The 144,179-nt window shown below is 33.2% G+C and overlaps 12 protein-coding genes and 1 long non-coding RNA gene across 13 annotated transcripts; 5 read left to right on the forward strand and 8 right to left on the reverse strand.

The window, feature by feature from the left end:
- Positions 1-8,083: 8,083 nt before the first annotated feature.
- Positions 8,084-9,839, forward strand: LOC133322045 (zinc finger protein 852-like). The gene is made up of 4 exons (XM_061531112.1): positions 8,084-8,622; positions 9,110-9,403; positions 9,468-9,681; positions 9,747-9,839. Exons 1-4 carry the CDS (start codon positions 8,084-8,086, stop codon positions 9,837-9,839), a joined length of 1,140 nt encoding a protein of 379 aa, XP_061387096.1.
- A 2,058-nt stretch (positions 9,840-11,897) lies between these two features.
- Positions 11,898-13,165, forward strand: LOC133322046 (actin-related protein 10-like). The gene is made up of 3 exons (XM_061531113.1): positions 11,898-11,968; positions 12,048-12,206; positions 12,265-13,165. Exons 1-3 carry the CDS (start codon positions 11,898-11,900, stop codon positions 13,163-13,165), a joined length of 1,131 nt encoding a protein of 376 aa, XP_061387097.1.
- Positions 13,166-13,408: 243 nt separating this feature from the next.
- On the reverse strand, positions 13,409-27,848 carry LOC133322047 (zinc finger protein 91-like). The gene is made up of 17 exons (XM_061531114.1): positions 27,325-27,848; positions 26,995-27,260; positions 26,834-26,881; positions 26,480-26,768; positions 26,209-26,422; positions 26,110-26,149; positions 20,074-20,719; positions 19,790-20,004; positions 19,668-19,715; positions 18,674-18,965; positions 18,316-18,602; positions 14,941-15,214; positions 14,687-14,877; positions 14,470-14,617; positions 14,178-14,410; positions 13,780-14,116; positions 13,409-13,718 (listed from the first exon to the last, which is right to left on the reverse strand). Exons 1-17 carry the CDS (start codon positions 27,846-27,848, stop codon positions 13,409-13,411), a joined length of 4,362 nt encoding a protein of 1,453 aa, XP_061387098.1.
- A 902-nt stretch (positions 27,849-28,750) lies between these two features.
- LOC133322048 (zinc finger protein 37 homolog) lies at positions 28,751-30,708 on the reverse strand. Its single transcript, XM_061531115.1, has 4 exons — positions 30,188-30,708; positions 29,634-29,914; positions 29,060-29,453; positions 28,751-28,976 (listed from the first exon to the last, which is right to left on the reverse strand). Exons 1-4 carry the CDS (start codon positions 30,706-30,708, stop codon positions 28,751-28,753), a joined length of 1,422 nt encoding a protein of 473 aa, XP_061387099.1.
- A 13,942-nt stretch (positions 30,709-44,650) lies between these two features.
- On the reverse strand, positions 44,651-46,863 carry LOC133322056 (CWF19-like protein 2 homolog). The gene is made up of 3 exons (XM_061531123.1): positions 46,552-46,863; positions 46,423-46,506; positions 44,651-46,368 (listed from the first exon to the last, which is right to left on the reverse strand). The coding sequence occupies exons 1-3, from the start codon at positions 46,859-46,861 to the stop codon at positions 44,651-44,653; spliced, it is 2,112 nt and encodes a 703-aa protein (XP_061387107.1). The 5' UTR covers positions 46,862-46,863.
- A 2,360-nt stretch (positions 46,864-49,223) lies between these two features.
- On the forward strand, positions 49,224-50,210 carry LOC133322053 (small ribosomal subunit protein eS19A). The gene is made up of 3 exons (XM_061531120.1): positions 49,224-49,311; positions 49,622-49,692; positions 49,762-50,210. Exons 2-3 carry the CDS (start codon positions 49,622-49,624, stop codon positions 50,162-50,164), a joined length of 474 nt encoding a protein of 157 aa, XP_061387104.1. The 5' UTR covers positions 49,224-49,311; the 3' UTR covers positions 50,165-50,210.
- Positions 50,211-54,989: 4,779 nt separating this feature from the next.
- On the reverse strand, positions 54,990-55,374 carry LOC133322058 (probable small nuclear ribonucleoprotein G). The gene is made up of 2 exons (XM_061531125.1): positions 55,343-55,374; positions 54,990-55,194 (listed from the first exon to the last, which is right to left on the reverse strand). Exons 1-2 carry the CDS (start codon positions 55,372-55,374, stop codon positions 54,996-54,998), a joined length of 231 nt encoding a protein of 76 aa, XP_061387109.1. The 3' UTR covers positions 54,990-54,995.
- A 2,527-nt stretch (positions 55,375-57,901) lies between these two features.
- LOC133322055 (serine/threonine-protein kinase PAK mbt) lies at positions 57,902-63,237 on the forward strand. Its single transcript, XM_061531122.1, has 4 exons — positions 57,902-59,096; positions 60,287-60,401; positions 60,546-60,823; positions 62,757-63,237. The coding sequence occupies exons 1-4, from the start codon at positions 57,918-57,920 to the stop codon at positions 63,228-63,230; spliced, it is 2,046 nt and encodes a 681-aa protein (XP_061387106.1). The 5' UTR covers positions 57,902-57,917; the 3' UTR covers positions 63,231-63,237.
- A 3,246-nt stretch (positions 63,238-66,483) lies between these two features.
- On the reverse strand, positions 66,484-70,027 carry LOC133322050 (protein MMS22-like). The gene is made up of 3 exons (XM_061531116.1): positions 69,726-70,027; positions 69,014-69,660; positions 66,484-68,954 (listed from the first exon to the last, which is right to left on the reverse strand). Exons 1-3 carry the CDS (start codon positions 70,025-70,027, stop codon positions 66,484-66,486), a joined length of 3,420 nt encoding a protein of 1,139 aa, XP_061387100.1.
- Positions 70,028-72,941: 2,914 nt separating this feature from the next.
- On the forward strand, positions 72,942-74,993 carry LOC133322054 (cell division control protein 45 homolog). The gene is made up of 2 exons (XM_061531121.1): positions 72,942-73,280; positions 73,577-74,993. The coding sequence occupies exons 1-2, from the start codon at positions 72,942-72,944 to the stop codon at positions 74,966-74,968; spliced, it is 1,731 nt and encodes a 576-aa protein (XP_061387105.1). The 3' UTR covers positions 74,969-74,993.
- A 694-nt stretch (positions 74,994-75,687) lies between these two features.
- On the reverse strand, positions 75,688-77,408 carry LOC133322051 (mitochondrial tRNA-specific 2-thiouridylase 1). Its single transcript, XM_061531117.1, has 5 exons — positions 77,333-77,408; positions 77,011-77,176; positions 76,758-76,942; positions 76,346-76,572; positions 75,688-76,209 (listed from the first exon to the last, which is right to left on the reverse strand). The coding sequence occupies exons 1-5, from the start codon at positions 77,406-77,408 to the stop codon at positions 75,688-75,690; spliced, it is 1,176 nt and encodes a 391-aa protein (XP_061387101.1).
- Positions 77,409-89,633: 12,225 nt separating this feature from the next.
- LOC133322059 (uncharacterized) lies at positions 89,634-90,313 on the reverse strand. The gene is made up of 3 exons (XR_009754026.1): positions 90,166-90,313; positions 89,991-90,082; positions 89,634-89,922 (listed from the first exon to the last, which is right to left on the reverse strand). It is a non-coding gene; the product is annotated as an uncharacterized LOC133322059 (long non-coding RNA).
- A 25,480-nt stretch (positions 90,314-115,793) lies between these two features.
- LOC133322052 (uncharacterized) lies at positions 115,794-117,605 on the reverse strand. The gene has a single exon (XM_061531118.1). The coding sequence runs from the start codon at positions 117,603-117,605 to the stop codon at positions 115,794-115,796; it is 1,812 nt and encodes a 603-aa protein (XP_061387102.1).
- Positions 117,606-144,179: the final 26,574 nt, after the last annotated feature.

The raw sequence follows: 144,179 nt of genomic DNA on the forward strand, positions 1-144,179 counted from the left end.
AATGAGCACCTTAATTGCCTACCATTGAGAGGAGAATTTTTATATAAAGGACACTTTTATTTACAAAAATTTTTATGCAGCTTAATTAATTCCCCTAAAAAGCTAAATAAATTCCTATATTCCGTTTTGCTTAGTCCTCAACTAAATCCTAATAATTTAAATCCTAATAATAAGATACGATAATCCGGAGGCCAAATTACAGCCCATTTGGTGAAGAATTTTCGACCAAAAAATCCAAAATACTAAAAATGGGGCGAAGATCTTTCAAAGCATGTATCTATTTCGAAATTTTTCTCCAATAAGAGTCTCACCCCACAAGAAGACGGAACGACAAGTTACAGTGGGAAAAATTCAACAAAAACTTTCAATATGTCGAAAATGAAAACAAAATTAATAATTTTCTACATCGATGTATGTCAGCCTCCAAAAACTGGTAATGCCGAATTACACACACGTTTGTGGGAGTATGCTAATAAACCTTCAAAATACAGAAAATATATATATCCAGACATGGACCAATAAAACCCATTTGCATTATCAAACAGGAGAAGAAGTAGGAGAAGAAGAAAATTAATCAATTTTTGTTCTCAATAAATATTTGAAAATAACAAATCCAGCTGATAAAATATGTAGTATGTCATTCCAACATTTTACAAAATCCTCCATAGTTGGGGCTATGGTAAAGTCCAATATTTATCATATAGAAAAAAAGTTTTAAAAATGCCGAAAATGAAAACAGAATAAAATACAGAAAATTATAGCCAAACATGGATCAATAAAATCCATTTGTATAGTCAAACATAGTCGAAGTAGTAGCAAATAAAAATTCCAGCTAATAAAATATGTAGTATGTCATTCCAACATTTTACAAATCCTCCATAGTTAGGACTATGGAAAAAGCACAATATTTATTATATAGAAATATAAATTTTCGAAATACCGAAAATAAAAGCAAATTTAATCGTTTTCTGCTTAGATGTATGCCAGCCTCAAAAAACTCTTAGAGCCGTTAACGTGTAAAATTTCAAAACTCTATGCTAAATTTTGCGATCTCTATCAGGAGAGTTGTATTCTGTCAAGATCCGACGACTATTGCGAGATGTAGCAACGAAGAAAAATCAATTAATTTTTGTTCTCAATAAATATTTGAAAATAAAATTTTCAGTTAATAAATACATCCCAAATTTTTACAAATCCTCCATAATCAATGCTATGGGAAAACTTCAGTATTTATTATGGTATTGACTGCGAACCAAATTTTTCTGGAATCTTCTTAAGACATTTTCATGTTTCAGCTCCTGAGTCTATATGGACTTCATAGAGATTTCAATCTCTATAAAGTCTCTTCGTAACGACATAAAAGACTTCTCTTCCTTAAAGACTTTCTAATATTTTCGAACTGCTTGAGCACTTTATCGCGGCCATAGAATCTTAACAGATAACTGCTCAAAAATTCTCGAAAATATGAGTAAGTGAGAACCCCAATATTTATTATGATATTAACTTCGAAGAACATTTTTGTGGAATCTTGTTTAGACGTTTTCATATTTTAGCTAACAGTCTCGAACACAAAGACTCTCTGAGTCTGCAAGGACTTTTTTATACGAATTTCAGTTTGGTTGAGAATTTCCACAGAGAAATCCTGAAGAAATTAGTTCGTTTATAAAGATAACTTGGTCGCTACGTCTACAAAGGGCTTATCATCTACAAAGACTCCCTAATATTTTCGAACAACTTGAGCATTTTATCGCGCGTATACATACTCATTCACAGAGCTGCTCAAGATTTTCCAATCATATAAGTGCCGTGGTTGAGCAGCTATAGTTTACGAGGTCCTGCTGATCTACTGAGTTCGCAAATAAAGTCCGTATGGATTTTTCAGATTGAATATAAGGACACGATTGCTTTTCTAGCTCATCGACAATGATGCACAAATACTTCCTACTTTGTCTATTTTTTCCTGTTCATAGAACCCCTTTATCTAGTTTGTACGTAAAAAAACATCCTGACTCATCGCATATTTAGAACAACCTACCGCAATTCTTCAATTTTTGTTCGCAAATCACATATAAGGAACAATTGGGAACAATATTTAAATATTTATTGAGAACAAAAATTGATTTAAAAAAACTTCGAGCAATTATAGAAATCAATAATTTTTAATATTTATTGAGACCAAAAATTGATTAACTTCATATTTACAATAATTTTCGTCAATGAATTTCTTTAGATTCGCTATAACAAACTATGGTCAGCAGGTTCAGTTTGTCTTAAAGACTTTATGCTTTAGCTGTTTTAAAAATAAATTTCTGCTACAGGCCCTCTAAATAGAATCCTTTTAGCTCCATTTAACGAATATAATGGTATTTTTTCAGATATAACTTTGTAGGTATTTATATATTTATTGAGAACAAAAATTGATTAGCAACATATTTGCAAAACAACGATGATGGAATAGGCTGTTGTAACACCGTCCACTCGGAAACTATGTCCATTGTGATCATCCTTTATGTATAGGTGTACCTATAAAGAGAAAGAAGAAAAGATAGGTAGTCAGAATGGGTGGGAGCGGAAGAGACATTATTTTAGCCAAGTCAATTTTTTGACAAAGCCTAGAATTTGGTTAGGGTCTATTTTGGAGAAGAAGACTAGATTATCAATTTCATAACATCCAAACTGTTTATGTCTTCTGCTGATCAGCGATGGACATTTGCAAAGGATGTGCTCAATTGTTTCCACTTCTTCTTCATCCTCACATAGACGACAGTAATCCTCTCCACTGGAGTCCCACTTAGAAGTGAGAGATCTAACTTTGCAGTGACCAGTAATGATCCCCACAACGATCTTAATCTCCCTCTTGTTGTGATCCAGCAGCGAAGACGTTCTTTTACGAGAGAATTCTGGCCAGATAGATTTAGAGATTCTACATGCAGGTTCCCTTAGCCATCTGTTGCCGACTACCTCGCAATGGAACGCGCGGATTCTGCCAATGAAATAGCTAATAGGGGGTTTCACAGATCTCTCAATCAGAAGACTGGACGACTGTGACCCCCCTCGACCAAGCTCGTCGGCTATCTCATTCCCTTCAATATCGTTATGTCCTGGAACCCAGCATAACCCAACTATTTGACGTATATCATTCAGAGCGGTTTTACAATCATGAACTGCTTTCGAGTTTATAGTATGCGACTTCACCGCTTTCAGGACCGCCTGACTATCTACGTAAATAGTCACCGGTCCTGTAATGTCTGTATTAAGTGCTTTTACTATCTCGGCCGCTTTCGTGATTGCAAGAATCTCTGCTTGAAAAACGCTACAATCATTGTTGAGTTTATATGAGTTTCGTATACCTAATTCCCTGCAGTAGACGCCTGCGCCAGTGCCTTCCTCCATCTTGGACCCGTCTGTGAAGATTGACAGACCTGGCAGAGGTAGGGAGCCACTAGTCCAGGATTCCCTGTTAGGAAATTCGACTTTAATGTCATTAAAATCCCTATGGGGGGGAATATAGTCACTGATATGACTATCCCCCCTAAAAAGGTCATAACTTGGCGTTATGTTTAGAATGCTGGCATGACCATAGTTCAGCGATTTCAAGGCATCTGTTTCCCGGAGTCTCAGGGCACACCTAGCAGCCTGGAATTTGATCAGAATGTCCAATGGTTGGAGATTCAAGATTGCATTCAAGGCTGCTTGTGGTGTGCTTCTTAATGCTCCGGCGATCAGAATTGAAGCCGATCGCTGTACTAAGCTCAGTTTTGTCAGCAGCTTCTTTTTATTCACCCCCTGCCACCAGACAAGACATCCATAAGTAAGTATTGGTAAGACAATCATCGTATACAACCAGTGTATAATTCCGGGTCTCAATCCCCAACTCTTGCCTATGGAGTTCTTGCATGAATAGAGTGCCATCAATCCCTTCTTAGAGCGTTCCTCGACATTCCTATTCCACAGTAACTTGCGGTCTAGGACAGTGCCAAGATATTTAGCTTCATCAGAAAGGGTTAATGTCACTCCACCAAGTGATGGCAGACGAAAACTAGGAATTTTGTATTTCCTAGTGAAGAGTACCAGTTCGGTTTTTGTGGGGTTTACACCAAGACCTTTGGTGCAAGCCCAATTTGAAAGGGTTGAAAGAGCACCCTCCGGGAATTTGCTTCTTCATTTCTCAAATGGAATAGTTACCATTTAGCCCATCAGTTAGTATTTCATTTGCAGCATCTGTATCATTGAATTTGTTGTTAATTGTGCAACATTTTTTAATTTTATTTTGTCACTTTTTATTCGCCATACAAGTTCACCATCCCTTTCTAAAGTCCATAGCAATTAAATATGTCATTAGTTCGGACTTTAAATTAGGTCAGTTAACTGAATATTTGGACAGTTGCTTTTTATTACATATTTTCTTTTTATAAAATACAACTTTCATTGTTGCATTTTTTTCTCTTAAAGAAAATTCTTCGACTTATATTAACTCTTCAAAATGGTATTTAAGACGAGTTGAAATGAAATGCACTTGAATTATGTGACCTTGAATGTGAATGGCAAATTTCTCTTAAATAATATGAAATTAAAGGAATTTAAAGAGAATAATTTTATAACTAAATGTCCTACGCAAGAGATAATTTCCCATTTGAAAATCAATCTAAAGAAAATATGCAGAAAAAATCATACATAAGAGAAAAAATTTGCTAAACAATTTTACACTTTTTACTGTTATCTTGATTTTGAACAATATTTTCTGCCATGCGCAAAGAGTCGCTATAAATTTTATTAATTCGGAAATATTGAGTCTGCAAGCTCAGAAAGCCCTAATAAACTAGTAACAGAAATTAATACACTAGTGAAATGTTTCAGAATGTAGTCTCTTTTAATGGATATTCGGTGCAATTGGGCGCCAGAGAAGAATTATTATGGAATGTAGTTTTTGTCTGCAAAATAAGTAATATTTGCAATCTTTTGAATTCCGTTCAAATCACTTCGAAATAATAGTGCGTGTGACCCAATAAAGTCTGTTGAAATCGCGAATATTTATGATATTCAATTTTTCACACAGATTACTGCTACTCCTAGAATGTTTAGTATATAGCAAATGGGATATATAGGTATCACCCCATTTTCGATATTTTGATATTTTTTGCCGCATTTTTCACCGACTTTCATCAATGCTGAAAATTATTAATAAATATCTCGCCAAATAACAGTCACTTTGATAGTCATATGGAGTTCAAAACTTCAAAATGTCAGCCAACAAAACCCCCAAATTAATAATAATAATTTTGAGTACTTATTGGACATTTTCTCACCATATATGTAATATGAAGTAAATCAATCAATTTTTGTTCTCAATAAATATTTGAAGATATTTTTCCAAATGGTAAAAATCTAAACTCTTTACCATTCCTCAATAGTCATGTCTATGAAGTTATACAAGTTATAAAATAATTTTTAATGAAATAGATTTCGAGCAATATTTTTTGTTACATCTCCTTAAGACAGTGTCATATTTCAGCTAATCTAGCACGATTCCTCTGTAAGGAGTTTGACTGTGAATTTCAACTGAGACGCCATTAACAATTCAGTTAGTCTATAAAGACTCCTCGGTCGTTTCACAATGACTATGAAAGTCTTCTCATCGAACTGCCTGAACACTTCATCGCATCCATAAATGCTGAATGTTTCAGATAATCCGCAGGGATTCTCCGAGAAATTCAGTTCGTGCATCAAGTCTCACTGGAGTTTTCAGTTTATAAAGAAAATAAATTAATAAATATTAGAAGAAAGTTTTCCATCTGATAAACGATGTAGTATTTTACTATGCCTACATAGCAGGACTCTGAGAAAACACCATGATTTAATAGTATTATAAAATTGATTTCAACAACAACCGGAACGTTTCATTACATCCATTAAGGCTCTCCTAGTATTTGGTTCATCTATGAAGATATACTGTATATTTCAGATAATCTTCAAGGATTCCCTGAACAATTTTTTTGGTGCATAAAATCTGTCTGGATTTTTGAGTTTATGAAGAAAATAAATTAATTTTTGTTCTCAATAAATATTTCCAGAAAGTTTTCCATATAATCAAATATGTAGTATTTTAATATGTCAGGGCTTTGAGAAAACTCTATGGTTTAATATTATCGATTATAAAATCAATTTCAACAACAATTTAGACCCATATATTTGATATAATTTCATATTTCAGCTATTCTAACAAGGCTCGAACAATAAGGCTTTCTAATTCTTCAAAGAGATCAGATGACAATTTCATTTTGGTTGTGAATTTTAAGTGAGACAAACCTCCAAAAATTTCATATTTCACCAATTCTAGCAAGGCTCGACCAATAAGGCTTTCTAATTCTTTAAAGAGATCAGATGACAATTTCATTTTGGTTGTGAATTTTAAGTGAGACAAACCTCCAAAAATTTCATATTTCACCTATTCTAATAAGGCTCCACCAATAAGGCTTTCTAATTCTTTAAAGAGATCAGATGACAATTTCATTTTGGTTGTGAATTTTAAGTGAGACAAACCTCCAAAAATGCCGTTAAGCTATAGAAAGTTTATATTTATTTTTTTAGAATCATTGCAAATACCAACATCGGCCCAAATAAATTTCTGAAATTTGTATGAAAAAAGCTAGTTCGATTTGCGTCGTACCGATCCGATTATCTTTATGGCTTTGAATACTAAATCAAATGGTTTAAAATAAATTCAATTTTAATATATAAATTTAAATATTTAATTTTAGTATAAATATTTTACGTTTTATGAATTTTTCACGTTTTTTAGTTATTTGTGAAATAAAGGCAACAACTTGTTACGAATATTTATTATATATCTGGTTTGATATTATTATATCAAATGGTTTAAAATAAATTCAATTTTAATATATAAATTTAAATATTTAATTTTTGTATAAATATTTTACGTTTTATGAATTTTTCACGTTTTTTAGTTATTTGTGAAATAAAGGCAACAACTTGTTACGAATATTTATTATATATCTGACAGAACAAGCCACTAAATATAGAGTTGATTTTTTGTTATACACCTCAAGATATCCTACCCTGGATTATTATATCATGCTCTTTTAAAATGTTGGTATTCCGATAAAAGGAAAATAATTTTCGATTGATTTTTTATAAGTGTTTACAAAACTTTTTTTCATTTCATTTATTAACTCACTTCATTGTAATATAAACAATCCAATCCTAAATACAGTACCCAAAAAAAAAAAAAAAACTTATTGACAATAACTAAAATCTATAAATACATTTTGTAATACTACAATTTATATTCAAATTTATTCTACAATATTCTAGGGAGAATATCCTAACAAAAAATTAAGAGAACTGATAAGGATCAGTGGCGAGATCCGAAACTATAGTCTTCCCTGGCTTACCCCTTGGTGGACAATGTCATACTACACCCACTAATAAATAGTAGTTTTTATAAAAATTGGGTTTCAGCCTGACTATTTTGCAAAAGCAAAATATAAATGGTATCAAAAAAAACGCCAGCACTACTGAATGTGCAAAAATTGTAAGAAATCGACTCATATAAAGATATAAAATTGTTCATAATGTGCTTAATTCGTTGTGTTGGCCTACCGCTTTATTTGGGAATGATATCATTTTAATGTGAATTTAAATTATATTAACTGAAACAATTTAATTTGAATATCAAAATTATTCTACATTCTTAATAAAGTTATTAATAAAAATTTTAAAAAAAGCCACAAATATTCATAAAAACCGCCCAAAAATTTTGTTTAATTTTTTATGGTTCACTTTGTTTAGCCGTGTTATCATTTCAAAGTGAATATAAATATCAGCTGATGTTATTACATTAGCCTATGCCCCATGACCCAATAATAATTATTGGGCCATGCCTATGCCCCCTTTCTAAACAAATAAACGTTGTCGCCATTCCTTTACTACGCTCATTCGTAAACAACCCCACAATTTTGTTTTGTCCCACGAATTTATCTGTCATTATCTGATGTCGCCTCTATTCGCATCAAAGGCAACATTTGTGAGCTGGAATAAAATTAAGATTTAACCTCCTGAAAGAATGGAGCAATCCACTCTATTCTCCATAAAAAGTTTGTGCAGAACCTGCACCACAGACACAACAGTTGGCGATGCCTTTAAAGTCAATGCCATTTGCATTTTCGAGCATATCAATGAAAGTCCTGGCAGTCCAACGGTAATGGATCTATTAATAAAACTGCAACCTGAAATTTGTATCGGATTCCAGGATAATTTACCAAAGACAGTGTGTATGGCATGCATTGAACAATTGCAAAAAATCTATGAATTTTTGGAAGCCTATAAACAGGCCAATAGCAAATTATTGAAATTATTAAATGGAATTGATTCGGAACAGACGGTAATTGTGGATTCAGTGAAAAATGAATCGGAAAAATTGGCCTATGAGGACATAGTCGATGAAGAGCCAATTTCAACATGTACCTTAAATAATATGCTAGATATAATTGTTACAGCCCCAGCGGGGAATTTAAGGAACCAGCTTGAAGATGTGAAAGTGGAGAAAATGCTTGGTACGGAATCCGAAGATTCTGATGGATGTAACAATGCCTTCGATGAAGGGTAATTTAATTGAAAAAATATTTATTTTTTATGGAAAAAGTTTTTATCTTCGATTTTTTACTTTCAGAAATGACCTCTTAATGGAAATGGAAACAAGTAAAATATTAGACTCTCATTGCAATAAGAAGGAAAATAAATCCCTGAGAAAGAAAGGAACTAGAAAAAATTCTAAAACGAAAAACAATAAAAGTTGTACAGAAAATACTACTGCTAACAGGGAAAAGGACCGGGATACAAGTTCAAATCAAAAGGAAGAAACTAAAGACAGCTATGATTGCGAATATTGTGGGAAAGGTACTTAGGCAGTCAATTTGAGACTTCCACTGGTAAATTAAATAAATTTCTTCGTTTTGTAGTTTATTTCAAACAACACCAATATAAAGACCATTTAAGAACACACTCAGGTAAATGGCCATATAATAAAAAACTTAGTATTATTAATAAAATTTCATTTTTAATATTCCTAATTTATCAATCCTCATTTAAGCGCAGATGAAAAACCCTTCCTATGTCCTGAATGTGGAAAAGGTTTTAAAATTCGAACGTGTTTAACGGCACACATGAAACGTCATACGGGTGTGAAAAGCGTTGTCTGTCCCGTATGTCCAAAAACTTTTGTGGACAAAAGTGGTCTCCATAGTCATATGTTTGTACACAAGAAAGAGAAGCCTTTCGTGTGTGACACCTGTGGAGCTGCCTTCAATATGGCCTATTTACTGAAAAGACATAGTTTTTTACACACAGGCATAAAAAATTATGCTTGTACACATTGTGATCAACGGTATGTATGTAAATGACAATAATACCCTATGAAAAAATATATTTTTCTCAAATTTCTCTTTTAGTTTTGCCCGATCAAGAACTCTACATCGCCATATGCTTACCCACACAGGTGAGAAACCATTTGAATGTCACTATTGTGATCGGGCATTTAGTCAAAGTAACGATTGTCACACCCATATGAAATCACATGTCGGTCCCAATATACATCTATGTGAATTGTGTCCAATGCGTTTTCCTTTTGTCAGGGAGCTGCGGGCACATTTTGAGACGCATAAGGTATTCATTTGAAACACTACAATTCCTTATGAAAAATAATTGATTTTATTTTCTCATTTCAATAGAGTGATGATGAAGAAAAGCGCGCGAAAAATCTTGAAGGACGCATACAGGAGGTGAATAATCTTAAAATTAATTTTGGTTATAAAAAAGATTGAAATGTTTTGGTAGAATATGTATAAATTGAATCTATGTAGATTTATTTAATGTAAATGCATTTGTTGTATTGTTTTAAGTTCTAAACTAATTAATTGAAATTGAAAAAATGCCAAAATCCATAAAATACATTAATTGTAAACACATGCAAACAATGCCTATTAACAAAGTAATTCAAGGAGATCAGCTGGATAATAGCTACTTCTCAAGTTTGCTTCAAATGTGGCCTTATTTCCCTCTAAAATTTATGTTAGCGGGTTAGTATAAAGCGATAAAATATTCACCACAAAAAGTCTACTATGGGTCTCCAATGGAACCCAATCAATACCTGTCAAAATTTTCACTAAAATAAGCGCAATAAAATTGGCGAAGAAATTAGAAGTTTTTTTGTCCCATTTTGCGTATTTTTAAAATTTGGCCATATCTAGCACTAAAATTAATTTTAGCGGGCTTGTGTTAATATAATTTTTATTCTACATCAAATTTCACTATGGGCCACAATTTAAGTCAAATCGTTGTCTATAATATATATCGGAGAAATATTGCTAACAATGTGGAAATTTATATAAAAAATTGTACATTTTTCAAATTTTGTGTATTTTCACAATGTGGTCATATCTACCACTAAACTCAATTTTAAGAAGTTGTTGTCAATACAAATTATATTCTACTCTAAATTTCGTTGGAGGGTTCCATCAAACTTCTGTGTTTATCTATAATATATATCGGAGAAATATTGGTTACAATGTGGAAATTCATATAAGAAAATGTGTATTTTTCGAACTTTGTGTATTGCCAAAATGTGGCCATATCTACCACTAAACATGATTTTACCAGGTTTGTGTTAATGAATTTTTTTTCTACACAAAATTTCACTATAGGTCCCCACAATAGTCCAATCGTTATCAATAATATATATCGTAGAAATAATGGCTACAATGTGGAAATTCTTATACAAAAATTTAATTTTTTGATATGTTGTGTATTTCCGAAATGTGGCCATATTTATTACAAAATGTCGTTATAGGGGATTGGTATTAAGGAAGAAAATATTCTTCATAAAATTTTACTAAGGGTCTCCAAACAAATAATATCGATATCTGTAAAATGTGTCTTTAAAATTGCTATACTAAAAAATAAGAAAATATAAGAGTTTTTAATACAACTTTGCGTATTTCAAAAATGTGGCCATTTCTCCAACAAAACTTAGCAAGTTGGTGCCAATGGAAATGATATTGCACAGAAAATTTCAGATTATGTTTCCATATAGTCAAATCGTTTTCTATTATTTATAGCCTCTCAATATATGGGTTACAATTTGGAAATTCATATCTCAAATTTTGCATTTTTCATATTTTGCGTATTTTAAAAATGTGGCCATATCTCCTACAAAAAAAAAAAACAGCTGACCTTCGCTAGCTGGGTAAACTTATTAATAGATATTGAAACAAAGTTGTTACTCGACACTTTTGAGTACTAAATATTCTTTACAAAATTACAAATTTAATTACAACAGAAAATATTTCTGAAAAATAGATAAATGAACGCATAAAAGCAGGGTTATGTTAAAAAATTTAATTATTTTATGAAGAAAATATATTTAGCTTCCTCTGCCAAAAGATTCAGTGTATATAAAATGCATTATTTCGTTAGCTACATCCAGAAAATTCGTCGTAGTCCCCATAATGTAGATATATTTCAAATTAGAATAAAACAAGATTATGGAAAGAATGCCTGACATTCCATTAATTGTGCTGCTATAAATCTATAATTAATTGTCAAATTTTTCTCTGCTTGTTTCCCCAAAATCATATTTTAACTTATATTTTCCTTTAAAACATACTTTTTAATAAACAATTCTACATTTCTACTGTTTTAAATATCTTCTACTTCACTGTGTGACGTGTGACCTTGCCACTTAATAATGAATATACAAACTAATTCACAAAGTTCATTTCAGTGAATAAATACGTCACATTGAACCATCCCCAACAGGAACAAATTTGTTTTCAATCTTAAATAAAGAAAAATTTATATTATTTATTAATAAACAATAAAAAATGCCACTCTATGAAACGGCAATGCAAGAAAAACCACCTGTGGTCTTAGATATTGGGTCGGCATATACCAAGTAGGTGGAAATTGATTACAAACAATGACGTCATATTGGTTGGTTACTACTGCTGATGATGCATCTACTCCCTTTCTTTTTCCAGATTTGGTTTTGCAGCCGAGGCATATCCCAGAAAAATCATACCCACAGAAGTGATACTTTCGTCGAATGGTGAAACGAAACATTTATTCGATTACAATGACAAATTGGAGTTCTATGATCAAATGGTGGATTTTTTGCAGACCATATTTTTCAAGTGAGTCATTTAAGCCGGCAGTAGGATTTTCTTAATGATGATTTTGTATGTATTGCAGATATTTATTGGTAAGTCCCAAGGAGAGGAAAATTGTGGTGGTGGAAAATGTCTTCGGCCAGACCATTATACGTGAAACCTTGGCCAAGGCCTTGTTTCGCCATTTCGAGGTCTCCTCGGTACTCTATGTACCCTCACATATGATTGCCCTTTCCACATTGGCTGTGCCACATGGTGTTGTTGTCGATATAGGATATAGTGAAACAACTGTTATGCCCGTTTTCAGTGGTGTCCAGGTAATGCAAGCATTCCAAGATCAACGATATGGTGGACGTGCTGTACATGAAGAAATCAAACGTATGCTAGTGGCCGAGGGAGTACGTGAAGAGTTACTTAATGAAACCGTTTTGGAAGATATTAAAGTACGCACATGTTTTGTAACAAAATTGGAACGGGCCCAAGCTTATTTGAAAAATGAACCACCACAAGCACCACCAAGCGTGGACTATCCCATTGCAGATGAGGCAATTATTTCGGTACCCGGTAGGGTGCGAGAAACAGCATTTGAGGTGTTCTTCGAAGAGAACAATGATCGTGATAGTCTACCACATTTGATTATAAAATCCATCCTCCATTGTCCAATGGACATACGTCGTGCACTGATGGAGAATATTTTTGTTATTGGTGGTAGTGCAATAATAATGGGTATTTTACCACGCCTACAACAAGAACTAAAATATTTGATTGAAAATGATCCGGAGTATAAGGAAAAATTGCATGGAGATGTAACATTTAAATTCCATAAGACTATTGGCCGTCCAAATATAACGGCATGGATTGGTGGCTCTTTGTGTGGTGGTACGGATTTGGTTAATACACGATCCCTAACCAAAGAGGCTTATATGCGTTTGGAAAGAGTACCGGATTGGGTGTGTTTGGATGATAATCGTACAGCGGGCTAAAAATCGGAGAGAGGGAGAGAGAGTGCGAGAATTCTTTGTGTATTTAAGATATTTATTTTAATACTAATTAAAAATGTTTAAAACATTCTATAAATAATTAAAATCAACAGATTTTTTGGAATATAAAAAAGATTAATTCCGAAAAAAATATAAATTCTTGGGAGAATATTCTCTTAAAAGATATAAATGGAATGTCGTATTGGATTTATTGGCAGAAAATTTTTAGTAGTAATTACATGCTTCTCAACTTGGCACCAGACCAAATTTCATTTGTATTCGCAGCTCATCATCCTTCAAGGCTTGTAGATTCCGTTGCTTGGTTTCTTCATCATCATTTTTGTGCGTATTAAAATGTGCCCTCAAGTCACTCTGTAAACGAAATCCCTGCGGACACATATTACATTTATATACATTATCCGCACCCAAGTGTCCTCTTAAGTGCTTAATCAAATCATTGCTCTGGGCAAAGGAACGAACACAATATTTACATTTGTAAGGCTTTTCCCCGGTATGGGTGCGCATATGCCTGCGACATTGATCGGCAAGGACAAATCTAAATAAATAATTAAAAAAAATATGAAAAAATATTGGTCTTGGCAATTCCATTAGCTTACCTCTTCTCACAAAAATCACATGCAAATCTTCGTTCATTCGTGTGATACAGTTTGTGTTTCTTCAGCAGATATGGCTTGACAAACCCGCTGCCACAAATATCACATATGTGCGACTTGGTCTTTGAATGCACAGCCTTGTGTGAGGCCAAATCACTAAGGCAGGGAAATTTTTTGGGACAATCAGGACATTCATAGGGACGATCAGAGCCGTGCCTTAGAAAATGTTGTTTCATATTGCTCAGGCTTTTAAAAGCTTTACCACATTCTGAGCATAGATATGGTTGTTCTCCCGTATGGACTCTTAGATGATCCTTCAAAGAGCTGGATTGATGGAAAACTATTGGGGCATTTCTTTCACATTATTAAATGTATATAATTAAAATGTATAAAAAATGTACCTTTGTTACAAAATTCACATTCATGTTTGGATGATTTAAGAGGTCCTTCCTCTTTGTCCTCCGAGTCCCGCTTATGAATACGTAAATGTCTTTTAAATGTTTTAAGGGTTTTTAATTGACTGCCACAGTGATTGCAGACGAATTGTTTGGAATCCTCTTTCTGTTGTTTTTGAATCTCCTCCGTTTCACAATCATGTTCTTCTACTTCTTCAGTCCTTTCATTTTTACAAAATCTAAAATTGCAATAAAAATCTATAATTGATATGATGATAATAAAAAGAGGTCAACTTACATATCGGATTCAATAATTTCGGATTCTTTTTCTAAAATAAATTTATCAGTAACATCCTCATCATCATCACTCTTTGTAGCAATTTCCGGCTTCTCTACAATATTGTGGGTTTTAATGTGATTTTTAAGAGTCCTTAGTGTTTTAAAATCTGAAATATTGTAAGCACAATTTTTATAAGGAATATAAGGTACTAAAAATAAATCTCCCCTTTACTCACTTCGTTGACAGTCTTGGCATTGCAATTCCTTCTTGGATTCGTGGCTTTTCCTATGCCGTTCTAGGCTTTTGAATGTCTTCACTTTAAGGCCACATATGTCACAGCTATGTTCAGGGTCATTGTCTACTAATTCTTTACAATTTTCTTGTGCGATATCTTCCGTTTCTTCTGCGGAAGAATATTTCGGATCTCTACTAAAGAAAAACAATAACAGTATTAAAATTATTATTCAAAATAAAAACAATAATACCAACCCTTCATCACAACTACTCGCCGCGCTCATCTGGTTATCCCGGATCACCTGTTGTTCTTTAGCTTCAATACTCCCATCAATATTATCATTGCTTTTCTCATCATTATCATCTTTGCGGATAACTGGTTCCAGTAATTCCAATTTCAAATCATTTTCCAGTGCATTGACGGGTGGCAACATATTAAGTGGATCTGTGGCTATCTCCTGGCGCTCAATGGTGTCATTGTAATGATGATCCACATAATGACAAAGTAGAGCATCCAATATTATATAGCCTTCATTACATTGCAAACATTTCAGAATATAATCTTTGTTGTTGAAGTCAGGCGATATTAGAATATCGCCACATTTGATATATTCCATAAAATTGGTCATAATGCGGTTTCAGAAGTCTTCTGCCAGCCAGCACTCGAATAAACATTACATTAGTCTAGAGGAAACATTCACAATAGTGGGACTGTTTAGAAAGAAGCTGCATAACAACTTTTCCAATTAAACATTTTGTATAGAATAAGGAAACAAAGCAAATTAATAAAAAAAATAAAATTACAGGGATCTAGAATGCGAAAACCAATTAACTTCGATAACTTGATTATCGACAGACTTGTGAAGACTATTCACATTGGAATGATAACATGATTAGTAAGTAAAAGGTAAAAAATAGATGGCAACCTTCATTCACAACAGTGTGACGATTTAGAAATAAGCAGAATAATAAAATTTCCAATCAAGCATGTTGTTTAGAATGAGGAAACAAAGAGAAAATTAAAAAAATGTATAGGGATCTAGAAATGTGAATAGTCTTAAAAATTAACAAGAAAAAATAGTATAGGAATCCATGGTACAATAATAAAAGGTAACAGCAAATCCCAGCTGATTTGATTCCAACGTAATACTAGTGTCAATATGAATTTGACAAATTATGTTTTTAAAAATCGCCCAACAGGAAAATTGGGAAAGCATAAAATTGGAAATTGTTCATTATTAAATGTGCTCCCGTATTCAATTTACTCAATCTGCCTGCTAGGAAAGTTTGAGGAAGCAAATCATTCTTCATGAAATAACTCGCAATTCCCTGCATTTTCATATGTGTTACACATATAAGTGGTTATGGCTCAATTATAGGAAAGATGTGGAAGCGATAGAAATATGAATTTGATAGATTTTCATTCATGTTTTTCGATTTTATTTTGAGGATTCGAAAATATTTCATTTTCAAAATAAATATAATTTCTTGATAATTTGTTTGTTTACATTTTTCTGTCAAATGACGTTGACACTAGTATAACTTACAACAACAAATTTCCATGTGGTTGTTGTATCGTTTGTTGTACAACAACACTTGCTGTTACCTTCTATTATTTTTTTTTTTTTTTTTTTTTTAATATTATTTTGGTTGGCCCACTTTCTATAGGGATAGAAGGTTTAGTGCCATGTATCCGTATGTAGCTTTGCTACGAATTTGTTATCCATAGATGGTGGTTTGTGTTTTGCAGGTTGACTTCGATCTTCTTTAAGAATTTGACCACAATGTTCAGACTTCTAAGCCTTGTGTATCAGTGAACTCTTCTACTGTGAAGGAGTCACATAGTAGCGAAAAGCATCTTCTTTTGCTATTAAATTTACGAAAATTAAAAATTACATGCGCAGCTGTTTGGATTTTGTTGAACGACTCGTAATTTATAGGTTATCCGTATTTAAAAACACACGTGTTAGTTAAGCGAACGCTTAACAACCGCCATTTTGTAAAAATCTATTTTTAAGCCCGTGGGCGTGTAGTACTCATTTAAAATTTTTTTACGTCTTTCTTGTGAGCCGTCCGAGGACGAACTGTTACCTTCTATTATTATACCATGATAGGAATCTAGAAATGTGAATGTGTCTTCACTAGAACCATTCACATTGAAATGATAACAACATTCTCCACACACTCAAAGCTATCTTACGTGCATGGTTGTATTTTAGTGGCAACCTTCAAAATCAGCGATTAAACTTTTAAAATTTATAAAATATCAACAAAGTAAATTTTGTTGGCTAATAGAGTACATTTACATTACATTCCAGGTCATTCATCTATTGAATTCAATGAAATTGTAGACAGGGCAGACAAGAATCCAATCAATGAAGGAATACTTCTAGAAATACAATGGCCAATGCCGGATGCCGTCAATCAGTTGGCTAAGGTTCTTTGAGATTAATGGTCTTATGATTAGGTGCAAGTAGCAATCATATTTATAAAATCTTTCCCCCACTGACAAGAACACACTGGTCTAAAAATTGTAATTCGAAATCTTTTTTTACAAAAACAAATCAATAGAATCTTTAGTTCAAAATGAATATACTAGAGTATAGTACTAGATAACCTATGCGAGGACTGCGGAGAAGCCGAAACGGCCGCACATAAAATCTTTGGATGTCGTAAATTTAATACAAGAAGATGCTTTCAGGAACTATGTGATTTCTTCACACTTGAAGATTTCACTAGGCTTAGAAAGTTTGAACATCATAGGAACTAGAAACATAAATCACCAGCAAGGGAGAAATTCAAATTTCTCGAGTATAAATATATGTTCTGTTCCCGTAGATTTAACTATTTTTGACGATATCATAAATAAAAATTTGTTATCGTGGTAAAAAGTAGTAGATTATTGCAGTACGGGAACATAATAATAAAGAAAATCCATTTTGATTTTATGATTTTTTTCCATATGATACAGCACTTATATAACGGTTCCGCATTTTAGGTCTTTTTAACATCCTAGTCACATTTTTTAGAGCTGAAAGGCTGTAATTGTATATTTCAGATCAAATGAGGTTTAAAGAATCTCTTCGAAGATTTATTCTAACCTCGTTCGCAGAAGCAGAAACGCTTTATTCCAGAAATTTTTAATACGATATTAATATTTCCTGTATAATATCGAAAAAGTATTAAAAATTAGTAGATTCTTGCAGTTCGTATAACAACATTCGTAATATAACCTCCGATATTTTCGGTATTCTTGAGGGCTTAATCGTATTTTCAACCGAAGTACCTGTAATTTGCCCTTTGAAAATTTGAAATTGAAAATTTTGAAAGTTTTAGGCGCAAGTATAAGTCGATGTATCTTTAATTTCGCATTCCGGGTTCATGGAGGTTACAAAAGATGTTTCAGTAACGATTTATTATAGCTTCATATTTGACATAAACCTCATCTTAAGATCGCACACTACTTCGGAATGTTGAAATTCGTAGACGAATTTTCCAAACTTCTTAAATATATGAAAATAGTTTAAACAACGACATATATAAGATGTTCAACCCGATCGAACACAATCTCTTTAACTTATTTTTCTCTTAATAGTAAAAAAAGAAACATAACACCATTTTACATTTATCTACAAAATATACCCTTTATTTCTAATGCATTTAATTCGGCGACATTGCGTGCCCTAGTTTCTTCATCATCATTTTTGTGCAATATAAAATGTTCTTTTACTAATTTCACAGTTGCAAACCGCTGTGGACACAATGCACACTGATAGACATTTTCACCCAAATGAAAACGCAAATGTTTTGTCAATTCATTCGATTGACAATAGGCCTTTTCACAATATTTGCATTTATAAGGTTTTTCACCAGTATGGATACGTGTGTGACGTTGTAGTTTTTCATTTGTATTGAATCTGCAGAAAAAAGAAAAGAAATTACAATTTTTATAACATCGGAAGTAGGTATGGTGACATTTCATACTTACCGTTTTTCACAAAACTCACAAGAGAAAGCCCTCTCATTTCGATGATACATTTTGTGCTGTTTCAGTACAAACGCCCGTGTAAAGCCCCGACCACATAGATCACAGACATGGGTTCTTGATTTCTCTCGATGTACAACGGAATGTGAGGATAAATCTGTACGTGTGGTAAATGCTTTTGGACAGTCTGGACAGGTAAATTGTCGTTCACTTTTGTGCCGGAATGTATGTTGTTTTAAACTGCTCGATGTGGTAAAGCCTTTGCCGCATTCGGAGCATAGAAAAGGTTTTTCGCCTATAACAAAAACAAAAGGTGAAATTTAAGTTAATTTTCTAAAAATGTTTTAATTAAAAGCTTATCGAAGATTTTTTATACAAAAAATTGCACAATTATTTGTTTCTATAGAAACAAATTCGAAGAACTGCAGGACTAATTGTTTTTTGTAGACAAAAAATTTGAAGAGCCGAATGACTATGTTTTAATTTTTATTATAGAAAAAAATTCGACGATTGGCAGGACTATTTTTTTTTGTTACTTTTACTAATTTTCAGGACTATTTTATTCTATAGAAAATGGTGCTGCGTTTTTTTCTATAAAAAATCAGTCTTGTAGTCCTGCGGTTTTTCTATAGAAAAAAATCAGTCCTGTGGTCTTGCGAATTTTTTTCTATAGCAAAAAAAAAATCAGTCCTGTAGTCCTGCGATTTTTTTCTATAGAAAAAAATAGTCTTGTGGCCCTGCAGTTTGTTTTTACATAAAAAATAGGCCAGTGGTCCTGATAATTTCTTTTTTATAGAAAAAAAATCGATGGACCACAGGAATCAGTCCTGCAATTTTTTTTTTTTTTCTATAGAAAAAAAATTAGTCCTGCAAATTTGTTCCTATAGAAAAAAATCAGTCCTGTGGTCCTGCAAATTTTTTCCATAGAAAAAAATAAGTCTTGTAATCCTGCGATTTTTTTCCTACAGAAAAAAATCCTATTATATTTGCAACTTACCGCTATGCGATCTCAAGTGATCTCTTAGCATATAGGCATGTGGAAAACCTGTTGGGAATATTAAAAAGAAAATACGATATTATTGAAATTGACTTATGTAGTTGAACCGACCGTTTGAGTACCTCTATCACAAACATTGCACACATATTTTCTATCACGATCTTCGTTGGCTTTTTTCTCATGCAATAGTAAATGTTTTTTAAGGGATGCTTCAGTTTTGAGCTGTTTTTTACACTGGGTACATGGAAATGACTCCTGAGATTCCGACTTCTGTTTTGATTCGTTGGATTTTTTAGTGGATGATTTTGCCGACTTTTCCTTTTTTGATACCCTTTTCCTATCAACATAAATAAGTAAGTAGGGATTATATTGAAATATAGCCTATATCAGATAATAATATCCTTACTTTACTCCAAAATCGCTATCACTATCCGTATCCAATTCAAAATCTATACTCAAATCACTGCAGCTCTTTATGAATTCATCTTCATTGTAGTTGTCGTGCAAAACATCTTCCGCCGATATATTTCCATCGTCCACAAATTGATCCGATTGAAATGAGTTTTGATCTATAAAGACATCTTCCTCCAGTTCAGCTTTCATTAACTTCTCATCACCGACATCTAAAGCCTTTTCAAAAATATCAAAAAATGGATGTTCCACCTCGTCTTCTGGCTTTGCAGCAGTTGCACCACCACCATCACCACCCTCTTCGCATGTCTTCACCAGTAGCTCATTTAGCTGTCGTTCCACACTTAAACATTTTTCCCGAAAATAATTGAACTCCTTGACTTTATTGGCACATTCCACGCAAATCTGTTTGGGGAGTTTATCATTTTGTTGCAATTGCAGCTGAGGAATGGACACTTTTAACAAATCCAATATGCTACAATGTTTGTTTTCTCCTTCATCCATGGTTACAACAATAGTATTGAGTGATAACATTTGCTTTTCCTGTTTGGCTTTCGCTTGTATATCCTCCGATTTCAAGGAGCCAGTTCCGTCATACATGCACGTACGGCACAGGTCCTCAATTTTTAGAGACATAATATCTATTGGGATTTGGGTTTAAAAACAGTACAACTGGAAAACAAAAATATTTCAATGTTTTTTCTTCCGGAATTAGACAAAACATAAAAATATAATTCACAATAAACGATAAGTGTTGCCATACGTTGATGTCATAGTGGGATTATTGTGAACGCCTGGTAAATGGGTTATTTTTTATTTGTTAATATTAAAATCAAATCATTATAAAAGTATATAAATTGTTTTTTTTCCTACCGCATAATATCAATCAATTCCAAAATATAATATGCCGCGAGTTCACCCATAAGAACTATCAAAAAGGGCTAAAAAAGCAACTGTGTGGGTAGTGACTTTTTCCGCCCGTTATTAAATAATATACACTGCAAATTGCTGTGTTTATTTGACATTTTTCAACATCCTGGGAATGATAGATATTAAGCAACGGCTCTGGTTGGCTTTAACATGGCGAAGTCCAGGCTTATCTTGGTCTCTCTTTCATCTCAATTGTGGACACTGTCCTCCCCGCGGTGCCATCTGGGGTAGCTATTTTCAATGCCCGTCGAGTTCACCCATAAGAACTATCAAAAAGGGCTGGAGGCGTCGGGTTAGTTGCCAATATTCGGAAAACCCAACCTACTATGAAAAAACAAAGAAAAAGAAAGCTAAATCCCCCTAATGTTGACGACCCCGCAAACGTATAAAGGATCACGATCTGCGAATCTGCACTTGAAATGTGCCCACGTTGTACAGAACAGACGCAGTTTTCGCTTTAGCGAATGTACTCAAGAAGTACAAAGCCGATATTATCGCCTTACAGGAAATGCGATGGAAAAGGGCAGGTAAAACGGCACATACATTAGAACTTTTTACCGTGTTAACCTACTTTATGAGGATTTATTTGACATATATGCAAAGGAATTGACAATTGAAACCCACTGGGTTAACGAAATCCGGTTAAATGTAAACGTACTATAAGGGACGTAAATAAGATGATTACGCTCTGTATTATAGCTGACATGAAACGAGACATGAATTTGGCTGCGGATTTATGGTTAACAGGAGAATAAAAGATCTCGTCTCCAGATTCACTTTAGTAAATGAAAGAATTGCTATAATCCGTATAAAAGCGAAGTTCTTCTCATTGTTATTTGCGCCCATGTTCCGACCGAATACAAAGATGAGCAGAATTTTTTTAAAATTGTTAATAGAAAAAAATATGATCGCTGCCCTGGTCATATATTAAAATTTGCAAGGAGATTTTAATGCAAAAGAAATGAAATTATATACAAATAAATATGACATAATTGACCCCACCTTCGGAAAATTCAGCCGCCATGAATAAAAATCAGACAACGGCATGAGGTTGATTGACTTCGCGGCAGCAAAAAACATGGTAGCACCAGGTTCAAGCATCTCGATATATACAAGGTCACCTTCTGAACAAGCAACGAGAAATCAAATTGTTGGGATGGACGGAAGGCATTCATCCAGTGTATTAGACGTTCAATCGATCCGAGGAGCGAATATGGATTCGGACCACCACCTTGTAGCAGCCAAGGTTCAAACTCGTCTTAATGTAGCAGCAAAGGTGCGATCTAACACAGCACGGAAACTCGACGTCGAAAAGCTACAAACACAACAGGTAGCCGAGACCTACTCCGCTCAATTTACCCACCTGCTTGACGAAAGCACTTCCTGTCCCGATAACAGTATAGAAGCACAATGGCAAAGGATTGCCCACTCCCTACAAAGCAAAAAAAGCAACACTTGGGTACCAAAAATCACCATCAAGAAACCCATGGTACGAACAGAAGTGTCGTAATGCTACCGATGTGAAAAACGTTGCATTATATAAAATTTATTATTTTTATTTTTTATTTTTAATTATAAATAAATTAAAATTATATACAAATTAATACAACATAATAAGACACAAATATATTTTTATTATTTTTTTCTTCAGTTTTTATCCCTTTTATACCCTTATTGCATCATTATTTTTCTATCTATTCATAACAAATGAAATGAAATTGATATATAACCCTGTACCTTTATATATAGAAACTCCACAATATGGCAACCTATTAAACGCTACGACGACATTTTAGGGCACGCTAGAAATGCGTTGTTACGACTGATGTCTATTTTAAGCGCCAACCAAACACAGAGAAATTGCCTCCATTGTGATTGAATACCCACTCGTCTGTCATAATTTTGTTTACTTTTTCATACAATTGCCTTAAAATAGAAGCCATTTTGACAGTTTGTTGAGGAATCAGCTGTTTTTGTGGATGACTCAATAACTGGGCATTGCTTGAATGGGATGCCTCTTGCATAGGGATATCTAGTTAAGGGCAAAAATCGAGCTTGCACGATCCAAGTGAGTGAAAAACAAAACGTAAACAACTGCCAAAATATATTTTGGAATTAATGAATTAATTTGCGGGCCGAAGGGAAACCCCAAGATTTGCCAAAATTATATTGTGAATGTATTTGTATTGCTAGCGAAATGCCTGTGTCACTGGATCGAATGTGTCGCACATGTATCTTTGATGGTACACTCGAATATGAGCCACTCATCGAAAGGGAAATGGTGCCATTGGAGACCACGGTAATCGAGGAACTTAACATAAGCATTATGGAGTTGTTGAAGGCATCGATACCGCAATTGAAATTGGATCCGAATGCCAAACTTCCGAAAAATATTTGCCTTGATTGTGTGGGCCGGGCCAAGGAATTCTATGTGTTTCAGCAACGCTGCCTTGAAGTTGAAAATCAATTTGATGATATTTTGGAAACTATGATTATGGCCAAATCGGAAGATGACACAGATAATGGAAATTCATTTTATTATGTCTTCGAAACGGAACTTGATGAGGGTGATAATTTAGAAAATGCCGAAGAAGTTGGTGTGGAGGTTGTGGCTGATGTCGTGGAAGAATTGCCGGTAATCGAACAGTGTAAAGAAGAGGTGGAAGAAGAGGAAGTCGGTGAAGAAATTGTCGTGGAAGAGGTTGAGGGTGGTGATAGTCCAATGTGGACTATATTCGATCCGGACGAAGAACGTAATGAGGAGGATTATGCGGCGTAAGGATATATCAAATTCAAATATTATTGATTTGTTAATTTATGGTTTAATCTTTAGTTCTGTCAAAAATGAAGAGGAAGAAACCAGTGAGGCTAGCGAAGAAATGAGTGACCATGAAGATGAAGTTTATTTCCCATGCGACGTTTGTGATAGAAAATATAGAACAGAATCATCGCTTAAAAAGCATATGCGGATACACAAGGAAAAGAGAGAAGGCAACAAAATTATATGCCAAATATGCGATAGAAGTAAGGGAGAAATATAATTAAGTGGAATTGGGTATTTTAAAACTAATGTTTAATTATTGCAGCATTTTTACATCCATATTTGTTGAGACGTCATATGCGCAATCATAGTGGTAAGTAATAACCGTTTAATGGCTCTAATTTTCAAATAATGTTTGGCCATTTGTTTTTTAGGAGAAAAACCATATCTGTGTCAGGTATGTGGTAAAAGTTTCAAAACCACCAGTAATTTAAATCAGCACACTGTTCGCCATCAAACGGAAAAACTGTTTGCCTGCTCCGAGTGTCCCAAGAAATTTATTGCTCGCAATGATTTAATTTCACACTCGGAACGGCATAAACCCAATCCAAAGGTTTTCGTGTGTGATGTGTGTGGACATGGCTTTGCCAAGGAATATCGTTTGAAGAAACACAAAATCTTCCACACCAATGAAAGGCCTTATGCCTGTGAATTTTGTGATAAACGGTAAGTGAAGTTAAACGGTAATATGGCAATAGCTAAGTAACCAAATATTTTTGTGTGTCTTTCAGATTCTTTACAAATGAAAAACGCAATCGTCATACACGCATTCACACCGGTGAAAAACCCTATAAATGTACATTCTGTGACAAGGCCTATCGTCAATCGAATGAGCTAACAAAACATTTGCGTATGCATTTGGGTGAGAATATCTATCAGTGTCAATTGTGTCCGGAAAGATATCCAACCGTTAAGCTGTTACAAGATCATTTTGGCACCCACAAAGATGACGATGAGGAGACAAGAGCACGTAACTTGGCTGCTTTCAATGCCATGGAAATAAAGGGTATATTCTATAAGAAAATCGAAATAGAAATTTAATTTAGATAAACATACTTATATATACAGCTTAACATTATCGTATAATTATTAAAGCAGAAACCTAAAATAAAGTTATAAACCAAACAAATGGGAAACAAGTTAAGGACTTAATTCCATTTAAACCAAACCAATTTTGATTTAGGTATGTAAAAAAATATGCAAAGGAAAATTGAATTGAGCCCAGAATCTGATACGACCAAATTTGTTTAAAATCTTTAAACAATTCTATCAGATTGCCATGAAATTTTGCACAGGGTAACGCATTGAGAATACGACGACGTGTCTAAGGTTTGCTTCATATCGTTTCCGATTCGAATAAATCTTCCACACATATTTTCGTTCGATTTCATGTACCCACCATTTGTAATTGGGTAATATACTTACTAAGCTGGCTTGTGACAGAACATTCGTTCCATAAGCCGTGCTTAAAAAAGATTATCAAGCGCGTCGGTCTTTTGTGCAGTTTTTTTTTTCAATTTGAAAGACCATATTCGTCAATGTTGTCTTCCACTTGGTCTTTCCATCTTATTCGTGGCCGTGAACCATCAACTGGTTCGCTTTTATGTGCCTTCTGGGCTGGGGCATCTTCATCCATTCTCACATGACCTAGCCCACGTAGTCGCTGCAACTCAATACATCTAACAATGTCGATGTCCGAGAATAGCTGGTACAACTCATAGTTCATTCGACGGCGATTATCACCGTCAACGCATATCGGCCCATAGATCTTTCAGAAAATTTTCTCTCAAACACTCTAAGAGCTGCCTCATCTGCTTCAAATCCATACAACACAGCACGGGTAGTATCAGCGTCTTGTAGAGTGTGAGTTTGGTCTGGGGGAGGTGGCCTTGCTTTTGAGTTGTTTGCTCCGACCATAGTAGCATCTGTTGGCCATCACTATCCTTCTTCGAATTTCATAACTGATGTCTTTCGTTTTGTTTAAGGCGGTACCAAGGTATATAAAATCTTTGACTACCTCGAAGCTGTAGTTCTCAAGTTCCACAGTTGGTCAACAGTCTAGTGGACGTCTTGCGCTTTGATACCATCCAAGCTGATGGTATCAAAGCCGTTTACTGCCAGAAATGGTGTACCAAACTACTTACATTCACCGAAATAATATAAAAATCTCGATATGAGATCCTGCTTTTCCAAAAATAAATTCAAAAAATTATAACTTTTTTAACATTTATTCTTTCTTAAAACCAAATTTAATTTTAAGATTTTGCACTTCAATCTTACGGGCTTCCAAATTTTTCTTACGCGTTTCTTCATCGTCGTTCTGCAAAATAAAAAAATTAAAAAAAAAAAATATTTTATTTTTGAAAAAATGTTTCATACCCTATGTGTGGCAAAATGGGCGCGTAAATCCCTGGCCTTTGGAAAACGCAATGGACACAAATCACACTGGTAGATATTTTCGCCAACATGTTGACGCATGTGTTTGTTACAATCGTTGCTTTGGGCAAAGGCACGATCACAATAATGGCAGGCATATGGCTTTTCACCCGTGTGTGTGCGTATATGGCGACGCAGTTTTTCACCGGTTACAAAGCTAAAAAATACACCTTTTTTTTAAATATTCCAACGATTTTTGTTCCACAACACATACCGCAAATCACAATGTTCACAGGCAAAATTCTTAATACCCTTGTGATATAAATTATGTTTTTTCAGCATATAGGCCATATGGAAGGCAGCACCACAAGTGTCACACACAAATGGTTTCTCTTTTTTGTGTACCAACGAATGACAATAAAGTCCACTGGCGCAGACGAATGTTTTCGGACAGTGGGCGCATTGAAATGTTTTCTCACCCTTGTGCCGTAACATATGCGTATACAGGCTACTTCTAACCTTAAAACTTTTACCACATTCAACACATAGAAAGGGTTCTTCTGCTGGGAATAATAGGAAAATTGAGAGAAAAAATAACAATAATGTATTTCAAAAATTAAAAACGTACCTGTGTGTGTTCTCATATGAATCCTACAGGTGCTTGCCCGCAAGAATTCTAAGAAGTAAATATGTTTTTTATTAGAAAATCTTAGCAATACAACTCGAATGGGAATTCAAATATAAATCCCATACAAATTAAAATTTTATAATATAAGTTCAAAATTTTACCTTTCTCACAATATTCACATTTAAAACTTTTTCTCTGTTTGCTATTTCTGGTATTGTTCGATTTGTGTTCTGTCTCCATGTGCTGTCTCCATGTTTCCAAATCACCGAGTAGCATTTTACATTCCTGGCACGTATATGTTCCATCATCATTTTGTTGGGGCTTGGGATTGCATTCACTTGAGTCATCACCTATTTTTGCTTCCAACTTTTTTGTAGTCCTTTGGGGTTTCTTGGATTGTGAAATGGTTTCCAACAAAATATCATTGCTAAAACAACAACAAAAAATGATTTTATTTCCATCAAAATTGTGTACAACATGAACAAATTTACCTTGTCTCTTCACTATCGCTGTATTCCATGTCAATCAATTCCTCTGGTTCCTCTTCTTCATCATGATTATCATCATCGACATACGCAATTGGACTCTTTTCAATATCTATTTCATACGATGCATTGGCATCTTCTTTGACAAATTCTTCAATATGTAATTCTGTAGCATTTTCCAAAGATTCAGAGTCCATGGTCGCCTGTCGGTTCTTTATGAGTTTCTGTAACTTGTCATTGGCCTGTCTGTATGATTCCAAAAATCTATAGGATTTTTGTAATTGTTCAGCACACATCAGGCACACTGTTTTTGGTAAATTATCCAGGAAATCAATATGAATTTGTGGTTCCAATTGCATTAATGCTTCCATTATTGTTGGACTTGCAGAGTTCGAGCTACCATCATCATCATCATTATTTAGTGGCTCATAAATACATTTGACAGATATTGTTGAATTATTGCCAGTGTTGGCTGTACAAGTTCGGCAGAGATCCTTTATGGGGTATATACAGGAACTATTGTCCTCCATTGCTTCCATTAAGTCTTTCCAGATATTTAAGTTTCTTTTAAGAAAGTGTCTTTCGTAGAATTTTGTTTACAGTATAAAATCAGCTGTTATGAGAAAGAGATGGATATATGTATGTGTGTTTATGTTAAGGTGGTCGCAATAGTTTACCTAATTTTTGAAATAAAAAAACATTTGTAATATTTGTTCTTCTTTAATTTTAAGTGGAAAAGCCTCCTCATTTATAATTATAAATAAAAAACTCCTTTGCCATTAAAAGCCGAAACTATGTTTAAACATTCACTTTGTAATGATGGCATTCAAAGTATTTTTATTATTTCAAAGGGGAAACTACAGCTGTCATCCACCTCGGAACGATAACTTTGAATATAATGACGTTTAAAATTAATATTTGTTCATGTTTTTTAATAAAATTAAATCGATCTTGTGTCTCTAGAGAGAAATATATATTATAATTCAATTTGAAATTAATTCACTTTGTTATGATAGCGTGTAAATTTAACCTGTTCATTTCATGGAAGAAACTATAGCTGTCATTCACCTCGGAACGATAATTTGAATATAAAGACGTTTAAAACAAATAATTTTTTCTTGATTTTTAATAAAATTAAATAGATCTTTTTAATAAAAAGTAATAGATCTTTGACTTACGATGCCATCTATCAACTTAAATTATTATTTATTTGTATAGATTTAAAGAAACAACAACTTTCTAAAGGATTAAAAGAAACAACTTTCTATAGGATTAAAAGAATCAACTTTCTGCCCTTTTTTATTTTTTATAACCATATTTCATTTTAAGATTATTTATTTCAATTTCACGTTCCTCCAGATTTTTCTTGCGTGTTTCTTCATCGTCATTCTAGAATTCAAAATAAGAATATTAAAAATATATATTTTTACATTTAGATTGTAAATGATCGGACCTTATGTGTGGCAAAGTGGGTACGTAAATCTCTGGCCAGTGGAAAACGCAATGGACACAATTCACATTGATAGATATTTTCACCGATATGTTGTTTTATATGTTTATTACAATCGCCACTTTGGGCAAAGGCACGATCACAATAAGGACAGGCATATGGTTTTACGCCGGAGTGCGTTATCATGTGACTTTTTAGGAGTTTGGTACTGGAAAAACTAACGAAAGAAATAGTAATCGAGTTATATGCTTTTTTGTTGGCAAAAAAATATGTATTACCATTCACACATACCGTAGACTGCATTGTGTGCAGGGGAAATTCTTTTCACCGGTGTGTAATACACTGTGCTGTCTTAGTAAATATGCGTGAAGAAAGCTACCTCTACAAGTGCTACAGACAAAAGGTTTCTCTTTTTTATGAATCAACATATGACAATAAAGATCACTCTTGCAAACATATTTCTTTGGGCATTCTGGACATTGCAAATTTTTCTCTCCTTTGTGGCGTAACATATGTATATGTAAATTACTTCCAGTCTTGAATCTTTTGCCACATTCAACACAAAGATATGGTTTTTCACCTGTGGTAAATACAATCGATAATATTGCAATGTAATGTGTGGTGATTTTATTTACCATAAAAAGAGTATTACCTGTGTGGGTACGTACATGATTCTCAAAAGCAACTAGATGGAAAAATACTATAAATAAAAATAATAAATTCTAAACGTGTCCAAATAAGCATCGGACAGAATGATTAACTATAGATTTATGATTTATTTCTCTTTCTGTCCGACGTTGGGTGTCTAAGCTTCCGATCATACCTTTCCCACAAAATTCACATTTATGACTTTTCCTCCCTTTACGATTTCTTGTCTTGTTGGTTTTATGTTCGGTGCGCATGTGTTGTTTCCATTTTTTCAAATCATTTAGAACCATTTTACATTCCTGGCAGGTATATGTTTCGTCTGCATTCTTTTGTGATGCCTCTTCAATGGAATCCAGATTATTTTTGCTCGCGTCAATTATATCTTTAGTTGCCTTTTGAATCATTTTCTTTTTGGTGCGTTTCTTTGGTATTGGTAATGTTTCCATTAACAGATCACTACTAAAGTAAAAATAACTATAATATGTACTTTCTTTCCAACTAATTTAGTATAAATATTATTATATTATATTTATTTATATTGTATTTATTTATATTATATTTATTATCTAATTCGAATCTTATTTGTTTTATTTTTTTCTTTATGATGGGGAACAAAAACGAATTTTGAGTGCATTGTATTTGTATTTTTATTTTATATAAAATATATTATTTAGATTTAAGTATTCTCAGGTATGAATTAAGTACTGTGTAATATATTATTGGCCTTTAAGGCTTCCATATTACTGAATAAATAAATTGAAATATATTTACCTTGTATCTGAACTACTATCATTTATTTCTTCACAATCCATGTGAACCAATCCATCCGACAGTGAATGATCTTCATGATTTTCAATTGAACCTTCTAGGGCATTATTATCACAATCTTCCGAATCTACATTTGCCTTTCCAAATTCATTGTCATCTAATTGTGCTTCGTTTCCCAATGATTCCGCTTCCTCCACGGATTGAATACACTTTAATAATTTCTCTAACTTTTCATTGGCTTGTCTGTATGATGTCAAAAATGTATGGGTTTTTTGCAATTGTTCCACACATGCCAAGCACACAATCTTCGGTAAACTGTCTAGGAAGCCAATTTCTATTTGTGGTTCCAATTTTATTAGTATTTCGATTATTGTAGGACACGGAGGAGCACAGCTATTGATACCATTTAGTGGTTCATAAATACATTTGATGGCAGTTTTTGAATTGGCGCCAGTGTTAGTGTTGGCTGCACATGTTCTGCACATTTCATTTAGGGGAAATAAATTGGATCTGTTATCTTCCATTGTTACCGCGAATTTCTCTAAAATTATAGGTTCCTTAAGAAATATTTTTCCTGTTTAAATTTTGTTTACTACACACAATCAGCTGATGTAGGGAATGTATGCATGTATGTGTCAGTGTGTGCGTTAAGGTAACCGCATTGCTCTATTTATACAATATGTGCTATGGAAGTATATTAAACACAATTCACATTTGAAATCCCATTTTCTTTGTTAAATTAGGAGAAAACCCTACATGGTCCTATTCTGATCTGTTAAATGCATCAAAAATACTTCACTTGTATTGTCCAAGAAAAGGAAAGAAAACAATACTATAATTGCAATACAGTTTGTAATGATAGCAGTACAAATAAAAACCGCTTAATTCTGCATAGTCAAAGGGGGAAACTATAGATGTCATTCACACCGAAATGATAACTTTGAATATAAAGACGTTTAAAATAATTAATTTTTTCTTGATTTTTAACAGAATTAAATAGATCTTGTGTCCAAAGAGTTTAACATGAAATATATAATTCAATTTCAAAATGAATTCACTTTGTTATGATAGCGTACAAAATTAAAACGGTTCATTTCAAAGGAGAAACTGTAGCTGCCATCCAACCCGGAATGATTACTTTGAATTTAAATACGTTTAAAATTATTTTTTCTAGTTTACTTAATATGAAATATATTATAATTCAATTTGAAAATCAAAGCAAATAAATTACTCAACTAATATTCATATAAATATATATATATATAGCCTAAGGAATTAATATCCAATATTAACAAAGCTCGGAATCTATTGAAAATCGGCCCGAATTAAAGAAAGCTTTCAAGTGAGTGATGTATCAAAGACAGATCTGTCCGATTGTGGCCAAATTTGGCACGGAACAGCGATTAACTTTAAATTTGGCATAGGCGACAAAATTCCAGTTCAGAATAACGTGAGTGTAATTTTATGTTAAAATTTTTCAATATAGGTCTTAAAGAAATATCTTCCTGTACATTTTACTCTTTTTTATAGCCATATTTAATTCTAAGATTATTTATTACGATTTCACGTTCCTCCAGATTTTTCTTGCGTGTTTCTTCATCGTCATTCTGGAATTTAAAATAAGAATATTAAAAGAAAAACACATTTAGATAGTAAATGATCTAACCTTATGTGTGGCAAAATGGGTACGTAAATCCCTGGCCAGTGGAAAACGCAAAGGACACAATTCACATTGGTAGATATTTTCACCAACATGTTGTTTCATGTGTTTATTGCAATCGTTGCTTTGGGCAAAGGCACGATCACAATAATGACAGGTATATGGTTTTTCGCCAGTGTGCGTAAGCATGTGACGTTTTAGAACTTTGGCTCTAGCAAAACTGAAGAAGAAATAGTAATTGTAGTTTTATGCATTTTATTACAATTCATACATACCGTTGATTACATTGCGTACAAGGAAAATTCTTTTCACCCGTGTGTAATACACTGTGCCTTCTTAATAAATATGCTTGAATAAAGCCAGCCCCACAAGTGCCACAGACAAATGGTTTCTCTTTTTTATGAATCAGCATGTGACAATAAAGACCACTGGCGCAGACAAATTTCTTTGGGCATTCTGGACATTGCATATTTTTTTCTCCTTTGTGGCGTAACATGTGTGTATGTAAACTACTTGCAGACTTGAAACTTTTACCACATTCAACACAGAGATATGGCTCTTCGCCTGTGTTTAAATACAATAAATAATGGTAACATTAAATCAAATATGGTATGTTTTATTTACAAAACAAACAAAAAATTACCTGTATGTGTGCGTACATGATTCTCATAACCAGCTAGATGATAAAACACTATAAATAAAATTAAATTACATTAAGATGCATAAAAAGGTATATTAATTCAAGGCATCGGATATATCAATTAACATGCTATGTATTTCTGGGTTATTTTTTCCTGTCCGACCTTATGCGTCTAAACTTCTGATCATACCTTTCCCACAAAATTCACATTTACGACTTTTCCTCTGTTTGCCATTTGTTGTATTGTTTGCCTTATGTTCGGTGCTCATATGTTCTTTCCATTTTTCCAAATCTTCCAGAACCATTTTACATTCCTGGCAGGTATATGTTTCGTCTGCATTCTTTTGTGGTTCCTCTTCCATTGAATCCAGATTATTTTCGCTGGCGTCTTTATTTCCCTTCTTACTTTTCTTTCTGGGGCGTTTCTTTGGTAAAGGTAAAGTTTCCATGAACGGATCACTACTAAAATAAAGAAGAAAAAATATATATTATTTTCTTTCCAAATATTTCGGTATAAAAAATGTACCTTGTATCTGAACGACTATCATTAATTCCTTCACAATCTGTGTATTCCATGTTAACCAATCCATCCGGCATCGAATGATCTTCATGATTTTCAATTGAACCTTCTCGGACATCATAATCTTCCGAATCTACATTTTCATTTCCAAATTCGTTGCTCTCTAATTGCGCTTTGTTTCCCAAAGATTCCTCTTCCTCCACGGACTGAATTCTCTTTAATAATTTCTCTAACTTTTCATTGGCTTGTCTGTATGATGTCAAAAATATATGGGTTTTTTGTAATTGTTCCACACATGCCAAGCACACAATCTTCGGTAAACTGTCTAGGAAGCCAATTTCAATTTGTGGTTCCAATTTTGTTAGTATTTCCATTATAGTGGGGCACGGCTCACAGTTACTACTGTCATTTAGTGGTTCATAAATACATTTGATGGCAGTTTTTGAATGGTCGCCATTGTTAGTGTTGGCTGCACACGTTCTGCACATTTCATTTAGGGGATTTAAAGAGGATTTGTTATTTTCCATTGTTTCCACGAACTTCTCTCTAAATTATATGTAACTTCTTAAGAACTGTTTTTCTTTTTAAATTTTGTTTACAACACAAAATCAGCTGATATAGGAAATAAATGTATATATGTGTGAGTGCGTAAGGTAACCGCATCGTTATTTTATACAATTCACATTTGAAATCCTATTTCTTTATTAAATTTTTAGTGAAGCCTATTTGGTCCTCTACTGATATGTAAAATATTTAAAAAATACTTTACTTTTGCAGTCCAAGGTCTATTTAAATATAAGCCAAGTTGTAGTAACAAAGAAAACAATACTATACTTGCAATTCACTTTGTAATGATTGCAATGAAATACAAATAAATTATTTAAATAATAACTTCAAAAAAATATGTTCAACGAACTTCTTCTAAATTGGTATCAAAACGTACCCGTAAAAATAAGAGATATATTTTAAATTCCGCCATTTGCCGCCATAATACCACAATGTGTTTATTTAGGGTATTTGCTTAATGTTTATATATATTCCGAAAAAAATATATGACCATCCCTAATATTTAATTTATTTTCCATAAAAATGTTGTTTTTATTATATAATTGTTATTCATCCATACACCTTATTAAATACCTCCCTGATAAATGTATTTGATTTATATACGAAAGGCGAACCTATAATTGTAATTCACTTTGGGGTGATCACACTGATAATCTTGTAAAATTCTGCCATTCCATCTATTTTTCGCGTTTCTAGTAACATTTTAAAAATATATCAAGTGAAAAGAACGACTTCTTGCATTTCTTTTTATTAATTATTTATCTAAATTCAAAATAATTAAAAAAGGGTGGTACAACTGTTTTGTTAGAGTTCGGTAGGAGATATCTTTATTACAAAATTTATATATATATATATATATAAATTTCCATATACATAAATTTTATTCTCTCTTATATCCATAATTAATCTTAAGATTATTTACTTCAATTTTACGAGCCTCCAAATATCTTTTGCGTGTCTCTTCATCGTCCATCTAAAAAAATATATTAAAATAGATCATTTTTTAATTGAAATTTCAAACTGATCAAAAATTTTCGAATAGAATATGTCAAATTAAATTAGCAGTTAAAATTATTGTTATTTCTAGTTCGAAACACTTAATTATTGCATATATTTTGCGTAGTATTATAATTAGATAATTTTAAAAAGTACAGTGAAAAAATCGAATAAATTTTGCGAATGGATTGATTTCAATTAAAAATTAACTCTTTTGAATTACATCTGAAAAAGATGGAATTAAAAAACAAGTATGTATGTAATAATAACTGTTACCGTATGTTTTAAAATATGTGCATTAATTTCCTTTATTGTTGGCAAACGCAATGGACAAAATTCACACAGATGAACGTTTTCACCCACATGCAATTTCATATGTTTGAATAAGTCGTTCCTTTGCAGAAATGCACGATCACAATAATGACACCCATGTGGTTTTTCCCCAGTATGAGTTAACGTATGGCGGTCAAGTGATGTTTTGCGAGCAAATCTGGTAGAAAGAGATAACGATTGCAGTATGTTCATACATATTTTCTGTATTCATGCACACACACATACATACCGTTGATCACACTCGACGCAAACGAAATTTTTTATTCCCGTATGCAAAAAACTATGGTTTTTCAATAAATAACTCTTATTGAACGCCAATCCACAAGTATCACAAACGAATGGTTTCTCCGTTTTGTGTACAAACATATGACCATGCAAATCACTTTTGTCAACAAATTTTTTTAGACACACCGGACATTGTTCCTTTTTTTCTCCACTATGTCGTCTCATGTGAGCATTTAGATTTGCCTGGGCTTTAAAAGTTTTTCCACACTCTGTACACAAAAATGGCGTTTCACCTGTAATATGAAATGAATACAAAACAAAGTTTTATTAGCAATATCCACACATATATGTATGTTATGTATAAAACAAAACTATATACAAAACATTACCTGAGTGTATACGCATATGTATGTTAACTTCGTATGGTTTGGCAAACTCTACAAGAAAGTGTAATATTTTTTTAATTCTATTTTTAACATACATTAAGCTAATTTCATTACTTTTTCCACATTGTGGGCATGGATGTTTCCGTTCTGCTTTTTTCCTTGGGGGTCTTATTCTTTTTATTCCCTTGTGGACTAACATATGGGCATGCAAATAATACTTCACTTTAAATGCCTTTCCACATTCAGTGCACACATGAGGCCTTTCATCTGTGTGTAAAAAAGCAAAGACCAAAAATGTACATATGCATGTTACAAACAATTTTAATGGTAAACTACAACTTACCGGAATGTGTGAGTAAATGATCGTTAAGCCTGTATCGTTTGGCAAATTCTAAAATAAATTAGATATTTAGACTATAGATATTCGATATGTGATTTGTTTTACCTCTGCCGCAATATCCACATTCAAATCGTTTTTTCTTTTCAGTGTCTGTCTTCAGAAAGTAAGTTGTTCCCTTGTAAGAAAATTGTTTTCTATCATCAAATGAATCCTTCTCTATGGACTCTTCAATATTATTTGGCAATGGATCTATGCCTATTGTAGAGTTATTACTGAAATAAAATACATAATTTCATAAAATATAAACTATTGATTAAATGGTAATATTTATTTTTACCTTTCGTCTAAGGTATTGTGGCCTTCATTGGATTCTGAATCTGATGAGTTTATTTCTATCATTTTTTCGGATTTTTCATCATCGGCTCTATGATTTTCTATATGGGAAGATTTGTCACATTCATCAGAATCCGATAATTCTATTTCTGGTATATCCTTTTCTTCCACTCCATGGTTGTCTATATCTGTGGTAGCTTCAGCTTCGTTATCATTGGCCGTTGATGCATTGTAGACCCCACTCTCGTGTAGAAGTTCTGTATTTGTAATTAAGTTTGAATCTAGTATCTCTATTTCATTATTTTTTGTTAATGATGATGTATCCGCCGCATCTATCTCCGAATCTACTTCATCATCCAAGCTTGCCGCTGCTTCAATTTCCAATGATGCCAATTTATATGAATCAATGGCTTTTAGTAATTTCAATAGATTTTTATTAGCTTGTTTATATGTTTCCATAAAGTCATGGACTTGTTGCAACTGCTGTATGCACGTCCTGCACACCGTCTTGGGTAAATCATCTTGTTGGGTGATTTTAATTTCCGGTTGAATTGTTGTTAATATGTCGAATATCTTAGGGCTTCCAGAGCATTCATTTAGGGGAGCAAAAATGTCAATTGCATCCGTTTCAGGGACACCGATAACAGTTGTGTCCATTGCACATGTCCGGCAGAGGCTTTTTATGGAAAATATCGATGACTCCTTTTCATCCATTTTATAGGGCTTTAATTCTCAAATATGTTAGTTTTATAAACGAAAATGTCAGCTGGCATATACAAAGTTCAATATAATATATTCACTGAAATGAACTATATGTGTACTAGTTTACAGCAATACGAAAAAATAAACAAGATCGTTCAACGTTATTCACCACAATTATTAAAAACGGTTTAAATTAACATAAACATCATCATCATTAATTTTAATAAATTAAATATTTTTTTATAATATAGTATATTTATACCCATTGTAAAAGAATAAAAGATAGGACAACTTGGTGTGAATAACAAAAAAAAAAGAACTATGTAGGTAGTGGCTTCTTCTATACGCAACAGGTTGTGGTATTTATTTGACATGATTTCAACAAATAACAAAATATGTACGCGAATCCTGTAAAGAGTACCTTGAAATGTTTTTATTTACAGACGAACGGGTTGAAAAAACACATTTTCATTTCAATTAACTTTGAAATATGTTTCTAGTGTACAATTAATTTCAGACTCTAAATTTGTAATTGACCCATCCCTAAAGAATAAATGTATATCATCATAACAATGCAGTTTACTATATCATTTATGTACAGTATAAAAAGAAGTGGGCCAATATGGAGCCTTGCGGATCGCCCGTATTTATATCCTGTTGACTAGAAGAAACTCCCTTTAAAGAAACAAACTGTGTAAGACCAAAAATGTATGGATATATTTTTCAACTTCTCAATTAGCGTTATGTAATCTACCTTTTCGAAAACCTTTGACAAATCAAGAACTACAAGTACACCAAAATTACCAAAATCAATGTTCTCCTTAATAGAGTCGGTTAGATGTGTAACGGTACTATGGCCGGAATCGCAAAATCCAAATGGTAAATCATTTAACAACTTTTTGTCTTCGATATAACCTAATATTTAATACTTCATAAGAAGCTCAGCTACTTTAGATAATGCGGGAAGAATATTAATGGGTCGTAAATTGTCCATACCGAAAGATCCTTTAGCTTGAGGGATACCTCTACACGCGTTTTTTTCAGCATAAAGGAAAAGTAAAAGTTGTTATAATATTGTCAAAAATGTTTTAGAAAGTAAATAGACAAGTGAGGATAAATAATCTTGAGAAATTTTACAGGAAATACATCTGAACCTACGGCCTCAGATTTGACGGCACACAAAGCACGAAAAACATCTTCTACAAAGACACAAGAGATAGAAAATGCGTTACACTCACCAATATAGCTAGTAAGATCCACTGGTCTAGGAACTACGTTGAGATCTTTAACATCAACAAAAATCTCTTCAGAAATAAAGTCGTCATCCAAAGAGCCTCTAACGCGAATTTTCTTCCACATCTGGGAGTCATTTAAACCATCAACATAAAATTTCCTCCTCTCTCCTGAAAGCAGATTTTGCCTTATTTCTGTAAACACAACAACTTTCCAATTAGTAGGTGTTGGGTTCCTCAAATATTCAATATATGCCATATCACGTAATGATAGAGACAACAAAATTTCTTTAGACTTTAGACATACTACAATTTTGTCTACTACAAATAATGGGAACAAATGAGTACAACTCATTCATGGCATCATTAAGAGCTTGTATCTGTGAATTTGCATCCAAAGAAATATTGGAATAATCCATCCCAATCAATATGTTTGAAGTCACGATATTCTACGAAAGTTTCTTGAGGATACATAAAAAATCTATACATAAGGCAAAAATCAGCGAGTGATGAGAGATTGATGGGCATTGAAGTTGCCCAGTATATTCCACTAAAGCAGGACGACTTAAAAGCATAAAATCAATCAAGGACGACGATGTATGCTAAACATCAAAATGGGTAGGAAGAGTGTTATGGACGATTGTAAGTCGCAATCTCATTGATAAATCCCTCATTTTAGCTGATTTTGCAATGTTAAACAAAACCACAATAATATTACAATACATAGCGAAAAGGTCAGAGTGAGTCTCTTCAAACTTATCAACGTCGCCATGAGGCAAATATACAACACCAAAAAGAGTTTTGTCAATAAAAACCGACCCGCTAACTCCAAAATCCAAGGACCGATGAACTACTTTAAATTTGAAGTGATTTGAAATGAAGATTTCAACTCCCCCCACTCTAGACCTTGGACGATCATTTCGGACAAGTGTGTACCCAGGAATAGTGACTTAGATACCAAAAAAAAGTAAGACCACTTTCGCAAACAAGACTGCGTAATTCAATCAAATTTAAATGTCCAAAAGACATTTGGTTCTTAAACGACCTCAGCTCATTTCTTATATAATCAGATCTACTAATTAAATTAATTAATACTAATTAATTTTAACTTTCGTTATTATATTCTGTTCCTTCAATTTTATTATTATTGTTCGAGGGTCGAGAATATATTATATTCTGTTCCTTTTGTTGGCGTCTCCATTTGTTTGCATCCAAATACAACATATCGCCAATAATTTATTGGGCAAAATTTGGCAGAAATCGTTGTTCATCTTCAATGATCAAAAATAAATAAGTCTAGCGCCCAAAAATTTATACAATTTTACGTACAAGAGTTTTGTTACAGTTTATTACAATAAATATAGTATCGACAATAAACAAAAACATATACATATATACATATATATATTTGCATATACAACATAAATTTTATTCTCTCTTATATCCATAATTAATCTTAAGATTATTTACTTCAATTTTACGCGCCTCCAAATATCTTTTGCGTGTCTCTTCATCGTCGCTCTAAAAAAAGATATTAAAATAGATGATTTTTTTCAATTGAAATTTCAATCTGATTACTCAAAACAAAATAATTAAAATATATGTATTTCAAAATCAATTGTTTCGAATATGATAATTTTTAAAAAGTATAGTGAAATAATTCGAATAAATTTTGCAAATGGATTTATTTCAATTAAAAATTAACTTTTTGTTGAATCATATCTGAAAAAGATGGGATAAGAAAAAACAAGTATGTTATAATGACTGTTACCATATGTGTTAAAATATGTGCATTTATTTCCTTTACTGTTGGCAAACGCAATGGACAAAATTCACACAGATGAACGTTTTCACCCACATGCAATTTCATATGTTTGTATAAGTCGTTACTTTGCACAAATGCACGATCACAATAATGACACCCATGTGGTTTTTCCCCAGTATGAGTTAACGTATGGCGGTCAAGCATTGTTTTGCGAGCAAATCTGATGGACAAAGATAAAGATTGCAGTATGTTTATACATAGTTTCATGCACCCGCAGCACACACATACATACCGTTGATCACACTCGACGCAAACGTAATTTTTTATTCCCGCATGTAAAATAGTGTGTCTTTTCAATAAATAACGCTGATTGAATCTCAGTCCACAAGTATCACAAACGAATGGTTTCTCTTTTTTGTGTACAAACATATGACCAGTTATATCACTTTTGTCAATAAATTTTTTTAGACACACCGGACATTGTTCCTTTTTTTCTCCTGTATGTCGTCTCATGTGAGCATTTAGGCTTCCCTTGGATTTAAAAGCTTTTCCACATTCTGTACATAAAAATGGAGTTTCATCTGTAATATGAAATGAATATTAGCAACATCCACACATATATGTATGCTATGTATATAGCAAAACTATATACAAAAAATTACCTGAGTGTGTACGCATATGCACATTAACTACGTATCGTTTGGCAAACTCTACAAGAAAGTGTAATATATTTTCAATTTTTAACATACATTAAGCTAATTCCATTACTTTTTCCACACACTGGACATGAATGTTTCTTTTGTTCTTCATTATTTTCGGGGTTTTTCTTTGGGGGCCTAATTTTTTTTATTCCCTTGTGGACCAACATATGGGCATGCAAATAATACTTCACTTTAAATGCCTTTCCACATTCAGGGCACACATGTGGCATTTCATCTGTGTGTAAAAAAGCAAAAACAAAAATGTACAATGGTAATGGTTAATGGTAAACTACAACTTACCGGAGTGTATAAGTAAATGATTGTTAAGCCTGTATCGCTGTTTAAATTCTAAAATAAATTACGTTTTTTTTCTAAAGATATTACAATATGTGATTTGTTTTACCTTTACCGCAATATCCACATTAAAATCGTTTTTTCTTTGGCAATGGATCTATCTCTATTGTAGAGTTATTACTAAAACAAAATATATAATTTCATAAAATATCAACTATTGATTAAATGGAAATATTTTTTTACCTTTCGTCTAAGGTATTGTGGCCTTCATTGGATTCTGAATCTGATGAGTTTATCTCTATCATTTTTTCCGATTTTTCATCATCGGTTCTATGATTTTCTATATGGGAAGAGTTGTCACATTCCTCTGAATCCGATGATTCTATTTCTGGTATATCCTTTTCTTCCACTCCATGGTTGTTTATATCTGTTGTAGCTTCAGCTTCGTCATCATTGGTCGTTGATGAATTGTTGACCCCACTCTCGTGAAAAACTTCTATATTTGTAGTATCTAGTATCTCATTATTTTTTGTTAATGATAATGTATCCGCCATTGCCACGAAAAAGCCATCTGGCCAATAAATATCGCAACATGCCAAAACTACAAAAGTGTACTTCACATTATAAAACGTATCTTATAGCTATACAGTATATATCTTAATATAAATTATGAATTCTAAGTAACAAACTTTAAAGCATATTTAAATTCATTTTAAAACTAAACAGTTCATATACTAACATAATATATGGATTTTAATTAACAAACTACAAAGCAGAAAAGGCTCCCCAGCCATGTAAAAATAAAGCAGTAAAGACTATTGTTGGTAATATCTAAGCAAAAGAACTGAATAAAGTCGCATCTACCATTAAAAATTAAAAAAAAAAAATTAAAAAATACATTAGTCCAGCATGTAATTAACAGCAAAATCTTCAAACTTGCGTTGAAATACACTGCGCGAAAAAGAAAAATGTCGTAGTTCAACAGGAAGTTGATTCCACAAACGTGACGAACGAATAATAAAAGATCTTTCATATAAACAAGTGGAATAGCGCGGGAAAATTAACTGAGTGTTCCTGGTAGATCTAGAGAAAACAAGTCGATCACGCAGGACACCGGGAAGATCTAAAGTGACAGATTTATATAGAAATGAAATAACTCTTTTCTTTACGAAAACAGAAAACGGTACTCCTAGAAATTCAGCCGCATAAGCTGAAACATGATCTGATCGACGTAAATTATAAACGTACCTTACAACCATATTGAACAATTTTTCTATTTTGTTAAAATGCTCATGTGTGGTGCCAGATACAACTTCTATACCATAAGAAATAAGCGATATTAACAGAGAATTAGCAAGATTTCTCTTTACAAATCGTGGCAAATAGAATTCAGTTGAGTATAATTTTCGAAGAATATTCATTACTCTAGGGTATAGAGCATCAATATGAGCAGAAAAATCAAGTTTGCTATCAACAATAACTCCTAAGCACTTTATGCGATCAACGAACTCAATAATTAATCCATTAACACGTATATCTATACTATTGAGGCGACATAAAGGACCATATCCCATTGCTTTTGTCTTTGTAACATTTATTACTAGGTTATTATTACATAACCAACGCGATACTGCGGACAAGGTATTGTTAATGTTAAACTCCAATAGGGAACTAGATTTGCCATTAAAAAATAAGTGAATATCATCGGCATATAAAAACGGTCGACATCCGCTATTATGTAAACAGTTACCAATGTCATTCACGTATAAAACAAAAAGAAGGGGACCTAAAATTGAACCTTGAGGTACACCACTGTATATATTAAGTTTATTAGAAGTCTTGCCATTTAATGAAACATACTGGGAACGCCCAGACAAATAGGAGAGAACTAAATTACAAGCTGTATTATCAAAAGCATAATTAGATCGTAGTTTTTGAATTAGTCTCGAATAATCTACACAATCAAATGCCTTGGATAAGTCCAAGGCCACGAGAACACCACTTTCACCTCCATCAATTGTCTCTCTGATAAGATCAGTTAAGTCTACTAAGAATATGAATCAATTTCAATAGATTTTTATTGGCTTGTTTATATGTTTCCATAAAGTCATGGACTTTTTGCAATTGCTGTATGCAGGTCCTGCACACCGTCTTGGGTAAATCATCTTGTTGGTTGATTTTAATTTCCGGTTGAATTGTTGTTAATAGGTGTGTCTGGTTACTTTCCCTGCAGGAATTGTCCAGTAACTTCTTTCTGAGAGAGTAAGGTAGTTTTATTCTCTTTTGCAAGAAAAATGCGAAAAGTAAACAGACGGCATCCCTGCAGAAGCTTGCAACTAATCAGCTGATTTGTCAAAACAAACCAATTTGTCCGCCATTATAAAGAATTAAAAGAAAGAAAACACAACCAGTTTAACAAGTTTTTGAGCTATATTTTGTACCATTCCTACTTTTCACACAGAAATGTAAAAAAATAAGTTGGAAACCATCATAACTACCTTTCTGCATATCCAAATCCATATTTGGGCTTAATAATTTACTGCCACTGGCTACAGAGACACACTGATCTTCTTCCGTCATTTTTCTAAAAATGCTGGAAATAGTCTTTTATTTTCCTATTACATATTAATACTTACGTTTTTCTCGTTTTGTAAAGTTTTTCTCCAAAAGCAATTAGTCTTGCTAATTCCAAAAAAAATTATTTTCAAATTGAAAGCACAAAAATAAATAAACAAACAATAGAAAACATCTGATTGAATGTCGATGTATGAGAAGAAGAAGAGTTGCAAGAGATTGCAAGAAGAAATTTTTCCAGCAAGAATTTGCAAACTCTCACTGAAAGAACTGTCAAAATTTCTCTCTCCAACCGCTCTCTTTTGCAGAACTTTTGGGTTAACAGACGACTTCCAGTAACAATTTGTAACAATTGTTACAAACTTTAGGGTAACCAGACACACCTAATATGTCGATTATCTTAGGGCTTCCAGAGCATTCATTTAGGGTGGCAAAAATGTCAATTGCATCCGCTTCCGGGACACCGATAACAGTTGTATCCATTGTACATGTCCGGCACAAACTTTTTATGGAAAATATCGATGACTCCTTTTCATCCATTTTCTCAAATACGTTAGTTTTATAAACAAAAACACCCGCTGGGTGCATATACAAAGTTCAATATAATCTATTCACTGAAATGAACTATATGTGTACTAGTTTACAGTAATACGCAAAATTAAACAAGATCGTTCAACGTTATTCACCACAAAAATTATATACGGCTCCCAAAGGTGTTAATAAATTATAGCAATTAAAGGCCGCCATATAACGTTTTTATTCATTTAAATAAATTAAATAATTTTTTAATATAGTATATTTATACCCATAGTACAAGGCATGGCATAATTATACAAGGTAGTCTCATGCAGTCATATGTTTCAAATTTTTTCATAAATATGTCTTTGATCAGCTTTCAAAATTTAAATGAAAATATCTTCCTTTGAAATGTACGCATATCATGTGCTCATTTTGAATAATATTTTTAAGTTCCCGGCCATAAAACCTATAAATATAAGTTGTAACACCCATATATAAATCTTGAGAACAATGTTCAGCTTTATAAAAGATATTTTGTTTAACTTATTGAAAATATGTCAATCGATATAGATAAAATTTTAAACGCAATAGTTTGTTGCGTTTATTTGACATGATTTCTATAAATAACAAAATAGGCGATTTTATTATTATCGTAATTTGACATTTATTTACACGGCAATTATTTTGTACAATCATATTTCTTCCACCAATCGGCAAACATTTTAACTTTCGTTATTATATTCTGTTCCTTTTGTTGGCGTCTCCATTTGTTTGCATCCAAATGCAACATACCGCCAATAATTTCTTGGGCGAAATTTGGCGGAAATCGTTGTTCATCTTCAATGACGTGAGCAAACCCAGTATCCATGCCAAAGTTTACCCAAAAATATGGCAGACCCTTGGGTATACTGCTACGCAGTGATTTGTTGCGCAACGAAACCAACTGTTTGTTGACACACCATTCATGTTCCGATTCCTCAATGGCTTTCTTGAAATAGAACGGTGCCATTTCACCCTCGGATTCTTTGATGGGTATACAATGTATTACAAGATGCGGACGTCTATGCAGTCTATTGGCAATTTCAAAGAAAATCACATCCTTACGCTGGGCAGCAAACATTCTCGTCAATGCCTTACGGAAATCATTTATCTCCTCCCAGGTGTCTTCGTCTAATTGCGTACAACATGTGGCATGGTGGGTGGGTATAATCATACAATGACCCGTCTGAAGTCCCTGATACCATGGTAATGCCAGATATACCTTGTCTCCCACGGACACCAACAGTTCCTTTTGCATTTTTGTGGAATCAAAACATCTGTCGCAATTATCCAACACAGCCTCCATTCTTTGATGCTCTCGTATAGCACGATCACGTTCTCTACGCGCCTCTCGCGATGTATCATCTTTGCAGATCTTTTCGGCGAATATATCTTCCAAATCGTCATTAGGATTTTTATTTTTAGCGGCTAGATCTGCAAATTCCAAATTAGCCTGGGACGCGGTGGTATATTTTTCCCGTTCAAACATTTGCTTAATGTCATAGCGATCATCATCGGCAAAGTAACGGACACGCTGGCCCTCGTCATCATGGGTCTTGACACGTTTTTGTTTCTTTTTGCCGCCATACAAATCTCTGGGATCAACAAATTTCGAGGCGGGCAAAGGACGACTTTGTCCCGATTGATCAGTGTGTGTGAGCAGAACATGCTCCTCAGCCTTTTTCTTGGATTTCTCTCTATTTTGTTGGCGGCTCTCAGCGATTTCCGATTTTTTTCTTTCCTTAAATAGATTTCTTTGTACTCTTGCCTTTTCCAATTTTTCACGCATTTCTTCAACGGCCGCCGTATTACCCATAATTTCGGCTTTAAGTATCTTCGCTGCTAATTCGTTCATTTGTTGATCTGTTAGGAAATCGGAAGTGGAAACACTTTCTTTCTTTTCCGTATTATGATTGTCATGATCGTCGTTGTCCGACGAAGATGAAGAACTCTCACTTGGCGGTGTAGCTGATCGTTTCCTAGCAGAAGTTGTGACCGGAGGAGGTTTACTCTCCTTCAATTGTTCTTTGGTATCACCACCGGGTTTCCTCCATCCTCTAGAAGAGCTTTGAGATGTTGATGACCTTACGGAATGACGATTTGAATCATCATGATCATCGTCATCTCGGGGTTTCTGAAAGCCAGGTAAACCTGTACCCGTTATTTTCCAATATGGATTTAATTCTCTGCTACTCTTTGCAGGATCGTATGTATCGATTTGTTGTTTTTCTTGTGACTTATTTGGACGTTCGCGTGAATATGTCTTCAACATTAGGGCATCTGTCATCCAGCTGTCTCGCTGCAAAGAAACTTCAGCCTTGGGTGCCTCTACCCATTTTTCCTGCTCACAATCTTCATCTTCACTATCACTACTAGTGGGGGAGCTGTCACTTTTTGGTTTCTTCATCTTGCTGGCTTTCTTCTTTTTACTCTTCTTGGATGAGGATTTCTTTGATTTCTTGTGTTTTTTCTTCTTCTCCGACGACGACGATGAATCTGACGATCTGCTTTCACTTGAAGACGAATCATCATCGCTATCACTACTGCTTCTCTCATCGGAACTAGACTGATGTTTATGCTTTTTCCTGGACTTGGACTTTTTGTTTTTGGAACTTTTCTTTTTATCCTTTTTATTTTTGTGTTTGCTCAGCTCTTTTTCCTTCTTCTTAAGTTTCTTTTCCACTGCCGGATGTATCCAGTTGGTCTCACCTTTCAATTGTTTGCTAGCTTCTCGTTCAGCCCTTTGAACTGCACGCTTCTTGGCTTCTTCCAGCATCGCCTCTCGTGCCTCACGCAATTCTGCGCGGGCTTTATCTTTTTCTCGGGCACTTTCAAATTGTATGTAGCTCATTTTGTAGGAATCTTTTTCCGGTTATACGGTTTGGATATGGAAGCAATACCTTTCAACGTTTTGAAATGAAAGAGGAAACAGTGAAGAAAGAGTGATAAACGATAAAAGTTAAGAATCAAAATAAAATGAAAATGAAATTTAGGGCTAGCAAATGATGAAAAGCAACCTTGTTAGGGATATCTCAATCGTTTGCAATAATTGAGTGAATTTATGCATCTTCTTGATTGCAATTCACTTTTAAATGATAACACTGACAACTAATGAACTAATTTCTTTATGTTGTTTGTCATAGAATTGTAAATTAAATAGAGGAAATCGATTAAGAAATATAATAATGTAATAATATAATATAAAATTAATTATATATAAAGTTGTTAATCCTGTATTAGATTTAGCTATTGTATAATAGCTAAATCTAATACAATTGATAACAATGCCAGAAATGAACAGAAAAGTATAAATTTGCGACATTACAAATTGAAATTTGAAAGAGAGTATTGTTTAGAATACTATGCCATTTTTTTTAAATAAATTCAAATAATATTTATCTCTTTAAAATATGAAATAAACATTTTGTGGTATTTTTTATCAGCTGTCGTACTATTACTGGGCAAATATTTTTAATTTTAACGTATTCTGTGGCATACTTTAAGGAAAACTCTTTATTTTTTGGTGCAAAAACAGGGTTGTATTTAAAATTATCTCCGTTTAGCATAGAGGCGCGATTAGACTATGCCTTCTAAATCGATTCGATTTGGTACCAAATCTAAGAAGTTTAGACTAGTATTAAAATGATATAAAGTTGATTCGTCATCTAATTTCTAATAATTTCATAATTTCTGTCGCAATTTTGACCATTTTCAATTAAAATTTTTTACAATTTTTTATGAATTTTTGACATAATGGGAATAATTGTTTTAAATTGTAGTAGATTTAGTATAAATTACGGTAACGTATTTTGTAGCATACTTTAAGGAGAAGTCAATACTTTTTTTAGATTCAGTATAAATTACGGTAACGTATTTTGTAGCATACTTTAAGGAGAAGTCTATATTTTTTGTGCAAAAGCAGGGTTGTATTTTTCTCTAAAATTAGAATTGGATCTCGAGCAAATTAAAACTGATTAAAACAACAAACAAATTGGCGCAAACTAAAAAACAGCATTTTTATTGGAAAAATGGATAACAAGCGTTTTCTTCGTCCATTTTGGTATTTAATGATACAAAATCAAAATAAAATTCACAAAATAATCAATTTTCTTGAGAACTATTTTTTGTTTGTTTACAAAACATAACAAAACAGCTGATTAAATATCAGCTGATGGTACAAGAAAATTCTTACTGAGTAAATTTTCCTTGTAAGAATTTGCAAATACTCAGTAACACAACTGTCAAATCTGCTCTCTCAATTCACTCTCTTTTACTGGACTTTTGGGTAAACGAACAACATTTTGTAATAATTTGTACAAATTCGTACAAATTATTGAGTAAAGGAACGAACCTATTTTTTAATTGAATTATGAATTGTGTTTCAATCAAAATAATCTTGATATTCTATTATTTGTGGGCAATTTTTATCAGCTCAAGTTTGAAAAAATATGTTTTTTTTTAAATTATATCCAAAACTTGTAAAATATTTTGTAATTGTATTAAATTCAAATTTAATATAAAACAATTGTCGGAAAATATCTTCGCAATTTATGTTGAACTTGTATTTCAATCGTCTTTGAAATCCAAAATAATCTTGATAATTAATTATTAATTGTGCGCAATATTTTCTTAATTGATTAAGTTTGGAAAAATGTGTCATATAAGCATATGTTTTAAGTTAATAACATTTATGATTTCATTATCAACATACACTAAACATGGTATAATTATTACATGGTAGGGCATAACTAACATCTGATTACAATTTATTTCAATGAAATTAAAATATATATTTTGTGTTTATGTGTGTATTGCTTTGAATACTATGCCAAATAAATTTAAATTGAAATGAAATTTGTACAAATTTAATTGAAATGAAAGAGATTTTTTACCGCGTTCGTCTGGAAGCAATGACATTTTTATAGATGAAACAAACATTTCATAACCTTTCATTAATTTTCCGCATTTTTAGTTCATGTGTTAAAAAAATGAAATAAACACAACAACCTGTTGCTTATATATATTTTATTATTGACATTAGAAGCCAATACCTGCATAGTTGTTTTTGTTATTCATCTCTAATATATTTTCATTAAATTTCATTTTACGTTATCTTTTATTTAAGTAAATAAAAATAAACATCTTTGTGTGTACAGTACTTCCCTCAATAACGGTCAATTATTCATTGACTTTCTGAACACTTCCCATAAGAAAATCGCTCAGCTGTTAACATTGTCAAATATTAACTGCAGCCAACTTAACTCAACATGTCCTTTCTTCCGGTTCTCTCTGTCAAGCAAGGTATGAATTGCTGAGAAATTTTAGAAAATTTATTAAAAAAATCACATTGTATGCGAAAAAATGTAAAAAACGAATAAAAATGTGACAGAATATGTGGTAAACATTTGTGTTGTGTTAATGTGAATCATTTTCTATGTCATAAATGCAATAAATGTTGCGAAACAAAGCAATCTGAAACTATTGTCCACATGTGACAAGAAACAACATGCATTTTCGTGTTGTATACAATGTGAAGATAATTGTAGTGGGAAGGTGTGTGCTTGGAGAATGTGTTACTAATTGTGGAATAAATTTTCTTGTCTTGTTGTAGATGCCCGGCGTTACTGTAAAAGATATTGATCAACACGCTTGCGTCAAGGCTGTTGCCAGCTTCTTGAAGAAGTAAGTTTTTTATTCAATGTAATAATTATGTTTTGTGTATTAATGTGTGTGTTTTCTTTGTTTTCATAGGACTGGTAAACTAAAGGTGCCCGACCAAATGGACATCATCAAGACCGCCAAATACAAGGAATTGGCTCCTTATGATCCCGACTGGTTCTACATCCGTTGTGCTTCAATTTTGCGTCACTTGTATCACCGCAGTCCCGCTGGTGTTGGTTCCATCACCAAGATCTACGGTGGCCGCAAACGTAACGGTGTCCACCCATCTCACTTCTGCCGTGCCGCCGACGGTGCTGCCCGCAAAGCTTTGCAAGCCTTGGAACACGCCCGCCTTATCGAAAAGCACCCCGATGGTGGCCGCAAATTGACCCCAATTGGTCAACGTGATTTGGATCGCATTGCCAACCAAATTGTCACCAAGCAACGTGAAGCTACCAAGGTAGCTGGCCCTATTGTCATTTCTGAAAACTAAAAAAAAGTTGACAAGAGAAATAAAAAATAGTTGATACTTTTTTTTTTAAATTAAAAAAAAAAATTGCTAATTTGTGACTTTATTTGAAGTGTAAAATGGAGTGTTATTGAGATAACATGGTGTGTGTGACACTAAACCGGAATATTGATGGCTATCATCTGCATAGAGGGTATATTATATGTAAACAATATGTTTTGTAATAACATCATCAATTTTAAATTTAATTTATTTACATGCATTGAGACCTAGGCCAAGGTGGCAAGAAGCACCTATAGCTAGAGTTGGATTTAAAAAAGTTATTCCATTGTACTATCTTACAAAAAAAAAAAACTGGGCTTTGCAAGAAATGAAAATGTTTTACATTAGAAATTTATCCCCATATAGTATTAGCGTTTATATTAATGATGACAATCGAAATATTTAAATGGCTTATTAAGCGTAGAATTATATTTTTATTATTGCAAGGATTAAATTGCATAATGAAAAATCTGTGGGCCTAATTATAGTTAAAGCCTTAGAAAATATGGAAAAAAATTCCAAAACCAAAAAATGTACATAAAACCTTGCCTTTGGACGAAAACCTTCACAATACCAAAAATACCTCTCTGGCCATTGAAAATAAAAATGCAGGCAAATAGTTTGTAAAATTATAAAAAAAAAATTGTAAAAAATTCCGTCATTTGGAGAAACATTTTTCAGATCGGCAAGGTGATAGTTATGCAAATCACATCCTCTTCGTCTAGTCTAGAACCCTTAAATAGCCAAAATCGGTCGTTACCCTTTCACGAAGGCGATGTAAAAATTTAAGTTACCAAAATACAAAATTTTGGATTGAAAAATACGAACCAATGTCGAAAATTGGACTTGAATTAACAAATTAATTGGACTTGAATTAACAAATTATAGTCTGGCAGGAAAAATTTCAAAATTTTTGTTTCAAAATTTTAGTTTGAAAAATATGCACCTGTCGAAAAATTTCTTGGTTGTAAATTTTTAAAAATTCAGAATATTCAAAATCTTTCATTGCCCGCACATTAGGGACTATATCAAAACATGGAGCAACATTGAAATTTTTTTGCAAGTCCGTTTTTTATCCTTTTAGGAATCCGAAATGCCATATTGGAGAATTTTTGGTTGTAAAATACGGCTAGGACCCTTCATTCGCCAATTAGGGTGCCAAAAATCGTTCCTGACCTTGCATAACGTCTAAGTCAAAATATGCACCAATATGGACAAATTTCTGCCAGACTTATTTTATCATTTGTGGAATCGAAATGACAAATTTTAGGACTTTCTGGTGATAAAAATACTGAAGGAATTTATGTACAAATATCTACATGAACCCGAAATGTCAAATCACATCCACTTCGGTCGAGGACTCTAAAAATACCGAAAATGTTTCTGTTAAAATCCAAAATGCCGAATTAAAGAATTTTTGGTTTTAAATTCGGTAGTTATGTCAAAAGATTCTCAAGATTTGTCAAATTGTCGGCAAGTTAATCGTTTAGCCCCCCCAAGAACCGGAAATGTCAAATTACCTCCACTTCGGTTGAGTCAGTAGGACCCTCAGAATACCGAAATCTTTCGTAACCCTATGTCAAAACATGAACCAATGTAGATTTTTTTTAATCCCAAAAATGCTATATTAGAGAACTTTTGGTTTTAAATACAGCAAGAACAATCCGCTTTGTTCCAATTTAAATTCCCCTAGATGTTAAAAATCGTTAGTGGTCCCTTCGTTGTCTCTTTGTCTAAACGTGGATTAGTATAGAAACATTTCTGCCAGATTTTTTTTATCATTTCAGAATTTTTTGTAATTTTACTACATAAAATTCTGAAATGATAAAAAACGTCTGGCTATTTTTTTAAAATTCCAAAAATCCATAATGCCAAAATACATGTACATCCGTTCAGAATGTGTTTAAATTTACATTACAGGCACCTCTCAGAAAATTTTGAAATTTTTACTTTATGTAGCCCTTGTTGCGTGGGTGGGATGAATGACTCCTTTTTTCTAGGGCGGCGCTATTCAAACTGTTTCGCCTGCAACGGTTGAAACACAGCCACTCGTTTGGGCCAATAAAAGGGATTAATGGACTCCGCCAAAAATATTTTTTTTAAATTAAAAATCACCAATAACTTATTTGACGCGCGCGCTCTGCATGTGAATCCCGGACTGAAGAGACTGAGGAAACGAACAGTGTAGCCACATCAATAAAAAAATAAGGCTGTGTTCAGTGTACATATTACTACGTTTTTATCAACCCTGAAAAAGGGTAGCCATTTAGTGCAACATTCGCCATTAAATGTATTTTCCTAAAAATTATTGGAAAATTTATGAAAATGGAGGAAAATGTAGGCTCTATAAATAAGGGTAGGAGCAAGACTATAGCTTTAGTCTGATATTAACCGCCACAGGCCAGAATATTGTGCGTCCCCAACGTTAGAAAAAAAAACCATAAAACTAACAAAAAACACAACGACAATCAATTATATTGCAGTTTTTATTTGTGATCTTGTTAACGGGTGGAATCAAAAAATTACCGTGAGTGTCTTTAGTTGTTTTGTGTTTTGTGATGGTAAAGAGGAGATATATTTTTTTGGTAGGTTCCCCCCCTCAGGAAAATCTCAACATCACTCTGCTACTGGCCTCCAGTATTCCCAAGTGGGGGCCAGCGATATTTTTTTTGGATCTCCAACGAGCCTTTTGTGTTGTGTGTGTGGATGTGTGGCCTTTCAGCTGTTTTTGCCAGCAGCAACATAAACCAAATTTTGTGTGGCCGATGGTAATCTAAATCCTCCTTTATTTTTTGGCCGGAACAGAGGTAACGGTGCTACTCAGCTAAGATAGGCGGTTATCTGGAAGTATATCAAAAGAAATATAAGAAAGCGATAAATTTTAATACCTACAATGAGTTGGGAATAAACCCATGCCTTTAGCCTTAAATGGATTCCCAAAGAAATATTTTTAAAATTCGTTAATATTGATAATTATTATAAGACAAATTATTTAAGTGTATCTTGTGTTGTCCTTGTGTATGTCAACTTTTTATTTGAATTTGTAAGGATTTGTGATTTGACTCCAGATTGTTTTTAAGTGTTTAAAGGTCATATAATTCTCTGAAGGAAGACTAGGGATTCGTCGTATATAGTTTTAACGCCGGATTGGCCTATTCAACCATTATAAACGAGCTCCTTTATAATAGGGACTTGATGAGTAGTTTTTAAAGTGTTATTTAAAAAAGAATCTCTAGCGTTTCAAAGAGGAAATTTTAATATCGAATTTGTTTTTGTTTCATTGATATATTGAGTGATCTGGGGTTGAAGAATCCAAGACAGGTTTTTTTGTTTTAAGGCTTATATTATAAGAATAAATGTAATATGTTTTGATTTTGTTACCATAACTAATATGTTTTAATTGTTCTTTTAGAGAGGATTCTAAGAAGGTGATGAGGTGAGTGTGTGTGTGTTTGCGGGGTTTCCAATAATATTGATACGTTGGAACGTTTGGAAACCATGGTTGGGAGGGCAAAATGTGAGAGTAAAACATCTATACTCTCTTATCAAGGCAGGTGTTGTGTTTTGAATGTAATGTGTTTGTTTATTTGAATAGTAAAGTCTCATTTTCGTGTTCGCCCCTGATGGGCTAGAGATGTGGACGGGTTGAGGACCATAGCCCAGAGACCGCTAACTAGCCGGAAGGTCCCCTCTAGCGCCGCCTAACAGGGAGTCGTAACACCCTTTACTTTACTTTATGTAGCCCTTTCGATGCTGATTATTGCAAAATATTTCTTTCAGGGTGAAATAAATACTTCCAGTGGTATGGAGATACAATATTTCTTTTTAATATTGATTATTACAAAATGTTTCTTTTCAGGGGGAATTTATTACTTCCAGTGATATGGAGCTGCAGTATTTTAAGAATAACCCCACTTTTTATAAAATATCTGGGAATACCACTCGGAAACATAAGAAAATTTTATTTCTTTTAATTTAATAGCATCCTTCCGCTGCTGATTACAACGAAATTATAATTACTTTATTTAAATAAAAAAAACCTAATCACCACTATTTTTAAAATTTTTGAACCTAGGAAATGCGAATTCCCAAAAAAGCAATTTCGGACTCGTACTGAATTTTCTATGGTGATTTCAATCCAAAAATTTCTAGAATATCAATTTTCATTTTTATCAAAAAATAACAATTTTAATAATATTTTTTTTTTCTTTTTTATTTAAACATTTAAAAATTACTTCTTATACAAAATTTCTCTATTGAGCCTATGCAATAAGTCCGCTTGGACTAATTGCCGGTAGCTGGTTGGTTAACTTATAAATATTTCTTATACAAAATTTCTCTACTGAGCCTATGCAATAAGTCCGGCAGGGACTAAGTCGCAATGGTTTTTATTTTGTGTGGATTATTCTTTATACAAAATTTCTCTATTGAGCCTATGCAATATGTCTCTAATTCGACATGCATTACATACTTAAATCTAAACTTATAAACTAATTTTTATACAAAATTTCTCTATTGAGCCTACGCAAGAAGTTAGCATTTTTTTAAATATATTTTTTTTTTGTCATTTCAAACACCGTGTTATTTCTTTTCTTCCACAAATCTTCTTGCAAAGGAAATGGTATGGTACCAAAATCTAGTTCCTCCCTACTAGAAGCACTAACATTGCAGATTTATTTGATTTTTTTTCTTTGTCTTACTTCAAATAGTTTTATTTCAATATATTATATTTAAAATACACATACCAAACAGTGTATAGAAACTTATACTAATTATTGTGGATCTGCAATATAATGCGTTTTCACAGCTACTTCTAGACCCGGTCCAGAGCCTCTACCATAACAATGCTGTTACCACGAATGACAACCATACCAATATTATTACGAGTACTGTCTTTGCACTCCTCCACGGTTTCGTCGAGTACGACATTCATGAAGGGATCAAAACCTCGCAAAATGCCAGCTACAGAGCGACCGCCATTTAGTTTGAGCAACATCCGTTTGTCCATGTATCTGAAAATTTGCAAAGAAATTAGTGTTTTTCAAGTAAAATGGCTAGGACGCCGACGAACCAAAATTTGCCCTCTGAGTGACAAACATAATTTTGCCGAAAAATCCATCAATAAATGACAATAGTAATAAAAATGATATATTTACTTACTTTTTAAGTTCTGGAGGGTGAGCCTTGGACATTTTTAATCGTGTTTTTGCAGAAAAATTATAAAAACTAAATGCAAACTATCAAGAATAATCAAGCCGGAATGGCGTGTGTGTCGGAAAAGTCAAATCGATTAATCGGTACATTTTGTCATCACTGAAACGATTAACCGTGCGTTGCAGAGTTGCAATTACACGTTACCAACTTATATTTAACAGCAGCATTCTTAAAGAATGCTGTGTGTCAAAGGTTGACATTTTGTAATAATGATAGAGTTTAGTATTCACTATCAGTTTTGATGATTTTAGTGGATGCTTGACGAGTGAAAAAACACGAACTGTCAAACTGGTAGTGTGTACGCTGCTTATAGTAAGTAATTAAGCTACGTTTACACATTATTTGATAGAAAGTGTGATTTATTTTTAATATTATATTAAGAGTTTCATAATTGTAGAGTTGTTCTGAATAGCTTAAGGTGTCTTGAGGAGTCGATTAGAATGCCAAGTATGCAGACATAATAGTACACTTGTAATGAACTGGATTTAGTAAATTCGGTGGATTTAAATTGTCAATTGCAATGCAAAAATGTCAAATAAAAGAAGTTAATCCGTCAAAAGTTTATAATGTACATGTCATCTGGCCGGCTACTTATAAATTACAATTTTTTCATATTGTGGCTTGTTATGCCAAAGTCATATACAAAATGTGTGACTGTGTGAGTAATGTTTTGAAATGTATTAGAAAATATATTCGAAAATCGATTTGTTTGAAGATGATTTTTACAACATTTGAAAGAAGAAATGTGTGATTTGTGAATGAAACAATGAAGTAAATCATATCCCCAACTAATTTTTCTCGTTTTTGATAAAATGTTAAAAATATGTCAAATGAAAAGAACGACTTGTCGCATTTGATTTCATTTATTCTGACCTTATTGCCCAAAAGGTAGATGTGTATTTTCTCCTTTCTTACAAAAGCTACCCTACCTTGTATAATTGTACCATGATAGAACCTGAATCTAAAACCACAAAATCCATCTGTCCGGAATTGTCACTAGGCTAATATATCTCTATGCTATAGTAAATCAAGAAAGAGATCTGACATATATTAACATAGAAACCATAACAGATCACTGCAATGTACAATTATTCAAGGTTGGCAACTTATAAATTTGCATTTGTTTTTTTATTCTGACATTACACTCCCCACAACGTAGAGGTGTATATTTTTTAGTTGACAAAAGAGAGCCTACCTTGTATAATTGTAACATGAGTGAAACCTTGTACACACTAAACATTTGAATGACAGCTTGGCAAAAATTATTCTCGTTTGGACTTTCATATATCTCATTGATAACAATATTCGCAGTTTTTGGGCAGACAGTTATCAATAGAACAGCTGACAGTTCCAGCTGATCATTTGTATAAGAATTAGAAACGATAAAACATACTATGTCAAACATAATCAAAATTAATACATTTAATTGAAATTAAAGAAATTTATTACAGCATTCGTCTGAAAAAATCAATTTTTATAGAATCAATTTATATGTTGGTAACATTATATTCATGGGACAATAAATAGTGCATTTAGTGCATTTAGCGCAGCTGATGTCTCGATTAACTGTTAAAGTAGGTAATTTCCATGATGCAATAATAAGGTGATGTATCAAAACAAAAACATTTGGTTTTGGTAGCATATATATTTCAAATGGCAGCACATCGGATTCAAGTAGAAATTACGCACTTTGACAGTTTATCAAGACATCAGCTGCTCTAAATGGACTACCTATTCATTGCGCCATGCTCCATTCGTGGTTTCTACTTGAATTCGATGTGCAATGTTGCCAACCATGTGAAATATTATAAGGAAAAATTTGACAGCTGGTCGAGACAAAAACAAAGAATTTTGTTTTGATACATCACCTTATTATTGCATCATTATTATATTTATATTACATCTGACAAAAAAAGCCACTATGTACAGTGTTGCTCTTTTGGTAGTCACCTAAAAATTGCCTACTTTTCATCTTTAATGTCCTACTATTAATAATAATATTTTATCGATTTTTGGGTAGAAATCATAACGATTTATAAATTTTTCAGGTTTTTAATAGTACGCATATTTACCAACTGAACACAATTTTTTCTCATGGTGGCTTGTTCTATGCAATCAAAATACATATTTTGTGTTTGTGTGTGTATTGTTTTGAATAACATGTCAAACGAATTCCAATTTAAGTGAAATATATTGAAATTTAAATGAAATGCAACAATTTATTACGATTTTCGTTTGGAAGAAATTACTTTGACAACTGCCACGCCGTCTCCGTCGCCATTCAACTTTCACCCCTATTTGCTGCAGCTGGAACGTTTTTGATTTTTCTTTCAGTTGCAAACGAAGGCGACACTTCGTGTGTCAAATTGAGGCCAATTACGACAAAAAAGTCAACAACTCGCAAAACAACTCGAGAGTTTTGTAGTTTTTTTCGCGAAATAGTCATTTTAATTACTTTTAATTTAGTTTTTATTTCCTTTTGTTTTCGTGTCAACGGGGATTTAGTAAAGCGCGCGCGATAATGTTCTCAAAGAAAAAGAAGAAACCTCTCATTTCGATGCCTAGCAATTTTGAGCATCGAGTTCATACGGGATTCGATAAACGCCAACAAAAATATGTCGGGCTTCCAATGCAATGGGCGAGTATTGTGGGTAATAATCAAATATTGAAATCAACAAATAGGCCATTACCATTGGTGGATCCATCGGAGATCACGCCAACAGAAATATTGGATTTAAAGACAATTGTACGACCGCATCACAACAACAATAAAGCAGATACAACATCATTGAATAGTAGCAGCATAGCTGCACAATCTGCTGCTATGGGAGGTGGTGGTGTTGGTGGAGCAGGGGGAGTTATGGGCCAGCATGTCCATGCAATGGCAGCAGATAATGGTTCTGCCACAATTGGCGGGGGTATTATTTTACCCAAGACTTCACATGTGGCGCGATCGAATTCATTGCGTAGCTCAAGTCCGCCCCGGGTACGAAGAGATTTGAGAGGAAATGCTAATGTGCCACCCGCTGTACCCGAAGAAAGAGAATCCTTGTCGTCGAGCAGTGGTGCAATAAATGCTATGGTAACTGGCGGTCCAGGTGGATATAAAACACAACAACCACCTGGCACACAACAGGGAGCAATGATGACGGGAATGTACGGTGGACAGCAGCAGCAGACAGCTAACGGCGGTGGTCCACTGGCTGTACGTACAGATATGGCTAACCAGCCTGGTGCTGGCGGCTCTGCTGTACAATATCGTCCCGGAGCTTCTTCACACATGCATGTTCAACAAATATCACCGGTGGGCTCAATAGCCAGTAATACTCGTTCGACACATTCCCATATGTCATCGCATTCCCATGGACATCACATGAACAACAATAATGCAATTACAACAAATAATTTACCAATGTATCCAACACCTCAAGGTCATGGCCAGCCACCAACATTACCACCCCATGGTGCTGCGGGTGGTCATTCGTCGCAACATATGGCTGGCAAACAATTGAGTAATAATCACCTAATTAGTTCGGATCAAAATCAAAATCCCCATCAAATGCATTTGCACGGAAAAACGGCATCACGGGCTTCCAGTTCGAGTGGTGGTACAGTGGGGGTGGGTGCTACAAGTGCTACTGGTGGTAGTACAGCAACGGCAGCAGCACCAAAGCAGGAGCCACGTTTAACACATGAACAGGTATGTTGGGAGGGGGAAAAAAGAGAGGTCTTATTTTATGGATAGAATAGGTCTACGACAGAAGGAGAATTCGGTTGATAAAAGTGTTCCACAGATAGAAAAGGTTCTTTATAAGAAATGGAAAAGCTATTCTGTTGATAGAAACTAGAATAGATTCTCTATTAATATGAGTAGGATTCTGTATATAGAAGAGATATTCCATAGGTAAGAGAGGTCCTCCATTGATTGAAGAAGAAGATGGAAGATGTTTATCATAGATAGATGAGGTTATATTTTAACTGAAGAGGTATACTCTAGACAAAGAAGTTCTTGAACAGAAGACTATGGGCATTGACGATTTTTTTAAAGGACAGAGAAGACCTTGTTCTTCTTTTCCTTTTAAAAGTCTCTCTAAATCTTAGAATACCATGTAGAGGGGCTTTTATATACAGATAAGAACATGTACAGTTTCTAATGTCTAGAAATCTTCTCGTTATTATTGCCCTTAGGAGTTTTCATAGGCATCAAATTATTTCTCCTCTGTAGGACTAAATAACTTATTTTATCCTGAGAACAAGTCTAGTTTAGGGCCCCCTCCCGGATCATTTTGCAATTTTTACCACATGTAGTCTTGTGGAAATCGGTATTTCCGGAGATATGGGCCTCCAAAGTTCCGTTGGGACCCTTGTATTTTCTCATAAATTTTTAATATCCACTGAGGCATTTTAAAGCATTTGAAGCCCTGATTATAAAAATATAATATTCATATCAAATAAGTCTATACTTTCTGAGATATGGGTCTCCAAAATTCCGCGCGATCCTGCTGAAAAACAATATCTCAGAAAGTATGGACACATTTTATATAAATATTAAGTTTTTGTAATCAGGGCTTCAAATGCTTTGAAGTGATACCCATTTTGCCTTAGTGAATTTTAAAAAAATTTGAGAAAATACAAGGGTCCCAACGGAACTTTGGAGGCCCACATCTCCGGAAATACCGGTTTCCGCAAAAAAAAAAAATTATAAAAAAATGTAATCAGGACCCTAAGGACTATATGTGGTAAAAATTTCAAAACGATCCGTGAGTGGCCCTAAACTAGGCTTAAGCCTTATCCTGAAGTAGACATCGATTGTTTTATAAATTATTATTTAATATCCTACATTTTAATATCTGTTTTTAATTGATTTCTCTGTTTTTTTTTTTTCCTTAGTTCCGTTCTGCTCTACAAATGGTTGTCTCAGCTGGTGATCCACGTGAAAACCTCGACAATTTTATGAAAATTGGTGAAGGTTCAACTGGCACGGTGTGCATTGCCACAGATAAATCTACAGGTAAGACTAATTGTTTGGCTTTTTGTTTTTGTTATTCCATTTTGTTTATTTGCAAAATTTATGTTTCATATTTTTTTCCATTTCTCTTTAATAATTTCAAACTTTCCCCTTCATTTATGAAAAAAAACACACACACACCAACAGGTCGCCAGGTAGCTGTCAAGAAAATGGATTTACGCAAACAACAACGTCGTGAATTATTGTTTAATGAGGTTGTAATTATGCGTGACTATCATCATCCCAATATTGTTGAGACATACTCAAGTTTTCTGGTCAACGATGAACTCTGGGTGGTAATGGAATATTTAGAAGGTGGTGCTCTAACCGATATTGTCACACATTCTCGCATGGATGAGGAGCAAATAGCAACAGTTTGCAAACAATGCTTAAAGGCATTAGCCTATTTACATTCACAGGTGCGTGACAAGAATTTTTTTGCTTTTTGTTTTTTATTTTGCTTTTGTTGTTTGAAAGTTGATATCTATGTTTTTGTTTACATACAAAATGTGCGTTGGAAATGCATATGCTGATGCATACATATGTGTGTGAGTGTTGTATGTATGTAGTAGCGTATGTGCGCGACAGTGATTGCAAAGATTTAGTTTGTTTATGGAAATTGTCTTCTTGTTTTTAATTTTCTATTACTTTTTGTTGCTATTTTTTGTATTTTGTGTTTATGTTTTTTTAATTGTTTTCTCTTTTTTTGTAAATAATGTACCATCTTGACCATAAATGGGTGCGGTCAAAGTGTGTAACAAGACACACGAAATTGAAAACAATAAAAAATGTTGTAGTAGTTACGTCAATTGCAATTTATAATTAGTTAGTTGTCATGAATTACCTAAATGTGTAATCATGCGTTTGTGGCAATCAAGTCTGCTCAAAGAAATTACGTGCAGAGAAGAAGAAATAAAAAAACTATTTTCATAATATAAGAGATCCGTAAAATGGCACATTTAATATTTTTTTGAAAAAAATATTCAAAAAATGTATCAATAGGAAAAAAATTATTCGGATAATTTTTCCATAGAAATAATTTATTCGGATTATTTTTCCATAGAAAAAAAATTTTCGGATTTTTTTTTTAAATTATTTAGATAATTTTTACAACAGAAAAAAAATTTGAATAATTTTTTACAATAAAATTTTATTTTTTACAAAAAATAATTCTTTAAGAAAAAATGCATTGTTTTGGATAATTTTTCTATAGAAAAAAATATACAGATCATTTTTCTATAGGAAAAAATTTATTGGAAACATTTTTTTATAGGAAAAAAATTCGAATAATTTTTCTATAGTAAGAAATTGTTCCAATAATTTTTCTATAGAAAAATGTTTATATTTTTTCTAAAGAAAAATAAATTATTTGAAAATTTTCTTATAGAAACAAATATTCGGATAATTTTTCTATAGGAAAAAAATTATTCCGAATAATTGTTCGGAATAATTTTTCGGAAATATTTAGCAAAATTTTCGGAATCATTTTTCTAAACAAAATATTTGGAATAATTTTTCTAAAGAAATATTAGGAAAATTTTTTCTAAAGAAATAAAATAAAGAAAAAAAAATTTTTCGGATAATTAAAAAAAAAATTATTCGGGTAAAATTTTTTTGAAATAAGGAAAAAAAAATTTGAATAATTTTTAATTTTAATTTTTCCGTAGAAAAATTTTATTTTCCATAGAAAAAAATTAGTCAAATAATTTTTCTATAAAAAAATTTAATAATTTTAGTAAAAAACGTTCGGAATAATTTTTCTATTAAAAAAATTTTTTGAATAGTTTTTCTATAGAAAAAAAATTTAATAGAAAAAAAATTAAATTTTCTATAGGAAAAGAATTATTCAATAAAATTATTCGAAATAATTTTCGATAGAAAAAAAATTATTAAATAATTTTTTCTATTAAAAAATTCGGATAATTTTTTTATATAAAAAAAATTGGATAATTTTTGTAAAAAATATTGCAATAATTTCTCCAAAAAAATTATTCAGAATAATTTTTTTATAGAAACCAATTATTTGGAATAATTTTTCTAAAGAAAAAAATTAGTCAAATAACTTTTCTACAGAATAATTATTTTTTATAAAAAATTGGATAATTTTTGTAAAAAAATATTCGGAATAATTTTTCTAAACAATTTTTTTTATTGAAACCAATTATTAGGAGTAATTTTTCTATAGAAAAAATTGGAATAATTTGTCTATAAAAAATTGTGGAATAATTTGTCCATTAAAAAAATTATTCGTTATTATTTGTAAAAAATATTGGAAATTCACATGTTCTTTATTTCTTTTGATATCTTTTTCTCTTCCAATTTTCTAATATTATTTTTTTACCTTTCTTTCAGGGTGTCATACATCGTGACATTAAATCCGATTCAATTCTATTGGCAGCCGATGGTCGTGTTAAATTGTCAGATTTTGGTTTTTGTGCACAGGTCTCGCAGGAATTACCAAAACGTAAATCGCTGGTGGGTACACCATATTGGATGTCACCAGAGGTAATATCACGTTTACCCTATGGCCCTGAAGTTGATATTTGGTCACTGGGTATTATGGTCATTGAAATGGTCGATGGTGAGCCACCATTCTTTAATGAACCACCTCTGCAGGCTATGCGTCGCATTCGAGATATGCAACCGCCGAATCTAAAGAATGCCCACAAAGTATCACCGCGTCTACAATCATTTTTAGATCGTATGTTGGTACGTGATCCAGCACAGAGGGCGACGGCAGCAGAGTTGTTGGCACATCCTTTCTTAAGACAGGCCGGACCACCATCTCTATTGGTACCGCTAATGCGTAATTCAAGGCAGCATTAAATTATGTTAGAGAAGAAAAATCTTAATTTGTGTGTGTGTTATTGCCGGGAATGGAATACTTAATTTTTTTCGAAGCTATACTTAAAAATTCAAACTGAAAAATAAACTCCAATACATTCCCCTGTTCCCCACCCCCCAAAAAGCTCCTTACAAACAAGAACAAAAGTATTGTTATTTTACCCAAAATGTATTTATATTGGCAGTACTACTACTTACTATTCTTAATTAATTTTTTATTCCATGTTATAACATTTTTTTATTTTAAAAAATATATATTATTTTTAATTTATGATTTTATTAATTTTTGGCATTTATATATGTTTAGTTTTTTTTTAATTTTATATAAGTATGTGTATTTTTTTTAAATAATATATTTTAAGTGCCGTTGAGAAAAAAAAACTAAGGAAAAACAAATATGGAATTGAATATACAGTCAAATCATACACTTCACCCCTCCATATTTATATACATATATACAAATGTTTCCATATACATATTTACATACATAAAATAATACTTAATTTTTTTTCAGTAAATGAAAACAATATGCTACATATTTATAAGAATTAAAATGCAAAAACAAAAAGTGCCTTTAACACTTTTCAATTACAATTCAAGGCTCATATCAACAACGAAGTAATGGTAAAAAATACATTTTAAGATTTATCATTTGCTCTGTTTTGTTTTTTCCTCCCTCTCACCTTCAAAAAGGAAACATTCCTCGAATAAACGTATTTCTGTTTTTTTAACCAACTATACAGCAACAAAAAATAATTTTATATACATATATAACAAAAAAAAATACTTAAATTTTATAAATGAAAACATTCCTATTGACAAGAGTAATTAAACAAAAAACAAATGCCTTTAAAAAACACTTTTGGCTTTAAAATGTGTTAACTTGTCCTATCTATATATTATTCAAAAAAAAAAAGGTTTCTCTAAAAAAAACTAAAACAAAATAATAAGAAAATTCCATTTTATGTATTTTTATGTACATCATGTTTATTTCTTGCTTAAAGAATATAAATATTGTCTATATATATATAAAAAACAGAAGTAAATAAATACATTTTAAGAATAATACCCTGTACAAGAATATTTTATTTATTTATTTTTAAATTAAATAATTTGAATATTTTCAATAGATAAATAATTTAGGAATAATTGCTCTATACAAAAAAAATATTCGGAATAATTTTTCAATAGAAAAAAATTATTCGGAATAATTTTTCAATAGAAAAAATTATTCGGAATAATTTTTCAATAGAAAAAATTATTCGGAATAATTTTTCAATAGAAAAATTATTCGGAATAATTTTTCAATAGAAAAAATTATTCGGAATAATTTTTCAATAGAAAAAATTATTCGGAATAATTTTTAAATAGAAAAAAATTATTCGGAATAATTTTTAAATAGAAAAAAATTATTCGGAATAATTTTTAAATAGAAAAAAATTATTCGGAATAATTTTTCAATAGAAAAAATTATTCGGAACAATTTTTCAATAGAAAAAATTTTCGGAATAAAATAGAAAAAAATTATTCGGAATAATTTTTCTGTAGAAAAAAATTATTCGGAATAATTTTTCTATAGAAAAAAATTATTCGGAATAATTTTTCTATAGAAAAAAATTATTCGGAATAATTTTTCTATAGAAAAAAATTATTCGGAATAATTTTTCTGTAGAAAAAAATTATTCGGAATAATTTTTCTGTAGAAAAAAATTATTCGGAATAATTTTTCTGTAGAAAAAAATTATTCGGAATAATTTTTCTGTAGAAAAAAATTATTCGGAATAATTATTCTATAGAAAATAATTATTCGGAATAATTTTTCTATAGAAAGAAACGTTATTCGGAATAATTTTTCAATAGAAAAAAAAATTATTCGGAATAGAAAAAAATTATTCACAATAATTTTTCAATAGGAAAACATATTCAAAATAATTTTTCAATAGGGAAACATTGTTCAAAATTACTTTTCTATAGAGAAAAATTATTCGGATAATTTTTCTATACAAAAATATTATTCGGAATAATTTTTCTATACAAAAAAAAATTATTCGGAATAATTTTTCTATAAAAAAATTTATTCGGAATAATTTTCCGATAAAAAAATTATTCGAAAAAATTCGTAATATTTATTTATAGAAAAAAATAATTCGCAAAAATTTTTGTATAGAAAAAAATTATTCGGAATAATTATTCTTTCGAAAAAGGATATTAAAATTTTGGGAATCATTTTTTTTTCTATTGGAAAAATTATTCGGAATAGTTTTTTCTATAGAAAAAATAGTTTTCAAAAAACTGAATATTTTTTTTATTACTCGAAATTATTTTTTTTTATAGGAAATATTATAATTCAAAAAAAAAATTGTACAAAATTAATTTTATTTTTTTATTTTTTTGTTCGGTACCCTTCAATTTGGCAGTGACATGTCTCAGCGGCCGAGCCTATGTGGATAAATATCGTAATCTGCTGAGTAAACCCCCCGATGCCAATCTCAGCAGTTATACCCTGTTTGATTTACTAATGGGTAAAACATTGCAAAGGTTATTAGCCTCGCATGCCCAACATCAGGCCCAAAAGCTACTGGGTCGCATCTGCACCAAGTTTAGTGCCTAAAAGTTGTTGTCCTTAATGAAACGGGTATATATCATTTAATAGAGTTATTCCACATATTGGGATTATGCGGTGATTTCAATGTTTTATCGGTGAAACTAAAAGATAAACCGCTATCCATTGCCTTGGATAAAATTACCGGTCTCAAACAGGTGGCTGTGACTAAGGGTCATATTGCATTCTGGATACTGTATGCCGAACATCAATACGATTTAACGGATTATATTACAAAGCTTTTGCAACAACTAACCGCCATACACAATGATTTGGCTGTGTCGAAAATAATTGCCGATACTCTACTCCATATATTCGATAATGTTGACACTTTTCAGATCATGCTGATCTCTTTTTCTAAAGAAAAAAAAGATAATTCGGAATATTTTTTTCTATAGGAAAAAATTGTTTAAAAAAATTTTGAATATTTTTCCATTACTGGAAATTATTTTTTTCTATAGAAAATATTGGACTTTTCCTACTTCATCCTGTTAAAAAATGCAGTTTTATTTGTATAAAATTAATTTTTTTTTGTTTTGAGGTATAATTTTTTTTCTTAATAATTAAATATAAAAAAATAACATTAATTTTTAACAAAACAAGATACATACACACATAAAATAAAATCTCTACTTAATTTAATTTCTGCTTAGCTAATCTTATTGTCTGTTGAAGTTTCTGCAAACAGCTGCGTATACGATTATCCTCACCCGCACCACGTTTTTGTTCAACCACCTGTATTTCTTCCATTAGAAAGGGTAAGATGTCCTCCACCGTTTGCCATGATATTGCCGATAATTTTGTTAATAATTCGAAATAGAAAAAGGTGTAATAGGATAAATGTTTCTTGGTGAGAAGGCGTAAGTGTTCACGAATCAATTCCTTGAGGATAGGGGAATTTTGATAAATGGGCGAATTGAAAATGCGTCGAAATAAATCCAATAGCAATGGGCGGCTGGGAACAATTTCATCTACCATCATTATGTGTTCCAGGGTGGCAAAGCTGCAACCCTTGAGGAAGGTTTGTAGCCGTATGGTGGCATTTTCATCGTTGGCATTTGCTGAGAGGGCATCTACAACCTCCTGATATATGGTAATGACTAGACAAGCATTTGGATCGGCTTGCCGACGTTGGGTTGATAAAAACAAGGCTGTGAGTTTTTCGAAAACAAATAATGAAATGTCCTGATTATCACTTTGCAGACAATTTATAAATGGCCGGGCAACCTGTTTGGCATTGGAGGATATTTTAAAGTGCGGGGTCCATTTTTGAATTAAATCGGTAAGGGTTTTTGTTATATAGGGATCTGATTTGAAATTGAGACGACCAATGCCCTGTACCAATACTGGCCATATTTTGTGTACAAGTTGGGCCAGTTTACCCTCGGGAGGTTTACCCATTTGTATGCTGGTTGGCAAGATGTAACGGGTAAAGGCCACATGAAAGAAGCAGGTTATTTTCGATTTACTGTAGACAATGCTGGGGCAATTGAAGATGACAATGGCAATGAAACTGTAAAAACGAAATGTCACCTCCGATTTTTCTAGTTTCATATCCGGATTTAACCATTTTTCGAAATTTCTAATGTATGCATTGAAGTTGGTGGCAATGGCGGAACGTTTACTGTAATCTGTTGTCGATTCATAAGTTTTACCCACCGAGGCAATAAATATACACAAAGGCTCCTTGGCCTTGAGTAATTCATCTTCATCGCAGATATTTGTCATTAAATTAAATTCTGATAATTTCACCACAATTTTGGTGAGTTTTAAAACATCCTCATTGTTGGCTGTTAGGAGGACCAAACTTCGCAACCATATTTGCATTATTATTGTATGATCCACCAAAGATCGCCGTTCAGATTCCAAAACTTGCAGCACAAATTGTGTTACTGCATAACGATTGCTGGGCTGCTGTTCGCTGAAATAGGCAAAGAGCTTTTGGAAATTTTGTGTGTCGGTTACGGCAAAGGAATGGGCACAAAAATCGGATGCCAATATTGGCAACCAATGACTAAAGTTGTTCACATATTGCTGCTTGACAAATGGCAGGATTGTTGTGTTGAGGGCCTTCATCAGGTCATTGTTGATTTCCAGAAAATGTTGTTCACAATTTTGTATTTTTACAAAGATCAGGTGGAGGGCTTCCAGGGTGCGTTCCTGCTCAACGGGTGTGCAGTTATTTAGGAAATTTGGTATCCATGATGAGACCAATAGACTTTCACCACTCTGAAAGGTATCAGCATGATCGAATATGTCGAGTAGAGAATCGGCAATTATTTTCGATACAGCCAAATCATTGCGTATGGCCGATAGTTGTTGCAAAAGCTTTGTAATGTAATCCGTTAAATCGTATTGATGTTCGGCATATAATATCCATAAGGCCATATGACCTTTAGTTACGGCCACCTGTTTGGGACCGGTAATTTTATCCAAGGCAATGGATAACAGTTTATCTTTTAGTTTTCCCGATAAATCATTGAAATCGCCACACAATGCCAATATGAGAAACAATTCTATCAAATGATGTATACCCGTTTCGTTAAGGGCCAAAAACTTTTGGGCACTAAACTTGGTGTAAATGCGACCCAATAGCTTTTGAGCCTGATGTTGAGCCTGCGAGGCTAATAACCTTTGCAATGTTTTACCCATTAGTAACACAAACAGGGTATAACTGCTAAGATTGGCATCGGGTGGTTTACTCAGCAGATTACGATATTTATCCACATACGCCCGGCCGCTGAGACAGGTGACTGCCAAATTGGAGGGTGCCGAGCCGGCGATGAAAAATGCCGAATTCAATTTCTTATGGAAATGTTCCCATAGGGCCATGGTTATATTTACTTTAGGTTGCCACCATTCAAGTAGTACCGGTGTTTGGAGACCAATGTAAATTCGCAGCTGTTCCTCACTGGGATTTGCCTGGAGAAATTGTTGGGTAACACGTTCACAAAACTCATAATTTTGGGCTTCATCACATGTGGCTCTGGTATAGTTGGGGCCTTCATATTGGACATTGGAGCGATAGCCGTGTAAACGTACCAAAGAATACTGTAACCAGTTGAATAATTCACAGTAACTGAGATTGGTTAGGTTAAATTTGTCTACAATATAAATAATATATTAATTTATGTAATCTATTTTCTTTACTCTCAACATTTACCCATATTGCCTTTGATTTTCTGCATTGCCTTATTGAATACACACCAAAAAGTCACCGGCTCCCCTCCTTCCAAAGTTTTCAAATTCCATTTTTCCAATGCAAATTGCATTAGTAACCACATTTCTTTAATACAGGTACATGGAAATGGTGAGGTAAACAGAAGTTCCGTACTACGTTTTTTCCCGAACAAATATATGGAACAGGTTAACAAAACATCAATCATATTTTCAATTTGTTGCATTAAAACATTACACGATTTGGTGTTTTCCTTTTCTTCATTATCCATTGTAACATCAGCATTTGTTGTATCATCATATTTTTGTAAAATGCATAAATCTAAAAATTTCCATTCCATTAGGCCATGCAGTAAATGATATGCTGGAATGTTACATTCATTGCCCTTACAGCTATTGGCAAAATAAATACTTTTTAAACTATCCATTTGTATGGAATTATTTAGCAATGACCGTAATCTAGTCATATGGGGTTTTAAAAACATCCACTGTTCGGGATGGGTACTTTGGAGGACAACATGTAACAGCATGGTTATGTGACGCCTTCTTAAATAATACGATTGTTCCTCTTGATAGCCGCCACCCACCACAACTGGGTCACGTAAACTTGCCAACATATATTGGATATTCATGCTGGGAAATTGATCACTCGTTAATACATTTCTATTTAACAAAAAATATTCATATCAAATACCCACCATGCCTCTCCAAACAAATATGTATTCACCGGCCCACTATTCATATTGGTCTTTTGAAAATCATATTTTGTTAGGGTCACTTCATCAATGGCCCTATTGCGGGCGCTGCAATAGTTTTGCAGAAAGGCATTTTTAACAAAACTTTCTGTCGAGAATTGTGAATTCATGGAATCTTCACCGGTACAATGGAACTCAGGGATTATTTCATTGACCACACAATCATTGGGCATTTGTGTGGGTTCAATATTGATGGCGGATAATATATCATCATCCTCGTCGGGTTCAAATAAATCGAAATCCATGTTTTGGGGTTCTTTTTGATTTATCAAGGATCGAATAAATATTTCATAGACCCGCGCAACTTGTAGAGTGAAAACAACAAACAAACGCACACACTATGCTAAAGTGGGTACTCAATTGCTACGCATCCTATTTACAAATAGTAAGAAGCAACAGATAAAATCAGCTGTTGTGTTTTGCGCGCTTAATGGGGTATGTTCAGTTCTCATTTATTGTTAGAAAATAAAATCAGCTGATTATTTGCACGCTTCGTTCGGTGTGTTCAGTTGAAGATTATGGTTAATGATTGCCGCCGTCAAATAAGTACGTTCAGTGAGTGATTCGTGTACATTCATGGTATAATAATAGAAGGTAATAGCAAGTGTTGTTGTACAACAAACGATACAACAACAACATTGAAATTTGTTTTTGTAAGTTATACTAGTGTCAACATCATTTGACAGAAAAATGTAAACAAACAAATAAATTATATTTATTTTGAAAATGAAATATTTTCGAATCCTCAATATAAAAAACATGAAAAAACATGAATGAAAATCTATCATATTTATATTTCTATCGCTTCCACATCCTTCCTATAATTAAGCTATTGCCACTTATATGTGTAACACATATGAAAATGCAGGGAATTGCGAGTTATTCAATGAAGAAAGATTAGGTTCCTCAAACTTTCCCAGCAGGCAGGTTGAGTAAATTGAATACGGGAGCATATTTAATAAAGAACAATTTCAAATTGTATGCGTTCCCAATTTTCCCGTTGGGTGATTTTTAAAAACATAATTTGTCAAATTCATATTGACACTAGTATTACGTTGGAATCAAATCAGCTGGGATTTGCTGTTACCTTTTATAATTGTATCATGGTGTACATTCAACAATTTTACTAGTTATGTTATGTTAAGATAGAGAAATAAAAAAAGAAAGAAAAATCGTTGCAACTCGGTACGTAGTGTCTTCTTCTGTCAGATATAACATAATTATACGCAATAATTTTTTTAACTAAAAATGCAAAAAAACTTGTTTTAATGTGCTGTCATAGCTTTATTAGGCAACTGTGTTAAATTTTAAAGTATTTTAAAGGTAATTTTATCAGAAGTACCGTTTTTAGCCAGATTTTGCCAAATACAAAAATAAAACATCAAAGGAAAATAAATATTATTTATAGAATTTTTGTGGTTTTGGAGATTTTTTAACTTTCCAAACGACCACAGCATTGAAAACATCTTAATTGTTGTAATTTTTCTTTTCATTTACAAATTTCAAACACATATTTTTGGCGGAAGTTAATAATTTTGTATGTGTACTAATAAACATCAGCTGATTAGCATTTAGATCATGATTAAAATATGTGTAAGCAATTAGGATGTATAACTAGATTTCGTTGATGGAATTGCAATTTGAAATCGAGTGGAATTAGGCAAGAGTAACAGCTCTTAATGATTTATGGAGTCTAACCATATCATCCGACTAGTTATTTAAATAATTTCTCTAAACTGTACAATCTACCAAGTATTCTGTATGAAAACGGAAAAAAATTCTTAACGATTTTTGAAACATAACCAATTTAGATTGTTGCCAAAAGTGGTATTTGTATAAAGGACAGGATTTTCATGATCATACGCAATATATATCGTATTTGTGGCTACACCTTTTTGCGCTACATAATATGGTTCTCGAAAGGATTTCAAACGGCATCGCTGATCCAAAGTCCATTGGTGTATGCCTTTGTGATTGCCTACCATCAGATTGCTAACAATGTAAAGAAAATCACCAGGCTTTGAAGCAATGTACTAAAAATTAATTGATTTAAACAAAAATTTTTTGCTGTGGTCAAGTAATACCTGGTTGTTCAAAAATTTATATTTCCATTTTCATCATATATTGAGCAAAATCTCAGAAGTACGGTAAAACAGCTATCAATCAGCAGTTGACATTACTGAATATTTTTTTTTACCCGGTACAATGTAAACGTACCAGAAAATCCGGTACAATGTAAATGTACCATAAAATCCGGTACAATGTAAATGTACCATAAAATCCGTTAAAATGTGAACGTACCATAAAATGTGTTTTTTGCAGTCTTAACCTGCTTTATGGGTATTAATTTAACATATATTGAATGGAATTGACATATGAGTCCCACTAGATTTACTACTTATACTTCAATGTAAATGTAGCATAAGCTCCTTGTAATAACTTCATATCAATCTATAGATTCCTAGTTACATTAAATAACGCCGTTGTAATTACGCGGCTTTGTACCCTAATTCCCACTAAAGATATTTTTTATTAATTATTCTATTTTAGTAATTTCATTTCTATTGCAAAAAATAAATATACACCTGCCTTTAGGAAAAGAAATTGTCATATGCCATACAGAAAACACCAGGGTTCCACCTCACATGAGTTTTGACGCCGTTACATTTCGCAAGTCGTTCTACTTGCGGTATCCCTTATCGGTACTTCTCCCATGTCTCTTTCTTAAACAATACCGTTTTTCAACAGTGTCCCTTACACTTCATTCGTAAATTTGCGATTTTCCATTTTGAGTTACTTCTTTATTGGACAGTTTTTTTCATTTTACACCATTTTTGCAAGTGGAGCGTTTTTAATTTTGGTTTGATTTGTTGGAAAAAGCGCGCAAACGAAGAGATCGCTCATTTTACCATTGTTACAACAAATAAAAACATTGTTTAATAGAAGAAGGGCCATATTTTTTGTCTTAACAAAAACAATCCAAATGAAACAAAACATGTGAAAATAATTTGCAAACGATATGCTGAAATCTGTTGTAATTGTCAATTAAATTAAAGAAATTAATTCCTGACATTAAGTGATTTGCTAGAAACGGAAAAGAAGAAATTCAGAAGAATCGCAAAAGACTCATTGTGCCCACTTACCATCATCAAAGAAACCATGTTTGTTCAAGATCTAAGGGAGTTCTATAGTCGTCTAATTGGCAAGCGGATTTTAATTATTGTCAACTATGACATCGATGCCATTTGTGCAAGTAAAATTTTGCAAGCCCTCTTTAAGTATGATCATATGCTGTATTCCGTGGTGCCCATAATGGGTTTAGCTGGCCTCCAGCGGGCCTATAACGAACATCAGGGTGATGTTAAATTTGTTTTATTGTTAAATTGTGGTGGCTGTGTTGATATTGTCGAGTTGTTGCAGCCCGAAGAAGATGTGACATTTTATATATGTGATTCGCATCGTCCCCTGGATGTGTGTAATATATACAGTGATCGTCAGGTGAGTAGGATGGACAATTTTTGTTTTGCATGAATGTTTTTGTTTTGTGTGTGGGTAGTAGCTGTCTGCATATGCTCCATTTCTTAAAGACGACAAGATCATCCGATTGTCGCGAACCCCAAAAGTTCGTTATTAGACACCCATTCCATATTGAGGGAATTTTTTTTTGTCTCAATAAAAATTCTGTAAGGACAGGGATTATGTGTATGGATATTAAATATAATTATTTTCCTTTCCCCCCAAAATTATTGGGGATTTTTAAATCAGTATTAATTTTTTACTCCTTGTTTTTGAAGGTTTGCATTTTGGGTGATCCTTCTGCGGAAGAAAACATACCCCCCTTCGAATCAATTTTCTGTGAATCCGAAGATGAAGACGACGACGAAGAGGATGATGAAGATGAAATAAACGATAGTGGTGCTGGAGAATCTGATGCCGAAAATGAAGATGCCAATACCCGTTCGGAACGCCCAAAAAAACTTAGCCGCATGGAAAAACATGAGCAGCGCATACTAAAACAGCGACAACGACGTGCCTGGGAAAATGAACGTGATCGTATTATGTTCGAATATACCCAATATAGTTTCTATGGCCGTTCATCGGCCTTGGCCATATTCGAATTGGCTTGGAAGCTATCCAAAGATAATATGGATTTATTGTGGTGGGCCATTGTGGGCATTACCGAACAATTGATTTTGGGTAAAATCGAAAGTAGTGCCTACACCCTGGAAATCGATAACATCCAATCGCACGTGTCACGTCTAACCAACAAAGTTAACGATCAGAGTAATATGAGTGCATCGAAAATTAATTTTGAAAATGATTTACATTTGGTGCTGTATCGCCATTGGAGTGTTACGGAATCGATGCGTTACTCCAAATATGTGGCTTGCAAGCTAAAGCTGTGGACATTGAAGGGCGAGAAGAAATTACATGAACTACTGGTGGAGATGGGTCTGCCGTTGATACATGCCCGCCAGACATTCAGTTCAATGGATTTGGTTTTGCGTCAGGAGTTCTATTCCATGGTTGAGGGTTTGGCAGAGAAATATGGCATACCCGATGTTATTTATGGTTCATTTACCCTACACTATGGTTATCGTAATCGTTATTCGGCAGCGGATTATGTTTATGCCTTGCTGGCCATATTGGAGTCGGTGAAAAAGGATAAAACTCCGGAAGATTGCTTCCTGGAGGCCTTAGATGGTTTGGGCCGTAATCACAAAGATATACTCAATGCTGGCATTGAGGGTTCCAAGTTGCTGCATCAGGCCATTTTCAAACAAGTACAAAGTAGTTTAGAAGCCCATCAGGTCCATTCGACCGGTTCATTTTTCTATTATATACTCAATGAGGAGAATACCTTCTTCTCCTATCCTTATGGTTTAACAATGTTGGCCAAATTTCTTCTGCATGGTCATGTGGCAGTGTCACGTAGTCGCCAGGCACCAGATTTACCCTTGATAGCCAGTTGTCCCATTGATGCGGAACATGGTTTGTGTCTATTGGTGGGTATACCACCGGTACGTGAAGATTCGCCCAAGAATTTCTTTGGCAAGGCATTCGAACAGGCTGCCCAAAAGTGTAATGCTGCCATTTTACAGGATCATTTTGAAACGTCACTAATCCAAATAAGGCAAAATGATTTAACACGATTTCTGGATGCGTTGACCGTGCTGCTAACATAGTTTCAAATCGAATTGTGGTTATTATTATTTAAATATGTTAGGTTAGAATTATGTTATTGTTTTTTTTCTTTTGATTTAATTTCATTTTTTGGGGCCTCAGCTCTTTTAGTTGGTAATTTGTTAGTAATTTATGTATTCCATTTTTTCTTCATGTGTCTTAAGCTTCAATATAGACTTTTCTCATATAAGAGTTCGTCTGTTATTAATTAGAAAAAAAACGAAAAAAAAGAATTTCTTTAGGACTTTGGAAAAACAATAATTTTTAGTTTAAAACAAATAATGTATTAGGAACTATTATTAATCAAAGCATAACAGACAAACACATCATTAATAAATTATACAAATTGTTTAATTAGGACTTGTTTAAAACTAAAAAAGAAATAACTACACAATTTAACTTTAAGTTTTTTTTTAATGTTATCTAAGAAACAAACACAAAATACTATTATTATACATATATCAACAAAATACACACAACACAATATACATTTTTACAAAATTCATTAATTCATCATAAATTTTGTTTGTTTTTTAATTAAGGAAATCAAGGGAAAATTCACCACTGGGATAAGAAACATAAAAATTACTTCAAAGGAGGTTTTGCTTTTAAAGCAAAAATGAAAACCTTGTTATATATACATTTTATTAAAGTTTTTTAAACTAATTATAATTAAAATTATTTACACTATAAATTTTATCATTAAGCTAATCATTAGACCTCATGAATTTTCTAAAATATTTTTTAAATTCTCCACATGCCTCTCGCCACTATCATTTATGGCCTCAACAATTCGTGCCGAACCCAAACATTCCGACTCGCTATAAAATACCGCATATTGTCCTGGGGTAACAGCCCTTAATGGCTTGTCTAGTATTACCATAATATCCGTATCATTATTTAATGATTTTCTATAAACAGTACAATCGACTAATGGTTTAGTATGTTGAAAACGGAAACGACATCGTAATGGTGCAGCATCCACAGCCTCAAAAGGATTTTCAGAACATAACCAATTAACATTTGTGGCAAAAATTTGATTTGCATAAAGGGCAGGATGTTCATGACCATAGGCAACATATATCGTATTGGTGGCAACATCTTTTTGTGCTACATAATAGGGTTTGCGAAAGGATTTCAAACGGCATCGTTGACCCACCGTCCATTGGTGAATGCCTTCATGTTGGCCCACCACCAAATTGCTATCAATATCCACAAAATCACCGGGCTTTGAGGCAATGTACTAAAAATAAATATTTAAAAATTAATTGATTTTCAAAATTTATTTTTTTATAATTATCTGTGTTCAAGGGTTCTGGCTGAACATTTAAAGTCAATTCAGAACCATAAAGATTGAAAAATTCTTGTAAATTGTTTACCTCTTTTATAAATTCCTTAAAGTCGCGATTGCCAACAAAACAAATGCCCGTACTTTCCTTCTTTTGGGTTAATCTTTCCAGGCCACATTTCTTGGCAATTTCCTTTATTTCCGATTTCAAATAATTACTCAATGGGAACATTGTTTTTCGCAATGATTCTCGGCGTATGCCAGAAAGGAAAAAAGTTTGATCCTTAAATGTGTCATGGGGTATAAGGAGGCGGACATCTACAACAACAAAAAATATAAAAGCAATGAGTATATACGTCACATATCGGTTATAACGACGGTATCCAAAAGCCCCGCATAATATTCCGCCCTTTATTTGATATCGCTTATGGCGACCAATTTTTAGCTGGCGACCAATTTTTAGCTGTAGTTATAATTTTATTTCCTTAAAAATTACCACAAACCTTCATTTTCTTTGTAATTTTCTAGAAATGGACCAAAATTCGTTTTGGCATAATGACCCGTGGCAATGGCATCATATTGAAGACGTTCCAAGGCATGTTTATAGAATAAATCGAATTTAATGTGTTTATTGCACAAAATATCCGGATTTGGTGTCAAACCCATTTGATAATCTTCCAAAAAGTTTCTAAATTTAATAAAAAAACAAACATTAGAATTACTCCCAACTCCATTACCAACAAATAGCAAACTTACGTAAATACCGAATTCCAATACTCCTTGACATAGTTAACCTGCCGCAGTTCAATGCCCAACTTGTTGCACGTATATTCAGCATCTAAGAGATCTTGTTCACCCGAACATTTGCCCATCTCATCGAATTCATCCCAGTTTTTCATAAAGACTCCCAGTACTTTGAAACCTACAAAAAACAAGGATTAAATAAAAAATATTATCCATCAAAATAGCCCCAATTGGAAGCCAGAAGAGTTATGGGTAATAGCAACATAGTAATCGGAAATTTTAGATTTTTATAAATGAAAGTGCGCGGGTGGGTATTTTTCTTCCCAAACATTACCATTTTCCTTTAAAAGGAATGCACTGACGGCACTGTCAACACCTCCGGATATGCCCACCACCACTTTCTTGAACATTCCTAACCGTCGTAATCTTCAGCACCAAAAACCAAACCATCCATAGACCAAAAAAAATGTAAACAATAAACATATGATGATTAGTGGAGTGTGTTCAGTGTGTACACCTAAGCTATGTAAAGACTTTTTTTAGTTTTTGGGCTGCAACGAGGTAAGATTTTTCCTTGATAAAGAAGAAATCATTGTACTTCATTGTAATTCCTTATCGTATATTAGAGAACTATGAAAGAATTGCAATATGGCCACTGCATTTGCTTCACTTTCTCATTACGGGCTTTCAGAAATGCTTTACAAAGTCCATGTTTTGTGTAGTATTTTCAGTGATTACCATTAAGCTAAACGGTGACCTCCCTTTGACAATGAAGTAATTTTTTAGATAATTGGCAAATTTTCCCAGTTCTTCAATAGAGATTTGGAAAATAATTGCAATATAATGCCGTGATTGCTCCCCTTTATCATCCCGGGCTCCAAATATTGTTAACAACGGTCAAATGTTGTGTGTAGTATGTTCAGTGTTTACTTTGCGAAGGTAAATGGTAACTAAAGGTGCTCCTTAAATGAAGAAGTACATTTATGTGGCAAATTGCACTGTTTTACAATAATTTTAATAAAATTTAAATAAATTACAATATAATTTTTTTTTTAACTCTCACCCATGGTATAATAATAAAAGGTAACAGCAAGTGTTGTTGTACAAAAAACGATACAACAACCACATGGAAATTTGTTGTTGTAAGTTCTACTAGTGTCAACTCATTTGACAGAAAAATGTAAACAAACAAACAAATTATCATCAAATTATTTTTATTTTGAAAATGGAATATTTTCGAATCCTCAAAATAAAAATTGAAAAACATGAATGAAAATCTATCAAATTTGTATTTTTATCGCTTCCACATCTTTCCTTTAATTGAGCCATTGCCATATATATGTGTAACACATATGACAATGCTGGGAATAGCGAGTAATTCCTTCAAGAAAGATTTGCTTCCTCAAACTTTCCCAGCAGGCAGATCGAGTAAATTGAATACGGGAGCACATTAATAAAAAACAATTTCAAATTGTATGCGTTCCCAATTTTCCTGTTGGGTGATTTTTTAAAACAAAATTTTTCAAATTCATATTGACACTAGTATTACGTTGGTTACCTTTTATAATTGTACCATGACTCTCACCAATGATGTGGAGTATGTTCATACGGAGTAATACGGTATAACCATTATACAATAATACAAAGCAGGGCAGCTTGAGGCGAAAATGTCATTTTTTACGTAAAATTTGAATGGATTTCAATGACCGAATAATTATATTTTTTCTGATAGTGATCTGATTTTTGTTGTTCACTTTAGTATTATTGTACCAGGCCATTACCACGTTTTAACATACAAAATTGAATCATTCTTTATTTGATATGCTCAAAATCCTGTATGAAATCGTCATTATATTAAATATAAAACTGTTTTTGCATCCTAAAGTGCTTTAATTTTTTGAAAAATGTGAAAATGGCACAAATAAAATACATATATATAAACAATTTTTAAATTTTTAAGCTCTTCTATAAGAAAATTTTAAGCTCGTCTATAAGAAGACCTCAAGCTCCTCTATAAGAAGATCTCTAGCTCTTCTATAAGAAAACCTCCTATTCTTCTCAAGGAAGATCTCCTATTCTTCTCTAGGAAGATCTCCTGCTCTTCTATAAGAAGACCTCAAGAAAATAGTCGCCTAACAAAAATATGACAGCTGACGAAACATTATTTTTGTTAATTTATAATAATTTTTTAAATTATTCTTGGCCTAATGGTGAGTAATTCCTCTCAAAATACTGATTGAGACAATTGCCACCGAAATTATGAAACCAGTGATATATGTATTTATGTATACGTAAACAAATAACAGCTGACTGTCAACTTTATAGCATTTTAAGTCTAAAGAGCTAGAATTTGGTATCTCGATTTACAAATCAAGCCTTAAATCGAAGGAATAGTATAAACGAGCATTTAAAATATTTCATTATCTCAATGTGCTTGAAATTCTACGCAAAATAGAAATACTTTCAATTGCAAAACTGAAAATCGAATTTAAAAAATAAAAAATTTATAAATAATTAAAAAAAATGAAAGCAAAAACTATTAATAAATATTTTTGTTTATTTTTTAGGAAATTCCATGTGGATTTTTGTTTTAGAAAATTCCATATAAAATTCCAAATATAAGCTGACTTCAACAATCTAATAGATTTTACTATTTTCTTCGATATCATACAGGAAAATTCGTTATCGTAGTAAAAAGTAATAGATTCTTGCAGTACGGAGCAGACCATACATAATGTTAATACTGGTAGACTAAATCAAGGCACAAGGCCTATTAGATAGATATGAGCTGCTTCTCAAGCTGGATATCAGCTGCTTCTCAAGTTTGCTGTCAAAATCCATTATTGTGAATTGTCTTCTATTATTACAACGTAAACAACAAGATCTATTACTGAGATCACCCAAAAGTCAGATGTTTTTTTCATTTTGACTTTGTTTACGATTTCATAATGGAAGTCCATTCGCAATAATGAATTATATGCCTTGGTTAACAGAGTCAAAATTTTTGACATTAGACATGAGAAAAAAAACAGCTGAATTTCGATTGCTGGGTGACCTTATTAATAGATCATCAAGGCCTATTAATAAAATGTAATCCTGGAAGTACAGCAGTTTTTCAAGTTTGCCATAAAAACGCAATATTGTGAATTGACCTCATATTATCAAAACGTAAATAATATCAAATTTATATTGACATTTAACAGCTGATTCCTGTGTGACCTTATAAATGATGAAAACAAAATCAATTCGATTTAGAATAAATAAGGCTACTCAATGTACCTTGAAATAAACGACATGTATATTAGAACTTTTGAATTGGCTTAACCTACTTAAAAGCAAGTTAAGACTACTAAATCCTCTCGATTTCAAATGTCAATTCCATAGCGTCACACAAATTTAGTGTATTTTATTTCACGTATACGCTGACATTAGAGATCGGGTGGATTTCGTATAAACACAATTATGAAGATTTATTTGACATATATGTCAATTCCTTGGCATATATGACAATTTAAATCAGCTAAAGTAGGTTAACCCGGTAAAAGTCCTTGTATATGTTTATGAAGATTTATTTGACATATATCCAATGGAATTGACAATTTAAACCCACTGAGTTAATGCAATCCAGTACAATGTAAATGTACTATTACCATACAAAACTAAGAGCGTGTTTTGACTACAAAATCTACTCGATTTTTAATGTAAATTCCATAGCGTATATGTCAAATGAAATCTACCGGATTTCTGAATATTATTAACGTGAGGTATACGCTATGAATTTGACATTTGAGATCTAGTGTATTTCGTAAATCTGTACGTAAACAAATATCAGCTGATTGGCTCTATATTATTTTTATATTAGTCTAAGCAACTTGACTGAGATCTAGGTAAGAGTAGATTTACTGAAGTTATTGTTCCTTCTCGACGAAACAAATTGTTCCATAGGTTTTGGGAAGCTTATACAAACGTAAATAATATCAATTTTTTTTGACATTAAACATCTGACAGCTTTTTAAATAAAATCAAGTCGATTTAGGATGTCAAAAACACGTTTAGATATGTAAAAATATCACCTGACTGACTCTAGTCTAGACCAAAGCCTATTAATAATGTCATCCAGGTCATCCGTTATTGTGAATTGACTTTCATTATGAAAACGTAAACAATGTCCATATTTTTCCTATTAGACATGAGAAAAATCAGCTGACTTTTGCTTGCTGGATGACTTTATTAAAATACTTTGATCATAAGAGCTTGGATTTTGTACATCAATTTAGAAATCGAATCTTTATTCCTTATCTGGCGTTCTGCGTAGGAGTAGATTTACTTCTTGACGAAAAAACAAAAATTTTCCATAGAAACTTTACAAAATGTACGAGCTAAACCTGGAAAGAGGAAATAGGGCCCCTCTTTGGTGGTTTAGCTGTATAATCATTACCCAGAATTTATATGTTTTGGTATATTGGCATGATTAGCTCCTCACTTGCATACCCTCTACCCTGCCATACTAGATATATTTGCCTGGGATATATCTAAACCAGTTGTGACCTATATATTTTCAAAGCAATAGTAAGCAACAAATCCTGGAACTTGAAATGCATTTCCCCCCTAAAAAAGAGTTTTAGCATCTTTATTGCAATTTTGAAGATTTTTGTTGTTAATATATCTCTACTGCGCAGATAATAACCCCAAACAACCTCTCTCAAAGAGAGAGATAGAGAGCAAGAGAAATATATGAAGAGAGCATATATAGCACAAATAACGCCTACATAGCTGGATGATAGTAACGTAAGGACAATGTCATTGAGATGTTTCGGAACACAGCATCAGTATTATTGTAACTGTGAATCGAAACACTTGGCGAAAATAAAAATAAAGCGGATTTTAAACGGAGATAAACGGAAGTTCTTTAAATCGTTCAACACAAAAAAAAGAAGGCAATCAAAAAGCTTCCTTTTCCTATTCGAGTAATAAAACCCACACGAATTGAAAGTGTTAGTTGTTTGTTTTTTTTTTTTTTGTAGAAGATTAAAGGATATTCAAACATACACACACATATATATGTATATAAAGATGTATTTGAGTGGATTTATATATTAAGTAACTTTTTGTTGGTTGGTTGCACAACCAACAACAATTTGAAGGAATAACAGCAACCTGTGTCATAAAAAAAACGAAAAAAAAAAACAAAAAAATCTCAAAACAGGAACAAATGTGTCATAAAAATTTTATTTAAAAAAAAATCCTTTGAAATAATCCCATTAAATTTATTAATAAAAATTATTTTTTATATAGACTTCACAGTGTATATTTTATACCTTTAATGTTGCCTTTGAAACTTTAACAAGCCTTGCCATTGAGGTGTATATATTGTATATACATGCGTGAGTACGTACGTACGTATAAACATGCAATCTTCATCTGGGAAAAAAACCTTATTGTCTTACATTCGTACCACATTAAAGACTTTAACATTTTTGTTCTACACTGGGGCTTTGTTTATTTAAGCAGCCTCCGTATGCCAGTGATGCCAGGTTTTTTTGTTTCCTTTGAAATTGACCAAATTTGGAAAAAATATATCTTTTGAATTTGTTGTTGGGTTAATCTCTGTTAAAGTGCGTTTTGGATTTACGAAGTCCACTCGATCTCAAATATCAATTCCATAGATTGAGTGGTTTTATTAGCCTAAACACGCTCTTAATCTCTTCTATGGGGATTTATTTGACATTTGTGTTATGAAATTGACAATTTAAATCTAATGGTTTTATTAAATCCAGTACACTGTAAATTAACTCTAGGTTTATTAGCTGTGAAGTAATGTCACATTTACTTTAAACTTTTCTTTATAGAATATGTCATTTGTTTGATTAAGACTACGTTTAGATTTATGAAATAAACTCGATTTTTTAATTGACATTTGAAATCGAATAGATTTTGTAGTCTAAACATGCTTTTATGACAGCTTAAAATACGAATACGTCAAATGTAATCTACTCGATTTGCGAACAGGATCAATGTGACGTATACGCTATGGAATTAACGTTTGAGATCGAGTGGATTTATTAGTCTAAACGGGCTCTTGACCACTTCTATGAGGATTTATTTGACATTTGTGTAATGGAATTGACAATTTAAATCCAATGGATTGGTAAATCCAGTACAATGTGATTTAACTATAGGTTTATTACTTTTGGAGTATATAAAAGCACGTTTAGACTACGAAATTTATTCGATTTCAAATGTCAATAAAAAATCGAATTTATTTCATAAATTTAAACGTAGTATAAGTCAAATAAATTGCACTTTCTATAAAGAAATGTTTTAAGTAAATGTGAAATCACTTCATAAATAAGGTTACGTTTAGATGTACGAAATCCACTCGATCTCAAATGTCAATTCCATAGCGTAAACGTCAAATATAATCCACTGGATTTGGGAACATGAAAACGAAATTTATTTGACATTTATGCAATAGAATTGACAATTTAAATCCAATGTATTTAGTAAATCCAGTACAATGTAAATTAACTATAGGTTTATTAGCTGTGAAGGGATGTCACGTTTACTTTAAACTTTTATTTATAGAATATGTCATTTATTGACATAGACTACGTTTAGATTTATGAAATAAACTCGAATTGTAAACGTGCTTTTATATACACAGAATATGATAGCTTCAATTATGAAAACGTCAAATGTATTCTACTAGATTTTTGAACAGGATCAACGTGACGTATACGCTATGTAATTGCCGTTTTGAGATTGAGTGGATTTAGTGGTCTAGACTCGATTTTTTAATTGACATTTGAAGTGGAATAAATTTCGTAGTCTAAACATGCGTTTATATACACAGCAAAATGACAGCTTCAATTACGAAGACGTCAAATGTAATCTACTAAATTTGAGATCAGGATTAACCACGTTAGACTACTAAATCCACTCGATCTCAAATGACAATTTCATAGCTTATTCGTCTTAATCTCTTCTATGACTTAGGCTACTTTTAGATTTACGAAATAAACTCGATTATGAAATTGACGTATACGATACGAAATTGGCATTTGAAATCGAACAGATTTCGTAGTCTAAACAGTCTATACACAGCAAAATGACAGCTTAAATTACGAATACGTCAAATGTAATCTATTAGATTTTAAATCAGGATCAACGTGACGTATACGCTATGGAATGACCGTTTTGAGAAGGAATGAATTGAGTAGTCTAAATGCGTTCTTAACCTCTTCTATGAGGTTTATTTGACATTTGTGTAATGGATTTGACAATTTAAAACCAATGAACTAAAATCAGTACAGTGTAAACTAACTATAAGTTTCTAATTTTTGTGAAATGATGCCACATTTACATTAATTTTATCATAAAAAGCGTCATTTATTTGACATAGACTACGTTTAGATTTATGAAATAAATTTATAAAATAAATTGTTTAATTGACATTTGAAATCGAATAGATTTTGTAGTCTAAACATGTTTTTATATGCACACACAAAATTACAGCTTAAATTACGAATACGTCAAATGTAATTTATTAGATTTGTGAACAGGATCAACGTGACGTATACGCTATGTAATTGACGTTTGAAGTCGAGTGGAATTATTAGTCTAAACGCGCTCTAAAATGACATTTCCAAATAAAAGTACGTATAGGTTTCAATTATCAATTCCTTTGAATATATACCAAATAAATATGCCAAATAACCTACTGTAAACCGGTAAAAAGTTCTAATGTAAATCCCGTATAATGCATGTAATTTGGGCGCCAGTTCAATTCGAAGTTTATAGACATAATCTCTAAAGCCCAAAACAAATCAGAGTTCTCAAATTTTATTTAATTTTTGTACGAAAAATGTATGCTCTCTAACCGTCGGGCGCCACAAAACCATTGCGAAAAATTTGCTGAACTGGATATATTAAAGATGTAACAGTAATACCTTATAGAACTCTCCATCTTTCACCCATATTTCACCCATTATTCTCATTTTTTTTAATTTCTATATGACAATTTTAAGCGTTATAGCCGTCGGGCGCCACAAAAAAGGCTGCGAACTGGTTGCCTATTTGGATATATTGAAGGTCTGTCTGTCATGCGGCATATAACTCTTCCTTATATTTGAAAAAAAATGCAATTTCTAAATTACTTCATATCGAGATTATTTGCCAATGTTTGTACAATGCTGACGCTTGATAATACGATTAATTCCTTGCTTTCGGGCGCCATTATATGACAACAAGTAGTATCTTGAGACGCTTGGCTTATTGAAGGTTTTCGACAATGGAGGTAATGATGTTTGAAATATTTTCAAATGCTGAAATCTAAAAATTAGCCGAACTTGAGACACTTTGAAATCCGTCGGTGAAGCAAATACATTTTATGTTTAAAAAAAATCGGAGCCATATTGTAACATATGACTTGGGTTTTCAACGACATATCTCTCACACATTTTCCTTTTTGCTTGAATATTATCAAAAAATTCTCCCCCGGTTTCTCTAGTTGAAATCACACGTGGTAACGTGGTGCTACTTGACAAAATGTGGATTTTAAAAGAATATTTTCTTTGGGCCAAGAGGCGTGAATTTTTAAGGAATATTTTTGGAAGAACTTGTGGGCCAAAAGACGTGGATTTTTAATGAATATTTTATGAAGAACTTTTAGGACAAAAGGTGTGGATTTTTAATGAATATTTTCTGAAGAATCTACAGGCCAAAAGGCGTGGATTTTTAAAGAATATTTTCTAAGGAATCTGTACCCCAAAAAGCGTGGATTTTGAAAGAATATTTTCTGAAGAACCTATAGGCCAAAATGCGTGAATTTTTAAAGAATACTTTCTAAAGAATCGTTGGGTTAAGGATTTTTGGGCGAGGATTTTTAACGAAATATTTAAAGAATATTTTCGGAAGTACCTATAGGACGAAAGGCTTGGATTTATAAAGAATATTTTATGAGGAACTTGTAGGCCAAAAGCCGAAAATACCTCAACAATATTTCTTCAAAATTTGATCCAAATATCTCCATTATTGAAAATATTACAGCATTTTTAGTCAAAAAAGGTATATATGTACTCAGTTATTGGCCGTAGGGTTAAGAATATACCTCCCACGCATATTCCTAATAGTTGAATAGTGAATACGTACCTCGAACCTCTCCAGAGAGAAAAAAATTAAGTTAATATTTAAATTGTTGTCATTAAGTTTCAAATCCCTAAGATTGCCCAAGGCGTTTCCCAAAATCGCACTATGTATTAATATAGCTGAATAGTTTGCTGGAATAGAATAAAATGATTGGGCGCCATTCTTACTTTGATTAAAAAATGTGTTGCAATTTGAAATATTGTCACAAGATGAACTACATATTGGATTGGGTGCCATTAATGCTTATATTTATCTAGCAAAATGGATTACATATTGGGCGCCATCAATACTTGGATTTCCAACAGAAACATTTTTTCAAACTTCTTTAATAAGGTGTTTCGCAAATAACATGAGCTCTGCTGAATAGTTGGGCGCCATTCTCTTACTTACTTAGCTGGCTTGTGACAGAAATTTCGTTCCATAAACCGTGCTTAAAAAATATTTCCAGGCTCGTCGGTATTGACTTCCACTTGATCTTTCCATCTTATTTGTGGCCTTCCCCTTCTGCGTAAACTATCAGCTAGTTCGCTTTTATATGCCTTTTGGGCTGGGGCATCTTCATCCATTCTCACAACATGACCTAGACAACGTAGTCGCTGCAGCTCAATACTTCTAACAATGCCTACGTCCGAGCTGGTCGACGGCGATATTCACCGTCAATGCAGATCAGCCCATAGATATTCCGGTGAATTTTTCTTTCAAACACTTCAAAACTTGCCTCATCTGCTTGCGCAAGTACCCATGCTTCAGATCCATACAACAGCACGGATAATATCAGCGTCTTGTAGAGTGTGAGTTTGGTCTGGCAAGAAGTGACCTTGCTTTTAAGTTGCTAACTCAGACCATAGTAACATCTGTGGGCCAATACTATTCTCCTCCGAATTTCAATATTGATGTTACTAGTTTTGTTTATGGCGGTACCGAGGTATATAAAATCGTTCATTACCTCTTTGACTTTATAGTCGACGAATAGGTGGAATGTGTCGTGGATTTTTCTCCAATATCTGGAGCAGACTGAAAATCTGGTCAATGGTGGATTTGCCAGTCCTGAAACCGCATTGGTATGGTCCAATAATGTCATTGACCATTGGCTACAGTCGTTCACACAGCACTCTGGTGGATAGTACTTTATATGCGATGGGAAGGAGGCTTTTTCCTCTATAGTTGGCACGGGACACAGGATGCAGAGGTTCCAATCGTTGGGCATACATTCCTCTAGCCATATTGTACTAATCAGCTGGTGCATACTCCTGACCAGCATCTGACCATCGGTCATGAATAGTTCGGCTGGTAATCCATCGGCACCTGCTGCTTTATTCAGCCCGTCAGCCGATTAATTGCGATTCTGTGGTATATACTCTATACCGTCATCTCTTATTGGTTCCGGGGTATCTTCTTCACCGCCAATATTTGATACCAGCAGTTTTTCAAAATTCTCCTTCCAGATCCTCAACATGCGTATCGCTAGGGTTTTTGAGTACATCAGCCTATCACTTCTCTACAGAATCGCACAAGATGAACTACATATTTGATTGGGCGCCAATTATAAATTAGATTTCCATACAAAATGAATTCCACATTTAGTTGGGCGCCATTTTGGTCGATTTCGATCAAAAATGGCAACACCGCCCGTTTTTGTTTCTCATAAAATTTCACAAAAGAGTGGTAGGAGTTAGGCAGGCTCCTTTGAGCTTAATTTTGTTGTTTGCCAACATTTGCCATATGATACCATAAAAAATGAGTACATATTTAATTGGGCGCCATTTCCATTTTGATTTTCGACAAGAAAAAAATGTTTCAAATTCCTTAGGCATTTCCATACCAAATTAATTCCACATTTAGTTGGGCGCCATTTTGGCCGATTTCGAGCAAAAATGGCAACACCGCCTGGGGTATCTTCTTCGCCGTCATTATTTGATACCAGAAGGTTTTCAAAATGCTCCTTCCAGATGGTCAACACGCGTATCGCCAGGTGTTTTGAGTACATCTGTCTATCACTTCTCTACTGTACCGCACAAGATGAACTACATATTTGATTGGACGTCATTTATACTTAGATTTCCATATAAAATGAATTCCCCATTTAGTTGGGCGCCATTTGGTCGATTTCGACCAAAAATGGCAACAGCGCCCATTTTTTTCTCATAACATTTTACAAAGGAGTGGTGAGGGGGTTAAGCAAGTTCGAGATGTTGTCCTTTACTTGATCTTTCTATCGGATTCGTGCCGACATTTCCTCATAGTCCTGTAATTTCACATATCGTCAGAATTTTTGAGTACATCTATCTAGCATTCCTCTACTGAACCGCACAAGATGAACTACATATTTGATTGGGCGCCATTTATACTTAGATTTTCATACAAATTGAATTCCACATTTAGTTGGGCGCCATTTTGGTCGAATTCGATCAAAAATGGCAACACCGCCAATTTTTTGTCAACATTTGCCATATGATGGCATAAAAAATGTGTACATATTTAATTGGTCGATTTCGACCAAAAATGGCAACATCGCCCATTTTTTTCTCATAACATTTTACAAAGGAGTGGTGGGGGGTTAAGCAAGTTCCTTCAAGCTTAATTTTGTTGTTTGCCAACATTTGCCATATGATGGCTTCCCCTACAATGTCATGTAGTGTGTGTGTTTGCGTGTATGTCAGCTGGTGTGGTGTTTTGTTCTTGTACCTTACATGACTCTCCTTGGTTAACCATAATCACAGAAAATAACATACTCACACACAGACACACACACACAAATAAATTAATTAAGTGAGTTTAGGTGTTTTGTAATTAGAGTGTTTAACGTGTCTGCCACTCGTTACTGCTGCTTATATACATATGTATGTGTGTTACACACGACCATAAGCGTTTTATGACAGTAGTAATTGTAAGAGTAAAGGTGGGATCACATGATTGTCGCAATGCGCCAATTTAAACCAATTTTTATTGTCCAAAGTTTTACTACAATAAATAAATTGTCACAATCAAATTCTCTGCGGTCACATGATTGTCCAACTTTTCATAAATTTGATTGCCGCATATTGTCTCAAAACCATCAAGTGACAATTATTGTCCAACTTCAGTCACACGATTGTTCTACTACACGGCAAATATCAGAAGCAGCTGCTATGTGTCAAAGTTTGTTTATTAAAAATGTTAAAGCATTTAAAAATTTGTTTTATTAAGATGTGTTCTTTAAAAAAAAAGAAAATTGCAGCAGCTATAATTATGGTGTGTGCATTTGACGATGAGAAAAATGAAAGGAAAGAAAAGAAAAAAAAAGTAAATAGAAGTACGTGGGTCAGAGAGTGGCTCACAAAAAGAAGCACTGATGGTGCATATGACAAAACATTAATGGAATTCCGGGAAATCGAAAACCAAAAGTTTTTGTTTAAAAATTTTATCCGGATGGATGACGAAACGTTTATCGAATTGTTGCAACTAGTGTCACCATATATTAAAAAACAAGACACCATTTGGCACCATTTGGCCTTGCAGTCTTCCACCGTGTGCCCTGTACACATTTTTTCAATTTCCCGCCATGCCTGCTCCCGTTTATTCCTATCTTTGTACTCGGTGGATGAATACTGCCAAACACATGGATGCTGTTCCACAGCTTGTATCAGCTCCTGTATTGCAGTGTAGGTCCAGGAACAAATTACACTTGGTTTTTTTCTTTTTTTCGGCACAGGTGTTTCTGGTTGCTGATCGGGGGAAAAGAACTCAAGCTCAGCTGAATTTTCGTATACAATGCAATCACCGAATTCCATATTAAAGCTGCAAATACATAATATGAACATAATTATAGCAAATACAACAATTTAAATTAACTTTACTTTACTTACGACAAAGAAATGTTGACGGTACAAACACAAGAAAAAATATTATTTAAAAAAAATCAGGTTATTGACGCGTATTGTCTTCTTTGATTGACGCACTAGAAAACAATAAATATTGACGCATTTTTCAACTTTAAATTTGCGCAAGGTTGTCTATTAACAGTTCACACGATTGTCGTACCAGAGTTGTATTTGATTGCCGCAAATCAGCACAATTTATTTTTGATTGTCGCATTGGACAATAAATTGTGCAATCACACGATTGGCATATAAAATGCACCAATAATTGGCGCATTGCGGCAATCATGTGATCCCGCCTTAAGAGTGTGTGATTTTTTTCCTACTCTCTCCCTCTCTCTGCTTATCTTAGTCAAGTGTTTTAAGTGTGTGTAGAGTACGGGATCTTTGTAGCTTGATAAAAATGAAGTGTTGACGTTGTTGTTATTTTTTTTTTCTTTTTTTTATTCCCTCTTATCAATATTTCTTTTTTTATTGTTACTATTATAGTTTACAATGTGTAATAAACGGAAATAACAGAATACACAATTAATGACAAGCGAAACATAATAACGTTTATGAGTGAGTGTGTGTGTGTGTGTGAGCGCGCGTTATTATTATAAGTGTTAAAGTGATTAATTGAGTTATTGTTTTCTTCTTCTTCTTCTTCTCATTTTTTCATATTCTTTATTCTGTTCATTATTCTATGCGACAGCTTGATAGCGAAAATAAAAAAATAACGACTTGTTAAATTGTTTCAAAAGAATAATTGTGAATGAAATTGTTAAAATACACGCCATAACAGCTGGAGTTGGTGAGAAGATAATAATAAGCGCCTGTAAGTATGCAATCATTTTTTTACTATTAATATTTTACTATGAATATTTAACTATGAATAAATTTACTATAAATATATTTTGAGGAAGGTAAAATAATGGGAAATTTAAAAAAAATATATTTTTTTTCCGAGAGAAAAATATTTTTTGATATACGATTTCGATGGCAAATTGTGATTTTTTCGAACAGATTTTCGATAGAAAAACTATGTCATCGAAAGGATTTTCAATAGATAACAATGTTATCGAATTGATATATTATAGAAAACTGTGTTATGAAAGGGATTTGTTACAGAAAACTAAGTTATCAAATATATTTGCTACAGAATACAAAGTTATCGGACATATTTCTTTATCGAAAACTTTGTTATCGAATGAAATTTCTATAAAAATCTGAGCTATCGAACAGGTTTTCTATTGACAACTTTGTTATTACGATTACAAATTTTCTAATAAACTTTTGGAAAAAAATCTTATTAGAAAACATACTGTTTCCTACCAATTTTCTATTTTTTGATATCATAAAGGAAAATTCGTTATCGTAGTAAAAGCAGTAGATTCTTGCAGTACGGGAACAGACCAATAGCTATCAATCACAGTATTTATTAAAAGAGTGTTATCGGGCATATTTTCTTTAAACATACGATATCTAATATATTTCTGTTTGGAAAATCGTCTTATCGTATATATTTCTGCATAGAAAACAATGTTATCGAATAATTTTTTAGAAAACTGATCTATCGAACAGGGTTGATATTGACAATTTTGTTATTGATCAAATTTTCAATAAAATTTTTGTTTTTTTATTACATTCATTCTATAACATTTTGTTATCGGAAAATTTATCTTTAAACCTGTGTCAATGGGCCATTTTTCTGTAAAGAACTGAAAAGATTTTTTGTAAACTACTGTGTTATCGATCACATTTTCTATAAAAAACGTTATTATCGATTATATTTATTAAATAAAACATTATTATCGATTACATTTTCTGTACATAAATGTGTTATCGATCACATTTTCTATGGAAATCTTTATTATCGATTATATTTTTTTTTATAAAAAAAAATTGTGTTATCGAACTTTTCTTTAGAAAACAATGCTATTAATCACAGTTTATCGGGCAAATTTTCAGTAAACAATTGTGCTATCAAACCATTTTTTATAGAAAACATTGTTATCGACCACATTTTCTACAGATAAATGTGTTATCGATCACACTTTCCATTGAAATTTTTTTATCGATTATTTTTTTTATAAAAAATTGTGTTATCGATCTCTTTTTTAGAAAACATTGCTATCAGTTATAGTTTTTTTTTTTCGAAAAATGTGCATACTTTTTATAAACAACTGTGCTATAGAATAGATTTTCGTTGTTATCGATAATATTTTCCATAGAAACCTTTGTTATCGATTAGAAAACATTGCTATCAGTCACAGTTTTTATATCGAAAACTCATTTATCGTTTACTATGTTATTGAAAAGATTTTCTATAGAACACATTATTATCGATTATATTGTTATAGAAAACGTTGATATCGATCACATTTTCTATGGGTAAATGTGTTGTCGATCACATGTTTAATAGAAATCTTTGCTTTCGATTATATTTCTTTATAAAAACTATGTTATCGAACAGAGGTTTAGACAAAAGGGAGTTATCGAACATATTTTCTACAAAAAATGGTGAAATGAAATGAATAGATATAAAAAAATAGTATTATCGAACCGTGTTATCGATCAAATTTTCTATAGAAAGTCGTAATCGAATCGATTTTCTTCAGATAACTGCATTATCGAATAGATTTTCCATAGATAACTGTGTTATCGAATAGATTTTCATTAGGTAAATGTTTTATCGAATAGATTTTCTATAAACAATTGTGTTATCGAATAGATTTTCTATAGAAAACTGTGTTATCGAAGCGATTATCTATGAAAAGCTGGATTATCGATCAATTTTTCTAGAGATAACTTTGTTATCGAAGACGTTTATTATAGAAAACTGTGCTATCGATCACGTTCATTATTAGAAAACTGTGTTATCGACGATATTTTCTATAGATAATGGTATTATCGTACACAGTTTTCATAAAAATTCTTTTATTGAAATCATATTCTATTGAAAAGTGTGTTATCGATCGCAGTTGCTTAAGAAAATAGTACTATCGAAAAGATTTCCTACAGAAAACTGTGTTATCGACTACAGTTTCCATAAAAAATGCTATTATCGAAATCATATTCTATAGAATAGCGTGTTATCGAATAAAGCTGTTTTGCAAAATTGTGCTATCGAAAATATTTTCTACAGAAAACTGTGTTATCGAAATTATTTTTTGGTGTAGAATAATGAGCTTTTGAGAAATTTTATTTAGAAAATTGTGTTATCGATCACAGTTTCAGTAGGAAATACTGTTATCGAGTGGTAATTCTATAAAAAATAATGTTATCGATCACATTTTCCATAAAAAAAGTATTATCGAAGAGAAAATTTTGTTATCGATATGTTTTTTGGTATAGAAAAATGTGCTATAGAACAAATTTGTATATAAATGATGTTTTCAATCATAGTTTCTATAGAAGAATCTATAATCGAGCACATGTATTATAGGGAAATTATTTCTCGATCACATTTTCTATAGAAAACTTTACAATCTATCACATTTTCTATAGAAAACTTAGTTATCGATCACATTTGCCTTTAAAGAAAGCATTATCGAAATGTTGTTCTGCAGAAATCTGTGTTATCGAAATGATTTTGTATAAAAAAATGAGCTATGGAACATAATATTCATGTTATCGAACATATTTGGGTATAGAAAAATGTGCTATCGAACAAATGTTTTATATAAAATTATGTTATCGATCACAGTTTCTGTAGAAAATATTATTATCGAAATTATATTCTATAGAAAACTTAATTTTTGATCTGGTTTTTAATAGAAAACATTGTTATCGAACACATTTTCTAGCGATAACTTCAATCACAGTTTCTAGAGAAACTTGTATTGAATTGAATATTATTGAACTTATTTTCGAGAGAAATCCTATTATCGATTTTTTTTTCTACAACTAATTGTGTTATCAAACATATTTTCGATAGAAAATTTTATTTTCGAACGTAATTTCTATTAAAAATTGTTGTTATCGAAAGTGTTTTATCTTAAAAGTGTTTTATCGAATATATATATTTGTGTAATGAAAACAATTTTCTTTAGAAACTTGAGTTATCGAACAGATTTTCTTATGAAAATTGCGTTATCGAACACAAGGATATTGTGTTATTGAATATAAATTCTGCAGAAGATTGTGTTATCGGTAACATTATTTATAGAAAATTCTGTTATCGAAAATATTTTCTATAAAAAATTGTGTTATCGAACAGATTTTCTTTATAAAACTGTGTTTTAGAACCTATTTTCCGTACAAAAGTATTTTATCGAAAATATTTTCTATAGTAAAATAAGTTATCGAAGCGATTTTCTTTTCTGTGTAAATTTTTATCCCTGCTTCCAATCCAAATTAAATTTTTCATTAATTTCTATATCATTTGCCATGCCATAATTGAATTTTCAATTATTTATGTGGCTTTGTTCGGATTAAGGCAAAAATAATACCACAAAACACCAGATGTTTTATTATTAGAGGATTTGTAGCTAATAAACATCGAAACAAATATGTTTATGTGTGTGAGTGTGTGTTTGTTATTTAGGCAACAGGTTTAGGCATAAAATGTCCCCAAAACAAAAAAATACCGAGAAAGTGTGTGTGTGTGAGAACGATAAAATTTATATTTAAAACCACAACAGTAAATATTCACTTTTTTGCGGAATATGAAATAAAATATTTATAGATGTATATATTTATATATGTACATGTATTATGAGTATATGTATATATCAATTGAAGGTAATAAATATTTTTGATCTCATTTTGATGCTTTATTTGCATTTTAGTATATCAAACAAAGAACGAAAAAATGTTGCCTACCCAAAAGGGGCTGAGCTTGAGTGTGGCGTATAAGTGTTGGCAGCACGTATACGCCATATATTACGTGAAAGGTTTTCTAAGCTGTTCATGTGAAAGTTTAATTCGATGATTTGCATATTTTGAAAAATTGTGTTTCCTAAGAATTGTATAGGATTGAATTGTTCTTCTTCTTCTCTTTTGAAATGAGAAAAGTTTTAAAGTAATGAGGAATTTGGGATATTTCGAATAGAATTTAAACTAAAATGTCAAAGTATTAAGTTATTAAAAAATTCTGGCACATATAAGCCAAGTATATTTAAAACATATGGCCTGTTCCCGTACTGCAAGAATCTTTTTTTTACTACGATAACAAATTTTCCTTCATGATATGAAAAATATATTACGTATTATCGGGAACATACTAATATTGTACGTATTATCGAAAGTATTTTCTGTAGACAAATTTATTATCGATATGATTTCCAGCAGAAAATTCTAGTATCAAAAATATTTTGTATAAACAATTGTGTTATTAAAGAAATATTCTAAAGAAAATTGTGTTATCACACCGATTTTTTTATGGAATATTGTGTTATCGAAAAGATTTTCCATATAGAATTGTGTTATTGAATAGGGTTTCTTAGATAAAACTGTGCTATCGATAGAATTTTATAAAGTAAACTATGATATCGAACATATTTCCTATATTTTTCTATATTATCGAAATGATTTTCTATCGAAAACTGGAAAGTGTTGGAACAAATTTTTTAAGCAATTCATGTTAACGGACATATTTTCCATTTATGAAATGTTTATCGATGAGAAACTGTGTTATCGATCATATTTGTTTTATAGACAATTGTATTATGGATCAGTTTTTTTATAGAAAATCTGATTGTCGAAAATATTTTCTATAAATCGGTGATATTTTCTGTAGAAATCTGTATTTTCGAATGGATTTTTAAGAAAAAGTGTGTTATCGGACATATAAGGAATCGATTTTTTTTTAAAAAAGTGTGTTATCGGACATATGTTATGTAAAAATGTTCGTTATTGAACATATCAAATACATTTTATGTAAAAAACGTGTTATCGATAATATTTTTTACATAAAATTGTGATATCGAACAGATGTTCTATAGACAATTGTGTTATCGATCAGACTCTCTGTATAAAATTGTTTTATAGATTAGGTGTTCCGTAGAAAAATATGTTATCGAAGATATATTTTATAAAAAACTGTGTTATCGAACCGCTTTTCTATATTAATTAGTATTAAAAAATATATTTTCTATATAAAAATGTGTTATCGATCAGATTTTCATAAGAAACCTATACTAACGATCAAATGTTCTATAGAAAACTATGTTATCGATCAGAGTTTATTAATGGTCTGTTCCCGTACTGCAAAAATCTACTTTTTACTTCGATAACGAATTTTCCCTTATGATATTGAAGCATATATTATATATAAATCCCGTACTGCAAGATTCTACAGACCATAAGAAAACTTTATTATCGATCAGGTTTTCATAAGAAACCCATGTTATCGAAGATATATGTGTTATCGAACCAATATTCTATGGTAATCAATATTATAGAATATATATGTTCTATATAAAAATGTGTTATCGATTTGATTTTCTTAAAAAATCCGTGTTAACTATCCCATTTTTGTGGAAATTTTTGTTATCGATCTGTTTTTTTAAGAAAACTATGTTATCGATCATTTTTTCGGAAGAAAGTCGTGTTGTCTAAAAGACTTTCTATATAAAACAGTGTTATCGATCCGATTTCTATTGTAAATAGTGTTATCGATCCGATTTTCTATTGTAAACAGTGTTATCGATCAGATTTTCTTAAGAAAACTTTGTAATCGATATATAATCGATCCTATTATCTTAAGAATACTGGGTTATCGATGAGATTTTCCTAAGAGACCCGTGTTATCGAATATATTTTCTATAGAAAACTATGTTATCGAAAATATTTTCTTTAGAAAACTATGTTATCGATAATATTTCCTATATGAAACTGTTTTATCGATCCGAATTCCTATGATAGTCAGTATTATCGAATCAACATTCTGAAGAAAAATACTTTGTTATCGATCCGATTTTCTAAAGTAAACTGTGTAATCAATCACATTTTCTAAAAATCGAAAAATGTGATCGAAGAAGAAATTATATCGATGCTATCGATATAATTTTCTTATGAAAAGTGTGTTCTCGAACATATTTTCTATAGAAAACTGTCATCAATGTTCTATATAAAAATGTGTTATCGAACCCATTTTCTATAGTAATCAGTATTATCGAAAAGATTTTCTGAACAAAACTGGGGTTTCGATCAGTTATTCCTAAGAAAACTTTTTTATCGATTAGATTTTTTCAAGAAAACTTTGATATCGATCAGATTTTTTCAAGAAAACTTTGTTATTGATCAGATTTTCATAAGAAAATCGTGTTATCTAACAGATTTCTATATGAATCTGAGTTATCGAACCGATTATCTATTCTCGAAAAGATTTTCAGAATAAAAGAGTGTTATCGATTATATTTTTTTAAGAAACCTTTCTAATCGATCCGATTATCAAAACGATGTTATCAAAACGATTTTCTATATAAAAATGTTTTATCGATTAGATTTTCTGTGTTATCGATCAGATTTTTTCAAAAAACTGTGTTATCGATCAGGATTTCTTAGGAAAGATATGTTATCGATCCGATTATCATAAGAAACTTGTGTTATCGAAAGGGCTTCCTATATAAACATCTGTTATCGAACCGATTTTCTGTGTTAATCCGCATTATCGAAAAGGTTTTCTGAAGAAAACTGTCTTATCGATTAGATTTTATTAAGAAAACTTACTTATCGATCCGATTATCAAATGAAAACTTTGTTATCGATCAGATTTTCTTGAGAAAACTGTGTTATCGATCATATATTTTAGAGAGAAAATTGTTATCGAACAAATTTTCTATAGAAAACCATGTTATCAATTACATTTTATATAGAAAATCGTGTTATCGAGCACATATCCTATAGAAAATTGTATTATCGCTGAAATTTTCTATATAAAAGTGTATTATCGAAGATATTTTCTATATATTTTCCATATACAAATTTGTTATCGATCTGATTTTCAAAAATAAACTGATTTATCGATCAGGTTGTCATTAGAAATCCGGGTTATCAAAATAATGTTCTACATAAAAATGTGTTATCGATAAGATTTTCTAAAAAAATGTGTTATCGATCACATTTTCCAAAGAAAACTTTGTTATTGATCACATTTTCCCAAGAAAACTGTGTTATCGATCATACATATAAAAGAGAAAATTGTTATCGAACTAGTTTTCTATGTTATCGAACTAATTTTCTATATAAAAATATGTTATCGATTATATTTGATATAGAAACCCGTGTTGTCGGACAGGTTTCCTTTAGAAAATTGTGTTATCGATTATATTTTCTATAAAAAAAACTCTGTTATCGAAGTGATTTTCCATAAAAAACGTTATTATCGAACCTTTTTTTAATATTAATGAAACAATTTTGGTTAAAAAAATGAAATTTTATTTATTATCGATTACATTTTGTACACAATTACTGGTTTAATAGTTAACCAAAAATAATAAAAGGTATTTAACACCTCATTACATATTAGCAATGTGAGAATATTAGTAATTCGTTTTCATTTTTTTTTTTTTTTGTTACTTTCAATCATTTATTTTTAAAAATTCAATTACATTTTAAATGATTACATCCTAAATAATACAAAGCAAAAAATGTAATATCCATAGATGTTAATATATAATGATATGCTGTGTGCACGATTTTGCATGCTCAACACGTTTCCAATATAAAAAAATACATACCCATTGTAAACGTGCTACAAAACAATGAAAATGTTATTACGTTACAGGTATTTGTTAATTTTTAAAGTATACTTTACGGCGTTTTTCGTGGTTTGGTTTTTCCATCGTGTGGCAGACAAACAATGCAGTCTATTGTTACACGTACAGCATAATGGTGGTCTGACACATATGTTTTAGATATGTATTTGTATCTAATGGATACTTTAACAAAATATCCTTTGGACAATATCAATTTTCATGAATGTTCATGGCAAGCAAGTCTTTTGTTAGCAATATTTAACTCATCCCTCATCACGAGATGTGAATATCTCTCCCTTTCTCGTTATATTCACTGGGGTCTAATAACCACTGACAGAACCCATCAAATCTAATGTACCGTTATATTAGAAAATAAACATAAAAGTCAAACAATAACAACAACAACAACAACAGCAAAAATATCTCGAAAAAGGTAATACAAAATAACATTTGTTCACATATTGACAGCAACAACAAAACAAATATTTGTTCAAATACATTTAGATGTGTAGATACATGTACAGTCGAGTCCGCTTAATTGAAAATGCCAAAATCCAGTGAGTTTATTTCAATTATCCGAAATATCTTTAAATCAAACACTTAAAATTATGAATCGTAAACAAAGTTTTGTAGTTTAGCTTTATAATATCTTCATCATTGTTTTCTTCTATATTTTTAGGTACCTCCACATTAGGCGCCATAATTTTTCTTGATGGTTGCCCCACGTAGGGTGCCATATTTTTTCTCTTTCAGAAAATAATATGAAAATTATTTTATGTTTGCCCCACGTTGGTCGCCATATTCTTACTTTCAGAAAATATGCATAAATATTGTAGGTGCACCACATTGGACGCCAAATTTTTTTCTTTACCGTTGCCCCACGTGGGGCGCCCTATTTTATAGGTGCCCCACATTGGGCGCCATATTTTTTTATTCAAACAAAAAACAAAAAAAAAATCAAAAATATTTTTAAAATAATTCGAAAATATTTTATATTTGCCCATATTGGACGCCATAATTTTTCTTTACAGTAGTCCCACATTGGGCGCCATATTTTTTCTCTTTCAGAAAATAATTTGAAATTTATTTTATAGTTGCCCCACCGTGGGCGCCTTAAGTTTTCTTTCAGAACAAAAATTCAAAACTATTTTTTAGATATCCCGCATTGGACGCCATAGTTTTTCTTTATAGTTGCCCCACGTTGGGCGCCATATTATTTTCATGTAGAATATAATTTAAAAATATTTTATAGTTGCCCCACATTGGGCGCCATAATTTTTGTTTATAGTTGCTAATCGTTGGGCGCCATATTTTTTCTTTCAGAATATAATTCGAAACGATTTTATAGATGCCCCAGGTTGGGCGCAATATTTTTTTCTTTCAGAAAATAATTCGGAAATAGTTTATAGGTGCCCCATGTTGGGCGCCATATTCTTTCTTTCAGGAAAAAATTGAAAAATTTTTTAGTTACCCCACATTGGGCGCCATAATTTTTTCTTTTAGGATTTGAAAGCATGACACTTGTTCAATAATATCCTTGTCAGTAAATTCTCCGAAATAATCTACATGTTCATCAATATCAACATCTTGGTCAATTTCTTCTCCTAAAGCCTGCATCACTTTCATCAGTCGTATTTATTTCAATAGCAGGAATAAATCCAGCTTTTTTGAACCAGTTTGGAAATAGTTTCTGCCGTCGCTTTCTCCCATGCCAAATTCACTAACTTCAGCGCCTCCAGAATGTCAATTGTTTTCGAAAATGCTTCCAATGAAAAATCCACATTCTATATGAAGAAGTTGCTTTGACACAATACTCTTCCGATGCCGGTGGAGTTTGTAACCAACAGAAGAGTAATTCGATCTTTGGGCAATGCTTTAACAAGGATTACTTACTTACTTATATTTGCCCATATTGGACGCCATAATTTTTCTTTACAGTAGTCGCACATTGGGCGCCATATTTTTTCTCTTTCAGAAAATAATTTGAAATTTATTTTATAGTTGCCCCACCGTGGGCGCCTTAATTTTTCTTTCAGAACAAAAATTCAAAACTATTTTTTAGGTATCCCGCATTGGACGCCATAGTTTTTCTTTATAGTTGCCCCACGTTGGGCGCCATATTATTTTCATGTAGAATATAATTTAAAAATATTTTAAAGTTACCCCACATTGGGCGCCATCATTTTTGTTTATAGTTGCTAATCGTTGGGCGCCATATTTTTTCTTTCAGAATATAATTCGAAACTATTTTATAGATGCCCCAGGTTGGGCGCAATATTTTTTTCTTTCAGAAAATAATTCGGATATAGTTTATAGGTGCCCCATGTTGGGCGCCATATTCTTTCTTTCAGGAAAAAATTGAAAAATTTTTTAGTTACCCCACATTGGGCGCCATAATTTTTTCTTTTAGGATTTGAAAGCATGACACTTGTTCAATAATATCCTTGTCAGTAAATTCTCCGAAATAATCCACATTTTCATCAATATCAATATGTTGGTCAATTTCTTTTCCTAAAGCCTGCATCACTTTCATCAGTCGTATTTATTTCAATACCAGGAATAAATGTTGTTTTCTACTTGGTCTTTCCATCCAATTCGTGGCCTTACCCTTCTACGGGAACCATCAGTGGGCTCGCTTTTATATGCCTTTTGAGTTGGGGCATTCTCATTCATTAGTACAACATGGCCTAGCCACCGGAGTCGCTGCAGCTCAATACTACTGACAAGGTCGATGTCCGCGTATAAATTGTAAAGCTCGTGGTTCATTCGACGCCGATATTCACCGTCGACGCAGATCGGCCCGTAAATCTTTCGGAGAATTTTTCTTTCAAACACCCCAAGAGCGGCCCTCATCTGTTTGCGCAAGTACCCATGCTTCAGATTCATACAATAGCACGGGTAGTATCAGCGTCTTGTAAAGTGTGAGTTTGGTCTGGCGGGAGTTGGCCTTATTTCTAAACTGCTTACTTAGACCATAGTAGCATCTGTTGGCCATCACAATCCATCTCCGAATTTCAAATCTGATGTCATTCGTTTTATTTATGGCGGCGCCAAGGTATATAAAATCTTTAACTAACTCAAAGCTGTAGTTCTCAAGTTCCACAGTTGGTCCACAGTCTACTGGACGTCTTCTCACCGTTTACTGCCAGACCTACCTTGGCAGACGACTTTTCAATTTGTTCAAAGGTGGCTGTTACCGCTCGCAGTGTTCGACCTTATTTCTAAACAGCTTACTTAGACCATAGTAACATTTGTTGGCCATCACAATCCTTCTCCTTCGAATTTCAAAACTGATGTCATTCGTTTTATTTATGACGTTACGAAGGTATATAAAATCTTTAACTACCTCGAAGCTGTAGTTATCAAGTTCCACAGTTGGTTCGAGTCTATTGGACGTCTTGCGCATTGATACCATCAGCTTTGTCTTCTCGCCGTTTACTGCCAGACCCACAGACTCCTTTTCAATTTGTTCAAAGGTGGCTGTTACCGCTCGCAGTGCTCGACCCATTATATCGATGTCGTCGGCATAGGCGAGTAACATGTTTTGTTTGGTGTACAGAGTTCCATTTCTGTTCACCTTTGCGTCTCGTATGACCTTTTCCAGCAGGATGTTAAAAAAGGGGTCTCACGACAAACTGTCATCTTGTCTGAATCCTCGTTCGGTATTGAAGGGCTCCGATAGGTCCTTTCCTACTTTAACTGCTGACCTTGTGCCATTTACTTTAACTGCTAACCTTGTGCCACTGACTAGCCGTATTAATTTTGCAGGAATGCCGAACGTAGACTTTAAACACCTCTGAACGGATACGGCTGTCAAATGCGGCTTTATAGTCGACAAATAGATGGTATGTGTCGATGTGTTTTTCGTGGGTCTTTTCCAGGATTTGGCGCAGAGTGAAAATCTGTTCAATGGTGGATTTGCCAGGTCTGAAGCCGCATTGGTATGGTCCAATGATGTCATTGACCATTGGCTTCAGTCGTTCAGACACCGCACACTGGATAGCACTTTATATGCGATGGGAAGGAAAGGCAATGCTTTAAAAAATAAACCTGTCTAATCGGCATAGTATATTGCATCTACTGGGTATTCTTCAAGGTATGCCGGTAAGATATTTTGCAACCAATCATTTGCTGACTCCGTATTTGTAAAAGTTTTTTGTTTTTTTCACCGTGCACCTTTTTAAATTGGATATTTTCTCTCTTCTTAAACGGCATATACATTAGAACTTTTTACCGGGTTAACCTATTTTATGAGGATTTATTTGACATATATGGAAAGGAATTGACAATTGAAACCCACTGGGTTAACGAAATCCGGTTAAATTTAACGTACCTTTACACAAATTTTGACCAATGGCTGAATAAACAAAACAAAATGAAGAATGCGAGGCCGGCACTAAATTAATGTCTGAAGGCGTTGAATTTCAGCTCGTTTAAGAGTTTAAACGCAACCAAAGAGTCTAGAGTCAGCGACGTTTAGTTTATTATTTTTTTTTAATTATCCGGTGTTTTCAATTGAACGATTTGCAATTAAGCGGATTCGACTGTATATGAAAATGTGCGTGTTCTCTTGACAGCTGAGTTATGTAGCATTGGGTTACCCTTACAAGGCTTCAGGGCAGACGAAATGGAATACGAATAATAATAATAATAAGCGGGTTTTAGACATTTTTTAATAATTCCAAATCCTTAATTTAATAATAAAAAAATTTAATTATTTTGTGATATTTTTTAATAAATTTGAAAAAAAAATCTTTTTAAAATTTCATTATTACTAACTGCAAAATTTTAATTTTCTTTACAATTACCCCTCAAAAGCATTCCTGTAATATAAACTCCATGACATTATAAAGTGGTCTTAATAAATTTTCTCAAGTCTTGACAACAAGTACAATAACAAAAATTATCTTCAATTTGTTTTTTGTTTACATAAGTATGTTGAAGTTATGTAAATGTTTACATATGGTACAACAAAATGTTGGTAGTCACACACGCACACACACACACACACCATAAATAAAATATTTACAAATTCATATTTGTTATACACATACCCCACTAAGGTTCATGTCACATAACTAAATATTTGAAGTTTCATTGAGACATACATATACGATTGCAAAGAATCACTTCAGGAGCAGCCATTCATATTTTTATGAAGAGAATGAATATTAAACATTGAAAAAATGGAAACTCGCAGACATAAGAAATAACAAGAATATAATAAATGGTCTGTTCCCGTACTGCAAGAATCTGCTAGATTTTACTATTTTCTTCGATAACATAAAGGAAAATTCGTTATCGTAGTAAAAAGTTGTAGATTCTTGCAGTACGGGAACATACCAAAAATGAGATCGATAACATCAGTTCTAATAGGAATTGGGTTCTATAACTCGGTTTTCAAAAGAGAATATATTCGATAATATAGTTTTCTAAAGAAAAACTGTTCCATAACACAGTTTTCTATAGACATTTTATTCGATAACATAGTTTTCTTTAACAAAAATATCTTCGATAACAAAGTTTCCATAGAAATATTTTTCGATAAAACAGTATTCCAAAGAAAATTTGTTCGATAACACAAATTTTTCTCTAAAAAATATCGATAACTCATACTTCTCTAAAAAAATTGATCGATAACAAAGTTTTCTCCAAAAAACTTTATCGATAACTCATTTTTCTCTAAAAAATTTGATCGATAACACAGCTTTCTATGACATATTTGTTCGATAACATATTTTTCTACAGAAAATATGATCGATAACAGATTTTTTTGCAGAAAATTTTTTCGATAACAAAGTTTTCTCTAAAAAAATTTATCCATAACTCATTTTTTCCCCAAAAAAAAAAAAATGATAAATAACACAGTTTTCTATAGAAAATATCTCCGATAATACATTATTTAACACAAATAACACAGTTTTCCCAAGAAAATTTGATCGACAACTCGGGTTTCTATGGCAAATTGGTTTCATAACACAGATTTCTTTAAAAATGTGTTCGATAATATATTATTTTATTGAAAAAACCTTCGATAACACATTATTTTAAAGATATTTTTTCGATAACTCACTTTTCTATAGAAAATATGTTCGATAAAACACAATTTTCTACATTTTTCTCTAGAAAATGTGTTCCATAACACAGTTTTGTACAGAAAATGTGTTCGATAACATTGTTTTCTATAGAAAACATGATTGATAAAACAGGTTTCTCTAGAAAATTTGATCGGCAACTCAGTTTTCTATGAAAAATTTGATTGATAACACAATTTTCTCTAGAAATCTTCATCGATAACACATTTTTCTATAGAAGATATGATCGATAACATTATTTTCTAAAGAAAACCTGTTCGATAACATAGTTTTCTAAAGAAAAACTGTTCGATAACACAGTTTCATATAGAAACATTGATCGATAACACAGATTCATATAGGAACATTGATCGATAACACAGTTTAATATAGAAACATTGATCGATAACCATAACAAATTTATTCGATAACTTAGTTGTATATAGAAATGTGTTCAATGACTTACTTCACTTTATACATTTTTCGATAACATAGATTCTGTGTTCCATAACACAGTTTTTCTAAAGAATATTTGTTCATTAACACAGTTTTCTCTAGAAGATTTGATCATTTTCTATGGCAAGTTTGTTCTAAAACACATTTTCTACAAGTAAATATGTTCGATAACACGGTTTCAAATCAAATTTTCTACAGAAAATGTGTTATCGAAAATATTTTCTGTAAAAAAATTGATCGATAACTCAGTTTTCTGTGGCAAAATTGTTCGATAATACAATTTTGAATAGAAAATATGTTCGATAACACAGTTTTCTATTGAAAAATTGATCGATAACACAGTTTTCTATAGAAAACTCAATCGATAACACCGTTTTCTATATAAAATATGTTCGATAACAAATTATTCTATAGAAAAACTGTTCGATAACACATTATTATATAGACAATTTTTTCGATAACTAAGTACTCTATAGAAAAACTGTTCGATAACACCGTTTTCTATAGAAAACTTCATAGATAACACAATTTTCTATAGCATGTAGTTGCTCGATAACACAGTTTTCTATAGAAAAATGTTCTATAACACATATTTTCTCTTCAATAACAAATTTTTCCATTGACAATATGCCCGATAACACACATATCCATAAAAAAATATACTCGATAACATTGTTTTCTATAGCAAATTTGTTCGATAACAAAGACTTTTAATAGAATATTCCTTCTAGAATTTGTTCTTCCATACAAAATATTTTCGATAACAGTGGAAAATGTGTTCGATAACATAGTTTCCATCCAAAAAATATTTTCGATTACACATTTCTCTTTAAGAAATCTCGTCGATAACACATGTTTCATTATGAAAAATCTCATCGATAACAACGTTTTCTATATATAATTGTTACCATAATAAAGTTTTCTTAAAAAAAAAATATTTTTGATAAATCAATTTCCTATTGAAAATCTATTCGATAATCCACCTTCCTATTGAAAAATCACAACGATAACACAAATTTTCTGTGGAAAATTTTGTCGATATCGCAGCTATCCATAGAAAACTATTTCTATATTTAAATTCTGTTTTCTTTTTATGGAAATACTTTCTCTTAAGCTGTGTACACACTATCAGTTTTCAATTACAGTTTGTTTCAAATTCTGCATTTTTTTATATGGTCGGTTCCCGTACTGCTTTCTACTACTATTTTTTACTACGATAACGAATTTTCCTTTATGATATCGAAGAAAATAGTAAAATCTAGTAGATTCTTGCAGCACGGGAACAGACCAATAGTGTGAGCGTGATAGAAGATCAGTCATTCATCCCGAGCCATGAAAATATTTGCGGTTGTTAGAAAGCCAGTAATCGATATAAAAAGCTGACAGTCCAAACTGATAGTGTGTACACCCCCCTGGTTAATAAAAATGTCACCTAAGAAGCAATAAAACAGCTGTTATCTTAAGTTTAATGTCAACAATTTTGGACATTGTTTACGTTCTCATAATGGTAGCCAATTCACAATAATGCATTATGAGAGCAAACTTCAGAAGTAGCTGAAACTGATAGTGTGTACTCCACATGGCCTATAAAAATGTCACCAAGAACCAAAAAAAAAAAAAAACAGTTGTTATTGTTATGTTTAATGTCAAAAATTTGGACGTTGTTTACGATTTCAAGTCAATTCACAATAATGCACTTTGCCAGCAAAATTCAGAAGCAGCTGATTGCCTTAAGTGACTTTATTATTAGGTCTTGGCCAAGATCTATTAATAAGGTCATTCAGCTGGCGAAAGTCAGATGTTTTTTCACAAGTCTAATGCAAAAAAAAAATTGACATTGTTTATGTTTTCATAATGCAAGTCAATTCAGAATAATGCGTTTTGACAGCAAACGTCTGAAGCAGCCGATTTACAGCAGATCGTATTACTAGGCCTCGTTACTCCCCTTTAAGTCAATAAATTATCTTAATAAATCTTCAACTTATTTTGTTTATGTGACATTCCTTGTTGTCAAAATTTGTTTACTATTGACATTTGTATTATTCAAACGAAATGTTCTTGCAAATGACAGCAGCTATTAACAAACAAAAAAAAATTAACTGTAAATAAACAAATATTCATGAATATGGGGAACTGCTTTTTTTCGGTTCAATTTTTCTCAAGCAATTTATTTAATCAAACCCTCACTCACTTTTGACATCTGACAACGTGAAATATTTTTGTTTACTTTGCGCCATTGTCATATGTGTCAGCCACAGGGTTTCATTGAAGTAGCCATACATTTTTGTTTATTTCAATTTCCCCATCAGCTGATATTTTCAATTGTTAATTGAATTCTTATAAATCACAAATTTATAGAAAAAAAACCAGTAAGGAAAGTAGTAAAGTCGGACGGGGCCGACTATATGATACCCTTCACCACTATGGATTATTAAACAGGACTATTAACATGAAATTGGATGAAATAAAATATGTGATATTTATCTAAATGTGAATCTACCTATATATCCATAAGTTATATAAATCGACTTCAATCAAATATAAATTGGTTATCTGTTGTACTTCTAGAAAACGCAACTACGTAATTCTATGCTCAATTTTGTACGTTGTGCAAAATTTGATGTCAACCTGACTAGCATGAAGAGTTTGATGTCCAATTTACTTAAAATCGGGCGAAAATATATATGGAAGCTCTATCCAAATATATCGAAGGATATATAGGGACTTTGGTGCACCATTTACATGAAATCGGACGAAACTATATCTGAATCTGGGCCGATTTTCTCGAAACTGGGCAGACATCATTCTAGGCTCAATTCAGTACGGTATGCCAAATTTCCTGCAAATCGAAAGATATATAGGGACTTTGGGGCACCATTAACATGAAATCGGACGAAACTATATATGGGAGCTATATCTAAATCTGGATCGATTTTCGCGAAACTGGGCAGACATCATTATAGCCTCAATTCAGTACGTTATGCCAAATTTCATGCAAATCGAATGATATATAAGGACTTTGGTACACCATTTACCTTAAATCGGAGGAAGATATATACGGGAGCTATATCTAAATCTTAACCGATTTTCACGAAACTTTGCACACATCATTCTAGGTACGGCATTTACCAAAAATCGGCCGAAACTATATATGGGAGCTATATCTAAATCTGAACCGATTTTCACGAAACTTGGCACACATCTTTCGTGGCTCAATTCAGTACGCTATGCCAAATTTCGTGCAAATCGAAAGATTTTCAGGGTCTAAAGTCCGTAAATCGGGCGAAACTATATATGGGAGCTATATATAAATCTGAACCGATTTTCACGAAACTTGGCACACATCTTTCGTGGCTCAATTCAGTACGCTATGCCAAATTTCGTGCAAATCGAAAGATTTAGATAAAGGCAAAAATATAAAAGCAAAACTGATTTTTCCCAATTTCTGTTCATCGGAATTAATAAAGTAAACATGCAATTTTTTTATTAAATATATTCTTTATTGCCACGGTGATTAATATTTCCTATCTAATCTCCGCGAGGGGGAAGTGGGATTAAATAGAAAAAATATTAATATAAATATGAATGTATATATAGCTTTGATTCATTTCATTGGAAATGTTGCCGTAAAAAGTTGTCAAGTAATTAATTGTGATATGCGGCATCACATCATAAGAATTTCAATCTTCGTCATCATCATCAATAAAACCCACGCAGAGAAAAAGTTTTTTTTTTTATTAATAATAACGTTAAGGATACTTGGCAACATTTTATCATTATTTGTTTTTTTTTTTCATTAGAATTATGAGAATTGCAAGATGATATTTAATCTGTCAATTATATTCTGCTTTCAATGGCTAACAAAGTTCTGTGCCAGTTCTGCTTTTAATAAGCATGTATATTAGGTTGAGGATAAATATACAGTATGGGAATAATACAAAAAAATACGAATTTGCAATAAATGCTTTGTACAAAGTGAAATACCTCTCCGATAACACAGTATTCATAAGAAAATCTCTTCGATAACATTGTATTTTCAAGAAAATCTCATCGATAACACATTTTTCTATAGATAATTTGGCCGATAACAATGATTTATATATTAAGTCTAATCGATAACTTATTTTTCTGCAATCAAATTAGTTCGATAACATATAATTTATAAAAAAATCCAATCGATAACAAAAAAAAAAAAAAAAAACAATTCGATAACTCAATTTTCTGTAGAAATTATTTTTGCTAAATTATAATTTTCCAAAAAAAAATGTCTTCGATAATACAATTTTCTGTTCGATAACACAGTATTGTTAAGAACATCTGATCGATAACACATTTTTCTGTAGAAAATATACCCGATAACAACAATTTATATATAAAATCTGTTCGATAACACATTTTTCTTCCATCAAATAAGTTCGATAACTTATAATTTATTAAAAAATCTTATCGATAACACATTTTTCCAAAAAAAAAAAAAAAAAACAATTCGATAAGTAAATTTTCTCTATAAATTATATTCGCTAAATTATAATTTTCCAAAAAATGTCTTCGATAATACAATTTTCTGTTCGATAACACAGTATTGTTAAGAACATCTGATCGATAACACTTTTTTCTGTAGAAAATATACCCGATAACAACAATTTATATATAAAATCTGTTCGATAACACATTTTTCTTCCATCAAGTTAGTTCGATAACTTATAATTTATTAAAAAATCTTATCGATAACACGTTAAAAAACAATTCGATAACATACATTTTCATAGAAATTATTTTCGCTAAATTATAATTTTCCAAAAAATGTCTTCGATAATACAATTTTCTGTTCGATAACACAATATTCATAAAAAAATCTTTTCGATAACAAAGTATTCTTGAGAAAATATCTTCGATAACACATTTTTCTATCGAAAATCTGACCGTTAACAAAGTTTTCTACAATCAAATTAGTTCGATAACTTATAATTTATTGAAAAATCTAATCGATAACAGGTTAAAAAACAATTCGATAAATAAATTATAATAGATATAGGTATAGAAAACAAATTCGATCCAAAAAAATGGGTTATTATGTTACTTCTCTATAGAAAACTATTTCGATAACATAGTTTCATGCAGAAAAACGTTTCGATGAAAACGATTTCTTCGCCAAATCTGTTCGATAACGTTGTTTTCTATAGACATTTTGTTCGATAACAAAATTCCTGATAGAACATCTGTTCGATAACAACGATTTCTACAAAAAATCTTATCGATAACACACAATTCTATTGAAAGCCTGTTCCGATAATACCATTTTATAATTTAAATAAGATCGATAACAGAGGTTTCTATACAAAATCTATTCGATAACACAGTTTCTTAGATATGCGTTATACGAAAACACATTTTATTTATAGAAAAACTCTCCGATAACAAAGGTTTCGATAACACATGTTTCCAAATGAAATTCGTTCGATAACATTGCATTTGTCTATAGAAAATCTAAACGATAACATAGAATTTTATAGGAAATCTATAGAAAATCCATCCGACATAGTTGTCTATAGAAAATCTTTCCGATAACAATGGTTTTATATTTAAAATATATCCAATAAGATCGATTTCTATATAAGATCTGAACGATAAATTTTTTTTCTGTAAAAAATATGACCGATAACAACAATTTTCAAATAATATTTGTTCGATAACATAGTTCTCTATAGGAAATATATTCGATAATATTGTTTTCTATAGAAAATCTTTTCGATAACGTAGTTTTCTATAGAAAACCTAATCGATAACATAGTTTTCTACAGAAAATCTGTTTGACAACAGTTTTTCCATGGGAAATCAGTTCGATAACATAGTTTTCTATAGAACATTTATTCGATAACATAGTTTTCTAATGAAAATCTATTCGATAACAGAGATTTCTATAGGAAATCTATTCGATAATATAGTTTTCCATAGGAAATATATTCGATAACATAGTTTTGTATAAAAAATCTATTCGATTACAACGATTTATGTACGATAACAAAATTTTTATAAAATAAAATATGACCGATAACAACCATTTCAATATCATATCCATTTAATAAAACATTTTTCTAAATGACAAATGTTCGATAACATTGCTTTTTTATAGAAAATATTTTCGATAACATAGTTTTCTCTACAAATGTTGTTCGATTACATATTTATTCAAAATAAAATCTTTACGATATCAAGGATTTCTATGTGAAATCTGATCGATAATAACATTTGCTAGTAAAAATCTGCTTGATAACATGAATTTCTATGAAATTTGTATCCGATAACAAAGGTTTTTAATAGAAAAAAAGTCGATAACAAAATGTCATATAAAATAAGTTTTCAATAGCAACATTGTTTGTTTGATTAACTGTTCAAGAACGTAGTTTTATGAAGAAACCCTGTTCGATAACACAATTTTGTAGAGAAAATCTCTCCGATAACAGCGGTTTTCTATAGAGCAATTGTTCATTACCAAGGGTTCTTTAGAAAATATTTTAGATAAAATACTTTTCCTTAGAAAATCTATGCGATAACACATTTTTGTAAAGAAACTATTTTCGATAACATGCATTTTTATTAGGAAAATACTTTTCTATAATCACAATCAAAGATATCGGTTATCCGATTATTTTTTGGTTATTATAATTTTATTGTAGAAATAAACATTTTATTTTATACCTTCCGTTCCGCAATCGTTTGTGGGTAACATTCCCGAATAATTAGCAACATTTACGATTTCGGGTAAATAATCGATAATTATATTTTCAACATTTTTCTGCACCTTTCGATTAATGGCTAGCTGCAACAATGATTCCCCGCTACCCAATACTTCATAGTCCATCGGTCGGATACCATGCTGTTGACAAAATCGTAACAATTCTCTTAGGATATCGGCTGAATTTTGTATTACAGCTTCATGTAGGATAGTGTGTCCCGAGCGATTATATATCGTAAAAGTTTTACGTAAATTTTCCTGTACATGTTGGGGGAGGAAGTCGTAGCTATGTAAAATTGATAGCAACTCTTTAAGACACAAGGATTGTCCAAATTCAATGGCGACATGAAATGGTGTACGACCGCGGCAATCCTGTTTAATTAGACTGCAACCGTGGTCTATTAGGGGTCTTATCAATAAATAGCATTTATTATTTTTGCATGCTATATGCAGGACATTCTCTTGGTATCTGTTTATCGAGGTGATAACATTTTTCTTATCATTGAGGGAATTAAAATATCGAGAAAATAAATCGGGATCATTTTCTAACATTTCATGGTCCTTGATGATTATATATTTTCGTATATCTGTAATAAAGAGAGAGAGAGAGAGAAAAAAGGAAATTAGTATTGTCGAATAATTTTCAAAATGATTCACGAGCAAAACTACTTAAACAACTAAAGGTCCGATCGTCTTCAAGAGCCCTGCTAAAATCCCACCCCGCCCCTCCTTTCCATATATCCATACTTGCTAAATCTCTAATGTCATCATAGTATAAGCCTCCAGTCCTCAGTCATCCCGCACCCACATAAATCCGCCTGGGACAGACCTCTTTTATGCAGAAACGCCTTGAGAGAACCATGCCCCGTCAGTAAGAAACCAGTACTTAAGCCGAAGCGAAAGTCTGGCCGGTCCACTACGAACGTTGCGTCACTCCCCTCCCTTTGTCACTGTTCGTAAACCTTGTCCTCCAACTATCAACAACACAGTCCCGTAGGATAGTGCTTACCGCCTACTCACTCCATCCACCAAATCAGAAGGCCTGAGTCAATCATCCTCATCCAATTGCAAGCCACACTTAAGCTTATACATGATAACCCAACATCTCACTTCAAGATCAAGCGGCGCGGCGCCAAGCAGCACTTGTAACGCCTCTGTGGAAACAGTGCGACACACTGGCAAGCATGCTAACATGACGACCCGCTGACAAGAAAGGAGCTTTCTCTGCCCAAAGACAGACGAGACAGTTCTGTACCACATATGGGTGCACCATAAGTTGCGCAAGCAACAAAAAGCCCACCATATATGATACGCACAGAAAGCCTACTCAAGCCCCAATCAGTCCGCAAAACACGCCTGATGGTCCCAACGACCGTTGTCAGCTTCTCGTTATCCCGAGATATTTGACAGTACACGAATACCTTATGCCGCGTTCCCCGGCACGAATGCAGGGAGGACGACTGCGTGCCAACCTGCCTTTCAGCACCGTTTTTTCGGTAGCCACCTTCCCTCCAACTCGGTCACTCCAAGCCTGCACAATCTGCATAGCTTGCTCACCAAGATTTTCCAGTTCAAGGCGACTATCCCCTTCAATCATGATGAGCAAATCAACCGCATATGCACAGACCTTGAAGGAGGCAGCTACCCCCGCAACAGAAGATCCATCATAAGATTCCATATACATGGACCACAAATGGAACCCTGCGGGCAACCACGCTGCACATCCCTCCAGACCGAAGCACTGGCTCCCACGACACAAGTCTTCCTATCCCGGAAATAACTTGCCCAAAGAGCGATCTCTCTACACCCTACACTCCCTGACAACCTTGTGAGCACGCTATCCCATAAAAGGAAGTCAAATGAGCCTTTAAAATCAAATGCGCCTCAGGCTATCATGCACATGCCGCCATGCGTCCTCAGTACCTCTACCCTCGGTAAAACCGAACTGATACAAGGACGTACCTTCGCTGTAGCAATCCTTAAGCCGTGCCAACATAATCCTCTCCAGCACTTTTCCAATCACTGGAAGAAGACTTATGCCCCGATACGAGCGAGGATCACTGCTAACCCGATCCGGCGACTTAAGTAAGACCACAACTCGGGCACACTTCCAAGTACGCGGGAAGTATCTACGACGAATGCAGCTGGCGAAAATGGACTCGATATCATAAAGTGTAAAGGCGCCGAAATTGCGTTTCGAAAAATATAGAAAATAAAACACGAACGTTTTAGTTTTCTGATTTAGAGTTTTATTGAAATATTAAATATAAATAATAACAGGGGAAGAAAAGGAGAAAGAACAGATTACCTGTGTTACGAGTAGCGATCGATACGAGAAGGAGATGAACAATAACAACAATGCTGCAAAGTGACATTGGCGCCAAACAATACTCATTAAAAACTGACAGTTCAATGTTGTAACAATAAGGAGTATGAAGTTTTCTAATGAGTATGCAAACAAACACAATGAACACGAGCGTTCAAAGGATGCATTTCCCAACAATGCATATAAAGGCGATTCTTACTTAAACATTGGCGCCCACCTTGCAACATTATTTATGTTGTAACACAGATATTCCATTTATATAGTTACATAAAGTTATATATAATAATATGGTAGGCGGTGCAGTGTGTGAGCAATTTAATTCAAGTTTTTTTCTCAAAATTCAAGTAACAAATCTAAAGTGCAACATACGAGTCGCCCGCAGTAACGGACGTTCTCCCTGATTCAACCATACGAACATGGCGTGAATTCCAAGGGAGTCATCACGATTGAACCCACAGTTATGGATTCTATACTTTGAACCCGAAGATACGGGTCTAGTATTGCTTAAATCCGCAGAGACGGATTTCGATTTTACTTTCTTAAGAAATTGTTAACTATAGATTCGGATCCGCAGTAACGGACTCCGTTTATGTTTCTGTGCAATCAATTTAGAAATAGGCCGCTTTACAATGCCCGTTGTCGACCGAACGTCAACGATTCTGACGTGACAACCATTACCGTGCAATTTCTCGTTATGAATTACAACGACTTCAAAACAAATTAGCAAGCTCTTGAACTTTACGAAACCTATTCACAAGCGATATAGGTTAGTCAATTACGACAGGTTCAGGAGGGAAAACTTTTTATTCCTGCTTCCCAGAGTCCACCCATATGTAGAACACAAGCTGGAATAAAATACCACGATAGTTCCTGAGTAGCACAGCCGCGAAATTTAATCACGACTTTCACAATTAATTGACCCCAAATTACGACATACATATTTCAAAAATCTCGATTGGAATAAATCAGTTTGGTAGATAAACGCAGGAATACACAAACATATCCTTTGGTAAACTAGACAAACGGACATGTGAACGAATTTACCTTCAAAGGATCAACGAAATCTACACCAGTTGTAGTTAAGGTCTAAGAAGGGGATTGTTTTCTTCACAATAATTTTCAAAAGTCCAGAGGGCAGAAACTTTGAGTTGCGAAAGTGGAATTGATTTTAAGGGAGCTGCAATAGTTATATTCGATAAAAGATGCACAAACACATTTTTATCAGGCGAATTATGTTACCCCGAATTACGCTACTCCAATTAGTAGCGGGCAAGTGAGGATCGTCCCAATCTATTCGATCTAACCATGTAATTTCTATTATAATTTTTGCTGAAAACTGTAGTGGCAAAGGCACGAATCTCCGACGATGGGATAGGCCCAGTTACAAGCCACCCAAAAACTGAATTTTGAGCCAGCAAAGTCCCAGAAAGAATTGACTGACAACCTTCCAACAAAATTTTTGGATACAAGTCTGCACCCAAAAGAAGTTCCACAGGACGTGAATTAAACAAATCATCATCTGCCAAACGAATACTTGGCATCCGACGAAACATTAAACGAGGGCAAATTCCCCGAAATGGACGGCAAAACCACTGCACGAGTTTCTAAAACCACTGAAAGATCGCAACGACTTCCAATTTGCAACGAGCATATTTTACTAGAATTGGCCGAAATTGCACAATTCACCCCAGAAACAGTGACATCTGTTGAACTTACAGGGAGTTTCAACCTATTCTGCAAGTCTTGGGTCAGAAACGATGATTCTGATGCTGGATCTATTAAAGCCCTAGCGGGATACGAAACACCACAATGGACGATATTTACAATAGCTGTCCCCAATAGAACGGATTTATTCTGAGCCGTGTGGAAAACTTGCCGAGAAACAGTACTAGATGTGGATGGGACAGAAGGATTGTTAGGGGCAGGATTTGGTGAATTTGTAGAGATTCGGTTTACCGAACCAACCGAAGAAATTGAATTATTGGATGATGTGTCACTACGATGCAATAATGTGTGATGGCTACGCCTACATTTCGAACACCGATGCTGACTAATACAAGTTTTCACCTCGTGCCCCCTACGCAAACAATTCACACACAATCTACGACGTTTCACTGTGGAAAATCTAGCCGATAGCGACATACTTTTAAATCGAGGACATTCAAAAAGCTGATGGGACTGTTTTGGGCAAAGAATACATTCATTCTTAGGAGAAGATGGGGAATTACGATAAGGATATGGTTTCATGACATGGGTTTGAAGTTTTTTATCGCCAGATTTTTTGACTGAGTCATTTCCTCGCATACCATGGAGACACATGAGTGTTTGAATCCGTTCCGTTAAAAACCTATCGAGGTCTTCCCAAAGCGAAACAGATGACTTGTCTTTAACACTTTGCTCCCACAATGTCTGTGTAATTTTCGGAAGCCTTTGAAGACAAATAAAAACTAAGAACGGATCCCAATTATCCGTACGAACGTCGTAAATGGACATTGCGGACAAGCAACCATTGATACCACGCTGGATTTGTTTAAGACCCGAACTTGTTTCAACTTCAAGTACCGGAAGAGCGAATAATAATTTAAACTGATTATGAATTAACAACCGAGGATTATCATATGTGGCTTTCAACGCGTTCCACGCCAGAGCAAAACTACGGTTCGTTAAGGGGAATTTAGAAACAATCTCGCGAGCTTCCCCTCTAGTATTTCGTGTCAAATGACAAAGATGCTCGATATCACTCAATCGAGAATTGTTTATATAGACCGCGCTAAAAAGATCTCTAAAGGTTGGCCACGAAAGAAAATCGCCCTCGAAGACATCCGTATCACAAGGAGGCAACACCAGATTATGAACCATATCTGTATTCGGAGGATCGACAATAAAACTCGAATTACCTCTAGGATTCCCAATACCTGCTATTGGGGAGCTAGCGGCCTGATTACCCACATTTCGACAAGTGTGGGTGGACGAGTTCGTTTTATTTAAATCAGTATCGCTAGCCTGGACTTCCTTAGGAGGTGCAGACTGTGTCTGGACTTCTTGAGGAATATCAGACGGATCCCGATTTAATTCAACGTTTCCTTGCCGAAGTTTGTGCAAGGCACGGTTTATCATTGCCAGACAATCCATATACATGTCATAAACGACCTCCTGCTTTGATTCTACAGACTCAATATCTTCTTGACACGAATCCTCAGACGATTCCAAAAAGAAAATACATTTTTCAAAAGAATTTTCCACGTTTGCCCATTTTTTACTTAATTCGGCACTTCTAACTTCTAAGACAAAAATATCTACATCATCTTCCCGAAGTTTATCACACATTTTGACTAGAGCGTCCGAAACTCTGATGTAGGTATTTAGAGGAGTAGAAGGCATAATTACAATTTTCTTTTTAATCGCACGAACACGATAAAATATTCCAAAAGAAAAAATTATTTAGTTATGATTTAAACCAAAGCTTTTCCAATAAAAAGCTGACAACAAGTTGAAATCGCTACGACAAAATAAATTTCTTCCCCAAAAAACAGCAAAATTTGCTAAGATTTCCTTAGAAAATCGATAAGAATTCGAAAATTTACCAAAAAATATCCGAAAAGATTCAATAGTTTGCAGAAACAAACCTACTTCCGTCTCGAAAGTTGAATAAAATTCACCAAAAGTACAGATTTTCGACAAAATCTCAAAAACTCCACAAATATAATATATAAATGTATGAAATATCAAGAAAATTAATAAATAATTCGATATATACGACACAAATTTTTAATGAAAACGGTAAAAAATTACTATTTTTATTTCAAATTACAATAAAAATAATAATTTTTACAAACCGATGAACACTGTCGTAATTGCGGACTGTAGGGTAAACGATAAGCTAAAATGTCCAAAAGTAGCTTTCAATTTGTTCATACACACACTACTAATCAATTTACAAAAAAAAAAAAATATTACTTTGTTCCAAACGTGCCAACACGCCACAATCGACCGACCCGATTAGTGTAGCGTACACGCAAACAAAAAAAAACGAAAAAACGAAATTATGTTTATCGTAGGCAAGCGACGGCTGCCTATTACGATATTAGTAGTTATGTGTGTGTATGATACTGCAGTAAACAGACAAGCGACCGTACGACGTAAATATGTCGCTAGCGTATATACGTGTATATTATTGTGTATTATTGAACAGGGATATATGCGAATATTAAAGGGAAAGGGCACGTTTATTTTTCTATTATTATTCGCACAACACAGTGCGAACAACACAGTAAAGAATATTTTGGAATTTAATATTTATTATTAAAATTAGGTCGATGTTATTAATAAAATTATCAAAATTTAACACAAACGTTAATTAAATTTTATTAATAATATTGATCACACACATAAATTAAAAAACACCTTTTTAAGCAATTTTTCTCACAATTACCACAATATATATTCGCAATAAAAAATATTTGTTTTTTGTTACCACTGTTCAATAATAGACAAGCGAAAAATTAAGGGCGACAAACGAAAAAATTGGGATTAGCGACGCGTTGTAGTGACCTTTGTTGTTGTTGTATTTTTTGTTGATGATGATAATGATGTGTGATGATGATGTATAGGGATGGTGATGTTGTTGTGTTGTTGTTTATTTTGTGGAAATGAAAACAAATAAAAGCCAATTAGAATTCTGCTTCCAAAGCTCGAATCCGGTTCGATAGGACCGAAATGTAAAGGCGCCGAAATTGCGTTTCGAAAAATATAGAAAATAAAACACGAACGTTTTAGTTTTCTGATTTAGAGTTTTATTGAAATATTAAATATAAATAATAATAGGGGAAGAAAAGGAGAAAGAACAGATTACCTGTGTTACGAGTAGCGATCGATACGAGAAGGAGATGAACAATAACAACAATGCTGCAAAGTGACATTGGCGCCAAACAATACTCATTAAAAACTGACAGTTCAATGTTGTAACAATAAGGAGTATGAAGTTTTCTAATGAGTATGCAAACAAACACAATGAACACGAGCGTTCAAAGGGTGCATTTCCCAACAATGCATATAAAGGCGATTCTTACTTAAACATAAAGGAAAATTTTTTTATCGTAGTAAAAACTAGGATATTCTTGCAGTACTGCAAGAATCTACTACTTTTTACTACGATAACGAATTTTCCTTTATGATATCGAAGAAAATCTAGTAGATTTTTGCAGTACGGGAACAGACCATATGTTTATCAGTCTGTAGTGTAGATTACAATCGAAAACTTCTATATTATTCTAGTGTACAAATATTCAACAAGAACAAAGTATATTATCTCAAGTGAACTGTATACGAAAATCGATTCCTGTTTAACTAACTATATTCCATACTTTACACAAGAGACCCACAACAAGATTTTTACTATTATTTTATTATACGAAACCGATGTTCGCTACGTGAACATTTTGATATTTCATTTTCTTCAGCCATCAATTTGTAGAGACTATATACCCTACAAATTGCTGGCCGATTCGATCATAATATACATATTTATTACTACATACCAATTATCCGAAACTTTTTAAATCCTGGTATTTTCATTTGCAAATTCTTACTGGCCTTCATGTTTTTTTTTTTTGCTTTACGTAATTTCTCTGTATAATATTATACAGTACAGTACAGTTTGTTCTCTTAGATTCGTACGAAAAAAAAAATCACACTTATATTCTTCCGATTACTGTTTGCTTTGCATTCGAGCAATGTGTTGAACTGATACGACGTTGCTTAATATCATTGGGTATAATGAAAAATTTTATATTTTAGGGAATTTCCCTGACATGTTACGACAGGCATGTGTGGGTATTTTCCTATATTTGTTGTTTTTGTAATTTGTTTTGGGTATAAAATTCATACTCGTATTTTAGTAATTATTGACGAACGCCAAAGGTGAGAGTTTCCCCCCGAAGTGAAATCCCCATCCAATAGTTATGTATGTAACTAAACCGCAATTTGGAATTATGGTTTTGTGGTCACACGTACAATATGCTTGATTGATTCCGTATCCATTATGGAAAATTCATCGTTATGATTGCTCTATGAATAATATAGTGAGAATGGTGTGAATTTTCTTCATATAAGGACATTGTAATCTATTAACATACCTAATTTATTATAAGATCAATGACTTAACAAAGAAAAAATGTTTTTGGTTCGACAAAGTGTTGATAGATCTATTATATATAGCGCTTGAATGCTAGTATTCCATAATGGTCCATTCGAAAGTACACAAGTGTACATTTAAATATGTTCACCACCAAAAATTCGGAGCATGTAAAACAAAAACTTGTTCTCTGCCGATTCTATTGAGTTTTCTTAACTTTGAACTGCATCCTGATCCTGTATGGGTTTAGTTTCAATTAAATGATCAGCCTTTTCTTTCTCTGAAGAAAGTCGAATATCTGAAACTATAGAGTTACTATTTTTCATACATTCATGAACTCCTACGTAAAGATTGAATAAGTTGTGATACATAGTTCGTATTCGTCTCATTATTTTCATCAGAAGCAAGCCTTTGCTGCAGCCTGCAGACTGTCTTCAAAATCCCATACTTAGCTGGCTCGAGGCAGAACATTTGTCCCATAAGCTGAACTTAAAAAAACATATTTCCAGTCGCGTCGATCCTCTGCGCAGTTTTTCCAATTTGAAAAATCATGCTTTGATATGTCATCATCCATTTGATCTTTCCATTGAATTTGTGACCTTCCCCTTCTGCATGAACCGTCAGTAGGCTCGTTTATTATATGCATTTTGAGCTGGAGCATCTTCATTCATTCGCACAACGCTGCAGCTCGATACGACTTAATATATCGATGTATAGATTGTAAAGCTCGGTTCATTCGACGTCGATATTCACCGTAGACGCAGCTCGGCCCGTAGATGTTTTTGAGAATTTTTCTATCAAACACTCCAAGAGCTACCTCATCTGCACCCATGCTTCTGATCCATAAGCAGCACGGATAGTATCAGCGTCTTGTAGAGAGCAAGTTTGATTTGGCAGGCGCTGGCCTTATTTCTAAATGGCTTACTGAGACCACAGTAGCATCATTTGGCCAACACTGACTGTCTACGTATTTCAAAACTTATGTCATTAGTTTTATTTAACGACAAACTGTCACCTTGTCTAAATCCTCGTTCGGTATTGAAGGGTTCCGAGAGGTACTTTCCAACTTTAACTGGTGACCTTGTCCCAGTTAAAGCTATCCTCAAATGAAATATAATGTTTCAAATATTCTTTGATAGATTGAAGGAAGGAGCTGAAAGAAGTAGTGAAAACCTTCAAATATTTGGTGCCACCGGTCGGCACCCACTGTAGAGGGAATGTGTTTATAAGCAGCAGATATAAAGACAGTCCACTGATCCTGATTAGTAAAAGTTCAATGGTAGGAAGACCGCTGAAGAAACCACATCATTTGGAACCAGATGTTTTTGAAAAGCAGGACTCCTGCAGTTCAAGAGTAGCAATAAAATGAAAAGGCTAGGATAGATGAAGAAACTAAGGTTGAGGAGACATGAAGATATTGCAGAATAAATCGAGGTTGCAGATGATATTTTTATGGGGGCAAAGCAAGGCGTCACATTAATCCCCGATATTGGGTACTGTGTTGTCTTCAAAAAGTTGTCTAATTGTAGAAATCCTGCAGAGGTAACTAGAAGTGGACAAAGGCGTAGAATAACGGCTGATCATAGATAAGAGATAAAAGGGTGCACTTAAAGCTTAACTAATGCACGGATGCACTTAAAGCTTAACTAAAGTCTGAAGCAGATAGATCCAAAAAGGAGGCAGCTGAACGCAGTGAATTCTAAGGAAATAAAAGAAAATTAATTAACAGGTTAATAGGGTTCGCCGGATTTGCATAGAAATGTAATCCTCTCTTTACACAATTTTTCTACAGGAGCATTTTTTTTTCTTTTTTGTGAAATAATTGTTCTGTTCCTGTACTGCAAGAATCTACTAATTTTTACATTCTTGCTGGTTCTGGAACAGACCAAATATTTTGTCCGGAAGCATTTCATAAATGAGGAAGCAGTTAAAGCTAAACTAAAGTCTGAATTAAATAGATCCGAAGAGGAGGCAGCTGTACGTGGGAACACAGCTAATTATAAGGAAATAAAAGGAAAGGAATTAATGAGTACTCCTTTCCTGTCAAGGTCCAAGCAAATAAACATCTTTAAATCTGGAAATTTAAACTACCGAGTGGAGACCATGAAACACAGAATATACTGCCTAAGAAAATCGTTGTTGGCAGGATGATGAATGCAGTGGATGAAGCTGGAGGAGAAACTTCTAATGGAGACTATAGAAAAATGGGGTGCCGCCACATGAAATATTTCGGTTATGGAAAGTTTTAAGATGTATTTCTTCCGTCAAGGTCCGTGCAAATACAAAACTTCATCGCTGGAAAAGTAAACCACCGAATGGAGATCGTGGAAAGTAGGATATACCGCCTAAGAAAAACGTTGTTGGCCGGATGATGAATGCAGTAGATGATGGTGGAGGAGGAACTTCTAATGGAGGCTCCATACACAATTGACTTCCATGATTCGTGGGTGCCGACACGTATAGGGAAAAGTAAACTACCGAGTGGAGATCCTGTAAGAGAAAATACACTATCTAAGAAAAACGTTGTTGGCAGTATGATGAATGCGGTAGGTAGGTGGGGGGAGGAACTTCTAATGGAGGCTCTATAGAAAATTGATTTCGACTATGGAATGCTTTAATAAGTATTTATTCTGTCAAAACCCAAGCAAATAAACATCTTCATTGTTGGAAAAGTGAACCACCAAATGAAGATCCTGGAAAACAAAATATAGTACCTAAGAAAAACGTTGTTGGCCGCATGATGTATGGAGTAGATGAAGGTGGAGGAGACACTTCAAATTGAGACTCTATAGAAAATTGACTTCGACCATTTGTGGGTGCCGACATGTAGAGGTCCGAGCAAATAAACATCTCCATCGCTGGAAAATTAAACTACCGAGTGATTATCCTGGAAAAAAACTTCTAATAGAGGCTCTGTAGAAAATTGACTTCGACAATTCGTACGTGGATTCGGCTATGGAAAGTTTTAAGGAGTATTTCTTCTGTCAAAGTCCGACCAAATAAACAGCTTCATCGCTGGAAAAGTAAACCACCGAATGGAGATCGTGAAAGTAGGATATACTGCCTAAGAAAAACGTTGTTGGCCGGATGATGAATCCAGAGGATCAAGATGGAGGAGGAACTTCTAATGGAGGCTCTATAGCAAATTGACATTTTTTATGTTAGAAGTTCAGTTCCAGTTCCACATGGTTGGCAATATTGCACGTCGAATTCAAGTAGAAACTATGCACTTTGACAGTTAATCGGATAGTCAGCTGCGCTAAATGAGGTACCTTTTTATTGTGCTATGCTTTTATTCCCATAATTAACCTAGATTATTTTTAAAACGGAAATTATTTTTTATTTGCTTCCTTTCATTTACAAGGGAAAGTTTTTTCTTTATATTACAATTACATGGCTAAATTAGAAGTGCCATTTGTACTTCGTCGAAAAAAAAGTCCATCATATTTTCTCTTGGTAATTCTTCTCATAATTACGGCAAGTGATTAATGTTTTGTTTTTTGTTGCGAAGACCACATTTGTAGAATATTAGACTAATGATGATGATAATGTTATTATTTTTTAAGTTGTAATTTGTTTTTTATTATTTATAGAACAGAAATAATGTTGATAATGTTAAAGAGAAGAGATATTTTCTAGAAAGCCTTAATTATTTTTCCTCATGCTTAAAATGTGTTTAATCTTGAGAAATATTTTTGATACTTAATTAAAATGGTCAGCAGTTAATGCTGGAAAGGACCTCTCGGAGCCCTTCAATAGCGAACGGGGATTCAAACAAGGTGACAGTTTGTCGAGTGATTTTTTTCAACATCCTGCTGGAAAAGGTCGTAAGAGAGGCAAAGGTGAACTGAAATGGCATTCTGTACACCAAACAACACATGTGTCTTACCTACGCCGATGACATCGATATAATGGGTCGAACATTGAGATAGGTAACAAGTACCTTTGAACAAATTGAGAAGGAGTCTGACAATGTGGGTCTGGTAGTATACGGCGAGAAGTTCAAGCTGATGGTATCAACGCGAAAGACGTCCAGTAGACTCGGATCAACTGTGGGACTTGAGAACTACAGCTTCGAGGTAGTCGAAGATTTTATATACCTTATGGCGGTACATAAATAAAACTAATGACACCAGTTTTGAAATTCGGAGAAGGATAGTGTTGGCCAACAGATTCATTAAGTTGTTTAGAAACAAGGACACCTCCCGCCAGACCAAACTCACACTCTACAAGACGCATACTATCCCTGCTGTTATATGGATCTGAAGCATAGGTACTTATGCAAGCAGATGCGGCAGCTCTTGAAGTGTTTGGGAGAAAATTCCTCTGAAAGATATATGGGCCGGTCTGCATTGATGGTGAATATCGTCGTCGAATGAACCATGAGTTGTGCCATATATTCCCGGACATTGTCAGAGGTATTGAGCTGCAGCGACTACGTTGGCTAGGTCATGCTGTGAGAATGTATGAAGATGCCCCAGCTCAAAGGGCATATAAAAGCGAACCGGCAGAAGGGGAAGGCGACGAATAAGATGGAAAGATCAAGTGGAGTGAAGATCAAGTGGTCTTTCAAATTGGAAAAACTGCGCAGAAGACCGACGAGTCTGGAAATCTTTTTTAAGCTCGGCTTTTTTCGGGTGAAAGTGTATTTAGGTAATACTTTTTTGTGGTAACGATGGAAAAATGATTTAAGTATTTAACATTGTTGAAATTATAGAATGTCCGCGTTACGGACTTCCAACACATAGCATACATGCGCCGAGTAATTGCGATTATTTCGCCTAGTGTGACCTAGACACAACACACATTCTTAGTTTGTTAACTCTTTGAACGCATTCACTAGAATGGCGTCCTTCTTTTTTATTTCATCATCATTCTTTCTTCGTTACATTTGTATCTTATGATCTAATTGATAGTCGGTAATCTATTACATGGTTGTATTTTGACAATGATGTCAATCTAAACAAATCTACTACAGCTCGGCCAACCTGACGGTTGTGACCGACCCGGTCAACTACTAATTATACTACTTACATTCTACTATATACAATATAATACAATTTAATATTGGTAAGAACAGCCCTAGGTGCCCCTACCTGAGTCTTCAGATTTCCAAAGCCTTATATTGCAGGCCTCAATTACACTATCGTAAGGTATTTGTGTGATCTGGCAGTTTTCAATATATTTTATCACTACATAAGGACCTTTATATTTCGGCACTAACTTTCTATTGGTCCCTATCGTAGTATCGACATTCCGTATCACTACTAAGTCACCTGTTTTAAATGTATTTACTACGCCTCCTTTTACATTAGACCGTTGCTCGCTATATGCCTGCGACCTCGCAAACGCAGCCTCTGCTTTGTCTCGTATGTCCTGAATACCCTCTAGCAGCCGAAGATAAAATATCTACAACAAACATTGAAGAAGTGCACCTCATTCCGTTCCTCGTGATCTGGTCTGCCTACAGGCTCTGTTTTTCGTTTTAAAGGAATGGCGTCAAGATCCATTTTTTTTCCGGAGAATGACCTCTATGTATTCAGCGAAAGGGTCGCAGGGTTTTTATTGTTTGCTTCCCAGTACACGTAGCTGAAAACCCCCCATGTTCTACATTATCGAGAACGTCAGATCATCCTCTTCATAATTAGCTTAGTCGTGTTTTTCCTGCTACTATCCAATACACCTCTACTTTAAAATTCCGCAAAATTTTGGACTTGAGCTCTCTTACATATTTATAGCCCACCACTTAAAAAGAATCTTAAAAATTTTAAGAAAAAATACGCTACAACAACAAATTAAAACATTTTATCCGAACTAATTGGATTTTAGCGGGAGTTTATTTTTTCATCTACTTGTTACGCTGCCAAAGTAATCTAAAATTCTCGGACACCTAAAACTAAATGGCCAACCACTTTACAACATAAAACAATGTTAAATGAGTTTTGAAAAACACACACAGCAACAATAACAACAAAATCTACAACAAAAATAGCCATTAATGTATTTTTATGCTTCAAATGGGTCAGCTAATTAAAAAAGATAAGAGCCAAATTAAAGGAAAAAAGAAGAAGGAGATGAAAGGAAACAAAATAAAATTCCACAGAATGGCAAAAAAAAAAAAAAAACTTCCGACCACCCTCTCTACCAAGTGGAAATTGAAGCAATTAAAAAGAGAAAATTTCGGGAAAATATATTTAATTGAATGGAGGGTGTTAGAAGAGCGCCAATTGTCCTATTAAAATATTCTTAAGCCATTATAGGACTATTGGGGACTTTTAGGCCTCACTCCAGAAATTTGCTCATATGAATTTAAAATCCATCGATTTCCCTGGACTGTGAGAATTCAGTTTCTGTCTAGAACTCCTTGATAAACGAAAGGAGGCGTTACATTGATCCCCGATGTTGAGTACTGTGTTGTCTTCAAAAAGTTGTCTAATTGTAGAAAGCCTGCGGAATCGGACAAAGGTCTAGAATAACGGCTGACCAATGAAAAGAGATGAAAGGATACATATCGTGCAAAAGAGATGAGAGCAGTACACAAAGCAGTAGCACTTGAAATTGAACTAAATTCTGAAGCAGATCTATGAAAATAAAAGAAAATGAATTAAGTATTCCTTCTGTCAAGGTCCGAGCAAACAAACATCTTCATCGCTGAAAAAGTAAACCACCAAGTAGATATCCTGGAAAACAGAACATACTGCCTAAGAAAAATGTAGTTGGCCGGGTGATGAATGCAGTAGATGAAGGTGGTTGAGGAACTTCTAATGGGGGCTCTATAGAAAATTGGCTACGACAATTCGTGGGTGCAATATTTCGGCTATGGAAAGTTTTAAGGAGTATTTCTACTGCCAAAGTCCGAGCAATGAACATTTCCATCGCTGGAAAAGTAAACAACTGAGTGGAGATCCTTGAAAATAAAATATACTGCCTAAGGGAAATGTTGTTGGCCGGGTGATGAATGCAGTAGATGAAGGTGGAGAAGGAACTTCTAATGGAGGCTCTATAGAAAATTGGCTACGATAATTTGTGGTTGCCGTCATATAGAGGCTGCTGTTTTTTTTTTGCCAATAGGATTTGTTGACCTTCTCCTACCATTTTTCATTTCTCTTGCAACAGCTCGGTCTACAGCTTCCAAAATCTGATGTGAGGTCCTTTCATACATTATAATAAGTAATTATCGATGAAGGTATGAATTATAACCTTGCCACTTCCGTCAGCAGTCTCCAGAATCAGATATGACCTGAAGAAATTCCTTCATAGAAAAATTTTATCTCCCAATTTTTATTCCCTTCATTAGCAAAGACTATTTTTAAAACGGACATTATTTTTTCATTGTTTCCTGTCAAGGTCCGAGCAAACAAACTTCTCCATCGCTGGAAAAGTAAACTAGAGTCGATCTAGACATGTGTGTCCGTCCGTCGTCTTTCTATTATCGTGTTTACAAATCACGATACAGGCCACAGTTATGGACCAATCTTCACGAAATTTTACATGTATGATGGGTTCTGGTCAATGAAGACCTCTATTGTTTTTGTTAAAGATCGGTTAATATTTATCGGTTAATATTTGAAATGGACCAAATATTTAATTTTTGTCGGTTTTTCTGGTCGCTCCAGAAGCCGCAGTTATGGTCCGAACACCGTGAAATTTTACATGTAGAAGGGGATCTGGCCAAAGAATAAGCATACCTGTTTTGATAAAGATCGGTCAATATTTAGCGGGTCAAATGGAAATTTGTATTCTAGAGCGTATATATTTACTCCTGAAGGACATAGACCCGATAAATTGATACCAAATTTAGTGTCGTATGTACTCGGATGTGGGAGTTACACTTACACATTTACAGGTTCTTACGTATAGTAATATTTAGAATATATGTCAGTGTAAGGAAGAGGTGCTGTTTATTTCTAATCGGGCAACAGGGTGAAACTATCACGTAATATTGCCCAGGTTCGGAATAAAAATCCGCAGAATGTTAGAGTTCCGTGGTAGTTGTATATCTAAAATCTTATATGTATATATACCTCGAAGCTGTAGTTTTCAAGTTCAACAGTTAGTCCGAGTCTACTAGATGCCAGCGTCTTGTAGAGTGTGAGATTTGATCTGGCGAGAGATGGCCTTATTTCTAAATTGCTTACTTAAACCATAGTCGCATCTTTTGGCCAACACTATCCTTCTATGAATTTCAAAACTGTTGTCATTTGTTTTATTTATGGCGGCACCGAGGTAAATAAAATTTGGGACTACCTCGAAGCTGTAGTTATCAAGTTCCACAGTTGGTCCGTTGGATGTCTTGCGCATTGATACCATCAGCTTGGTCTTCTCGTCATTTACTGGCAGATCCAAATTGGTAGACTCCAGTGTTACCGTTGGAAATTTTAAAAAAGTTGCACAAAAAGTCGTTCCCTTGAAAAAAAAAGTCACACAGAAAAGAAAAATCGTCAATAAAACTTTTCCTAGAATATATCAGATACCCTTGGACAAAAACAAAAACGAAGTAGACGAATCAAAATAAATTTGAATTTACACATCAAAAGGAAAATATAAAACAGGAAAGAAAAGTCGCACAAAGCTTAAAAAGTTGCAAACAGAGTTACAGAGCATCAAAAAGGTTGCAAATTGTGACTTTAGTCGCACAACGGTACCCTGGCAGACTCCTCAGTTCTCAAAGTTCGACCCATTATATCGATGTCATCGGCGTAGGCGAGGAACATGTGTTGTTTAGTGTACAGAGTACCATTTCTGTTCACCATTGCATTTCGTAGGACCTTTTCCAGCAGAATGTTAAAATGGCGTCACACGATATATTGTCACCTTGTCTAAAGCCTCGTTCGGCATTGAAGGGCTCCGGGAGATCCTATTCGACTTTAACTGCTGACCTTGTGCCAGTTAAAGAAATCCTGCATAGCCGTATTAATTTTGCAGAGGAAAGGAATCTGAACGTTCCATTTCAACAGTCCAAAAGATCGTTTGTAAACTTCGAGATGCTATGGAAATTTGTTTTTCCTATTAGTGACTAATTTTTTTCTATTTTCTATTCGATTTAGCTTATCAATGTTTTCCATTGTTTTACCAAATACAGCATTATTTAATAACTTGAAAAAAATTTCTTAAAAAGTCATTAATGTGACTTTGTCTTTCCTTTGTATTTTCATATTTATAAATGAAGTGACGCGATGTATTTTTTTATACCCTCCACCATAGTATGGAGGGTATATTAATTTTGTCATTCCGTTTGTAACTGATCGAAATATTCATTTCCGACCCTATAAAGTATATATATTCTTGATCAGGGTAAAATTCTAAGACGATCTAGCCATGTCCGTCCGTCTGTTGTAATTACGCTATCTTCTGAAGGAATTGAGATAGGATGCTGAAATTTTGCATATCGGTCCACGTTTAGGTATAGCTCCCATATAACAGTACCTCCCAATTTTCGGTATTTTGGGGTTCTTGATCTCGTTTTTCAACCGAATACGCTGAAAATTGGTACATTGAGTTCTTATTGGGTACTAAATGTCTCCACAAAAAATTATAAATATAGGTCCACTTTTTCTGGTCGCCCCCATATAACGGTACCTCCTAATTTTCAGTATTTTGGGGGTTTTGATCGTATTTTTCCATCGAATTGGCTGTAATTTAGTATTTTGAGTTCTTAATAGGTACCAAATCTCTCTACAAAAAAGTTATGTATATAGGTACATTTTTTCGGATAGCCCCCATATAAGGGTACCCCCAATTTTCGGTATTTTGGGGTTCTTGAGCGCGTTTTTCTACCGAATACGCTGAAATTTAATACATTGGGTTCTTAATAGGTACAAAATCTCTCCACAAAAAATTATAAATATAGGTCAATGTTTTCGGATAGCACCCATATACGGGTACCCCCCAATTTTCGGGATTTTGGGGTTCTTGAGCGCGTTTTTTTACCGAATGCGCTGAAATTTGGTACATTGAGTTCTTAATAGTTTCCAAATCTCTCCACAAAATATTATGAATATAGGTCCATTTTTTCGGATAGCTCCCATATAAGGGTACCCCCACTTTTCGGTATTTTGGGGTTCTTGAGCGCGTTTTTCAACCGAATTTGCTGCAATTGTGTATTTTGTAGTCGTATATGGTAACAAATCTCCCTACCAAAAATTATTAATATTCGCCCCCCTTTTTGGGGTAGTCCCCATATAACCCCCTTTTTTTATATTAAAATAGTTGTCTGATTTGTTGCGCGTTTTGGGTTTGGTTCTAAGACCCTTTTGTAATCATTTCAACTGCGGAGGATAGAGAGATAAAAAATTAGAACGTAAGGTTCGGTAGTGAACTATAGCCGCATTTAGACCTAGCCCCTGATTGGAGGTTCCAGAAGGAGTGGACCGATATTCCCCATCTTCGAATTTGAACTAAGCTTGGAAGAAATAATAAGATGGGCAAACTTCGGATGAAATCTAAATTTTCTGAAACGGATTTGGTCCAAATTTCGATGAGGCACATTTGCATCGTGTTAAAGTGTATACACCCTCATTAGCCATAAGGCTGAGGGTATAATTATCCTTTAAAAATTTCGAAAATTTTTATTATGCTTTACATAATCCGTTTTTAGAAATGTCGGTATAGGTCCACTTTTTGGTATGTTTCCTATATTTTCATTTATAGTACCTGTCAATATAACTATGGTGGAGGGTATCCAAAGTTCGGCCCGGCCGAACTTACCGCTTATTCACTTGTTTTAATATCAATCCATTATCTAGACATTGTTTCAATATCATATAAGGCATTGCATTGCATACTCTTTCTTTGAAGCAAAATCTGCTATATGTTTATTATATTTTGATGCCTCGATTTATCTTTATTCTCAGAACAGAATGGTAAATCATTTTGTGATTTATGTAAATGAATGTAAATGTATTCACTATCAAAACGAAGAAAGATCTTGAGAACAATTCAAATAAACGAAAAAACAATTTTTTTTCCATTAAAGTGCACCACATTGCTCTCTAAATACAATAAGACGCAAGAAGTCCTCAAGATGACATTTCAAAACCACTGTACGTTAATTTATGTCCAACAACAGAGAGAGAGAGAGAGAAAGTAACCATACCGATAAAGGCAAAAAATGGCTATGGGCTCTTCCCTTTGTTTTCTCTGCCAGGTCAGTGGAATTTGTGACAGACAAAAAAAATAAATAAATAGAATACAATGAAAGGCACTCATGAAAATATATACATAGAAACGTTAACAATGAGCAGTATTTCTCTTTCAATTTAATGCGAAATTAAGCCACACTAATGGTGACACTCATCGCCACGTGTTCGCAAATTAATCTGTAATTAGACATTATTAACAGGGAAATGTAACAAATGTAGCATAAATTATTTTTTTCCATAATAATAGGCAAATTTTTTGTCCGATTGTTGGAAAAAAATTTAAATTGTTTTGCAAAGAAATTAAAGAAAGCTTAAAATATCATTTTATTGCGCCAAGAATTTCTGATAATTTTTTGTTATCAGTAAATTAATGCCAGTGAAAGATTATTGGTCTGTTCCCGTACTGCAAGAATAAAAATGAGTTCATAGATCTAATAATTCATTTCGATTTCATATCGATATAAAATAACATATTCAATGATTGCATTCATATTTAAACACTTTATTCGCAGTAAATGTTTCACATTTGCACTGGATAGAGTATTTCTATTTTTGCTTTTGATAATTTTTAAGAAGGAGAATGAGGACTCACATAGATAAGTAGATTTTTAAGATTGTACAAGTTCACAACAACACAACGAGTATTCAGACGATACTTACGTTTTGTTGACTGCAAATTAAACACACTTTAAATAAATTTCTAATTCAAATTTAGACTCTGTCGGTCTTTTATTTATTTAAAACGATTATATATAAATTTTGATTTTTAAACTTGATCTTGACGATCCACTTATGTCAGCTTCAAGAAGAAGAGTAATTATTTTTTATTGGTGGATATGGAATCTCATCGATAAATTAGTTATCTAGGTCGATGAGGTCCATATCGATATCGTCATCCATCGGGTTGGGCCGATTCGCAACATGCCGGTCCCCTTGCACTGGTGCAACCGTCAATGCAGTGGCAATTCGTTCTAACACCGTTAAAATTCGATTCATCGCGACCTAAGCAAATTAAACAAATCTCTCCTTGGCCCATATTCATGACGATCGTTCTATAAGAAATATACAAAATACAGAGGGGAAAAGGGATGCCATTCAAGGCATACTATATTAGTTACTCGTATATTATTTACAACACATACACGCATTACTGCTCTACTGGCATTTACTGACTGGAAGTACACACAATTTTACAATTGGACGAGATATGATACCTGTCGTAGTTTTTACGTCAACTACTCTTACATTATCGTCGTGCCCTTTATGCACTTTTACCACACGTCCCATTTTCCAGTCATTAGCAGGCAACAATTCATCTTTGATTAATACCATATCGTTTTCCTCAATATTTCGCTCAGGATATTGCCATTTATATGTTTTATGGAGTTCTTGTATATACTCTGTTTTCCATCTCTTGCTAAAGTTGTGATGCAGAGATTTAATTTTTTCCCATCTATTTATTAGCGATAAATCAACAATAGGCATTTCTGAAGCAAATAGCAGTGAACCACCTCTTTTAAAATGTGCTCGTGTTAATGCTTCCAAATCTTCAGGATTTTCTGATAAAGTTGTTAATGGTCTAGAATTTAGTACACTTTCAATTCTAACTAAGATTGTCGAAAATTCCTCAAAATTAAATTTTCTATCTTTAGTTATTTTTTGGAAATGAGATTTAAAACTCTTAACACCTGCCTCCCATAATCCGCCCATATGTGGAGCACTAGGAGGGATAAATTTCCATTCAAAACCATTGACTACATACTTTTCACAAATTTCCTTTGAACATTTTTTTTATAAAATCTTGGTACTCTCTCATAAGTATGCCGCTGGCACCTACAAAGTTTGTTCCATTGTCCGACATTAAACACTTAGGTAACCCTCGTCTACCTATAAATGTTGCAAATGTTGCAAGAAATGCTTCACTAGATAATGCTGAACACGCTTCAAGGTGGATAATGAAACATTTGCGTTATTTTTACAAGAACTATCTTAGCGTGACATAACTCTTCATATGATAGACTTTTTCCATCTTCTACTTCCGATTTCTTAACTGTTCTTTGCTTTCTGATCATGCGATATATATATGCCACTACACATAAGGCCCTATTATAGGAAGAAAATCTTGAAATTATATAGTTTTCTTTCTCTATCATTGGTGCACAATGTATGTTGATATTTCGCTGTTCTGGTGGATCATTTACAACGATGTTAGATTCTGGCCAATTATTTTCAGGACTTAATAGCCACATTGGACCATTCCACCACAGCGAACAATTACATAAATCCACAGAATTAGAACCTCTAGTTCCAAGATCTGCAGGATTGCATTTTGTAGACACGTGTCTCCATTTTGCATTTTTAAATATCATAGCAGTTCGGTTTGCAACATATGTATTCCACGTGGATGGATGTTTTTGCAACCATGCTAATACAATTGTGGAATCTTTCCACAAATGAACAGAATATTTTTCAATACTTAATTTGGAGACAACACATTTTACCAGCGATGTGAGCAATACGGCACCGCATAACTCTAATCTTGGTAAACTTACTCGTTTCAATGGTGCAACTTTACTCTTTGCTTTTAACAATCTTACTGTTGAATTTGTATTTGTGTTTGATCGTATATATAATGCGGCACATTATGCTTTCTCATATATTTATATATATTTTAAAATTTCTGTTATTATCTTTGGTTATTGTTCAATATTGATATTCCGCCAAAAATCTGTAACGCTAATAATTGGCAGGGTCGCATCCAATCTTAATCTTACCAATTTTTCGTGAATTTCGACCGTTTGTTCGAATATATTGCACGAAAAAGGATTGTTGTTCAGATCAATTAGGTTCTCTAATTTAGAGAAATCGACAAATCTTTTTCAGAATATTATTTATTAAAGTTTTTAGTGGGTTGATATAGCTCAGCAAATTTTCTTCAAATGCGTCATTAAAAAATTCCATTCTTCTTAGAAAGCTACTTAAATTTTTATTTTCAAGTTGTTGCAAAAGAAGGCGAAGCTTTCAAACAAAAAAAATTTATATATTGAACTCAAACTCAAAAATTAATTTATTTTTCCCTTGAAGGTTCAGATTTAATGCATTAATGTATTCTATGTATGTCTGTTAGGAAAGCAAAATCTAATAGAAATGATGGGTCTTGTACATTCAAGATTTTTGTCAACAGTTCTAACGCAAATTACTAGTAGGGATATATCGCCGATATCCGTGGTTTCATCCAAACAAACAGAGAAGAACACACACCCCATTAATCTATTTTTAATATAGGAATATATAGTCCCCAATAGATTCAGTTCTTGTACCAATTGTTCTAGGCGATAGAGGAATTTTTATGACAATATTCAAAATTTCTTCAGTTTTTCGGCAAATAAAAAATTGTTCTCATAATATTCATTCATTTCATATTGTGCACGCCCACAAAAAATCAAACAAGCGACAACAGAACCTCCTTGGTTGACTGCTCGGACGAGACGTGTGTGTGTTCGTTATCGTGAGTGCACATGTGCGGTCCAATGCCAACACATGGTTTAAATTAGAGGTGTGCAACGAAAAAATACTCAGAGAACAAAATAGAAACCGCCATATGAAATGACTAGAAATTTTAAGTGGTTATTTATACTCTTTCGAGCCGAGCACGGCTAGGGCTCGAACCTAGGTCCTCAGGGCAACACAAATGTTGCCAAGACCGCTTAACGTTCTGAGCCATCAACACTTCCAAAAAACGGTTGCGCAAAAACATGTGTATACCAGGAAGCAATTGTAGGTGTGTGGATTAATTATCCATCGCTACAACAAAAATCTGCTTTGAAAAGGACTGTTCCTAGAATGAAGACAAATGTCGAACTTTGACAAGGTTGAATTTAATTCGCATATGCAAGTTTCGCATCAGGGCGGAATAAATACAAGTTATCAACGTACGACATTTGTAAAGCCACATAGCCCAATATGCCTGGTGAGCCGCTTAACCAACGGCGAAACGCATCGCATAATGGTGGGTACGTAGGTTCTTCTCCTGGCTTTCCTTTTCATTGCAAAACTTAGATCATCAAGCTCGACTCGAAAGAGTATAAATAACCACTTAAAATTACTTTCAAATGATCACTGCCCTTACAAGGCAAAATTCAAATAACAAAAAAAAAAAAAAAAATCGATAGAAATATTTAATCTCCTTGATCACCATATACTATAATAGAATCTACTGTAGGAGTATTGTTACTGAATCATTTTATTGTTTCCAAAAAAAAAAAAAATAAAATAAATAAATAAAAAATATTCATTATAAGAGACAAAAATTGAAAGAGATAATCCAATCCGAAGAGAAATATCTGGAAAAGAAATGTAACCCAGAAATAATTCAATATTGTTTTGGGTAAAACGGCATATATATTAGAACTTTTTACCGGGTTAACCTACTTTATGAGGACTTATTTGACAAATATGTGAAGGAATTGGCAGTTGAAACCCTAACCCAGTGGGTGGTAATCCGGTTAAATGTAAACGTACTATAAGCATGGTCTTCATGGTAGAGTTGCACTGAACAATTTCATTCATAATCCCCAAAAACCGGAATAGCCGATTGGAGTGCGTTCAGAAACACGAAAGAAACCTTTTTTTTTTTTGAAATCTGTTATTTTTGCTGATGAAAACAAAATTAACTTGGGTTGGATGGACCAAGTAAAGTGTGGTGCAGGCCGAATAAAACCCTTTGAACCAAAGCACACAATTCCGACCGTAAAGCACGCAGGAAGCTCTGTGTGATGGTATGGAGCTGTGTGTTCGCGTTCAGGAACACGAAAAAATAGGGCCTTGCATATTGGAAATCTGTTATTTTTGCTGATGAAAACAAAATTTAACTTGTTTGGGTTGGATGGACCAAGTAAAGTATGGTGCAGGGCGAATAAAACCCTTGGACCATAAGCACACAATTCCGACCGTAAGCACGCAGTGGGCTCTGTGTGATGGTATGGGGCTGTATGAGCGCTGCCGGAATTGGAAATATTTTTTTTTTGAAGGAATTATGAATTGAATTTATTATTTAAACATTCCGAAGATAGTTAGAAATGTAGTGCTGAAAAAAATTTGGAATTGGGGACAACATTTCAATTTTATCAAGATAATGACCCTCGAAAGCAAGTTCCAACTCATTCAAGAATGGATGCTTTATAATTGTCCAAAAGTGATTCAAAAACACAGGGCGGAAAAATATAACGAACAGCGAGTCGGAGAAAAGGATCGTAAGGTAAAATCGTTTAAAGTAGGCGACTTTGTAGTGATAAAAAAATTTTGATACAGTAGTAGGAGTGAATAAAAAACTGATACCGAAATTCCAAGGGCCATATAATGTACGAAAAGTGTTGTTACATGATAGATATGTGGTTGGGGATATCGAAAATTGCCAGATTACCCAGATACCCTATGATGGGGTAATAGAGGCTTGTAATATGCGATTATGGAAAACGGATGATACCAATAATGAGACCCAGGGCTGCTCTTCCTAGTAGATTGTATAGTAGTAACCTAACTAGTTTAAGTATGTAGTCAACTAGATTAAGTATGTTATACCATAGAGAATTATAATTAAACGCCGTGTGACCGGGGCGGTCACATCTGTCAGGTTGGCCGAGCTGTAGGTTGGCCGAGCTGTAGTTGGCCGAGCTGTAGTAATGACAAACGCATATTCATAACGATATGCAATAGAATACAACCATTTTTAAGTAATCGATGTATGTATTTAAGTAATTGATGTATATGTTATACATAAAATAAAGTATCGCGTCACTTGAAAAGTGACCGGCAAACTGAAAAGACGAATACAAGCCTACTACAGAAGCCATAACACCTCTCACATACCAAGTCTGAGGCTTTAAAAGTAAAATTCAATTATAAAATGAAAAGCATATGTTTATATATTTTTAATAATGTGACAGTATCTGAAAAATGAAGGAGAAAGAATAAGGAATATGTGAATAAAGGAACGAGATCAGTGAAAGCAAGAAGATCAGAAAAAGGAACTATAGGAACTAAGGAAGAGAACGATTAACTATTTCGATAAAGCAACGATATGAACTAGGTTTCTTCGTGCAATGAACTAGTTCCTTTAGGAACTACTCAACTTTAGAAATCGACAGACTTCAGAGTACGATTCAACACATAATTACATTTTTTTAATACCGAAATACGAACATTTCTTCCACCTTCATCGATAATGATTAAAGCAAATTAATTCTCAGTTGAAAGAACTCTTTTAAAATCCGTGTTCACATTTTTCTGAAATCACCTTCGACTAATTTAAAAATCAATTAAAGAGTGCAGACACTCACATATCTACATTTTTAATGAATCAATATTTTCTTTATGGCAATTCAATGCAGTTTCGTATATTTTATACATACGAATATGACCATAGTCAGAAAAACCCCAAACATACGAAATGAAGCCGTCCACATGACGGCAAGTAATAAATGAAGTGTTGCGGATAAATGACAATTAAGACGAAAATATAAATATATAGACAATAATAATGGTGACAGATTAAGTCCGTCCATCTTGTAGGTGAAATTATACAGGACATTAATTAAAGCTGGATTATCTGTTTAAGATAAAGGAAATGTGTGTACTCTCAATAAATGGATTGTTCTGGGAATTGTCAAGGATTTGCATTTCTTAAATTAATTGAAAATTTTTCGCAGTTGTTCAAACTTAAAAGCGGATTTACATGTAAAATTTGAACATAATTAATGACCGAATCTATTCAACCTTACCGGTATAGATTTTACCATGTTTTCACTGAAAGATGTCTGAATTTTTCTGAGTTTGTATGCTTGAGATGTTATGGTTTCTAAAAACTTTCTCCAAAACTTGGGATGTTCCTTATAAGATTCAAATTAGGGGACTGAGGAGGTGTTTGAATCACATTTGGACAGTTATAAAGCGTCCATACTCGAACGTCTGGGATTTATGTGTGAAATGTTGTCCCCAATATTACATTTGTAGTCGAATAGATTAAGGAAATAAGCTATTGTACTAAGATGATTACCGAATACAAATTGATATTGTAAAATGCAACCATGTTAGGATGTAAGAAAAGAACAGAGAAAATATGAAGGTAGGAGATTTTGTGGTGATTCGGAATGTGGACACAACTGTAGGGGTAAAGAGGAAATTATTGCCAAAATTCAAGGGACCCTATGTAATACACAAGGCGCTGCCGAACGATCGATACGTTATAAAATATATTGAGAATTGTCAAATTCCCTATGATGGTGTAATAGAAGCATGCAATATAAGGCATTGGAAAACCGGTATGGTCACCTAAGGCTGGTCACCCAGTTTGGCAGAGCTGTAGTAGAATAGATTAAGGAAATAAGCTATTGTAATAAGATGATTATCGAATACTAATTGATATTGTAAAATGCAACCATGTTACGATGCAAAAAAATGAACATGATGTAAAGATGATGAAATAAAATAAGAAGCGATTCATTCGAGTGACGCTTAACACCTTACACATTTCAAATTATGTTATAGGATGTTTAAATAATAGATCATATGCATAATTCTTTCATTAAAAACGAGCGCTCATACCATTACAGAGCTTTACGATCGGAATTGTGTGCATAGGTCGTCCTGTGCCTTACCTTACTTGGTCCATCATTTAATGCTATTAAATACGACATTCAATTTGTGACAACAGAGGGAATCACCATTGACAAACAGCTCACAACCATACAATAAGCTTGGAACTAGGAAGGTTTTGGCCAGCAGACAGCGAATATTTGGAGGTGTTTATGAATGTGTTAGCCACAAAGCGCTTAATTTTAAGTAAGTTTGTCCTACGATAGCATTGATATGGTTGTTCCAGCTGATTGATTTGTTGAAAATTACTCCAAGATTTTTCGCGCTTGATACCAGCTTGATTTTTTCATTATTGACAAGAATGCCAATATGCTGCAATGATATGTTTCTGTTTTTGTGAATGATCAAGTATTTTGATTTAAGCGGATTCAATAATAGGCCATTAGCCCACTCGCATAATCTAGAGAGATCCTGATTAAGAATTTCCATACACTGACTTGTATTGCTTAGGGAGATACTCAAAAAAAAAAAAAAATTGCACATTATCTGCGTACATGTGTGCTTGACTATGGTGAAGTTGATCAGGAAGATCGTTAGCGTATAAGGAGAAGAGTAGCGGACCTATGATGGTCCCTTGGGGGACTGCTTTTTTTAACAGCCATAGATTTTGAGATCAAGGTTCCAGTGTAAGCTGACTGAGGTCTAGTTGAAAGATAGGACATGAAAGATAGGAATTAGTTTTGTAGAAGTTGTGGAAAATTTAAAAAAAAAACGACGAAGTTTAAAACACAAGTTTTGATGGTCGACGGTATCAAATGCTTTTGAGTGATCGAGCAAAACAAGAAAACATATCTTATTTTTGTCAATCTCTCACCTTATAGACTCTGACACTTCTATAAGAGCAGTGGTGCAGCTGTGCGCCGCACGGAAGCCAGATTAAATATTATTGAACAGTGAGTTTCTTTGACGGGACTCGGACATTTCTTTCTACACGATTTTTTAAGATATTTTTGAAAGGAAGCATAGAATTGCAATTGGACGCGAAATTCCGTATTTGATTTTGGTATAGGTATGATTTTTGCATGCTTCCAAAGACTAGGAAATGTGCTGGAAATGCGTATGGAATTAAAGAGATATGTTATGTATGACAGTACAGAAGGGAGTAGTATTCGTACAAACTTAGGGTCAATTCTGTCAGGACCAATTGCGTTAGGTGTAACTTCTTTAAAGCATTTAAGAACTTCATAATTTCAGAACGCCTTGAAATTAAAAATTCCCATCACGGTTTGGGGATGTGCAGTCACTTATGTGGCTGCAGCACTCTGAGACCGGTTAGGTCCGTTGTGATCATCCACAAGAAGAGATACAGTGAAGAGAAGAGATAAAGACAGATCTGTAGGGGAGAGAAAATTAGGGAAATAAAGGAGAGTTGAGAAGCTTACATAAATAAATGAAAGAGTAATGAAGGTCGATGGCTCTAGGAGTCAGACAGGAGATGTGTTACATGTCAAGGTTGTATGTTCCTAACCACTTTAGGTTTCTAATTATGCTGTAGATTAGAGCAGGTTCGGTTGTTGAGAAGAAGCTGAGACTCGGTAGAAAATGAGCACCCGCTGGGCAATGACACATGAGATGCTCGATTGTTTCCGTCTCCTCCTCGTCAACACAGAGTCTACAGTAATCAATTGCATCAAGATCCCATTTACTAGTAAAAGCCCTGATATTGCAGTGACCAGTGATGATTCCCATCATAGTAAGACGGGTCAGTGTCTAGAGAAGGTACGTTAATAAACTTTTCATTGAGTTCGTCCACCGCACCATGATACGTTTCGCGAGCCATACATTGTCCTAGACCAATGTCATTGACAACTTTCCATTTACTTTTTGGAGTCTAGCGCAGATTTAAATTTTGTGTGATAATAATTGGATTTTGCGATGTTAATGCGGCTATTTACTCTTCTTCGGGCGGAAGAACGGAAAATCTCATAAAGCTCTGGCGTTTTAAAACGCTTCCATCTTCAATACATGTTTTAATGGACGAGTTGAACCAAGGTTTTATTTTAGGTGATATCCTCTTAGATATGATAGGAACAGTTTCGTTATATAGTATAAATATATTTTCTGTGAGAAATTCGACTTGTTGACCGACAGAAATGAGGCCATATATACGATCCCAGTATACTTGGTGAAATTTCGACTCTATTTCAACGAAATTCAAATTCCTATAATCACGGAATGAGATTTCTTGAGTTTCCCTTTGGAACATTAAATTTATAAACTAGAAATATTAAATCATGTTTTGAGAAACAGGGTGCGGATATTTGGTCATACAGCAAAACGTTTTTCAGATTATTGACAAAAAATAGATCGAGTAAAATGTTTACTGCCGACCGTGGGGCGACCTCCCTATATCGAAGGGATGACCTCCCTATATCGATGGGATGACCGGCTACATGTTTTATCAGCCGGCGAAGACTACTATAAATATACACATATATAACGAAAGAAAATACGGAAATCACTCTAATATTTAAAAAACTACACATCTGGCACTCTGCTGCGTATGTAGCAGAATTTTAATTTTTTTTATTTTCAGTGATAAGTTACTATAAATATTGTTAAATATTTCACACAAAGTTCGCATTAGACTACTAGCTTCATAATTAGATCTTACGAGCCGTAAATTTATTGGGATAAAGTTACGGGTAATACGCGATGAAATATTGAAATTTATTTCACTTAAAAAATTAGAGGAATCGATTAAGCCACGCATCAATTTTATTATAAAAATCGACCTTAGCATAGAGCGTCTTCTTTCAAGGGTAGGCAAATCTATTAACATTAAGCGACTTTCATATGGGGTAGCCTTATAGATGGGTCCCATTCTAGACCCCGCAAAGCAAACAAAAGAAATTGAGTTTGAACAAATTCTATTTTATCAGAATAACACTTGTAGGAGGGACTCCATAAAATACAACCATACTCTAGTGTTGGTCGAACTAAAGTAATAAATAGACGTTTTGTAATGTAAGGATCATCAAATTCTTTGGACCAGCGCTTAATGAATTCTAATAAAGATGCAAGACTCTATATATCAGTTTAGGGTCTAATATTACTCCTAGATCTACGAAAGACGAAATAAACTACCGTATCAAATGCTTTGCTGAAATCGTTGTATATAACATCAGTCTGCAATTTTTTACTAAAACCCTTTTGAACTTCATTAATGAATTCCAAAAGGTTTGTAGTTGTAGATCTGCCTTGAATAAAACCATGTTGAAGAGGCGATATTATAGATTTTGTGAAATGTTTTAATCTGCGACATATCAAAAGCTCAAAAAGTTTAGGTATAGCGCATAGTTTGGCAATACATCTGTAATTTTCTATCAAACTTCTGTTTCCAGATTTGTATAGAGGGATAATATAACTAGATCGCCAGAATATTGGTAAATAACCCTGACGTAGAGAATCATTAAAAATCACTGTCAGAGGTAAATACATTTCATTTGCACAGGATTTAAGAATAAGAGTGGGGACGACACCATCAGGCTCTGATAGGTTAGATGTACGCAAAGATTTTAGGCCTGCCAAAACTTCATTATTTGTTAGTATAATGCAAGGGATGTTATTAAGTTTTTCGATAGAAAAGTCGTATTGACTACTTAATGCAATAGAGTAATAGGATGATTCGTAGAAATCTGCGAACATATTGGAAATTTCTGAGAAAATTGCATGTAGCTCTCCTATAGGAAGAAGAATACATGCTGCTCTTCCACAGGAAGAAGAATACCTGCAGCTCTTCCACAGGAAGAAGAATACCTGAATTTATTCACAGGAAGAAGAATGCCAGCTTTTTCAAAGAAGCAGAATATCTGCAGTTCTTTCAAAGGAAGAATAATACTTACTTCCATATCTCATACTACTTGGAAATTTATTAACCTTTCTTTTAGAGTTTACGAACTTATAGAACCTTTTAGGATTATTTTTTTAAATTATATTTTATTTTTGAAAGATAAAGGGAATACGATTTTGAGTTCTCAGTGTTGTACTGATTTCGAGCAGCAATATATTTCGAAAAATGTTGTAAAGTATTGCTTTTTTTTAGAAATTTTTAAAGAGCAACACACGCGTCAATATCATTATTGAAGAACCAATTAGTATTAGACAGGATACATTACAGTTGAGAAAGGTTTGCCTTAGCGAAATTGTATGAAGGATTCGTGTTTTTAAGTGGCTTAGATTTTTTTGAAACATTTTTTAGTTCAAGGTTAATTGAAAACGTAGAGTGATACTTGTCTTCAGGTTCTACAAGGGGTGAAACTCTGTTTAGAGAAATATTTAACGTGGATGAAAATAATAAATCCAAAACCCGATCCTTAACATTTAAGATATAAATAACTTGATACAAACATTTATCATATATTTTGTCCCAAAAAGTATCTAGTCCAGTATTATTATTTACCGAGTTGGATTAACGCTATTGTTTACGTATAAATCAAGAGATAACATATTATTAATAAGTGATTGATCAACAAGAATATTCGAGTCAAAATCTCCGGTAATGATTATATCATTATAACCGAAGGTCGCCGATTCTAGTGTGCTTAGAAAACCATCAAATGGAATGGTGTTATTAGGTCTATAAACACAAAGAATTAAAATTTTTGTGTTGTTATAAAAATTTAATAAACAATTTCTCAATTTTCTACCTTTTAATACCCAGATTTTTTCAAATTCTCTCTCTCTCTCTCTTTTTAGAATTTCCCCACGGGCAAACGGAAGCAGATAAAAAAAAGAATCATAAATAAATCAAAATATGCAAATCCTTAATTGAAGAAGTCAAGGATTTTTTTTGCGAGGACACCTCAACAGGGCGCCACAAAAAAATACATATTCAAACAAAATCATGCAAAACCAGTGTTAAGCTAACCGAAACCCAATCTGCATTTTTTTTTTAGAAAAGTGAAATTGGAATTCAATTAAATTTTTAATACGACTGGCAAATATAGACACACAGAGCCACACACCGATAGA

Source organism: Musca vetustissima, unplaced genomic scaffold (genome assembly GCF_032173495.1).
Source record: "Musca vetustissima isolate MV318-11 ecotype Yass unplaced genomic scaffold, APGP_CSIRO_Mvet_v1 utg61444, whole genome shotgun sequence".
Taxonomy (NCBI): Eukaryota; Metazoa; Arthropoda; class Insecta; order Diptera; family Muscidae; genus Musca; species Musca vetustissima.

Excerpts from the sequence above, each read along its gene's own strand:
- LOC133322045 (XM_061531112.1), top strand. The coding sequence starts at position 8,084 with ATGGAGCAATCCACTCTATTCTCCATAAAAAGTTTGTGCAGAACCTGC. Across the intron at positions 9,404-9,467 it reads TGTACACATTGTGATCAACG|TTTTGCCCGATCAAGAACTC; the intron begins GTATGTATGTAA and ends TTTCTCTTTTAG. Across the intron at positions 9,682-9,746 it reads CACATTTTGAGACGCATAAG|AGTGATGATGAAGAAAAGCG; the intron begins GTATTCATTTGA and ends TCATTTCAATAG.
- LOC133322046 (XM_061531113.1), top strand. The coding sequence starts at position 11,898 with ATGCCACTCTATGAAACGGCAATGCAAGAAAAACCACCTGTGGTCTTA. Across the intron at positions 11,969-12,047 it reads ATTGGGTCGGCATATACCAA|TTCCAGATTTGGTTTTGCAG; the intron begins GTAGGTGGAAAT and ends CTCCCTTTCTTT. Across the intron at positions 12,207-12,264 it reads TTGCAGACCATATTTTTCAA|ATATTTATTGGTAAGTCCCA; the intron begins GTGAGTCATTTA and ends TATGTATTGCAG.
- LOC133322047 (XM_061531114.1), bottom strand. The coding sequence starts at position 27,848 with ATGGAGGACAATAGTTCCTGTATATACCCCATAAAGGATCTCTGCCGA. Across the intron at positions 26,769-26,833 it reads TCATATGAGAACACACACAG|CAGAAGAACCCTTTCTATGT; the intron begins GTACGTTTTTAA and ends TATTATTCCCAG. Across the intron at positions 20,720-26,109 it reads TAAGAAAAATTTGGAAGCCC|ATATTATGTCTCTAAAAATT; the intron begins GTAAGATTGAAG and ends AAATCCCAATAG.
- LOC133322048 (XM_061531115.1), bottom strand. The coding sequence starts at position 30,708 with ATGGAAGATAACAGATCCAATTTATTTCCCCTAAATGAAATGTGCAGA. Across the intron at positions 29,915-30,187 it reads GATAGTAGTTCAGATACAAG|TTGGAAAGAAAGTACATATT; the intron begins GTAAATATATTT and ends ATACTAAATTAG. Across the intron at positions 28,977-29,059 it reads TGCACACAATGCAGTCTACG|TACCAAACTCCTAAAAAGTC; the intron begins GTATGTGTGAAT and ends TAGTTTTTCCAG.
- LOC133322056 (XM_061531123.1), bottom strand. The coding sequence starts at position 46,861 with ATGAGCTACATACAATTTGAAAGTGCCCGAGAAAAAGATAAAGCCCGC. Across the intron at positions 46,507-46,551 it reads TTCCGATGAGAGAAGCAGTA|ATTCATCGTCGTCGTCGGAG; the intron begins GTGATAGCGATG and ends GCAGATCGTCAG. Across the intron at positions 46,369-46,422 it reads GAGTAAAAAGAAGAAAGCCA|ATGAAGATTGTGAGCAGGAA; the intron begins GCAAGATGAAGA and ends GTGATAGTGAAG.
- LOC133322053 (XM_061531120.1), top strand. The coding sequence starts at position 49,622 with ATGCCCGGCGTTACTGTAAAAGATATTGATCAACACGCTTGCGTCAAG. Across the intron at positions 49,693-49,761 it reads GTTGCCAGCTTCTTGAAGAA|GACTGGTAAACTAAAGGTGC; the intron begins GTAAGTTTTTTA and ends TTGTTTTCATAG.
- LOC133322058 (XM_061531125.1), bottom strand. The coding sequence starts at position 55,374 with ATGTCCAAGGCTCACCCTCCAGAACTTAAAAA. Across the intron at positions 55,195-55,342 it reads CACCCTCCAGAACTTAAAAA|ATACATGGACAAACGGATGT; the intron begins GTAAGTAAATAT and ends GCAAATTTTCAG.
- LOC133322055 (XM_061531122.1), top strand. The coding sequence starts at position 57,918 with ATGTTCTCAAAGAAAAAGAAGAAACCTCTCATTTCGATGCCTAGCAAT. Across the intron at positions 60,402-60,545 it reads GTGCATTGCCACAGATAAAT|CAACAGGTCGCCAGGTAGCT; the intron begins CTACAGGTAAGA and ends ACACACACACAC. Across the intron at positions 60,824-62,756 it reads TAGCCTATTTACATTCACAG|GGTGTCATACATCGTGACAT; the intron begins GTGCGTGACAAG and ends CCTTTCTTTCAG.
- LOC133322050 (XM_061531116.1), bottom strand. The coding sequence starts at position 70,027 with ATGGATTTCGATTTATTTGAACCCGACGAGGATGATGATATATTATCC. Across the intron at positions 69,661-69,725 it reads TATTTGTTTGGAGAGGCATG|CATGAATATCCAATATATGT; the intron begins GTGGGTATTTGA and ends TCAATTTCCCAG. Across the intron at positions 68,955-69,013 it reads GAAAATCAAAGGCAATATGG|ACAAATTTAACCTAACCAAT; the intron begins GTAAATGTTGAG and ends TTTATATTGTAG.
- LOC133322054 (XM_061531121.1), top strand. The coding sequence starts at position 72,942 with ATGTTTGTTCAAGATCTAAGGGAGTTCTATAGTCGTCTAATTGGCAAG. Across the intron at positions 73,281-73,576 it reads ATATATACAGTGATCGTCAG|GTTTGCATTTTGGGTGATCC; the intron begins GTGAGTAGGATG and ends TTGTTTTTGAAG.
- LOC133322051 (XM_061531117.1), bottom strand. The coding sequence starts at position 77,408 with ATGTTCAAGAAAGTGGTGGTGGGCATATCCGGAGGTGTTGACAGTGCC. Across the intron at positions 77,177-77,332 it reads ATTCCTTTTAAAGGAAAATG|GTTTCAAAGTACTGGGAGTC; the intron begins GTAATGTTTGGG and ends TGTTTTTTGTAG. Across the intron at positions 76,210-76,345 it reads TTAAGGAATTTATAAAAGAG|TACATTGCCTCAAAGCCCGG; the intron begins GTAAACAATTTA and ends ATTTATTTTTAG.
- LOC133322052 (XM_061531118.1), bottom strand. The coding sequence starts at position 117,605 with ATGTGTGATAAACTTCGGGAAGATGATGTAGATATTTTTGTCTTAGAA.